Here is a 121,896-nt window from a genome sequence, read left to right on the forward strand (position 1 = left end):
TTGAAGACAGTAAAACTAGGGTTTTGCACTATTTTGTGACTCAACAAATGTATATTACCAATTGAGCTTACATTTTTGAGGTTTGTTTTTTCTAGTTTGGTCAGAGTATGGATACTGGTCTATGAATACAAAATACCTTCGAAGCAGCAAATAATAACAATAAAATTGTGACACATTCTAAATAACTTATCGACTCAGGGAAGGATTTTGTCCAGCGAAATCCTTTGCATAGCAAAACATTTTGCAGGAATTTATTTTGTGCACACTGAATGACATGCCTGAGTAGCAAAAGGTGATTTTTGAGTAGTAACTGATACACTTTGTGTAGCATTTTGCTCTGCTGTACAAGGGAAAACATAAGCTGCTTCTATGCCACCGTGCGTGTGGGTAATTCATAAAGAAATATACAACATCTATGAGCATATTTGTAGGTATGCACATGTCAGTAGGTTTATTTGTACATCTTGTAAAAACTAAATCTTGTTGCTCTACCTGTCCTCTTGGAAATTAATCTCTCAAATATAGAGGACCCATCATCGAGTCTGTCAAATTCTTCCAAGTGAACATTTTCATTTTTCAAAGTATACTTGTCCAATGAAGGATGCAGGGCATCAAAACAAACTAGACTCAGAAAAAACAAAAAAAAAGAACTTCCATCAAAGCTTCACCCCGACTTCTGAGGCGAAAAATGTTTTCATCCGTCAAAACTAATTTCCGGAAACTCTGAACAAAACGGGTAGAGGCCGTGATGTTTATGACGCTATTACATGCACTTGACAGGTTCCCTTTACCTCTCTGGCAGAGAACTGCTTCAGGGACTGCAGTCCGCTGAACCGTGTGATACAGTTGAATGGCAACGGTCAGCACAATACGGTCACTGGTCAATTATTAATAACAAGCATTCATATCATACTGTTTCGTACAGATATGTTTCAAATTCTTAATTGGAATTTCGCTGGAAGTACAAAATACCATGTAAAAGCATATTGAATTGCGGTTTTGAATTTCCTTGTGTTGGAGTTTAACCACTTGAAAGTGTTGCATCTGAAGTGTTGATGTAGTGTGTGGGATACAATGTATGTATGTACCTTATAAAGGAATTAAAACATTTCGTAGCAAATTTATTCTTTATCTGACAATGCAAATCTACATGTACATGTATGCATGGTTAGTGTACAAATGTCAGGCATATTATTTGGTCCTTGGGAAAAGTAGGACAATTTTATTTATTACAAGGGCCGTCCTACATGTACACATGGTGTAGGCTTTAAAAGACTTTTCAGGCTAAACAATGTAGGGACTTGAAACACTTTGTGGACCTGCATATGTCCACACAGTTTTATTTACAGTGCGTGGTTGTATTGTATGTGTGTGTTATTTAGTTAGTCTTTGAGAAAAGACTGTGCTAGGGTCGAAATGTCTGGTCATCAGCATTTTGTTCCTTTTATACCACAGGTTGGTAAGCAGTTTGCTACGTTAGCTCATTATCTTTTTTTCCAGCATGTGATTATATTCTGGGTCGAAACGTCAGGCTACCAGTAATATTTACATTTATATCATTGGCTTGCTATGTCAGCTAATTCTATTTTGTCAAGACTAATACTCCTTTACAAAGTTGACTTTTCACTATGTCTAGAATACAGAAGTCTGTAAGATGGAAATTTCCACAATTTTATGAGGAACTACAATTTTTCAAATGCATTAAATCACACAAAGGAAGCTCCCATCAACAAATAGCATGATCATCAAAATTACAACGAGACGCGATTGAAATCAAACTGAATAGGTCCATTACTAGCATGTCGAGAGTGGAGATGTTTCCTGAACTGAGTGAATCACACAACGACAGTGGCTATAAGTACCCCATCACTGGGCCAACTCAATTTGTGCTGTTGTATTTGTGACGCAATTACAAGGTTTCTGTAATTAAGGAATTCATTTAAGCCTCGCTACTGCTGCTAAAAGTCTATTCCACTCTGGGGCATTGAGAGAATTGAATCTTTGATGTGATTCATTCGGGAAGTTTCCTGAAATGTACACCCCCCCCCCTCCAACCAGGGTGATAAAATAAAGAGTGATTGATCTAAAATGTATATCACTAATGAACAATAAACCAATCCCATTGAGGCAACAAAAAGTGAGGACGCCATACGATATCACTCGACAAATGAAACTTCTATATATTTTTGATTGTCAATACAGCCACTACATTTTTCGAACCCACACCCTTCTAATTTAACCACTCAAACTTAACTTGAGGTGCCTGCACTTAACAGTTCGTCCACAATACGCCAGAGCATGTGCTTTAATTTTCTCCCAAGAAAAACACTGTTTTAATAATAAACAGTATGCAGTGCTTTACCCACGCTGTTTAGGGGTAAAATTAAATTGTTTCATTAGGAAACAGTATTAAAGGCAAAATATACTTTTGTTTTTGTTAACCATTTGATTTGTTTAATCAGATGTAGATGTGCACAATCAAACAACCATCTAAACATTGTATTTTATAAGGGATTGCCGATTGCGTTTTTGAGATTGCCGAAAAAAACCGCAGCAGTTTTGTCCACCCAGGAAGAATAATCCATAATTGGAATACACCATCGAAGTTACATCTTTCTCTAACCTTCGAGAAAGACTCTACTTGGGTCAAAACATCAGGTCATTAACTATTTTGTGCACTTTTCTAAAAAGAGTTAGGCCTACTACCTCTTAGAGAAGCAGAATTCATGTCAAGAGCACCTAGACACTTCAAGACAAGCAGCACTGTAAGTAATTAACTTCAGTTTGTCTCAAGTAATTTCCTCTCCCAGCACGGCGGCAAAGTCCCCCTCCTGATGGTGCCCTAAATATCGCAGCTTGGGTTGCACGCTTCACACCAGCTAATTATCTCAATACTTCAACTCTCATAGCTATCTGTCACTGTTAAAATTATCACAGAACAACGCGGCCGTTGGTTGTAGCGGTGGAGCGTGCTGTCTGAGCAGTTAAAAGACGATTCGAAGAAACCGTATCAGACTTCTTTTCTATCAGACATCTTTTCTATCATCCAATTTTGAGGATGTCCTCGGGCAAGAAGATAATTGGCTCTCTGAGGACCCAGTTTGATGAGATCAGAACTTTACAAAAATCTGATCAGTGAAATTATTTTTTATTCCGCAAAGAGCTTCTCATGAAAACCAAACCAAACCGCTGGGAGAAGAGACACACTTTAAGAGTATGAATATTCTGCTTTCAGATGATTGTTTTTCTATCACAATTTGATGTTTGGGTAAAAGGCCAAACATCGAAGAAGAGGTCAGATCTTGTTTGTAAATTTTACTCAATATATTTTCCAAGAACTAAATATAATTCCTGTTTACCAATATTTCATGGAATGCTATTTTTAAATGATATAACCTAAAGAGACAATGTCTTCACATCATTGTGCATGAAACCATGCACTCCTCTACGTGACAATTCCACTGATAAAGGGGATTTGCTGGAAGCCAGTAAGAACAGAGACTAAAATGGTCAAGATGTTGTTGTACGTGTAGGGTTTTTGTAACAGTACCGGCTGTCTTTCAATGGTTCATGCACGTGTGGGTATATGAAGAGTCGATAGTCAAGCAGTAAAAAGCAACATTGTCTCTCACTATTTGTCTCTTTTTTGGTCTCATGAAAGAAGTCAATGTTTCACCATTAAAGGCACTGGACATTATTGGTAATTTACCCTCAAATGATAGTTAGCATAAAAAACTTACTTGGTCACAGCAATGGAGAGCTGTTGAAAGTATAAAACATTGTTAGAAACAGCTCCCTCTGAAGTAACGTAATTTTTGAGAAAGAAGTAGTTTCTCAGTACAATATTTGAATTGAATTCAAGACCTCAGCTGAGGTCATGAAGTCAAGCATCTGAAAGCACACAACTTGTGCGACAAGGGTGTTTTTTCTTCCATAATATTCTCTCAACGACCAATTGAGTTCAAATTTTCACAGGTTTGTTATTTTATGCATATGTTGAGATTGACGAAGTGAGAAGACCGGTCTTTGACAATTACCAAAGTTGTCCAGTGCCTTTAAAATTGCTATGTCAGATTTTTTGGCCCCAACATTTAAGAATAGATTTATTTGAGTGAATGGTATTTCAAAGAGTATCACCCCCTCTAACGAAAAAAAGTTTAAGTTTTACTTTTAATGGTCAGGAACCATGACAAAAATTTAAAACGTTTTTTATAAAACACATAAGAATTGGTCACGTGATATATTGTCGGGATCCTGACAAAAACTAATTTTAAGCACTTTATTTCACTGCTACTAATAATTGGCGGACTTTTTCGAGCAATGGCTCAAATGAAAGCTTGTAACTTTCTCGACCCCCATCAAAATACATATTGAATTTTAAATCAAAATTTTTGGGTCAAATCGGCCAAAAATCTGACATAGCATCTTTAAATAGAAGCGAGAAAGTTGTTTGTGTTTACAAAATTGCATTATTTTTGTTAATACCCAACATATTGCACCGGGCTTTTTAGAGCTGTAATGAAACCCCAGATTCATACTTTAGATGGGATTCAAACCCATGAACCCTGCCATTTTAGAGCAGATGTCTTACCACTAGACCACCAAGCATGCCTGGTGCCAAGAGGCCAATAATGTCAACGAGTACAGTGGATCTTAGACCAAGAGATGTTATTCTAATAAAAGTTTGGACATCTACAATTCTCTTGATTCGTTTAACTCATTACAGACATTTATGAAAATGAATCATGTCAACGGGCACAGTGCATCTTAGACCAAGAGACCTTACCCTAATAAAACTTTGGATTTCTACAAATCTCTTGATTCTTTAAACTCATTGACAGACATTTATGAAAATTAATACCATAAACTTAATAACCAATCAGCTTTAAACATGGTTGGTCTGGTATTAGTCTTACAAAAACCAAGGGCTACAAAGGCGACAGGATTTGTTTTTATCTCTAAAACTTCCTTCTAAATGAGATAAATTAATTTATATTTTGAGCTTCTTATTTCAACATGGGACAGGCAGACGCTCTGGTATTTTGATTGCAAAGCTGCCCACTCAAGCGGAACGGGACATCAAGGCAATGTGTACTGATCCGAATTGTCAGATAACATTTTGCTAAGGTAGAACAAAAGCACCCTGGGGTGTTCTGATACATGGAGTGGGTTCTAAAAACAAAAAACATGTCAACATATTTACTAGAAACTGTTTTTATTGCTCCTGGTGATGTTTCTATCTTGAGATGTGGATAGGATGCGGAGTAAACGATGCCAGGGGCTAAATGTATTCGCTTGGGTGACTCCACATCATTAGAGTTTGCTACCAGTATACCATGGCATAGAGCAAGGAACCATAGAGAGATCGTTTCTCAACGAGTACACCATGTACATCTACGCAGTCCATGGTCCTAGCTCGGATAGAAAAAACGTGTTCTGACCGATTGCTTAAAATCATCCCCTGTTACTTCTACATCCATGGTTTTAACATGCACAATGAAGGAACAACACATTATTAAAATCTTAATTCAATTGGTGCTAAGAATGTGAATCTATGTTGTCTTTTGTCTATCAAATCAGAGTTTCAAAGGAAACCATTTACTGCAGAAGCTCATAAAAAATAACACTTACACAATAGTTATTTACATTATTTAATAGCATTTAAAAAATGCACCAATTTCAAAATCAAAGCGTTAATCATTGAATGCTACAAACCATGCACCAATCTTTAACCTTTCTGACTGCAAGCCTCTGTCCACAGCTCAACAACTCAAGCGGCAAAAACAAATCCGAAAATGAGCTTAATACAGCGTCAGTCGCGGCTTAGTATTATCTGTTGAAATTGCAAAATCAGACCGCGCTCGGCCGAGCTTATTTCAGAAATCGGATTCCATCACACCGGGTACTTATATCCCCGGCCAATCGGAGAAACAGTCGCGGACAGATCGGTTTACACGCAGAGGGAAAATATTGCCACCAAAGGCAAACCCCCCCGCCCCCCCCCCCCAACTCCTCACGGACAGGAAATCAGGTAGGCTTTAAAATCAATTGGTTGTTGTTGATTGGTCGGACATTTCAGAGAAGAGAGCTCTGTATGTTTGGGCATGACAGAGGGCAAGGAAAACAATTTATGTGTGGATAGTCAAGCAGTAGTCAAAGCAAATGAGGTCACGGTAATGTGAATTTGTATTGGAACCTTGCGAAGGGCACCACAGCAAAAGTACAGGGCACCGCAGCAATTGCTGCGGGTGCCATGGGTTATTTCGAGACCTGTTAATGTTATGTTTAACCTTCGTTACCTCTAATTGTTTTCTTGTGTTATTTTTACGGAGAGCCCAAATGATTATGGATGATTGCAAAATTAAAAACAGGCAGTAACTTGAGGCTAATCTGAAGATTCTAAGAGGTTTTCCAGATTTATCCAAGGTTTAACATCTTGTAACCTCTAGTTACCTCCAGTTAAACAGGCAGGAAGGTTTCTTGAGGTTTTGTCAGGGTAATCCATGGTTTATCATCTTCTTACCTCTAGTTACCTCAAGTAAACTCGAGTTGAACAGGCAGTAACTTAAGGTTAGCCTCAATGTCTCTCAAGGATTTCTAAGGTTATCAAGAGTTTAACCTCTAGTTCCCTCTAAAAGACAACTTCAGTTACCTCTTAGTTACAGTTAACTTGAGGTACCTCTTGTTTAATTCTTGTTCGATTCTACAACTCTCCCTATCTTGCTGCAGGTTCTTGAGGGTAAGAAATAAACAGTAAACATCTATTTAAGAGAAACACCGTTCCTATAATGAGTACTTACAGAGTCGACGTGAATGTAGAAGTAGTGGTCTGTGTGGAACAGCAGCCTTATGAGCCTCTTCACCTGTCGTAAGGCTCGTCCATGAATCACTAACATGTAGACGATACGCACCGGCTTCCCATCAACGATCTTATACCGTGGGTTATCCTCAATCTCATTATCGGCCTTTCCTAAAAATTCAAGATAATTTAAATCGGTCATCAATTTATAATGAGACCATTGGAAAATCTGTACCACTAAAAATCCACTAACAGTATTTTTCAGAGGCATTTTTAATGGTAAACAAGGTGATCTGTATTAAGCCTCATGTAGCTCTAGTTCATAAGCATTTTGTAACCTAAAGGTAGCCATTTTGTAACTTACAGTGAGGTAGCCATTCTGAAGCCCTTTCAGCCATTCTGTAACCCACAATTAGCCATTCTGTAACCCAGTTAGCCATTCTGTAACCCACAATTAGCCATTCGGTAATCCAGTTAGCCATTTTGTAACCCAAAGTACATGCATTCTGAAACCTACAAGTACAATTCTCAATTCTATCACCCAGTCAACCATTTTGTAACCTCGTCACACTAACATTCTGCAGCCTACAGTTACCATACTATAACGAATTTGGCCACTTTATAACTCATTCAGCCTTTCTGTGGTTAATTAACTGTGCCCTACACTTAGCCATTCTGTAACAGTTAGCCATTATATAAGTCATTCAGCCTATCTTAACCCAGCCCTTCTGTAACCTACTCGTAGACATTCTCTAAACTATTTTGCTTCTAAGATGTACCTTCTAATGAGCAGTATCGAGGCAGCCTGGTGGGATACAGAGATCCTTTGGGCATATCACAGACAGTATCAGCAATTTGTTGTTTGCACTGCGGTGTCGTCGCCCTACTCAGCGCTGAGATGGCATCGCGCCCTTCCACTGCACACTTAGCAAAATACTCCAATTGGACGGTGATGTTCCCAGTTGGGGTAACTCGTACCATGGTGCTGCGGTAGTGCTGCTTCTCAACATCGAGGGCCAACTCCTTACTCTTGGCATCAATGCTATCATCCTTCTTGAAGTTCTCTGCACCAGCCTGCTCCAAATCTGTCCGGGACTTCAATTTTGAAAGTTTGGACTGTTGGAACTTTCTCCTTCTGTCCAGTGGTAATGAGTCATCCTTTAATGTTTTCTTGACTTGGTTGGAAGAGTTCTTGAACTGCTGCATAACATCTTTAAAGATTCCTAAAGTCGGGGTCTTCCGAAAGGACTTCAGTGTGCCTGGTGGGTTGGTGATTTTTTGAATGTGGGATTCATTTTCCTGAAATGAGAAAAAAAATTCATTTAAAAACATATTTATGAGTTAACCTTGTTTTTTATTAAAATGTCAAATCTGTATGAAGCCCCCTTTCACACGACAGCAATTTAACAGGGATCCCTTGCTTTATTTGAGCATGCTTTGTAATATTACAATTTGCACTACGTGTGAAAGGGCACCAATATTCAAAAATCTGAAATCTTTGTACATGTAGTGTAAAAGAAAATAACTACATTCACCATTCAAATGGAATCACACTTGAATGGGAAGGATAATTTCAACTACAATATTCTCAAATTTCAAATCTGTATCTTTGTACAAGTAGTGTTAAAAAAATACCAGCATTCAACATTGAAATCTCTTATCTGTACAAAAGTCTTTGTAGTGCAGCTGCTAAGGTAACAATTGTGCACTTTTTGGCAAAAGCATGAAATTTGCTATGATAGTTGGTATTGGGCAAATTATCAATTTTAGACTTGGACCCAGCTTGGGACCGAGCTTCATTTGCATAAAAAAGGGGGGTCTTGGATATAAATATTGGGCAAATTACACTTAGAAGAAATAAATTGTACTTTGACCAGCAATATAAACTTGAAAATCATCATTATTAATTAGAACATAAATTAGTGTAAAAAAATACCAGCATTCAACATTGAAATCTCTAATCTGTAAGTCTTTGTATGTAGTGTAAAAAATACCAATATTAAACATTCAAATGCCTACACACACTTGACTGGAGAGATAATTTCAACTACAATATTTGCGTTGGTCAATCAAGCGGTACAAATGGACCTCAGCTTAGACTTCAAATGACCTCTAATACCACCACACTACGTTCAAATTCATTTCAGGTTTTTTTTAATAGCTAATAAACCTTGAGTCCAGTTTTCTAATGGTGGAACACAAATCCCGGAAACGAAAAGCAGGGAATGGTATCGCGGACAAAAAAGTAATCTTGCGATGGAGACAAAATCAATGAGGTGTAATCTCTTTCAGTCTCCAATTCTAGCGTACTAATTCTATGAATAAGTCTCCCAGTATTACAAAAAGAACCTAATTGTTGTTTGTACGACAGTGCTGGACTGGACTGAATTAATGGTTGGTCATTAATCACATAAAGTGCATTGCGTATGAGACAACCAGTCACCATGGTGAAATGCATAGCAAAGCAACAAATTATGCAATGCGTACGGTATCGAGTATGGTTTCCATTGACGACAAAAAAAGGAGATAAAACCCACCATTGACACGGTTGTAATGGTCCTTCTTAATGAGGCTAACCATCTTTTTGACTGTCTAGTGCAACATGTCAGAAGCTATCAATTTAATTACCAACGCTGTACACTATGCAAGAACTAATGGTTTATTGTTGACAAGTTGGATTACCTTTGGTCATTCAATACTTTTTATGCAAAATTGACTGGTAAGTAATGGGTGCCCTCCAGAATAATCTTCAAAATTTATAAATTTAGGAAGCTAAAGACTCAGGTTCCTTAACAACTGGTCCCTTTTATACTAGAAGAACTGTTTACCTCTATATGTACAACCAACTAGAACAAACACACTTTATAGATGACAGATGATGCTCAATAAAACAATTAACTTAACAAACTATCTTCTTACTTTAACACTAATCTGATCCAATTCAAGCATATTGTGAATGGGTTTTGATAACCCAACGCATACTTTTGGCTACGTAGGTTTTTTTTCTAGCCCTTAGTGTACCCCGCATCTCCAGAGACTTTTCAGCCTTTTCCCTTAACAGTGGACTATTGGCCAAATGCTAGTTAAAATACCCGTCGACCAGTAAAAATTCTCTCCAATTGGTCTGGCTGACTCTGTCGATGTTGGAAAACGTCCCTATTACATTTGATTTATAAACAGAATATCTTTTAACATCAGGAAAGCCAAATTTCTTAAGTCACAGGCACTTTTCGCCCAATGCCTAAACTTAGCTGACAAAAACTGCATTAATACCAAATACCTACATTATTAAATCATCTATGTATAATAAGTCAAGCCCACCGGTGTACCTATAAAACCATCCCAGAATAGCACATTCATTATCCCATGAAAATGATATAGGGTCGTTATAGTCTGCTACCTAAAGATATAGAATTCCTAATGAATCGTCACACTATAAATATGACCTCAACAACCAGCAGGCACCAGACCGACAATTTCAACTAAATACCACAGAGATATAATTCCACTGCGTAGTAAACCCCACGCTATGTATTCCCACCAATCGTTGCTAAATTAAGTTGCTACCCACAGCTCTCTCTTCAGAAGAAAAATATTTCACACTGTTTGTGTTATCCAATCTCATTGTGATAGCTCTATTTTCATTACTCTTTAATCAAGACAATCCGTCAGGGGCCGACCTCCGCCCTACCAGGCATACACCTGGTGGCTACTGATCAACTTTTTTTGTTTAACTGGAAACGATTTCTGAGTTGCTGCAAATTGATCCATCTCCCCTGTTGATCCAGACACAAACAAGTTTGCTGCATGGAAAACCACAATGTTATCATTGACTTTTCTTTTAAAGGCACTGGACACCTTTGGTTTACCACACCTTGGTATATCTCAACATATGACAAATAACAAACCTGTACAAATTTAACTAAACTGGTCACTGAATTTGGAAACAAATACGAAAAGAAAAAACACCCTTGCTTTTATCTTGGTCTGCCCCTGCAAATTGGCATAACTTGTGAATAAACCATTATCCCCTGGGATAAAAAAAAATTAAACAATATATATAAAAAAAATAACTTGTGACATAGCCACCCCTGCTCAAGAGTAGGGGTAAGCGGTAAAACCTTGGGGTATTCTTGAAACAAGTAGCTTGAACCCAAAGGAATACAGACCTACATGAAGGCAGCAAGACAGTGTGAATGTGTGCCTGGCCTCCTCAGGTTGTATTCCATGAGTGTAAGAGATACAGTGTGAGAAGGGCTCTAGTAAGTTACAATTATATGTAACACATCCCTCTATTCTACCTGGAGGGTATGAACTATTCTTGTACCAATCCATTCTTCTTTCCCCTCCCAGTTCAAAAGACACAATTCCGCTTCATTTCTTAAGTCCACATCTTACCACCTGTCATGTTTCCCTCCCACACAGTAAACTCAATCCCAGTAAACTGACTTCCCCCCCAAGTACAGATGTTTCATTCCGCACCAGACTTCATCAAATGTGAACCTTGAATCGCAAACAGAGATTCCCACCGAAGCGAAGTCGATCGCTAACACCGACTTTACCAAGCATTGCCTGTTCAGCTGCCAAGGGGAGGCCCAATCGGCAAATACAATCAGTGGGGGTTAGGGCACTTGGGTCCTGTGTCATCACAGTCCAGTGGATATTGTTGACGACTCCTCCTAGTTCTTATCTTACACAGGTCCATAGTGGCATAAATGTCTACGTTGACAACTGCGACTGTACTTTATTTACATGGACCGTCTAACATTCTAATTAGACTCTACTAATACACTTCATTCAATACTTCTGGTTGTGAAGCCAAAGAGCTCTTTGAAAATGAACCTAATTACATGTACTGTACTACCCAAGAACCCAATGGTGAGAAGATAGGTAAGGAACTTGTTTCAGTTTTCGGAGCAGGTGGAAAACCCAGAGAATTAGTCCAGGGAAACACACAAAATCAGGTAGGGACTGAAAACCCAATCCACATAGTGCCCAAAATGGGATTCGTAACAGGGTCCCAGAGGTAGACCTCGCAACCTTCCATCACCATTTCCAAGCAATGCCAACATATTGCAAAATGTGGAAAGGGCTATCATGTGCTCTTCCATTGGAACATCTTAATATCCGTGTGAAAGTTTTGAAGGGGCACCAAGGCTGAAACGAGGGGCAACAGAGGCCCCTCTGTAATTTCAGGCGCAACATCACAGAGGCTTTCACTATCAGATAATAGAGGACTGTGTCTGAATGGTGAAACACACTCGATTCAGCTGGACAGAGCATGTTTAACATGTGGTTTATATCACCCCTGTACAAATGCTGTAATGAAATATTTATTGAGCATTCCTGCACAAAGAGCTATCAGTTGAAGCACTAACACACTACTTGACCAAGCATGATCAGAACCAACCGTTTATGGACCACTGCCTTCAAATTATCCTAACCACATGTTACCTTGACTGACCAAGCAATAAAAGATATTAATCTAATTAATTTATTAAATTCATAAAGCATATTAAACAATGATATTTCAGGTCAATTCAATTCTTCATAACTGAAACTTTTTAAAGCAACAGTCACTAAAAACATCTACACTTGGCTGTAAACAAAATACTTGATAATAAAGCAAGGCTCCTATACCATTTGGTATAGGAGACACAGTCTGTGTAGCTCAATGATTTAATCAATACATGCCTGCCTTCTTTCCTTTTTTCTAAAGTACATGTAGGTTGCTCTGTGAATGAAATCATCCACTTGGATGTACAGTCTGAAGACACCTAAGGTATTCTCGCAGCTAGAATTGGGTTAATAGAACAGCTTACAATGGACCTCACCAAAGGCACGACACTTCCTGGAGGCAATTCCATGCCCTGGTCATTACCGCGGTGCCCTTTGAAATGTTCCAGTTTCAGGCCCGATGCTTCACCGAGGCAATAGGGGCAAATGCCTCCATGCTTCTGGTTGTTGCCTTAGTGCCTCTTGAAATGTTCCAGTTTCAGGTTCAACACTTCACAGAGGCAATTGCCCTGGACGTTGCCGCGGTGCCCTTTGAAATGTGCCAGCACAAGTTAACATTGCCATGCCCTTTCAAAACGAGATTGTTCATTGGCCGATCATTTTCGCCATGGGTACAAATCTGTTTGTTCCCATTTCTTATGCCGTTTCTAAATTTTGAGGCTATTTGCCTCTCTTAATATTTATGCATGATGTCATAATTCTTACCCTAAATGAGGCTATGGGCGCAAGTCCCTCATCACTTGCAGTGGCTGCGCCCATTGCCTCGTTTTGGGTTTAGCATTGTGACGTACCTCATGCATAAATATTTAGAGAGGCGTATAGCTTCAGCTACGACTGTTACTTTGGCCGCTGCTGAGGACGTTCTGTACTTCACTGCACAATGACATAGCAAACCAAGCATAGCCGCCAATTTGGACAGGGCCTAAATCACAGTTATACCGCTAAGATGGCCGCCTAATGATGTCTATGCATAGGGTCTATCTAGACTGACAGGTTATTATATGTCTGACCTATTTACTGGATTATTCATAATGGATGAATGGATCTATGCAATGAAATGAATGATGCAGAACACTTTTTGAACTGTCATCGTTTGTCTACCGACTATTGAACACGGGTGTATAGACCTTTCTTATGCTGCCTCCATCTTGCTCATGTACCTCATATCACATAACAATAATGAATGCTAATATTCATTTTGCAAATAGGAACCAGACTATTTTGTTCTTTCAGCCTCGGTTTGGTAACATTGATATCAATGGGAGAAATTCAAGACGGCTGCACCATGATAAAGGTCTACTTGTATGTGGCACTAAAACAAACCGAACAAGGGCTAACATTCAGTCATTTTGCTGACTTATATCAATTTCATCTCTGATAGGGCAAAGCCACTTTTATTTTGCGAAGGGCACTTCCGCTGGAAAATCAAAAGGTCTATTGGAAACATTTGACGGGGCACCAAGGCCAAGACCAGGGCAACAGAGGCCATGGGCGTTTGTGGCTTCCGTGTAACTCAAGGTCTGTAAATTCGTTTGTCCAATTTTCAAAACAAACCAAATATTTGGCTAATTTTGCTGACTAAAATTCAACGTTTTTCCTTTCACCTATCACTGGCGGTGTTTCCAATTTTCGCGTGCTCACCCACAGATTAATTTCGAAAAAATACGTTGAATATGAAGGGGTTGGGGCAACATAGGTATTATTACAACATTTCTTTAGGTAAACTATTCGCCCGATCCATTGCAAACTGGATTCTAAATAATTTATTCAACACATCAGTTGGATATGACTTATTTGCGTTTTTTTATGGGGTTATGACTTATTGTGCAATTAGGAAGTGTCTAGGTAATTAGGAGATAATGAATGATTGAGATGATTGCTAATTAACATTTAAATTGCAGTTTAATCTCAGGGATTAACGAAAAAAGAATTTGATAATAGATGTGCAAGTTTAGTCAAGCCAATAGTGTGTACAATAAAGACAAGCTCATTACATTTACAGTGTATTTATAAACCAAATATCACTGGTTATTTGTGATGTAAACACATTATTAAGTGGTCTTTGTGTAGTTGTTTGTTTAGATGATCTTCCTATCAAGGGAACTCAGCAAAAACCACAAGGGGATATAAACACAAAGCTGGCAGAAGCCAATCGCTCTCATACAAACACTGGTTTAATGTCTAGATACACTGTAAGCAAAGAATGGTGGTCGCGAGTGCAGGATTCCGGGGTAAGCAAGCAATCAAATTGGGCCTTGCACTGCTGTATTGTTGATTAATAAAAAACTTTTGACATTTAGTTTCCATGGTGTATTGACCATAATTGAAGCCATAAACATGTACACTGGAATAATTGGATTCTCCATAAAGCATGGTTCAATTCATACAGTAAGGTCCTTTCTCTATGGCTCAACTAACACTTGGACCATTTGGTTTGCTTTAATTACTTCTTCAATATAATGTACTTCAATGGGAGACTTTCTGGGACGATAGAGGGCAGCAGACTTACCGGGTAAATCCATTGTTCTCAGAATTATGCGCATGTTCAGAACTACGTAAACAATGGAAATTTACCCGGTATGTCTGCTGCCGCCTAGCGTTGGAAAGTCTCCTATTATGGAGTGTCATGGCCGAGCGGTTTTAACCAAGAGCACCGGATTCAAGCTCTGGTGTTTGATCAGGACACTTGTGTCCTTTAAGGAACGTAACAGAATTGGTATGAAACAAAAATCACAGATTTACATAAAACTTACATGGTCTGATGATGATAATAGAAAACATCCCTTGAAATATTTCTGTCTGAAATGTCATATATGATGAGAAATAAATAATCTAACTTCGCGTTTTGAGTTTATCGCTCAGTGAGCGTTTTATTCATTTTTATTTTGGCATTGATGCATTGACCCAGATGGCCGATCGATTTCAAACTTCTACAGGTTTGTCAGTTTATGTATATGGTGGATTACATAAAGTGCTTACACTGCCAGTTGTTGTTTTTCCATTTTAATCAGTGATGGTGAGATTTTTACAACATTTCTCTCTGTTTAAAATTTGAACTAGCCTATTTATTGCTTATACTAAATTGTTGTAATTAATTCTGTGTTTTTAAAATTTAATGTTTATTTTATTTTATATAGGCCCAAGTATCAAATTTGAATGCACACAGGGAAAACAATTTTCACTTTTTACTTGTAATCTGTGTTGAAATAAATAATGTGAATTGAATCGAATCGAATTGAATTGAATTGAGAAACTGTTTTGTAAAAAAAAAAAATTATAGCCAACACCTCTCAGGCCTCGTGCGTCTGGCAACTTACATACAAAAATTTAAAAAAGCACATACCTCAAACAGGGCTTTAAATACCCACAAAAAAAAATGACTGCAGTTCTTTAACCACCCTGTGGATCAGGTTGGGTTAGTGGTAACATGCTATGCTATTCACCTCAATGAACACTGGTTTGAATCCCACCTCAGACCAAGCCTAGCATGTGGATTTGGTTGGTCTAAGAAAGATTTTAAATAACCAAACAAGTAAGGCTTGTTCCTTCTTTGTCAAAGGGCTGACGATCCATCACCAGTAAATATTCACCGTCTCTAAAAACGCTCACAGCATCTCGGTCCCTAGACTTTACCCCAAGTCCCTAACCACCCCCCCCCCCCACACCAGCTCGTATCCTCTCCCCTCATTCAAACAAAACCCCAATGCCTAAAAATAGCATAAAGATGCAACACAAAATTGGTTTTTGCATCAGATATTTCCGCAAGACATCGATAATAATTGGTGAGATTGAAGTTCCAATCCATTCCCACTGGAGGCAAAGCACACAGCCACCTGTCCCTAGCCACACTGAGAGGACAGAAAAAGGAAACAGCTTGCCGATAGCCACCCAGCACAATTTTGTTTTTGTGGAATACTAATATGGTTAAGTGTGACCAGGGACCAATTTCATAGAGCTGCTCAAGCAGTAAATATTGCTTTCACCAATATAGTCTGTTAAGCAGAAATGAGCAGGATACCAGTCACAAATTTTACATTTGACATGGTACATGTAGTTTAGCTCGTAACCTTAGTCTGGTAAGCATAATTGTTTTATGCTTAGCTACTATTGTACTGAAGCAGCTCTATGAGACAATGGAATGTGGGAGAAGCGTGCCTCTAGCCACCCGCACTATTTTGTTTTGGTGAAAGATAAATATGGTTAAGTGTGGCCAGGTAAACCTCTTGATTTTATTGACCAACAAACTTGAAGACACACTTCACAAGTTTCCAAGGGGTCTCAACCGCATTTCCTTACCTTTAGATGGCTTCGACAAACAGTACTGCTTAAAATTCAAGGTGGACTCTAAAACATTTTTTTCATAGCGGATAATGCAACTTTCAATAACGGTATTTTGCTTGCTTTGATCATTAAAATAAAAACAGTGATCTATACACATCCATATCCTGCAGTTCAGTAATAGATAGATCCAAATAGACGCCATCTTTATTAGCAACTAGGTTATGGACTTCGAGCAGCGTCAAGCATTTGAACTTTTCTGTTCAGCCAAGTAAAGTGGTTCACGAAGCTGGAAGCTTTTGAGAAAAACTTTAGGTGCTTATCAGTCGGCAGGCGTATGACGCGTGGCAGTGACCAAGTAGGCTTAAGCTACATTGTAAGTAAGGTTTGTGGTGACACCATGTAAAATTCTCTGTAGTGGGTAGTGGTGGTTCTGCAAAGAGCCAGTGTGCTCTGAATGTCTTCTTGAGAAGATTGGCTTCCTTAACTCCTCAGAAAGAAAGTTGAATTGGCATACAGTATTCCTTTAACAACCCCTCCCCCTTCCCACTCAAAGAAAACACATTTGCTACGCCCCTGTGCACACTGTCAACACATTACAGTTTGTGAAATAATGGCCAAAATGGAGAAGTTGCACACAGAGCATCGATTGTAGGCCTACTAAAAAGGTTTTTCATCCAAGCATACAGAAAGTCCCATCAGCAAAAATTGCCACATCAAATGCGTTGCAATGATGTGTGACAAAGTTAACATAACGACGAGACAGTGTTCAATGTTTAAAGACATTGGACACTATTGGTAATTGTCAAAGACCAGTGATCTCACTTGCTGTATCTCAACATATGCATGAAATAACAAACCTGTGAAAATTTCAGCTCAATTGGTCGTCAAAGTTGCGAGATATATATGAAAGAAAAAAACACCCTTCTCACACAAAGTTGTGTGATTTCATAATGCTTGATTTCGAGACCTCAAGTTCTAAACTTGAGGTCTCGAAATCAAATTCGCGGAAAACTACTTCTTTCTCAAAAACTACGTCACTTCAGAGGGAGCCGTTTCTCACAACATTTTATACTATCATCCTCTCCCCAATACTCGTAATCAAAAAAGGTTTTGTGATAAAAATTATTTTGAGTAATTACCAATAGTGTCCACTGCCTTTAATATAAAAAGTCATTAAAATTTATAGCATTTTTACATGACAAATGATAATGTTCCAAAATTACAACAAAATGTATGTTTAGCCTACTTGTAAAAATAGTGTTGTCTACAACTTAAAATAATAATAAACTAATAACTTTTTTATAATGGGAAATTCAATTTTTATACTTGTAGTGTGGGTTTGAATGAATCCTGGTCACAACACTGGAGTCCTTGAGTAAGACACTTACATGTAAAACCACAAATTGCTTCTCTTAACCCAGGTGTACAAAAAGGAAGCTGTGAGGGCTGAGACCTCATCCCATTGGATTTATCCCAACACGCTAATGAAAGTAGCTTGGGGGTGTATACTCCCTGGGGAGCTGAGAAAGTTTAAGGATATGGTTGAAGTATGCCGGATGAAAAGGGATAATGTTCTAACTACTAGAATGTTCTGCGCTAAGAACCTAGTATTTGTTATTTCAGATGGATAAATTTCTCTGCAGGCTTGTCACTGTTTTTTATTTTATAATCAGTTGGGTTCCCAGTTGAATTAAATCATTTTTGTTCAGTAACTATATGTACCGATATATTTCCATCTTTTTATGTATTGAAGGAATTGCTTTTAAAGGCAGTGGACACTATTGGTAATTACTCAAAATAATTATTGGCATAAAACCTTAGTTGGTGAAAAGTAATGGGGAGAGGTTGATGGTATAAAACATTGTGAGAAACGGCTCCCTCTGAAGTACCACAGTTTTCGGGAAAGAAGTAATTTTCCACGAATTTGATTTCGAGACCTCATATTTAGAACTTGAGGTCTCGAAATCAACCACATTAACGCACACAACTTCGTGAAACAAGGGTGTTTTTTTCTTTCATTATTATCTCGCAAGTTTGATGACCAATTGAGCTCAAATTTTCACAGGGATGTTATTAACTGTGAAAGCTAGTCTTTGACATTTACCAATAGTGTCCACTGCCTTTAAAACATAGGATTAGAACTGCCTCTAGCTACCGGGCAATCCACATTATAGGTGGTCTAGGTGTTAAGACACTGCTCTAGAATTGCAAAGGTCGTGGGTTGGAATCCCAACTGAGTAATATGCCTGTGATTTTTTTTCACAGAAATTGGGAAAGTACTGAGTAGACAGTGCTGACATACATTGGTGTAAAGCTAAACCAAAAATTAATTTTCTATGAAAAATAATTTTCTTATCGAGCTTACAAATAAAAAAACATATAGTGATAGGATCAATCTACCACGACCATAACGCCTTTTCTTTTATGAGGAAAAAAAACCCACCAAGCATATTACCTCAGGCCATCCACAGAGAAATCGTTTTCTTAACGGGAAAGCCTTCCTATACATCTACATGCTACGTACGAGTGTCCTCTATCAGTGTGAATCTGGGTTGGCTAGTGCAGCCAGCCTTCCCCTCAATAGGATTTCTAATCACAGACTAAATCGTAGTTTACACACTCGGCAAATGATTAAAACAGCCCGGGGCAAAACAATGCAAATTGTGATGTCAAACACAAGTTCTAAATTATTCGCTTGGCACTCGCGTTTTTTCCATTCACACATAAATAGAACATGAATACGCAAATTAAACGATGATTTATCCCCTGCGTCATTTCCATTTATCAAATGTCGTTTAGATGTTAAACAATATTAGTTTTGATTTACTCTTACCCTTTTACCCTCACATATTGGTGTAAGGGTAAAAACTAAAATTAATATCAAATACATGTTTCGGCTAAGCTAGACCGATTGATACCAAAATTAAATCTTATCTTTATCAAATGAATCAATCAATTTAAAACAAATCACTTTGTACTTTTTTGGATTTGTCAAACAGGATTACTTCTCCTGGGGTTAGGAATAATGAGCAGATTGAAACCTCGGCTGCATTTCAGAGAACCCCTCAAGGGAAGGTTACACCTTTGGTAATTACTTTGGTAATGAACGGCCATAAAAACTTACTCTGTAACAAGTACTCGAGAGCTGTTGATATGACAAAACATTGTGGAATGACACCGTGGTTTTAGAGAAAGGGGTAATTTTTCACTCCCGAAAGGTGACTCTGATAAAGGCTTCAGACATCAAGCATGAAGCCTTTCTCAGGCATCTGAAAGCACACAAATCTATGCAGATTTGTTATTTGATGCTTATTTTGGGATACACCAAGCGCGCGATGATTATGTTCTTTGACAATTACAAAGTGTGTCCAGTGCCTTTAAGTGTGCGCATTATTGGTAGATCAAAAATATTTGTGTTCACAGATTTGCACTTAATTTTAAAGATGGTCATCAGTGAATGACTACTACATGACTACTGCAGTCACCCGCTGTGGGGAACAGTTCCCCAATACTCCCCAAACAAATTGAAAACACATCTAGATTTAGTGAGCCATCCATGCCAGTCTAAAATGTGGAAGTAGTCAAAATAAATGTGTGAACGATTGTGGATCTAACCTTGAAGTACGGGAAACCACAAGTTCAAAGTGAGAAATTTAAATAAACATGGAACCACTTACGAAGTTTAAAAAAACATAGATTTTCCGGCAACATGGGTTCATTGCATTGATTTTTGAATCTGTTGTCCCTGATGCTGTTTGACTACAACAATTTTCCAGTCAACTGCAACAGCTTCATCATGTATAGTGATATTAGTAACTCCGGTATTTGTTGTAAGAGGAAAATACATGGATGAATAAAGTTAGTTAATATTTGGTTAACAAATTCTTGCAGATAAATTCAGACTAGTGAAAAAACTTGCGGACTACTGTTTGTAATTGAATGTTCATACAAATGCTTACACTGATATACTGCTCAAAAAATGTTAAGAACAATGTTGTGCACTGAATGATGTACAGGAAGGTGGCTGACCAAATCAAGTCTATGTGGGCCTAGGGAACACATACAGGGCCCATCTTCAGGCACTGCTTACTGTGAGCAAAGAATCAGCGCTTGCGGAAGCAAGGAATTCCACACTTACGTCAAGTGAACTCACAGGTTAGAGGGGAATGTTGGCTTGTGCGTATGCGTAGTCCACGTTACTAGGCATTATTTGCTCACACAGCTAACACAGAAATTCAGTGCTTGCCCTGCAAGCGGAGAATGGTGATCATAAGCGCAGATCTACCCCTATGAGAAATGCTTTGCCCTTCAGTATCGAAGAAGGCATGCACTGAGTGATAGTAACAACTGAGAGATGATCAGAGATGAACAGAGAAATGTATGCATCATTGCCATGCGCACAGGTTCTTCGTCTCTTTATTCTAATTGCTGTTGATGATAAAATCAAACTTATTTCCACATATCAGCAGACATTCCATTCCTTCCACGAATGACGACCAAATTCCACGTCACTGTCTATGGTAACCATAGGCACAAATTCATCTTCATTACCAGCGTATGTTTGCTTCCGAAATTACACTAGCCTCTATTACCAGTGTCTGTTCGCTTCTACCAATACCAGAGCTCATCCATACACGTCTTATATTACACTAATCAAATCATCAGAAGTGAAATCACATTATAGCGGCTTGACACACAGACTACAGATGACTGGCTCAGCTAATAAGGCCAGCTCAATCGAATTAAAAGAGCTATTAACGTGCAATTTATATCCCCTCGATGAACAATCAATGTTTTTAATTTGGTTATTAGAGTAATGGTATGGCACATTTGCATAGCTGCGACCACAGGACAGTACAGCAAAGGTGGTTCACCTACTGGTACAATACTGATATTGAGAATGCTTTAAAGGTAGTGGACACTATTGGTAATTGTCAAAGCCCAGTCTTCCCACTTGGTGTATCTCAACATATGCATAAAATAACAAACCTGTGAAAATTTGAGCTCAATTGGTCGTCGAAATTGCGAGATAATAATGAAAGAAAAAACACCCTTGTCAGACGAAGATGCGTGCTGTTATATGGTTGATTTCGAGACCTCAAATTCTAAATCTGAGGTCTCGAAATTAAATTCATGGAAAATTACTTCTTTCTTGAAAATGTCACTTCAGAGGGAGCCTTTTCTCACATATTGTTTACTATCAACCTCTTCCCATTACCGTTACCAAGTAAGGTTTTATGCTAATAATTATTTTGAGTTATTACCAATAGTGTCCACTGCCTTTAAGACTTAGGTAACCAGTTGTGTAACTAGACAATTTGGGGTGGGGGGTAAGTGAGCAAGAAACACATTAGTGTGGGTTCTGCTTTACTAATAGAAACAGGTTGCAAGAAGTATGCAAGTCTGTCATGCTTTGTTTCGGAAAGGGCAAGGGCAATGAGGCATTTCTTCATGGTAAAGGGCACCCTATGAGGAAATTTTCCATTTCAAGGGCACCAGGGCAATGGCCAGGAGGCATGGAGACAATCGCCGTGAAGTATCAGGCCTGAGTATGGATAATCAGGTTGGTGTTTATATCCCGTTAACTTGGCATTAAACAACTAAGAATATTTCCATTACCTCTGGACAGAATGCCAGTCCATCCCAGGTTACTCCCTAGCTGTAGCCGGTACCCATTTGTACTCCTGGCTGGATAGAAGCAGTTATGATAAAGTGCCTTGCTCAAGGACCCAGGTGTCGCAACTGATCAGGCCAGTATTCAACCTAGAACTTAAGTCCACCGCCCTATAGGGCTCTACCACTACACCCCATTTGCAATTCATAAATCATATTATTTCATCCTTGAGAGGGCAAGGCCATTTTAAAAACGAAGGGCACTTCCTTTGGAAAATCTTTAAGTCTATGGGAAACAATTGAAGGGCACCATGTCAAAGGTCAGCGGCAACTGAGGTAGTGCAAGGCTTAATTCCTGTTATGTCATCCTTGAGAGGGCAAAGCAATTTTCATTTTGCAGAAGGGCACATCCTGAAACAATTGAAGGGGCACCAATGCAAAGACCGGGGGCAACAGAGGTCATGGCATCCATGGCCTGTGTGTTATTTCAGCCGTACTTTATCCTCACCAAGAGAAACCATTTGCCAGAAGTGTTAATTACATTAGCTGATGCACTGACCCATCCACACACACATTTTCCAAACAGTCTTAATTAGTTTACAGGTGAACCACAGAAGGTAATTTATAATTGCTCCAACCAAACAGAGTGTATAAAACCACACCATTAAATTTTAGAAGATTTTCCGACTAGGTATGATGACATAAAGATTTTTATTTGATCTTATTTGGGGGAAAGAGAGTTTTGGTTAAGGCCAAGTCACACTGCAGTGATACTGAAAACGATAACGATAACGACGCAAAGAGAACGCATTCTATTGGTTGAACAGCTCCATGCAGAATACCCCCATGCCATTCAACCAATCGAGAGCATGCATTTTTATCATTCTCGTTTTCGTTCTCGTTATCAGGGCCTGTGTGACCGGGCCTTTAGAGGAGGGAGGAATGGTTCTAAGGGGGGAGGGAGCAAGTGTTTTTAAATATTTTAGATATAAACCTTTTGTTTCTGAGTTCTTTTCTTTATTCTACCAACCAACTGTCACTGTTCCATTCTCTCCAAGTGACTGGCTTGTTCAGTGTTGCCAAACATCCATGTTAATACATTTGCAGAGTCAGATACCCAAACCTGCCGCAAACAAAACCACTTTTCTGAAGTTCAGAACAAACACAACTATGGACCCAAAACTTGACTTTTAAAAAGCAGATGGCAATTTTTGTTTCAAGCACCCGTACTCTCAATCTCCAAGAGTAATAATCTAATTAAGGTTTCGATTGAGACAAATCGTGAAAGAAATAAAAGTTCTCAATGGTTAATATGAAACCCCGTAGGAAATCTGGAGTGTTATTCCTGATATTGAAATAGTGCCTTGGCGTACGCTGAGTGGTTTAGAAACAATTAAGCGTAAGGGAATTTATTCTTGGCGGCGGTCAGATTTTGGCTGGATCTAATTAATAGGTTTCAAAAAAAGGCTAGGAATCCAGGCCAGAAAATCCAGGGCTCATGGGATGTTTCAAATGCTCCTTGACTAGGAAAGCAACCTACAATGTATAGGTTCTCAATTCAAGCTGTCGGCAACATTTCTTTATTTGTTTAATTGTTTTATTATGGTCCGTTTGCATTGTCATCATTTAAACAGTTTTGTGATGGGCAAATAATTCTTTCAAAAATCCAAAGGTCAAGAAGGTATAAATATATTTGACGATCATTCGCAGTTCCTTGCTTTGTCAAGTAAAGTTACAAATGTAGAGGCCAAAGTGGCTGCATTTGGCCTAAACCAAAAACCGCCACAAGATTTGACCAACTTCCACTCAGCCAAAAGGGTCAAGGTAAAGGTCATGATCTGATCTGACATCCTACAGTGTACATTTCAAAACAAAACCACATAAATATTATCAGTTTGATTAAAACACTTTTCTAAGTGAAAAATTCCAACAAATATTTCTGGCAGTGAAACAAAGGAACACGGCAAATTGATAATCAGAGGAAGATGCATCTAAACTTGACATTGTCGTCCCCGACAGACGTCTGCCAACTACTACTGCACAAAGGTCACACACAGCTACTGGTGACCTTGTTTGTTTTTCTGTCTGTCTGTCTGTCTGTCTATCTGGAAATTTGTCTGGATTTTCAAGTCAAATGATTACAAGGACCACTAAATCTTTATGAGCATAGACATATTTATGAGATTTTGAATATTTATGGGATTTGTAATATCCATACCATTCCCCTTCATGTGACCTCAATCCTAGTCTCAACATATTACGTGTGAGCTTGATTGATTTAAGATTGGATTCGGAATGCCTGACCCAGTGCTTTAAGCAATTGTTATTGGGACGAACAACCCCTCTCCTTCTAAATCCTTCATGTTAGCAAAGAGGATAATATAAGGATAATGGGATAAAGTACAACTTAGCCTGAACATCTAACATCACACTTCAAGGCTTGTGAATTATGCCAGAGATCTGCTGTTGAGCCCATGTCCATAATCAACTTTGACCTCGCATCATTTTACATGGCCCTCATGGTTCTGATGATTCGCAGTTAAATCTTATGTGTGTATATAAAGCCAATACCTGTAATTATCCTTGGTGATAAGAACATGGTACCAGTCTAGGTACAACTATGAAAGGGGAAGAACTTTTCTTCACCAAAAGTGAAAGCAAGTAAAAAGGACTCAACGTTCCCAAAATGACTGTTGCATCTTCCCTTTAAGGACAACACGCTGGTTCAACTATTTTCAAATCAACTATCACAGAGGAGTCCCTAAGTGCACATTCCTAGAAAACAGCATCCTGAGAATAGACCTTTTCGCAAATACCGGGGCGCGCACGTAAAGCTTGGAACTAAGTGCATTGTGGTCTTGCTGGTATCCAAATTTGATCCATATATATCCCACAATGCACCTCATTCAACAGTCTGCGCTTGTGCATTGGTATTTGCGATAAGGTCTCTGCAAATCATATTTTCATACCAGGTGTTTGTTCAAGTTAGCTACATGTGCCTGAATTTCCCATCCTCATGCTGGTTCTAACTCAGCAGGCTTTGAAGATAGGGGCATAGATTTATTTATTTATTTATTTCCATCAAATAATGATAATTTATAGGCAAAATGATCAAGAAACTATAATTAAAAAAAACGTCACATGTGAAAGTTTTAGCTGAATACAGCTAGCGAAAAAAACTGTAATGGTGATCATCAAGAATGTTGAATCCATCCACATTAGGCAAAATTTTAATTTACAAAACTTCCCTTGAGATGAGTTTTAGAGATGGACATTTTGTTTATATACTTTCATTCTAAATATATAAAATAAAAAATAAAACATTTACCACATTTATAATAAGAAGGCTTTTCAATAGAAATAGTTTTTAAAATAGGGTCATCACTCATAACAAAAGAATGACCCAATTTTTTAGCTCACATTATTCCAAAAACAGATATACCCTTAGATTCCATATTTTTACTTCGATGACTCGAACTCACCTCTCTGTTACTAATGTTGTTGTTTTTGATGGAGGCAAACTGCAGCTTGTCCATTGGTTGCTTCTGCAAAATGAAAAAGGATAGAAAGATAGAAAAGGTAAATGAACGAGAGATGGAAGTGGAGAAATGACCAAAAATAAACAAATTGGTGGATGTGCAATCTACTACAATGACTATAAGTCCATTTTATATGGTTGCAATTGACAAACCTACATGTACTGTGAATTATTGTAAAACAAATGATTATTATTAATGCATTTCAGTGATTTGTTTATGTCAAAACAATTGGTGGGCAAAGGGTTTTATAACAGTAAGGATTTAAATTGTCCACTCCTGACGCCCAAAATCCAGGGCCCTATAAACTGCTATTAAAATGCAAAAAATTAAGCCAAGAACAAAAAAAGTTGCCAAATTACTAACAATACATATACATGTGCCAGTAAATTTCCTATAAATGTTTGCATAGCAGCAAATGCAGCATTTTCTGCTTAAGCAGCCGACAACTGAGCCTTTGGTGGTATTTCATAAGAAAGTGGAAATCCTTCAGGACTAGTCAAGTTTACACTGCAGGTTACTCTAAGTACCTGCTTCCCGTTATTGCAAAGTATACCTTTGGTTTTTGAACTGTTTGATTGTTTTGACTACTGCACACATTTCATTTAAAAAAGTATCCAGGAATAATATTTATGTCCCTGTAGGAAGAGAATAATATCCATAATAATTTATTAATACACAATCTGAGAAGCGTTACAATAGTACACTTCTCAGATTCAAATTTGGGGGTTTGAAAACTGATCTTTTAACATTATCTTCCAGTACGCACTAATCCAACAATCAGATGCTCGAACTACTAGGGGGATAAAAACATATATGCTACAACCTCTGTTTTATATCCTACTTCCTCTGTTTTTATTACACAGTGCGTATTGTGAAATATCATTTTGTCACGCTCCGTATACGGACAGTGCAAACATTACATTCTTTTTTTTATTTTAATTTTATTTTAAAAGCGCCCTCTAGTGGCGAAAAAAACTATTCGAATATCCGGTAATTTCGGATAGTTGGCCAGCTGTATCCGAATACCAAAATTTCACTATTCGCCCAGCACTAGTGATAATTTATAATAACATTACTTCTGAGTGAAATATTTCTCAAAATGAGTCTATCCAAAGCGGCTATATGAGGCTTCTAACCAACCGTTTTTATTGCTATTAATTTTAGGAGTGATTACCAAGCATACACTTTCCCTTTAAAGGGAAGGTACACGTTTGGTAAAGACCAGTGTCCTTACTTGGTGTATCCCATCATAAGCATAAAATAACGAGCCAGTGAAATTTTGAGCTCAATTGGTCATCGGAGTTGCGAGAAAATGATGAAAGAGAAAACACCCTTGTTGGACAAATTTGTGTGCTTTCAGATAGGAATAAAAGACTTCTAGCTAGAAGTCTTTTATTATTTTACTGAGAAATTACCTCTTTCTCAAAAATTACGTTACTTCAGAGGGAGTCGTTTCCCACAATGTTTTATACTACCAACAGCTCCCCAATGCTCGTTACCAAGACAGTTTTTTAAGTTTATATTTGTTTTGAGTATTACCAAACGTGTACCTTCCCTTTAAAGTACCAATATGGCTAACTCATGAAGCCGAATTCAAAATCTTATACTATTTCTGCAAGTGATGAGTGAGACCAAAATCTCTGTACAGAAACACAGGAATTGACAGCAAAGCAATGTACATGTAATGGTAGAAGACTAAGCAACATTTTGCTGACATCTTCATTTTTCTACACCAGTAGAAGAAGGTTGTAGTGCAGGCTCCTGTACAAGCACCAAGGACAAATGTCTAGTCACCCAAGCAAGGTCAATAAATAATGCCCAGGTACCTACATCAATGAAATACAGAAATCTTATATTATGCAACCATGATGGCTTATTTATCAGTTTTCCATCTTGAGTCCCAAATCTCTGTACAGAAACACATGAATGGACAGCAAAGCAAACTAATGCACCATTTTGCTGACATCTTCATTTTTCTACACCAGTAGAAGAAGGTTGTAGTGCAGGCTCCTGTACAAGCACCAAGGACAAACTTCTAGTCACCCAAGCAATGTTACTGATTTATAATGCCCAGGTACATCAATGAAATACAGAAATCTTTTAGTATGCAACCATGGGCCTCATTTATGAGTTTTCCATCTTGAGTCATGGGCATGGTTTAGCCTCAACTTTTTAGTGACTGGCCAGGGATAGAGCTTATTACCTTACATCAGTGAACGATAACCCTTGTATAGCAGAGCAAAATGCTACTCAACATGTTTCAGTTGCTGCTCAAAAATCACCATTTGCTATTCAATATTAGAATTCAGTGTGCACAAAATAAATTCAGTCAACATATTTTGCTGTGAAAAATTTATGGATGAAATCGCTCCCTGTACATGATGTACTTTTTATGAAATTGTGCCAAGGGAGGGTAATAAAATCTCTCATCCCTCCAGACAAAACAGTTTCAATGTAGACGGGTAATAACTTTGAATTTTTGTGAGCAGATGTCTGAAATCCAACACTAGCCTCTTGTGGGTAAAGTGAAGTTATGTCCTGAACTCATGTCAACACATTCATGGTCCCTGAAGAACTGTTACAAGACACTGCAGTTCAAAAATCGAACCTTATGCATCGCATGATTCTAGTAAACGTGGAAAAATTTTCATCAAAGGAATAGGTGCACTGAAATTAAAGGCACTGGACAACATTGGTAATTACATGTACTCAAAATAATTTTTAGCATAAAAACTTACTTGGTAACGAGCAATGGAGAGCTATTGTGAGAAAAAACATTGTGAGAAACAGCTCCCTCTGAAGTAACGTAGTTTTTAGAAAGAAGTAATTTTCCACAAATTTGATTTTGAGACCTCAGAATTAGATTTTGAGGTCCCGTAATCAAGCATCTGAAAGCACACAACTTCGTGTGGCAAGGGTGTTTTTTTTCTATTGATGTCTCGCAACTTCGATGACCAAGTGAGTTCAAATTTACACAGGTTTGTTATTTTGTGCATACGTTGAGATACACCAAGTGAGAAGACTAGTCTTAGACAATTACCAACAATGTCCAGTGCCTTTAATGCACCAATTGTCTTGATATTTGGGAGGCCCCCAAAAAAAGTGAAAAGAAATGAGGCTCAGGTTTCTATTATGATTTTTATCAAAACTGTTGGGCATTCAGGATCCAAAAGTTTACAGTTTGACCAAAGCACTCTGAAATGCCTAATGTATGTCTGGGAATGAGAAACTTTGAAACTTACAGCTTGTAAGAAAAGTTTGGAAAAAGTTAGGCGAGCAGTCAGTATGTACTACATACACACAACTATCAAACTTCCTTACTCCCTTGTGTGTTAAAATTGATTACTACACTGGTAGGAGGTATTTCCAGTAGGTAGGTAAAGTTAACCACAGAATGGCAGTGCAGTCACATGCTGTTACAATCACATATCTGGGTACAATGTGTACAGCCTGCAGACACAACCAGCCACCCTGGCTGTACACAACAAAAGTACACCAGTTCCAGGGCCAAGGTCACAGGCTCACAATTAAACTGGTTTTCATAATAGACAGAGATGATAATCAATGCTGACAAAAAAAGTCTGCAACTTGGACCGCGTTCCCACTGGATCCACAATTGCGAGATGGGGATCCCGCAACAAGATTAGTTGCAGGCGTGAAATCGCGGTCGCGTTCCCACTTGAATATGATCGCGCATTGATCCCCCTTTTTGAGAAAGGAAGTTTGTTCAAAAGCTAACAAATTGCGGGTCTGATCGCCCTTTGCGTTCCCAATAAACTTTTGATTGCCCATTAATCCACAAGGGTGATCAGATCCAGCTTTAATCCTACTCCCGAGGAGGATCAAAATTGTACGGTCAGATCCTGATTGCCCTCGCGTTCCCACTGGAGCTTATTTCTCTTTGATCGCCCTTTGATCGCCCTTTCGGGGTCTTGATCACCCTATTCTCGAATTGGGAGATCAATGCAGGGTCCAGTGGGAACGGGTCTCGGATCCAGATCTTAGAAATTTCCTTTTTTTTTAACCTATAGAGTTTACAGGTGCGAATGAGTTTTTGGGAACAGTATCCACAGTGCTAGAGAAGTAGTTATCAAAGAGTACGACTTGTTTTAATTTTGAGGTACTGCCTCTTATTACCACTACCCATGCTCATTGTGCCTTCAACAGTCTTAAAACTTTCTCAACTCCTTTGGAACATGCAGCAACGGCAGGCAGCCCAATGGGAGCACATGTTGCTAATCATTCACATCAGGGAGTAATACACTCCTGTGTGATGAGAAGCTTTTAAAGTTAGATAAAAAGCTATTTTCAGCTAGTTGAGGAATATTACCTTGCATTTCATTTGAGACCCAATTATTAAGCGGGAAAAACATCAGCGATTGATTTTTTCTACCTCCATGCTTTAAGAAATAAGATCTGTAAAAGTTCAGTGTGAGAAAAATTAAAACCTTTTGGGGATTTTCAGGAGAAAATCAAGAGTATGCCACTTTAAATCAAGTGCAGTGTACAAAAATGTGTGTGTGTACAGGGTGTGTGTATGTACATTTGGTGCATCTTAGACATGTACAATGCAGGTCTAAGGCAGAAAGGAAATAAGGCAATGTTGATCTACAAACAAAAACAAGAGGAAAATTGCATCATGTCCAAATTCCACAACTGTGAATAAAAATTCAGGTAAAATCACAGAGAAAAACCATAAACCCAGTGCAACAAGAAGTAATGGTCTCCATTGCATCCTTTCCTTTTAATTCCAATCTGGAAACTGACATCATTAGCTTTGCAATATGAACTGACAAACTGATTGGACATTATTGACTGCACACAATGTACCATTTACAACAAATCGTCATTACTGGAAATTTGAGATGTGAAATATCACCATTTCCCCAGCAATCATTTCCTTTCTGGATAAAACGGCCATCATTTAAAGGAACATCGCAGTTATTGAAAAATAAGAAAAAAATTGTCTAAGATCACAGATATACATTTAACTACGGTCTAATGATGATGATAGTAGAAACGTCCCTTAAAATATTTCTGAAATGTCATATTTGGTGAAAAATAAATAAAACTAATTTCTCACTTGGAGCTTATCGCTCAGTGAGTGTTTTATTCTTTTTTTTCAAATCGATGTCATGCAAAATGTGTACCCGGTTTTTCACTATTTTCTCGTGACCCAGATAGCCGATCGATCTCAAACTTCTACAGGTTTGTGAGTTAATATGTATGGTGGATTACAAAGTGCTTACACTACCAGCAACAAATTTGTTAAATTTGCGGATAAAGAACATTCATGTTGGTTTTATGGACACACTAATGTGTGAGCCCTGTATACTCAGTACTTTTCCGAACTCTGCACACACAAAAATCACAGGCATATAACTCAAGTGGGATTGTAGCCAACTATACTGTTTCATTTGCAAGAACCAATTCTGTAATGTTCCTTTAACAACTAAACAAGATTCACAGCCAAATTACCTCATTCACCATATCAATGATCATGTCTTCAATTTGGAGAAAGTACAGGTCGGACCATGGTCGGACCCAATCAGTGTGAGTGAATAGAGTGAGTGCTTGATGACTGAGACACCTAATACGTCTAATTTAAACTCAAATTACTTTCCTTGTATGGGGGCCAACTCTGTCCTCACCCGTTACCCACACACACAGCCACATACTGCGAGTCATTTACTAATGTTTACCAGCTTGGTGAGGAAATGACGCTAGACTTGGAAAGTTGATCTTGTACATGAATGTTGGTTCTTACATGACTGTTTGGTGCTCAATGTGTCTTTTTTCTACATAACAGCCCATAAGAGCAACATAACACTAACTGTATAGGCCTTTTCGCACTCCAAAAATCTGTGTTGGACACGAATGTGATTTGTGTAAAATGGACTGTATCACATTATGCATGGTGTCGAACCGGATAGAGCACTTTATCCAAGGGGAAGTTTAGTTAAGAATTCATGAAAATGCCAACGCGGAACAAAAGCCCTAGTGTGACTAGAGTTAAGACTAGAGTTAATTTTTTTGATCTGTTTTGTGTTTGTGTGGCAAAGCATTTTTAGGCTTTTTTTAAGTTTCAATTTAACCACTATTTCAATTGGCAGTTTTTCATTCAACACAAAAAAATTGGCCCAAATCAGCCATAAAATTTGACCTACCTGCTGCAAGTGTACTTTCACTACCAGATTTTAAGTGTACATGTAGTTTCTTGCCAGAAAGGAGAATAATTCAGACGACTAATCTTCAGATCTAGGCCAGGATCCAATGACAATATGATGACCCAAGCACAGACAACAGGCTCGTTAAAATGACATCTAGCCCTTCATTTTAAGAAATACGAGTAGGGGTAGTACCTGTACAAATTTCCCTCCCTTATTTATTGAGAAGAGCTGCAGGCACTCTTCAGAACTTTACATTTCAGTGTAAAAAGTGAAATTAAAAAAAAAAATGGTTCATTAAATCTGACAAGCTTTTAATAAAAAATCTAGAGCAGGGAAATATTGAACCTTGTTTATGTTTGTATCACAAGATAAGACACTGAGTGTGTTTAATAATGCTAAATGTGTTGAGTAAAATGTGTTGCCATCTTTTCTACTGTCTGTACTTTCTTCAGTACACAAAACAAGATCACATTGGGACATACCTTACTTGACTAGCTACATGTATGTATACAGGGCCCAAATTCATAGAGCTGCTAAGCACCAAAATGTGCTTAGCATGAAATTTCTTCCTTCATAAAAACAGGATTATTGAACAAATTTCCATTTGTTGCATATTGCTTGTAACTGGTATTCAGCTATTGTTTGCTTATCCTGAAAATCACGTGGAAATCTGGCTGGTTATCCTGTTTTTATCAAGGAAGAAATTTCATGCTTAGCAAATTTTTGCGCTTAGCAGCTCTATGAAATTGGGCCCAGGTCTCAAAATAATAGCCCATGGCACTTGCAGTGGTGCCCTGTGCCTTTGCTGTGGTGCACCCTGCAAGGTTCCAACAAACTTACATTTTCCCTCATAGAGTGCTCCTTACCGGAGGCAAATTGCTGTGCCCCAATCAACAGGGAAGTTCAAGGCCAACGAATGCACCCCAAAGATTGAATGGGGAAAAAGGGGGGAGGAAAACCAGTAGGTCCAACTTGCTATGGCTAGAGTCTAGCAATGCAAAGGTCAAGGGTTTGAATCCTAGTGATTTGCCTTTGGATTTTTTCTCACAGAACTCAAGAAAGTACACCATGCTTTTTAAGCACATTTGTTTTATAAGGGTAACAAACATTAACAATGAAATTATCATATTATGATGTCCTAATTATTAACTGGAAAAAAAGTTTCAGCTACAGAACCAGACGTCTCATCTGACGCTCCCATTTTGACGCTCCCATATTATGACGTCCTAATTATTAACTGGAAAAAAGTTTCAGCTACAGAACCAGACGTCTCATCTGACGCTCCCATTTTGACGCTCCCATATTATGACGTCCTAATTATTAACTGGAAAAAAGTTTCAGCTACAGAACCAGACGTCTCATCTGACGCTCCCATTTTGTAATGATTATTGAACCAAAACGATGTAAACGTGAGTACAAATGTGGAACCATCACAGTCTTAGTTGGTAAAACAAAGGCCTAAAAAAAAATACTTGCAACCCAAAGCAATTGCTCTGGTGCCCTATCTTTTTGCTGTTGTGCCCTTTGAAAAATTCCATGATATACATTTCAATGGTCCTCTGACATAGAAATGTTATGCCCTTTACCCACTACGGGAGAAAAATTGCTGTGCCCTTTCAAGACATACTTCAGGGCATGAAACTATATTATTAAAGCAATACTTTGCACAAGACAGAAACATGTGTATTTCAGATGACATTTGGGAGGGGCTAGAGCAGGAGGGCAACTCCTGTCATTACGTTGGCATACCATGCGTGAGAATGATACAACCTGCGTTAAGTAATTTGTCTCTGCATATCTGAAAGTCTGCTGAGCATTCTTTTGCTGCAGGGTTTAAATGTTGTGATCCATGACGTAGACAACTTGCATCTGAAAGTGTTAAGTCGGTCCACATGGCCCCAGGACACTTATTATATTATTAGGTCACAGTAAGTGCAAAGTAACTGCAAAATGTCAATAATTTGTTATAAATTTGACACCCCAACAAATAAGCACACACACATCTACACTAAAAGCTCATTGCTCGAGTTCAGGCTTTGTTATATTTCATTTAAAGGAAATCTAAGAACACACTTTAGTTAAGGGAAGCACATACATGTACATGTATTGGTTTGTTGCAGATTTGTCATTCCAACAACCAACAACCAACAGTAAAGTTCTTGTGGATTCAGTATGACCTTTGCATTGGGCTTTTGGCAACAAAAATGTTACCCTAGAGGTAACCCTTTCTCTAGAACAGCTTTGCTTACAGTTTTGGTTCATTATCATACACACAATGCTCTCTTTCCAACTTGCCTCGTTGAATAAAACAGAGTGGTACTAGCCTAGACGCTACCCATACAACAGTTAAAAAAACTCCATTTGTGAGAGAAAACTACACAAAACAGATTTCAAAATCCATTGCTGAGTGCGTACAATGGAACAGGTGGGCTACTTTATATTATAGCTGTAGGCCTACTGCTTCAGTAATATTTTTGTGTGGTGACTTTTTAATGAGCTTTTCATGGTAGTGATTTAGCGGGATCTGGACCTGGATAGTTACTACATAAAACTCCTGGTGGAGTCAAGCACGTAAGGAAGTGTTTGTCCCAACCCAAACTGGCGGACCACTATGTTTTTAATGTAGTTTTACTGGGCTTTTTAGTTGTCATTTTCTAAACATCATAGTCTGGTTGAAATAATCATGGTAAACCCATGGTAAACCCAATCATCATACAGTAATTTTAAAATGTAGGGATTAGGATGATGTGTTTTAGTTGTGATAACGTAACCCTCCTCCCGATGGCAGGAGGAGGGTTACGCTTAATCGCAACTAGATGTGTTTAAGCATGGAGGAAAAATTGTTTTTAAAAAGCATACTCCTAGAATGTTACAGAGGTTTGTTCCGCTATCAAAAGCTGAAACACCCTCATAGCTTTAGGAGTAGGGAAGTGATCTTATAAGACTTATAGAACCATTTTTCAAAGCCAAGTGGTACGACTTCCTTGTACTTTGTAAATTTAGCATTTTGGGCATTGGTGGGGGGGGGGGGGGGGGGTCAGCTATGGCGACTAAAATAAGACTGATGTCAACAAAACATTCCAGTAAAATAGCCCCAAAATATTGGCTTTATATTATAATTTAAGCCATTTCCTAAAAAAATAAGTTAACAAAAGATGTATCTTATTTTATAATGTATGACTTTACTGGTATTGTTACGTTTACATTTCTGTTTACAACTCGGCAGGATCCTTACTCTGGACACTATTGGTAATTGTCAAAGACCAGTCTTCTCACTTCATGTATCCAAACATGCACAAAATTACAAAATGTGAAAACTTCAGCTCAATCGGTCATCGAAATTGAGAGATAATAATAAAGGAAAAAGAAGAAAAAACTTTGTCACACGAAGTTGTGCGCTTTCAGATGCTTGATTTCGAGACCTCAAATTCTAATTGTGCAGTCTCGAAGTCAAATTCTAATTGTGCAGTCTCGAAGTCAAATTCGTGGAAAATTACTTCTTTCTCGAAAACTACGCTACTTCAGAGGGAGCCGTTTCTTACAATGTTTTATACTATCAACAGTTCCCCATTGCTCATTACCAGATAAGGTTATATGCTTATAATTATTTTGAGTAATTACCAATAGTGTCCACTGCCTTAAAAGTGAGAACGTTATTAAGCTACAGGGGTCACACTAAATACCGACAACTCACGACCCCTCACGACAACTCACGACACAGTTTTTAAATGCACTTTAACAGAACATTTGAACATAAGTCAACTGTAAAATGTATGCACAAGAGTCATAGGCCTATGCACCCAAATCATTTTCAAACTGTTGAAAAAATTGTATTTTTAATTGTAAAAAAGGTGTTTTTTCCCCGAATTTAGTAACGAACGGTAATATACGCCATGTTTCCCTCCAAATTGAAGGAAAGCCAGATAATTTGACAAAATTAATTATTACTTTTATTATGTAAATGGATGTAGGAATGCAGGAATTATTTATGCAGTACTCAGCAGCCCTGATAGGCCTATTTCCTAGATGCAACTGCCTCTTCGCTTGCCCATCCTACTCCTCCTTGGTTGGTGCCTCTTGAAATGTTCCAAATAACAATGACCAAGTGCCTCCATGCCATGGACTAAGTAAGAATACAATATATTAAGCCCTTATTTAACCAAGGAGAAAGTGACTTGATGCCCCTTGCCCTTTCAAAACTTCAAACTTGATGTAGGCAAGTTCTAACCCCTAAACAAAACCTACCTGCCGAGTATCTTTCAGCAGAGCGCCACTCAACTTGCCTCCAGGTCGTCCTCCAAGTTCCCGGTCAGCCGACCACACCATCTCGTCCCGTCTACCTCTTTCCTCGGCATTCTCCAAAGCGAAGAAGATTGTCCAAGCAGCAACGAGCTGGACGGTAATAATGAAAGTAGCCACGTAGACTGCCCTGCGGTACCGATAACAGAGACGAGAGGACCGGTGGATATGTACGCTGTTCACCGCCATGTTGCTCCGTCGGTGTTTTTTTCACGTGTGTGGGTCTGCAGTTAGCGTTCAAATCAGCAAAGTTGCAGCCAACATGACGTGCACACCGAACGGCGGTGTTGGTCGGCAAAGTGCAAACTCAACACATTATTGTGCGGGTAATAATGAATAAACTACCTCCAAGCACTCATGACAATAGCTTTCCATACATTGCGGCACGTACACACAAGCGGGCAGTGTTTATTGCTACATTATTAACCCACAAGCTTGTATTTGTAAAAAAAGTTCCAAGGCATAAAGTGCGCACACAGGTCGGTTGTCTGCTCGCTTGTGAAAAACACAATAGCGACGTGGCTTTTCACTTCCGGGTTATGTCGACTTGCTCAACTTCCAAAATTGAGGGCGCTGTGTTATTTTAGAGGTCTGGAATTACCCTTTTCGAAACTACAACTTTGCCTTCCTCGAACTTGGTGGTGTATGGTGTGTGATGGGAGTTCTTTTTATCAATCGGCCCCTACCAGCATCATGCAAACCAGCCACCAAAAAGGAAAAAGGGAATTACTGACAATTCCGATCGTTCACAGCTCATTTGAAACAAAGTAAACATTTGTTTATTGTAGTATTCTATGCTTTTGATCATATCAGGGGAAGGGGACAGCATCAGACCGGAGTACAGAACTCAAAAAATCAATGTCCATATTGTGGCCTTTCATTTTTTCCAGATTCTTTAAGTTTCATAGCAAGTGAACAAGCAGGTTAATAACTTGCTGTGGTAAACTCATGGTCATCTGTACATTGTGCTCAGAGTTATCACTCTTGGATATTTGCTTCCATCTCCGTCACAGAAAGTCTCATGACGTCACTAGATCTCAAGTTTTGTTTTGCGGTTCTGTAGTCATTAGCATCGCAAGACGTAGACCGAATCGGAATTAACTCAAAATTAGAAGACATTTTGCAAGTTTACTTTGTTTAGTTTGCTACATTGTGAGGCATTCACTGCACACAAAATGCAATAATTTATTCTCAGTAAATGCTAACTTCAATGAACCAAGTCACAAACACTTTCTAAGCAAAAACACTTGCTAAGCACAGAATAATATTGCTTAGCAGAAACAGGTTATCAGCCCGAATTACATTCAATTTGCATTGTTATGGCCGCTGGTGCCCGACTCATTTTTTGCTTAGCATAGAAATTTGTTACGCAGTATTTTCTGTTTAAAGAAGCTAAATGAAATTGGACCCAGGCCAAAGTATGACTTTTTAAAAACTTCTACTATCGTATTTTCCACCTTTAAGAATCATGAAGATCGCTTTAAACTTCGACCCCGTTTTTAAATCATTCGTCATAAAATTAATGTATCATGATTATTTTAGTCATGTTTGTTCTAATGAATATTCAGAGGTAACATTAGCATAACGCGCGCTGATAAACTGAATGTTTTCCATTATTTGGTGCTTTTAGATTACTTTTTTTTAATAACTTTTTTTACTAAAAGCAATGAAAACATTCACGAAACTCAACAAATCGCGTTAAAAGAGTTGGGACTCCATCTTTTCCGCACAGATCCATTTACGCCAGAGCTGGAGGGAATACATGAAAGTTACAAAGTGCGTTTTTATTTTTTCAAAACAAAGCGTCAACTCATATTTACACAAAGGTATATCAAAAATAGTTAGATAGCTGTATAATAAAACTTACATTTTTTATTTACAATCCTTGCGTGGTCTATCGTTGAATGCGGACATTTCACTCTTTGATTCAGTTTGCCACAAACGGTTTGGTTTGCGACCCCTAGTGAGTCTGGGTCATCAGTTGTTCGTCACTTCGGTTACATGTTGTGCTGCAGAGTAACGATGTAGTTGCGATAACGTAACCCTCCTGCCGACGGCACCCACGTCTACGCCGTCGGCAGGAGCTCGGGTGCCTCCGGGTACGCCGTCGGCAGGAGGGTTACGTTATCGCAAAATATATGTTACGTGCTGTTCTGACCGAAACGTAACCAAGGCTCGCTTAAAGGCTTGTTTTCAAGATGGACGATTTTACACCCTATAAAGGACGTCACGAACTTGTGAAAGTAAATCAAATGTTCTTACAGAAATCCCACTCGCCATACCCTGTCGCCCACGTAGATATGCCGATGTGTAATTGAGTTGGTACGCGACCGTGATGATCACCAGCGTCCCATTCCACGAGACTCTGCTGTTCATCTCCCTTGCCGGCAGTGACGACGCCCTCAGCGTAGTGAATCCAGAATGGGCGGTATTCACCTTCGATAATTACCGGTGATTTATCTTCGTATATACCAAACTCCTTGCCGCTACCCCCGCAGTGTTGCGGCATACAGGCTCTGACAGCTATCTTCTCGCGTTCCGATTGATAGCCAAAAACTTAACAAAGAAATAAAATAATAGTATTAATAATAAACACCCCACTCTTACTAGTCAATTCTTTGTTCAACCCTAAAACTCATTTCAAAATTTACCCAGTCAGTTTCCCTTGTGGTTTATATTGATAATAATAAATACTGGTAAAACAAATGTTTAGAATTGAGAACTATAAACTACTGGTCCCCAAACAAGAAAACTCTTAGTTCCGGACTTACGTATCTCAATAATGACTGACTGATCCGTCCCATCCTCCGACAGTCCTACCATGGCGCTGGAACCGTAAGCTTCAACGCTGAAGCTCAACGTAAAAGGCGATATCTTGGGCTCCAGAATAAACGTGTAGCTGTATGGGTTGCCAGGCACAGTAGAGAAATGACAAGCTGGAAGAAAAGAAACACCCTACTACAATAATTCACAAACGAACAAGCACACATCCTGTTCGGGGTCTTGCGATTATGTTCTATATTATTCCCCTTTCTAAAGAAATCTCTTGTGGGTTCCAAGTTGAATAAGGAATTCCCTTGTGTGGTTCAAGTTCAACAAATAATTCCCTTGTGGGGTCTAAGTTGAACAAAGTATTCCGTTGTGGGGTCCAAGTTGAAAAGAAATTCTCAAGGGCACTGCCGTAAGTATGTGTAACCCGAACACCCCATTGGTTCCCGTTTTCGGCTGTTTGGTTTTGTTCATGAAATGAGTATTCCAAAGTGTATTTTGCATAAGAAAATAGAGAGCCGTTTTTGCAAATAGTTAACCTTACCTTCACAATACTGGCCAGCACGTTGATATCCCTCCATACAGACACAGGCAAAGCTACCTGGAGTATCGACGCATGTCTCGTGTCTCATGACGTCACAAGTATGAGCACCCGTCACACACTCATCAATAGCTGAAACAAAACCACCAATTAAAACTAATCTTTTTGATGTACGGTTTGCAGTAACACAATGTGTTTAGTTTTCTGCATTAGACTTCGCAAAAACTTTGGATACTTTCTAACTACAACCCTTTGTTTTGTTCCTAAAGAACTTGTCCTGAAGCCTATACCCACTGTAAAGCGGATAAGTAGTTTTGTGGAAGATCATGTGCTTTCTTCTATATGTTTGTGCTTTTGATCATGTAAGCCAAACGTTGTGGAAGTTTTGACGAAAAACGCTTCACAAAAACTCACCCTGCTTATGGACATGCCTACCCTTTCGGCAAGTTGATCTGAAATTGGCGATTGTTTTCTTTAGGAGTGACGAGTAGTCATTACCAGCCTTGGCTAGAGTGATTGTTCCACACGTGTCTCCTTTGACAGAGAGAAACAGTTGCAAGATTCCCGCCAAAACCAGTGGCAATATCGGGTTGTCAACGAAGTAGGACATCGTTGCAAATAATTGTAACCAAATCAAATAAATTATACGCACCAAAAAATGCTTTTATAATGCAGCATGCACCGAAAGCTGCGTTACGGGTTAGCTACCGCTTTGCTTGTTTCTATGGTAACTAAAACGGAAATGTAAAACCATAAAAACCTTTTCCCTCTGGTTAGGATTAAAGACCACTTTCTTTATAAAATTGTGTTTGTGTTAATATGAGGTAACATTTTTAGTTAGAGTTAGGATTGCCTATAAACGACAATCTTGATTTTGTTGCATTCAACAATGAACGCTTACGTTCCTTGCAAAGGCACAATAAGGTCTCATACGGAAAATAAATACAAATATGATATTTTCTTTATATCAATATCAACATTTTTACAACAAATTTAAAAAGTAGTTTCAGAGTTTGAATTTTTACAAAAAGTAAGATATTTATTTTATTCCGATGCCGAGGAGAAACTGGGTATAATTTTTCATTGGCCTAACCTATTTATATCGTAAAAGAAGAAAATCCCATTAACTGAAATCTTCTTATAAATGATTGTGTTCCTTCATCCATTTTGAAGATCAATTAAGCACCAGTAGTAATCGTGCCCTTGCTTGATCCTTAATGACCAGCGAGTTTATCATGACAAAGGAATTTCACTATCAGCGTCTGTCACGTGACTTCCTGGATCAAATTAGTTAAGAAATGACCATAAAGGAAATTTTAATCCGAAAGGCTGAATTTCTTTTGTGAAAAGGCCTCCGAGTCGTTTTCGATATCTCGCGCATTGTCCATTGATTTTGCATTAAACAAAAACTACTTTCACGTATAACCATTTTTTCAAAATCTTCGTTTTCTGCTAGCAGAAATTTTGAATTACTTTTTGCCAGTAACTGGCGGTCGAAAAAAGTAGACAACCCAAATTTCCCAATGTGTACTAGCAGAAATTTGGGCCGAAAAAAATTCAATAAACGTTTTGGAATAAACCAATTTCCATGTAGAACATCGACTCTGCTCTGGATTTTAGAAGAGTAAATTTTGCAAGAATGTCATCATGAAGTACAATTGCATGGAGTGCGTACACTTGGTAAATGCCAGGTATCTGAGCATTGTTTGCATTAGGTGCTTGGCTATAATTCCCGGGCCACCGCTTCGATAACGATTACGATATACATGTATAATCTTTTCCATTTGTTAAATTTAGACTCTTCGCACTTCAACCGATTCCGTAGTGTAGTGGTTATCACGTCTGCCTAACACGCAGAAGGTCCCCGGTTCGAGCCCGGGCGGAATCAACTGTGGTATTTTTAGCAAAACCACGTTGGTCGTTTAAAGTTCATTTAATGCAGTTTAGGGGCGATGTTTGTTTCTTCTTGTGGATTTGTGGGTGGGTATGTCGAGCCCAGGCGGAATCAATTAATTTTTAAAATAAATTTATTAATAATATGTAGTTTAAAGGCAATGTATTGGTTGGTGGAATCGTTCTATTGTTTTAATCTTATATCAAATAATTTAGTCGTGTACAATAAAATAATCTTTCATATGTGAAGTTTAAAGGCAATGGATAACTTGTCTCTTTGGAACCGCTCGATTGTTTAATCCTATGCAGAATAATGCAGTTGAATATAATAAAATAAACCTGTAAAAATGTCGTCACGTTTTTGAATATCGCCGAAACTTCAGAGCGAATATGTCCACGCAGGAAGAATAAAACCCTATATAGGAACACACACTCTGAGAAGCGTTACCACGGTAGTACGTTTCTCGTATTCATTTTTTTTTGGGGAAAAGGGATATCTCGTAGGATTTTGAAGTGAAATGTTTCTCAAAATGCGATATACTATGCACAGCTGCTCTACTGCTTCTTATCACGTAAGTTATTGCCATTAACTTTCAGAGTCATTATCAAACGTATACAAAACTGGTTTTTGTTATGTGTATCTGTCCCCAGGCAATTCAACACAAGCCTCGGCTTCCAGTATGATGCATCCATATCTTATTTTTTCTCTGTCTTGTAAAATAGCATTGTTTATTGGTTACTCCCCTCAAGAAAGTTGGTTTGTCTGTTTTAATGAAGTAAGGAAATAAATGTAAGTTTGAATTGAATTGAATTGATTCAGAATTGAAAAGGCAAGAATTTCAAAAATACGAAATGTTTGCTTCACAAGGGATCCAAAAAGCTGTAGAAATACCAAGGACCGCATAAGGCCTATTGTGCCACATTTTCATTTGATGGACCTGATCACTACTCAAACAAATTGTTAACATACAAACTTACTTGGCAATGAGCAATTTTTGAGAAAGAGGTAATTTCTCACTCAAATATTACAGGATTTTGTGCATTACGTGTATTTTTCTTGCATTATTCTCTTACAACTCCGATGACCAATTATGTCCAAATGTTCACAGGTTTGTATTTTACGCATAGTTCGGATACATCAAGTGAGCATACAGGTCATTGAAGATTACAAAACGTGTCCGGTGCCCTCAAGTTTCAAAGCACCAACATGTAGATAAAACAAATTATTCATGGCTGTGTTTATACCATGGCAACTATATAAAAACAAAATTGTTTCCACAGTAATAAATCTGTTACAGGGAGTAATTCACGTTACAAATAAAACAGTACGGTACTGTTCAGCCAGGTAAGGGATACTGCATGAGAGCTCACTGAGAAGCAAAGCTTAAAAGCGTGATCCCAAACAGTTTAAAATAACTGCATGCATGCTCATACAAAAAATATGATTTACTTTGCGAAATAAATGAGTAGAAGTTATTCATCTTGTTTGTTTTGTATTGTGGGTTCGAGCCCCGGTCGTGACACTTGTGTCCTTGAGTATTGCTTCTCTCCACCCAGGGGTAAAACGGGTACCTGTGAGGGCGTAGATGGTTTATGTGAATGATAAGATTGGAGCGCAGCAGCACCGGTGTCAGATGCAAATGTGTCCGCCATGCAATACTGTCCGCTCCGTACACTTTTGCATAAATATGCGATCGTGTCCGGGGCTATGCAAAAACCGTCCGGTGGACATGTACATGACTGTACATGTATGTGCGCGCGGTAAGTGGGCGTGCATGCACTAAACCTACGTAATGAATGCAGCATGAATATTCACGTATTTTATGATTGCAGCGAATATCCAACGGCCGAATATTGCCCATTACATGTCATTCATGATTATGCACTTAGCTTTCAAAGAAAATGACGAACGTGTGCCGTCGACCAAGGTCGTTTAATTTACTGCAAGGCCGGTTTTGCAAGGGGGCGGACACAACTGCATATGCAAATGTGTCGGGGCGGACACAATTGCATTATTCAGCAGCGTCCGGGTGGACACGATTGCATATGCAGCACCGTCCGCGGAAATATTTGCATATGCAATAATGTCCTCCGGATAGTATTGCATAGAGGACATAATTGCATGAGACACCGGCTGCATACTCCCCAGGGAGCTGAGAAAGCACAGTAACCATGGCCATGGTCGGGTGCTATTGTTGGAAGCGCTTTGAGGCGCCCTTCATGTTGCGATAAAGCTGTATATTATTCAATGTAAACACGCCAATTTAAGTCTTTTAAACTTCTGTCGTGTATTTTGTGATATTTTTAAATGAATTGAATGAATAAATAATAAACCAGAGAAGTGCACCATTTGCTACTGCAAGCAAAGTTAAAGGCACCGGATACGTTTGGTAACTGCAAACTCAAAGACGTGCAGTATTCTAACTTGGTGTATCCCAACATTTTACTATAAATAAAAAAACCTGTGGGAATTTAACTTAATTTGGTCATCGAAGGTGCATGATACTAATGGAAGAAAAAAATACCCTGGTTGAACAAAATGGGTGTGTCTTGCTTTAAAATGCATAAAAAAAAGTTTCGGCTGAAGTCTTTTATTATAACTGAAGTGAGAAATTACCTCTTTCTCAAATAAACATATTATGAGGGAGCCGTTTCGCACAATGTTTATACAATCAACATCTGTCCATTGCTCTTTGCCAAGTACGTTTTTATGCTGATAGTTATTTTGAGTAATTACCAATAGTGTCCAGTGCCTTTAAATGATCCATTAATCAACAATTAATGAGTTTTATCCTTCGCTATAATGGCAAGCAATAAGTGCCACATTAGGGAAAGTGTTACATGAATAATTTAATACTCTGATCACATATATATATATAACTTTGTTTCCATGCCTTTTGGCATAATACTTGGTAAAACTGAGATCATGTATACTTGGCAGGGACTCGTTTTAGCGCTTGTTGCACCTGTTAGTTTAGTAAGGGGGTTGTTGTGTGTGCCAGTTGATGGGAACATGTGTAGTGCATTCACTGCAAGTGATAGACATGGTCAACCAACTGTGCTTAGAGACAAACTCATCACAGCCTTCAAAACAAATTGCAGACCAACAAAACAAAGTAAGTTTGTTTCAAATTCTACATTTTGTTAAACCAAAGTATATAAACAGGAATCATGACCCTAGTTATGCTCAAAATGACGCTCGCCACCAGTTTTGGTTTGAATCCCTGCCATTACTTGTGCCCTAAACATCACACTAAACCATAAATTGCTTCTCTTTACCCAGGTGTATAAACAGGAAAGGTAACCTCGCTAAGTTCAAATGCACAACAAACGTCATTATCGATTAGATTGAATCCCTGTCATGGCTTGTGTGCCCTAATATCACCCTTAACCATAAATTGCTTCTCTTCACCAAGGTGTATAAATGGGAACCTAATAGGGCCGAGACTGTATCATGTTCGTCACCCATTTAGCACTAAAGACCTGATTGACTTTGTGATGCTTTTTGAGAAAGTTTGCCGAGTGCAAATTGTTGAGAAGCACCTTGATCTGGCCAGGAACAATGCCCAATTTCATAGACCTGTTTATTTAAAGGACAAAATATCGCTTAGTAATTTGCTCAGCAAAAAATGAGCCGGATACCATTCACATATTTTATTGTGGTATGGTAGTTTGGCTGTGACCATATTCTGGTAATCATATTGATTATGCTTAAGCAGATCTATATGAAATTGGGCCCTGACCACTATAAAGACCCCATTACTTTTATTATTTAAACTTGCAAATCATTAATTTTAGTGCAATTAGTTCGTTTGTTTATTGTGACCCCACATTTCACCTCAAAGGACCCCAGTTTGCACCCTCCTCATGCCTGGGTCTAATTTCAAAGAGCTGTTTAAGCACAACAAAGTAGCTAAGCGGACAAATTATGCTCACCAGAATAAATCTACCAGCCATACTACATTGTCACATGTACAATTTGTGACGGGTATCCTGCTCATTTCTGCTTTGCAGACGATTGTATAAGCAATACTTTATGTTTATAACCAGCTCTATGAAATCTGGTGGTGTGTAGATTGAGCTTTCAGACCACTGATGCGTTTTATTTTCCCCAAGCTTTTTCGTTTTAAGCTTGTTTTTTGGCAGGCGTTCGGGAAATATGCAGATCGATTGTATCTGTTATCAGATAGGCTTTTATATATGCTTCGTAAAATAGACCGATCGTCATTGCTGACAGTAAACCATTTATTCGAAGTTTGTAGCCTTTCGAGAGACCAAATTAAATTTAAAGGCAGTGGACACTATTGGTAATTACTCAACCTAATTATTAGCATAAAACCTCACTTGGTAACGAGTATGGGGAGAGGTTGATAGTATAAAACACTGTGAGAAACGGCTCCCTCTGAAGTAACGTAGTTTTCGAGAAAGAATAATTTTTCCACGAATTCGATTTTGAGACCTCAAGTTTAGAATTTGAGGTCTCGAAATCAAGCATCTAAAAGCACACAACTTCGTGTGACAATTGTGTTTTGTCTTTCATAGTTATCTCGCAACTCCGACGACCAATCGAGCTCAAATTTTCACAGGATTGTTATTTTATGCATATTGTGAGATACAGCAAGTGAGAAGACTGGTCTTTGACAATTACCAATAATGTCCACTGGCTTTAAATAATGTATAACCCCGTATTTAAAGTAAGTGGTTTCCAGAAAAGTCTGACACTTGTCTTTCTTTTTTTCGGCAGTCTGCAGTTTTAACACAGAGGGATATTTGGGACCAATCAGATACACAGTCCTTAAAGATGCCTTCAACATGCCATTCAGTGTGAACTTCAGTGTAAAGGCTGGAGATGGGGCTAAAATTGCCCTCTCAGAAAACGGGACTGATGACTCAATCTTCACAGAGATTTTTAAGTGTCATAAAGGAACATTACATAATTGATTTTGGTACAAAATAGTTGCTATAGCAGTGTAATCACTTTCTGAATCCACTATATACATAAACTGACAAACCTGTAAAGTAGAAAAATAAATCAGTGTGAACTTTAGTAATATATTTGGACTTTGGTTGGAGTAGAACCTATACATGAACCACGGCTTGGTTCAACAAAGCACTAAGATTCATCTTACGATGAGCTGTCAGTATTACGTGACATCATTGTTTCAACAATTTGGGGTAGTTCAACCAATTTTAATGTTCCTAAATTTAAAGGGGACAGAGTGCACGATTTTTTTTATAGACTGTACTTCATCAGTGGCCCATACTTCCTAAGCAAGTGTTCTAATAATATTCATACCAATTCAAAAGAGCAATACAACAACATCTCTCAACTCAATCTAATTTGTAACAGTCTCAATCTAATTGGTACATTTTTGACTGCCATTGTTCACTATTTCACTATGTTTAGTGTTGTATTTAAAGGGTGGCTGCAGTGTTTTTTAAAATAATTTAAACGATTAAACATGACTTTTTAAACCTGAAATTCTTTTTTAATATTTTTTATTAATAATACGCAATAATTAAAAAAAAATTGTTTTCTAGAGATTAGGGGAACCCACCCGCCCCTAAAAGGGAGCATAAACGTGACGTCATGTCGGGAACCTGAGCCGTCGGGCACCCTGGCTGTGTATATAGAGACGTGTGCACTGTGTGGCCTGGTACCTAGGCGCGTGTAGTTAGGGACCAGACTCTTTTTGCCGACGATAATATGTTTGAATTCTCGACGTGACGTCGTTGGTTGGGGGCGGTAACAATCCACAAAGGGGGGGGGGGTATGACTTATTCGCTAACTACGCAAGTGAGATATGTCGGGGAACACCAAAACACATTTTATTGATGTTCACTACATATATCAGAAATAAATGACAGCAAAATTAACTGTTTTTTTTATTTTAATTCACTGCAGCATCCCTTTAATTGTTTGTCCAATGGAAATAAGCCGCTTTTAATCAGTTTTTTGTGGCATCCTTTGCTTTTATTTAGTCTAAATTGTATGTACTTCCTCTACGCTTGATTGTATTGCCGAATAAAGTAATAATACTTTGCTTGTTAGCAATAAAGATTGATTCCCGTATAAATCAATCTTAGCTCCTTCTGAAGTCAATCTAAACCAATTTAATAAAACAGGTAATCACAAAAACCTGGTTAGCACAGAAAAGTGTTGCATACCGGAAACAGGCTACAAGCCAAAATTACATTTTTCACCAAAGTGATTTTAATCAAACAGATAGCTGGATCTAAAATTATATATTTTATCTAGATTGTATGGCCCGATTTCAGAAAACCTGTAAGGCCTATAAAAGCACAAAAACCTGCTAAGCACAGACTGAAAAGTGTTGCGTAACAGAAACAGGATACCAGCCAAATTGCATTTTTCACTTCAGTTATTTAATTAAACCAAGAGCTGAATCTAAATCTGTATACCATTTACCAAACTGTACTTTAATCTTCCACCTTCATCCTAGGTATTGGTTGTGGTTGGGATGTAGAAACATTCGTTACAGCCTGTCATCCTTATACCTGCTCCGAACGTTTAGAAACCTATGATGATCAGTTCATCATCGATCCCTACGAATATCGTTCCTTCTGGATCGAGTATGAGATGGGTATCGTGAGGGTCGGCAAAGGCAGAGTTACCAACGCCATCTTGGAATGGAACGCTGGAGCCTACCATGGTAGGGTACCCACTCAAGCCTATGTATCTACTGGGAGCTATGACGGGGAGTGGACATTCTGTTGAAGTGCGATTGTATAACAGTTTGACCGCGAAATCGCATGATTAACTACGGAAGTGATGAATAAAAAACGATGAATAAAAACCTTAATTATTAAAGTGAAAACTTATCCTGTACGAACACATTATAAGTCCATAACTTATCGTGTACGTGTACGTACATAATGAATACTAACTTTGTGTGCGTACATAATATATATCAAGAACGTACATGATCAGGACACAGTTTTCATGTACGTACACAATAAATCAAAAAAAATTTGTGTACGTAAATAATAAATTATCATGTACAAACACAATAAAGCCAAACTTATTGTGTACGTACATAATAAGCCATCCATACATACACAATAAATTTGGATTTATCGTACGTACACAAATAAGTTTGAGTGTACTTGTATGTACAGATAAGGTAGAGGATTTTAATACTCTTGAACAGTACAACTGCATTATTTATAAAGGTTATGGAACTTTGGAAGCAAGTTACATGTAGTTGCATTTAATTGCTTGTACATAATTCAGCATCTTATATTACTGATATCTCTTTAAACTACTCTCTTTGAAATATTGGGTTCAGAATGTGGTATGGACATCACGTAGTACTTGTTTTTACTCTAATTATTCATTTACTTGTTAAATGTGTAATATTTTTTGAGACTGTAGGTTACAAATAAAACGAACATTCATTACTCATCGGTTTATATTTAACAATTCTTACTAAGGTGGATATAATTTATTTCAAAAATACAATGCCTTTTTGTAACAAAGAACAAAATATTATGAATATTATCGTTATATTGATGACCAAAACGCAAAAAAAAAAATTGACAAAAGGGTTTCGTAATTTATTTACACTACCATTAGGGGTCACCAAGTGCAATTTGTGAGTAAGATTTGAATAATGTATGGTACATTTGCTCAGTCATTAAAGACAAACTGTTCCTTTGGTTTTTGGAACTGCTTATAATCATTTTAATCATGTATAAATACAGATGTAAACAATACAACTAACATGTGAAAACTTAATTTCAAAAAAGATATCTCACAAAATGCGGAGCGATGTCCTTGCAGAAATAATAATCCCTATGAATACACAATCTAAGAAACATTATTGACAGTTACTCTTCTCAGATTCAAATTTTGAGGCACACAAACTAACATTTCTTTTTTTACATAACCACATTACCATGAAATGTTTCCCAAAATACTTCATACTGTCGTCTAGTGCTGTAGTTTTTATTGCCATTAATTTTAAGAGTGATTACCAAATGTATAAATTCCCATTAATGACCGTTAAAAAAATGTATTCCTCAGACTAGCTCCAAACAGCTGCAGGGACCAATTGTATTAGGTCTGTAAGCATAAAAAAAAACCTGGTGAAAGACAGTGGACACTTTTGTTAATAACTCAAAATAATTATTACCATAAAACCTTTCTTGATAACCAGTAATGGGGAGAGGTTGATAATATAAAACATTGTGAGAAACAGCTCCCTCTGAAGTGACGTAGTTTTCGAGAAAGAGGTAATTTGATTTCGAGGAATTTGATTTCGAGACCTCCGATTTACAATTTGAGGTCTCGAAATTAAGCATATGAAAGCACACAACTTCGTGTGACCATGGTGTGACCGAGGTGTGACACGGCTGACCGATTGAGCTCAAATGTTCACATGTTTGCTATTTTATGCATATGTTGATATGTGAAGACTAGTCTTTAACAATTACCAATAGAGTCCAGTGTCTTTAAGCACAAACTAATCTTTCTTAACAGAAACTGTTTCCAGCAAAAAATCCATAGAGTTAACATTGTTGCAACTGGTGCCCAACTCGTTCTTGCTTAGCAAATGAATTTGCTTTAAGCAGTATTTTCTTCTTAACAGTTTTATGAAATCGGACTGTTTACTTGGATTGTTACTTTAGTGCACAGTGTGCAAGGTTAATAGGACTCTTTAGTAATAGAGAGGTTTCGCAGAGTCACCGATACTCTTACGTGAACGGATACGTCGTAATACGTCATCACTTTTTGAGGTCCATGTGACATATAACCGTTGTACACAAGTTAGAATAGTCGCTCAAAACGGGAATCTGTCGCCATACACGTAAGTAAACAACGAGTATATTTTGTTCATGTTTTTGTAGCCGGTTGTTATTTTTTAATGCACCAGGTTTTCACCATGTCTACTAGAGGTATCATACATGGATGAAGTTGGACGTTTGTTAACCACCATGCTTCAGAAAAAGAGAAATGGACTAAAAAGTCCATGGGTGCAGCCATTTGGTTAAAAGCGCCCTCTTGAACCTCTTAGTTAATTATATTACATAGATATAAATATGTGTCAATCTTAAAGCAATGTTGGACATACTTAAGAATATCTTTTACCATGCCACAATACCATGCCATTTGTAATCTGTGGCTAGTCTCATGCCAAGTTTTAGCTTAGACAATGTGCTGTATGTTCTGCTTTATATGACATTGGAACACAGTTAAAATAAAGAAAACAATGTATTTCTTTGTTTTAATTTAGTTCAACAATCAAATGAACAAATAAATTTATGAATCAAAAATTATGTTTAAGCTGTTGTATGAAGTAATACTTTTCACACGAATGAAGGAGAAAAAAAGCTTGCATGCTTACACAGAATAAAAAATACACTTTATATATCCACATTCTTTTTAACACTCTAAAAACATAACTCTAGGTTGGAATTGAGAAAGAGTCCAGTTTTCAAAGGGACGGACTAACTTTTGGGTCAGGCTGAATTTAGCTCTGATTTTGCATCAGGTTTACCCATTTCGGGGCCACTTATTTATTCATTTATTTTAAATTTTCAGAAATGTGTCACATAAACACATTAAAATTTGTCCAGGTCAAGTTTTAAAAAATTTTCCAAGTGCTGATATGGGCCTCATACAATTGTTCACAGAAGTCCTGATTCAAGATGGCTCGACACAATTTCCGAGAATACTGACCCAAACTGGGTCTGGGGTCAATTTCACAAAGAGTTAGAACTAGTCCTATCTTAGGACTAGTCATATATTGAGATTTTAAAAACGTATGGCTAGTCCTAAGTTAAGACGAGTAACTCCTCCTAACTCAAGAGAGGACTAGTCTTAACTCTTTGTGAAATCCACCACAGGCCTCCAAGGAGCCTCACCCGTGTTTTAACCCGGTTGAAATTCTTACCCAGGAGTTTTTAGAGTTTATTGTTCCGTTAAAAACAGCATCAAAGAAAATTTGTCTTACAGTGGGCCATTACCAAGATGTCTTCAGCTGGAGTTGAGTCGCACAGCTGATGTAACCTGGGCCCAATTTCATTGCTCTGCTTGGAAGCAGGGAATTATAAGATAGTCAAGCGCTTTCAACGAGTTAGTAGGGAATTTTGGCTTGTGCGCATGCGTACTCCATATTACCACATGTAGGCATTCTACTGTTACACAACTAGTGCAGAAATTCGGTGCTTGCTTGTTAACAGAGAATGGTGATTGTAAGCGCAGAATTTGGCAGTAAGCAGAGCAATGAAATTGGGCCAAGTAGGAGTGGCACACACTCAAACAGCACTATGAAAAGGAAATCAGACAGAAAGTACAACATCGGACCCCCGATTGTTTTCAGGAAAATGACATAACACAAGATCGCACCTCCCCATTTCCATGCAAGACAAGTTTATCCTGGTATACCTCAACCGTCCCAAACCCATTACTTCCTGGCGCTATTTCTATAATACCTGGCATAGTCACAACATGAATACCTTTCTCATCTACGATATGAGAGAAGAAATGAACGTGGCCGCTGAAGACCGCCACTACACAGCTGAAAGAATGCAGGAGTTGAAGGACGTCCTTGTAGTTCCAGAGACAACAATCAACTTCAATAGTTGGATGGAATGGGGCATGACCTGTAACCAAAACAATCAAATTGAAACATTTCATTTATTGATTCTGGTTGAGAACCCAAGGACTCTCAGAAAATCAAATTAAACCACTGTATTAGCCAAGAACCCAATACACATATCCATTAGGCTCCGCCCACGGCGCACAGATTAACAAGAACATGTGAGCACCAAGTATACGCGCACGCATGTCAGACTTTTGGTTGTGCAATAGGTTGACCCGTTGTGATTGGTCAATATGCAATGGGGCGGTGCTCAATGGATCGATCTATTGATAAACGACAATGAAAAAGTGTTAGTGTTTGATGATGTGGGAGGAAAAAACCCAGAGAAAGATTCCAGAGAAGAATCCATGCAGAGGTGGAAGGCAGAGCAAGACACCCCTACCCTAAACTGACCCCCCCCCCAATTAAAATCGCTGTAAAGTTCCATACAACAGGTGGCATTTGCTAAATGCAATTGTTTTGTTGCTAGAGAGTGTAAAGTTCTAGACAAGAGGTGGCATTTGCTAAATGTTTTGGTTTACGTGCGAAATGAGATGAAGAGTTCCAAAATCTCCCATTTGTAATTTCAGGGAAGCTCAACTTAAACTTGTAGTCTAGGCGATGGGTGCAAAATACTGTAACAATTGCTCAGAAAGTGATAAAAGCATGAAACTTGGCACAAGTATTCTTCAACCCATACTGATTATTTTTAGGGGTGGAGCTATAGAAAAATGCATTTTCCTTAGCAACGGTTGCTAGGTAACTCATTTACCCAAGCAACGGCGCTTTTAGGCCTCCCTAGTGCACCCGGATAGCCTTGTCCCATGTTCGAGAACATCAGAACTATCAGTGGACATGTTTCAAAGACAGTCAGTGTCACCAGAAGACAAAACAATACTGTAAGTGTCACCAGAAAACAAAAGAAACAACTGTTTTGTTGCTAGGGAATGGATAAACAGAACAAATAGTCTATCCACTGTTTGTTAGAATGTTGCTTCTATTTCACATTGCCTCTTGGTCTAGAGAAGAGAATAATTAATGGGTAAAATAATTTTCAAGGTTGTCATGATTGTTATACAAAACAAAAATTTTAATATTTAGTTGCTTAGTAACATATTTACCATAGCAACCATCCGAGTACACATAGAAGACAGGTTTCACTTTCAGTATTGTAATACTGAAAAGAAGTGTTTACCTTATACCAGGAGAGCAATGTTTTGTTTACACCTTAAGCCTACATGGAATCCAAACATTGTTGCTACGTACTAAATCAAAGGTATCAAAAAGAAACTAGCAACTGACAATGTTGTCACCTTTAGGCCTTCGCTTAAAGCATCATCACAATCTCTCCTGCTTGTGTATTAAACGATGCATTGATAATAAATAATACTAAACAGTGAAATTGAGGGTATACCAGTGTGTATAGCCCTTTGGCCCTTTCACACTGTATATCTTATCCCTGTGTGAAACAGCCCCAGGATGCCCCGGGACTTGTTTTACCCTGCAATGACCCCATCTCGCTTTCACACTGTGTATTCCATGTGGTTCCGGTTGCATGTTTAAAGAATACCCAGGATTTTATTGCTTATCCCTGCTCCAGAGCAGTTGGAGCAGGGGTGGCTTTTCACCAAGGTTTGCCCATTTGCAGCGGTAGACAGACTAGGGCAGACTGAGGAAAAGGCAACCATAGTGAAAAGGCTGGCCGTTAATCCTTGGGGGCAAACCCCGGTGAATAGAGTAGTGCGAAAAGGGCTTGGCTCCGAAACGAGTCGGTGTGGTCTCGACCAGCAGAGTAAAGCACAATTGGGCAGAAAGTATCCAATTATCCAATATGTTGATTGTTGATCGTTGATGCTTTGGAGTTGTCATACTGTTTATTTTACAGGGTGGGGTTTGTGTTGAGTAAATACAGGTATTTTGCTTGCTGTCCAGAAAAAAAAGTTTGCAATACAATTTCCTCGTTAGCACTTAACTTCATCTTACCAAATATGATAACCTTTTCCTGGTCATTGCTTGCTTTTTGAAGTACCCCTTCCAACCACCTCAGCTGGCTCTCTCCCATTCCTCCGTTGTACTCCACGAATCTTCTGTCTATACCCTGGAGCCCATCGGGCGAGTTCAGGCATTCGTTCTTGTTGACCGAGCGTAAAAGATTCATCGAGTCCTGGTGAATGGAACAAGACTTGTCATGTCCTAAGGTACTCACGTCATACGTGTCAAGGACAACACAACGAAACCCTGGACACGGACTGAAGTGGTAATATGCTGCAGGGGGGACTTCTGCTGTTGCGGGAATCAACTCTGAGATACAACTACAAGTGGTGTCAACTTCGGTTGTCTCAAAATTGATCCCCGACAGAAGTCGACTACTTGCAATCTCAGCTCTTGTGAAGTTATAAAACTCATGGTTGCCAAGAATGTGATGTGTATCACAACCAGCCTTGTCAAACTCATTTATAACAACATTCAGAGCTTGAAATGATTGTTTCTTGCCGCCTCTTTTGTTAATACCATCAATGATGTCCCCAAGTTGCATCACAAAACTTGGTTTACTAGCACAACTATCTCCGCTCCAATGTCGAACTGCTTCTTTTAGGAGCTCTAAGGAATTACGGTAATATCTAACACAATTCTGCCTGAAATTCGGACGGTTGTCTACGTCTGCATATTGGATGTCTGCGATCAGTCCGAATGAGAACAAGCAGGTTTGCTCCTTGGCTTCCATTCTGGATACCTGCATAGCACAAACAAAAGTGGGTACATGTAACAATAAAATAATACAGAACAGAAAAGGGCCAAAATGTATAAAGCAGTAAAATACTGCTTGACAGTTTGGGGCACCAGTCACAACAATGTAAATTTAATGTGATTAAATACCATTCTGTGCATTAGCAAATTTGTATGCTCATCATGACACAAGCTTTAAAAACAGTGCTTTCACCGAGATCAAAGAAAGACTCCCATTGCCTGAAAGTTTGCCCCATGGCTTCCGTGCACCAGGACAAAATGTTCAAATCCTGTTTGAGTTGAGATAGCTTTGCACTTGAGGTCAAAATGCAAAATGTCATACGTGAACAACCAGAAGAAATCGTTTCTTTGTTGTTGATGGAAGAATGGAATTTGGAAGCAGATAAGCCATTTTAACATTGACCTTATTTCAACTTTGGATGGATTAATGATGGTTCTTTAAATACATTTTTTCTATGCTTGTATTGTTTGTATACTGCTAGCGTGCTGACAAAACATACAAATGACCCCATTCACTGAAGTCATACCAGAAACCAATGTTGATACATTATAAGTACTTTCAGTCGAGAATCAAGTACTGCAGCAGTGTAGTTGGATGGCTAAGTAGTTCTCAAGTACTGTATGACTAGGAGTACTTGGGCTAACAAGTGTGAGAGTCTTAGGTATTCTGATTCTGAAGACCGAGTCCAACAGCCGAAGACCAAATACTTGGATCTCTGAAAATTGGTACTTTATTTAAAAAAAATACACAACTGAAAACTGAAGGATTTAGGTCCTAATTTCTTAGACTTCAATAATGACAATTTTCAAAAAAAGTACAGCTACCCAGTTTCTGGGTCTAAATGATAAGTAGCATGAAAACCCGAATTAATAAATAAAACATTGAGTGATTTATCACTTTTCATTTGAATGATGCAATAAATACTATAGTTGCGATAAGACCCAGTAACTGGAGCGCTGTATTCCTTTAAAACAATTTTTTTACATTATCGGTCATGCTTCTAGCTACATCCATGTATACAAACCGATGGAATGAAAAATTTTTGAAAAAAAGAGTAGGCCTACAGCGTGACCCATAATGACAAAATTCCAAAAAAGGAGTACTGAGAGCATGGAGGAATAAATTATTCCTCCATGCTGAGAGCGACCGAAAATGACAAAATTTTGAAAAAAGGAGTACAGCGCCCCAGTTTATTTTATTTTATTTTAATTCTTCGGGCAGAAAAAAAAGCAAAACAATAAAACAAGCACAGGCCGTCCAGGTAAGGGCAAAAGTCCAAAAACTGTCATCAAAAAAGATGTGCTCTCCCAGACCTAGCTCATAAAAAATACACATTATATACTATACATTAAACATTCTAAAATTGCAGTAAAAGTTTAAACAAAAGATGGCAAGTAAAAAGCAATAACACAAACGATAAACACAAGGTACTTTTTCAAAATGTCCACAGATTCACAACAAACCTACAGGGCCTGAAGACAATGACAGTAGAAAGCCTCCCCCGAAATACCATACACCGAGGAACTGCAGCCCCTGAGAAATGAGCAAAACAAGCCACAAAACATATTTCGTCTCAGTGAGATGAACATTATTTTAGCATGCAAAAACCCATCAACCAGCCATGATATTATACTAAAAATCCCATAACTGGCCAATACGACCCTACACGCCAAAACTGAGACGAAAATTAACTCTGCGACATTGCCCCACTCATCCCCCAAAAACCACAGCACACCAGCAAGCAACATTCCAAGGGAAGCCCTCCACCATCACCATCCCCACACCTAGCAAGCTCAATGTAAATCCATGAACACCATAATTTCTGTTAGAAAAAAAGTCATTAGCCAACTAAAAAGTACGTAGACCCTTCAATATTGTCAAAAAAATAAGCAGAAACACCAATACGAGTTAAAATGGGGGGGGGGGGGTAATAAAATAATAACAAAGAAAATAAAAAGATGAAATAAAAATGTGCACATGTAAAAATTATTAACTTAAGGAAAGATCAAGGCCAGTTGAACCAATGTATTAAAAACGTTAAAAACCTACCGGGCCGAACCAAAATGAACTTAGTTGGCTAAATTATCTCGCAAGATCAAGAAGATGGAACAAAACGTCTGAAAGGAATGAAGAATTAAAGAGTTTCGGGTTTGTGGTTTGAGTTCAGAAAACGCTTTAGGAAAACGAATCACTGCAGAATATTTATAAAAATCTGTTCTAGGTTTACCGTGATGGAAAGTAAGAATGTCGGAGTGCCTACTGTTGATCTTAAAATTGCTAAGAAAATTACAACCAGAATAAGATGTGTTAAAAACCAACTGCTTGGCAATAAAAGATAAGTTTAAAAAATCTCTACGTTTAGATAAAACCATCAATCCCAATGCATTTACTCTGTCCAGGTAGGACTGCTCCACAAAATCATCCTGCTAGCCCTACGTTGAATTCCTTCGAGTATGTCAATATGTTCAAGTTACTGAATACTGGGTCTAAAGTTGCGATAATGTGGCGATTTAATTTGAATACCCTCCCTCCATCGACTGTGCGGAGAATGTAGGGTTACCATTTATCACAATAATTAATGTTATTGAATGATAGATGGAATTTACACGTATTCTAGTAGTTGCGATAACGTAACCCTCCTCCCGTCGGGAGAAGGGTTGCAACTAAAGAGTAGTACCACCCAAGGAACAGAAGAAAAAAGTAATGGAAAGCAAATACAATCCATGTCGTTTAATGACTAGCCACTAAATTCTATCACAAAATCACTGTACTGTAGACCTCCCTACACTACACTACAACAAAAAGGAAAAATAAGTCATGATCCGTCATTCAAAACCTACCAAACGTCGTGAGGGGTCGTGAGTTGTCGGTATTTAGTGCGACCGCGGTACATACATGTACATGACCAAAATTCAAATGGAGCATAACAAATTCTTACCCGACACTGACAGTGATTGTCACCATTAATGTGCAATTACTCCAAGACGATTCGAAGCAGTGGTTGTAACTTGTATTTACTAATATATTACTGTATACTACGCAGAAACACGTTATATTATAGCAAAGTTGCAGAGTAATTACACAATAACAAGCAACTTTGCTCTGCTCTGCTGACCGGCCGGAAGTTCGCTGTACCTTTTAGGCAACAGATCGGAGAACACATCCGCTAAGAGGAGGTGATGATTCATGGATGGGGGGACTCCCTTAACCCCCCCCCCCCCACAAAAAAAAGTTGAGCAATTAGGCACAGAAAACCCTTGATTGTATTGGGAAAAATAAGTTACCAACCGAATCACCATACAGTTACCATTGCTGTGACTACTCTACTATAATCTTGTAGCAAGAAAAATTGGTGAGCAAAAGTTCCTGCCAAAAACAGCTTTGAAGACTCGTGCAAGTTCTTTTTGGATCAATTCATTCATATCAGAGGGTGTGTCATGAAATCATACACGAAACTATCAACATTTTGCTTGTTTATTTAAAAACTATAAATTGAGCTTAATAAACTAAATTATGAAATAGAAAAATGTATTAATTATGTCCGTAAAACGTATTGAAGAAATTGATTTTCAAGTATATAACGTATGAAGGAAGGCCCCCCCCCCCCACCCCCTCCCCCTCCTGCTTTATCCTAGGTTCCCAGTATCCTATCGCTGATTGGTTGTTGACCCTTATCTAACTTTTACTGCATGGGGTCTAGGGTAGTGCTGCCTTATCCAAAGTGCTAATTTAGTTCGCACATGTCATAATATTTACAAAAATCGTGCCGTGCTTGTCAAATAAAACGTACCTCTCTACTTCTAACGCAAGAAATATGACGTCCAATGTCGGGGTGCAACAGCAGAAAGTTGACGTGGTAAGTAATTTACATTTATGTGGAGTAACTACAGATTTATTAATAATTATGAACATTTTATTTTTTTTGAATAATTTTGTTTTTAAAAGAAAGCAGGAAATGATGTTGTCTGTTTCGTCTTCTGGATCTGGATCAATACTGCAATCAATCTCCCAATAGGTTGCAGGTGTGTGTAGCTCACCTTGTTGAGCTGTTAATGGCTCCGCTTTTAACATCGGTCTCATCACGGTCGCCATTAGTGATAAGACCGATGTTAAAAGCGGAGCCATATTAACAGCTCAACAAGGTGGGCTAAGGTGTGTGGTGCTGGGGACTCTAATTATAATGCGCTCTACTTTTGATATTTAACAGGTTAGGCTTTTTTTGAATGTATCAGGTGAGGGAGCTCCTCTCACAGCAGCTGGGAGGAGGTTCCATTCTGCTGTAGTTTTCTGTAGGAACGAGTGTTTGTAGCAATCCTTGTTTGCGGGTACTCTGATGAAGGATATTGACTGCATGTGTACCTTCCTGTGCGGACATTTATTCATGCCGCAGTGTAGAGTAATAATTACAGCAGCTTTGGATAGTAAATCCATTTTGAGATACATTTCACCTCAAAAGTACTGCAGAACGTTATGGAAAAAAATATCACGAGGATTTAAAATCAGTACAGAGAGCTCCCCATCCCCTGCTTGCTTTGGTTCCTGTACAATTACCACTGTCACAACTATAGTTGTCCAGTGTCTTTAAACACTGGTGGCTGACACAAAAAACAAACTGCATTGAAACACAATGACTATAGTTGGGACGCCCAAGCTGAGACCAGTCCCAACTGTAGTTGGTGCTAAATTGTCAAATTAGGGCCGAACACATACTACAAACACAGAATCACCCTTGCATACTTTGTTTGCATAGGGTCATAGGTTAGTAAATTAGCATACCATGCAAATGTAATTTGCATACTTTAAGATCCTTCTCTTTGGGTCAAGGAACTTTAGTAATATATTTGGCGCCCTCTTGGGACACTCTTAGTCTGCCACTTAACTTCTAGCAAACTTAAAGGAGCTAAATTAAAGAGGCAAACTTGGACATGTAAAATAAAATAAAGCAAAAAACGTTGTTGATACTTTGAAATAATTAACAAGGGTTTATTTAAATAGTCAAGTGCATACAGTTAGACATATTACAAAATCAAGAATATGGGATATTACCATACTTGAATGAAAAATGGCATGGCAAGAACGCGAACACCCCTGGAAACGAGGTTGCCTAATAAGCTACTCAGACTCTCTTTGAATCTAAATAATTTTTTTAAAGATTGAAATGTGACGACAAACGGGTCAAAGTAATGTGAGGCCATTAACAAGTCCGTTTATACTGCAAACTTTTAAAATTAAGTTGTTTTTGAATTCTTATTTCTTGCGACAGTCAATCATCCTTCCTGTATACAATGCTGAGCCCTGGTTAACTGAATGTCTACAATCCGTGTTAGATCAAGATACAGCAGCTAGTTTGGAACTTTCAGTCTTCATGGACGCTTGCACAGTAAGTCTCCCTCCCCAAAAGTGTTTAGCTGCAATATAATCATGGCTCTGAATCATGTCCGTCAATAGTCCTAATTCTTGTGATCTTTGTAAAAATCTTTGTCTGATATCTTGATAAACTCTTTACAGGATAATTCTTGTGAGATTCTGAGAAGCTGGCAACCAAGGTTAGAAGCTGCTGGTATCCAAGTTGTTATTAATGGACACTCCAATGAGAATCCTAAGGGAGGTTGGTATTCACATTGTATCTTTTTAGTCATTTTCTTATCCTGTATACCAGTCTCTAATTGCTATACATTTTGTTTATAGCACTTTGTTCAGGTGTTTCAAAGACCTCGCAGTTGTAGAATGTTGTACAATGAGGTCTCCCAGGGGTCAACAAACCCACACATATTACGATGGGAAACACTTTTCTGTATTTGATTGATGATATACAATAATGCTGATTTTTTTTCCCATGCTAACAAACCCTGGATGTAATACATGCAACACTAGATGTCTAAAAACAACAACATACATGTATCACATTTATCAATCATGAACTAAACTGAAAAAGACAGTTTATATTGATTAAGCAAACATATAATAACACTAGTAGAGGTCGAGTACATACAGCGGGGTAACAATGGGGTCGTGGCGGGGGCTGGGGGGGTGGTCGGGGGGCAAGTACAGAGGCCTGTAACCTCCCTTCAAACACTTAACTTAAGTGTATCATAAGTTATTTCATAAATATGCTAACTTACAGAAACAATGACATGCATAGCACAGAGGGCTTGCCTGGTCTCCCAACAACAGCATTTTACACCGTTCAAAACGTGACTAGAGATTTTCATAAGGATTCAATCTATTGGAAAATTAGTGCATCACAGACCTTGGCCATGGAGCCCCTCTGATAAACAGTCTTAGAAAGATCAGGGCCCAATTTCATTGCTCTGCTTACTAGGTATAAGCAAAGAGTCTGCACTTATGGAGGCAGGGAATTACATACTGCGCTTACATCAATTGTATTTCATGGGTTAGCATGGAATTCAGGCTTGTGCGCAGGCGAACTCCAAGTTACTAGGCATTCTGCGCTTACACAGCTAGCGCAGATTTTTGCCGCTTGCACGTGGTGGAGAATGGTGATTGTAAGCGCAAATCTCGGCAGGAAGCAGAGCCATGAAAATGGGCCCTTTTTGAATAAAGTTAAACTTTAAACATGACTTTCTCAAAACATAGAACTGTGGCTGTAGGGAGACTTTAGCACTTCACAGAAACTGTGGTGAATTTAAAGCTATCGATGTAAACCATTGAAGGAATTCAAATTTTGTTCATTTTTGTTTAACTGCAGTTGGATATGCCAAGAACCAAGCCATCTCACAAAGCCATGGACAATATCTCTGCTTTCTTGATGCAGTAAGTTTTAATTCACAGATTTTAATTTAAATACCCACTGGTCTCATTCAGCTAGGATTTGAATTATCGAATCCATGAACTTTGTCATGTTTGTGGTTTTAGAGTAGTTTATTTGGTTTACAGATTACAATGTATTAATTTTATTATTATATATTTTTGTTACTAATACTAAGCATACCTCACAAGATTTTGATTACTGTAGCTTGCTAGTCTGAGAAAACATGTAAACAGGGGTGTTTGCTATGTGAACCAGCAGAAAACTTAATTAACCCCTACTCTTCCACAATAAGTGTTCTGAATTCTTTTATGAGCACTACCAATCCTAAAACAGGGAACGTTTGCTTAATGTCCTATCCGGAAGGAAAAAGCTTCTTCTACTAACTGGGACCTTCAAAAAAAGACATTGACAAAATGCAAAGACGGTCAACAATATAAATAATATTAAAAATGAAGACTTGAAATGCAAACATATCCACATGGTTAAGGCACCAGGGCTTAGATAGCTCAGTTAGTGGAGCGCAAGCACGATGAACCGGAGATTATTGGTTTAAATCTCGTTTTACAAATTCGTCTTTGTTCAACCCTGAATTAAGCCATTATGTTGATTTTATACTATTGTTTATATTTATTGTAGGATGATGTTATGAGTAAACAACGTATTGAGATGCAGTTAGCTGCTACAGTTAATCGCTCATTCACAGTAAGTACTGCATTCTGGATGTAGTTATTTCTAATAAAGTTAAGATTGCAACACATCACTTTGTATGTAAACACTTACATGTTTGTACAGTGCTATTACATGGGTCTCATAATTCAAACATAAAAAATAATAAGCACGTTGAGATGTCCATAGGGTGCAATAAAGCGCTGTAAAAGAACCGTGTATCACAAAGTTTACTGGGACATTCATTCATTCAGTCGATGCGGAGCATCGGATGATGGCCCTCTAAACACGTTGGTCCTCCATAGCTGTATGCAGCTCTTGTCGATGCAGTCCAGAGTCTTGGCACAAGGTGAACACATAGGTGGTTTGTGGTCTACCCCGAGAACAGTGACCTTGAGTAGGGGCCCAAAGCACAAGCTTGCTCACTGCCAGCTCAGCATGTCTGAGACAGTGACCTGCTAGTCTCAGCCTTCTTGCCCTAATCTTGGTGCTAACTCTCGGTTGCCCACCGTAGAGCTCCAGGTTTGTGACATGCCTCTCCCAATGAATCTGTTTAACACAGCGAAGCATACTCGTATAGCAGCCATCCAGTCTCTTCTCTAGACGACTGGCTAGTGTCCAGGACTTACATCCATAAAGCAGTACTGATTCCACAGTGGCAGTAAAGAACTTACTGGGACACATTTTGTCAACTCTTACTAGGATAGGAAGATACTTGAGCTTCAGTCATTAGTTGGAGTTTTTAGGAGAAAGGTGGTGCTGTTATGATGGAGTTTTTCTGAACAAAAGTTTATTTCACACTCCACGTAGCCATATCCCGCCTCGCTAGCTATGGAGACAGAGCATTCTCCAGCATTGCACCTCGTCTTTGGAACTCACTGCCGCTTGACCTCAGAACACAAAATAATCCGTCAATCTTCAAACGGCAGCTCAAAACACACCTCTTCAAACAAATATCTTAAATCCTGGACTCTTGACTTTGGGGACCAGCGCCCTTGAATGGCATTTTTCTTTGTCAGATACTGGGCGCTCTATAAGTGCTGTATATTGTTATTATTATTATCATTATTATTATTATTATTATTATTAATATTATTTCAATGCTGCCATAAATCAAAATAATTCAAAATTAAAAGAGACCACTTTGGCTGAAAACATTTTCAAGAGATGTACTTACTTGTGTATGTGTTTCTGGTTTCTAAGCTGTCGCAAATTGTTTCATTCGCTGAATTTTCTCGCCAAAGTCTCTTGTCATGCTCACCGAAGCTCACCATAGAATTGTTTACCTTAAATATGGGAAAATATATGAAGGTGAAATAAGGGTATGACGGGTGATTGTCATCTTGATTACTTTTATTTGAATGAACTTAAGGCAAATGATCTCTGTGACCTCTGGAGTATAGAGGCTTGCAATTGTTGTGTAAAGTTTGAAAGTTCAGATGTGACTATAAGTGCAGATGGTGATTACTTAATTGTGTTTATATTTTGAGGGCATTGTACAATTTTATTGTTGGAATCTGAGTAAATAAACATTCAGTTTAATCATTTCTGACTATTAACAAAACAAACCATCAACATGACAATTAGTATGATACGGTGATTGCAAATAACATGAAAGCTACGTGCTGAGCATTGTTGATTACATTGTTACCAGGGCCACATTTCATATAAAGTAATTGTAAGTACAAAAAATTGCTCATCGAAAATAGGTTACCAAACAGAATCCTATACAGTTACAATTGCTGTGACTAGAACACCAGTTATTTCTAGCTTAGCCAAGAAATCTGCTAAGCAAAATCTTCTGTTTAACAGCTTTATGAAATTAAGCCCAGGGTGTTACTGTTTTACTGGAAGTTGCTGTATCCAATTTTAATGCTCACCTGTGAATATATATATAATAAGTCATTTTGCGAGATATAATTCAAAATCTATATCTTACTGCATTCTCATGAAGACAATCAGAGCATACTGATTGAACTGTTGAGTTGTCAACCACTTTAAGAACCAACACTACTCCAGGCCTTGAATGTTGCTCTTGAAGTGGCACTTCAATTTTCCTCTGGAAAGGGACACTTCTATGTAAGGAAAGTTAAAATTTGTATTGGAATTTTGCAAAGGGCACCATAGCAAAATCACAGGGCACCAGAGCAATTGCTGTTGGTGCTGTGTGTTAACTCGAGGCTTGCTACTCAAAAGAGATTTTACATGGTGCTACAGCAGACAATACTCCCACCATGTAAAGTTAAAATCCTACTTAAAATCTAACTCTCAAATGGCTTTATTTGTTTAAATATTTGCATACTTCACAGATAACTGGTTGCCAGTTTAACAGACTACCAGCAGGTTCTACTGAGAGATACACTCGATGGGCAAATACCATCCAATCGAATCAACTAACAACACAGGTAATCAACACAATTTAAACCAGTTCTTCCTTAAAAAAAAACTCTTTAAATTAATTACTCAAAATATGGTACTTAACATAAAAACTAATTGGGTAAGGAGCCTTGGAGCACTTTTCTTAGTTTAAAACATTGTCAGTAACGACTCCCTCTGAAGTACTATAGTTTTTGAGAAAGAGGTAATTTATCGCTAACAAATTTAATCTGAGAAATTTATTTTTAAGCACGAGAGCCAAGGCAATTTCTATTGTATACGGGTATTTAAATAGCAATAAACCAAATCTAATCTAATCTAATGAAAGATGACTGTATGATATTTTACATATATTTCAATTCCTGTCAGATCTACACAGCTCATGGTCCTACCATCATTATGCCAACATGGTTCTGCTCTCGTGAAACCTTTGATAGGGTTGGTTCGTTTGATGAAAGTGGGAAGGTAATTGTTTTCTTGAATAAATTGCTCATATGACAATTGACTCAATTTAAATGTAATATAATATTTACAATCCCTATGTTAACCACCTCATCTTCACAGCCTATTAGTGACCACAAATATGTGGCATTTTGCAGTTTTTTTTATTTATTTTAAAACATAAATAAATGCCATGAAAAATCTGATTGGTTCATAGGTGACAGGCCTTGCTCTTAAGTGTTTGTGAAGTAACCCAGTGGGCTAGAAAACTTTGGATTGGTTTTAGTCGTAGTAGCCCATATTCTAAACATATACTGTCATAATTATATCTTACAGGGACCATCTTTATAGAGTGGCTTAAGCACAAAAGTAGCTTAGAACAGCAAAAGACTGCTTACCAGAATAAGTTTACCAGTCAAACTTCATGACAATTGTTTGACTGGTAACTTGCTCATTTCGTCTGCTTTTTTTTTCATACATACATACATACAACTAAATATTTGTTAAGCGCCTTTACATCAACATCAAAGCGCTGAAAAGAGCAAAACCAATGGAACAATTATAACTACAAATAAATTACATCTGATACAAGTGAGTTTGAGAGATTTTTTGAACAATGTCAAAGAAGCACAAAATTGTATGCTTACCGGGATGTTCCATATTCGCGATGCAAGAAAGGAGAAAGTCTGGTTGTGAGCAGATGAGAGTGTTCTGATGGTTGAGTGTTCGGTTTAGGCGTGTGGTGTGAAGCTTATCGCAAGCTTGAGCGTGGCGGTTGGTAGAGAGCAAGGCAAGATGAAATTAGGTCTGGTTGCATTAATGGCAGTAGTCACAACCAGTTTTATTAGACAAGTTATTAGTTTTTACTAGACAATATACGCTGGGTTGGTGTTAAGGGTGAGCTCTCGGTGATCATTAGGTTAAGATTTCATATTTCATAAGTGTTTATCATGTTTTTTTTTTTTTAGCAAAGTATTTGGGAAATCCCGGAATTGAACTTTCTTACATAATTTGATTTTCACTTCTCAGGGGACCCCAGAAGACTTGTTGTTTTTCTTGGAGCATCTGAGACTCGGTGGTAGTGTGTACAGAGTCGACCAGTGTCTTCTAATGTACAGATACCATCCCGCTGCTGCCACTAACTCTGTGTCTAAGTAAGTCTGTAATTTCCCGGGAGCTTTGTCCCAAAATTATTTTCCATAGACACTGTGCATTGGCATTCCAAGATAGATAATACATGTTGGCTTTACATGTACATGGAGTGGGTTTGTTTGCTTGTCAAGGGTGGGTTAGGGGTCATGTTTTGAACCAATGGTATAAATGCAAAAAATAGTTAATTGCCTGACAATTCGACCCTAGCAGAGTCTTTCTCGAAGGCTATATGACAACACAATAAACATGAAGAGGAAACTAAGTGAAACACAAGCTGTGCAGTGGAAATACATAATTAGAATTAGTTTTAATCTGTGTAGCTGTTACTTTGCATCAAGGACAAAGAATATTTGTGGTTTTACCCATAAACACCGATGTGTGTTAGCACTGTATATTCAGTACTTTCCAGAGTTCTGTGGAAAAAATCATAGGCATATTACTTAGGTGGGATTCGAACCCACTACCTTTGCAATTCTAGAGCAGCATCTTACAAACTATAGACCACCGAGATTGCCCAGTAACTCGAGGCGTTTGAATCCTATCATTCTGCTAGTTACATTTTTCATTAAAAATAGTTATTAGTGGAAACTGATGACACTATAAGATAGCAGTTTTAATGAATCCACCTTCAGAGCTTCCTTTGAACTGATATAGCTCTGTTGTTTTATCTCCAAACAGAGAGTCTATATGGGATATCAGAATGAAGGCTGTGGAGGAGCGAGTATTGTGTCATTGGGAATCGTTCACGATATGGAACGCTGGCAAACAAGGACGACGATTTTATAGATCACTCAGTCACTCCAGTCAGAAAAAGGTATAAATTGGCGGGGACAAAAACAAGATGAGAGTGCATTAAGACAAGAAACTTTGTTACTCTCCAAAAAGAAGAAATCACACTGCTCGCAGAGGGTTTTAAAGCACTACAAGTATCAAAAAGCATTTCGAAATAAAGCATCTGAAAGCACACAACTTCGTGTGACAAGGGTGTTTTTTCTTCTTTTTTCTTCATTATTATCTCGCAACTTCAACAACCAATTGAGCTCAAATTTTCACAGGTTTATTATTTTATGCATGTTGAGATACACCAGGTGAGAAGACTGGTCTTTGACAATTATTAATAGTGTCCAGTGTCTTTAGAAGCCACGGCTTTGGCGTAGCTCTGACTTATGGTCTTTCAGTAATTTTTCAGTAATTGTAAGTTTGGTAAGAAATTTTACACCGAGACAGCTCCTAAGATGGAAAAAAAAACAAAGCCTTTAAAAACAATTTACATTGACAAATACTTGTACATAACCAGAAAAATACAATGCAATAAAATACCAAAAAGAGATTTTTAAAAATTGACAATGGAAATTTAGCATATATTCTATAATGACTCTTGTTTCATATTGAAGGTTGTTCAATTTTGTGACGTTGACCCCGTAAAGATTGAGAAAGGAGTGTATGTCTATGAGGATTGCAAGGTAAGTCAATGGATGATGAGTTACAAAAAGTGAGTTTATTCAGACATAGAGCAGCTGATTAAATATATCTATGTTTAATTAATTTGTTTATTTTATTATATTTATTTTATTACACATCAAACAGCACAACAACAGGAAGAGTAGGAAACAAGAAGAAATGTTCAATTTTAGATGTGGGAGGAAAACCCCAATGGGGGGAAACCCACACAACCAGGTAGGGACTAGAAAACCCAATTCACATTCAAGCCTCTGCTTTGTGGTGGGACGCGAACCAGGGTCCACAGAAGTGAAAGGCTAGGCAAGAAACCACTGAGCCATCCCCCGGTCCAAAAAGTGGGGAGTGTTTACCCTCACCCTCGTGAGATTTCCATCTGTGGACAAAGTTCAGGATTGGTAATCAACAATTAAACAGATAATTTTCAATCTGATAGTTTCAATGATTAGAAAGTACATTACCAATGCTCCAGAGATATTTCTATATACTGCCATTGAAGCTAGTTTAGACATTAGCAATGCCGTGGTCGTGGGTTCAAATTCCACCCAAGTGATTTGCCTGCTGATTTTTTTCACAGAACTTTTGAAAGTACTGAATATACAGTGCTTAATAAACATTAGTGTATTGGTGAATACAAATTATATACCATAACTTTGTATCCATTGCTGCTATTGAAATAATATTAATAACCATGCAAACTTCTTACAAAGCAAACCTTTTTGTCTGATTAATTTAACTCAAGTTATTTTGATGGTTTGTGTCTTGGCAACTAGATGATAGAAATTAATTTAATTTACAAACATTGACATCTGTTTTTTTTTTCGTTTTTGTTTTTTTTCTAGGAAGTTCCCAAGCCTAGAGTTCCAATCATTCATTTCAGTCAAGCCAAGCCTCCTTTCATCATCTGTGTCAAAATGGTAAGTTCCAATTTAAATAATTTTAGTTTGGGTTTGAACAAAGACAAATTTACTAGAGCCTTGAACCAGCCCTCTACCAAGTGAGCTATCTAGCCCTATGTTATAAGTCTCCCTAATGGTCAACATCGTTGTTCGGGGTGCCAGTCGGAAGCCAGTCACTGTTACAATCTTATCAAGAATCTTGAATTGTTACCATAGAACATAGAATGGACCCTTCCCATGAAATATGCTAATTACATTTACGCAGACCCTGTTGGTTGGCAAGCGCCATAGAGTTGTGCACTAAGCAGACGCGCAATCGCGTCTGCGTCACGCACCCATTAGCTGTGTACAAAACAGCGCGATGTTCCCTCATTTTGCCAACCAAAACGTTAGTGCGTACGCGCTATGTGCAATTCACATATTTCATGGGAAGGGTCTATTAGCTGTTGCCAATTGCTTATCTTCCAAAAGTAGTGAAATACCATTGCTCTCGTTGTTTCTTTACTTATTTGGTGACGCGGGAAGTTGGCCTATCAACAGCCCAGTCTTCTCGCGCTAAGACTAGGTCGAAAATAGAACTAGCTGTTGCCAATTTTTTGCTTACCAGTCAAAAGACAAAAATAATGCATCATGAGCTCCATTCTGTGATACCAGCCCTTTACAGATCATCATGGTTTTAAGTGTCTTGCTTAGGGACACAGGTGTCATGCCTGGGACCCTAACCCATACTCTACTGATCAGGAACAACAGAGTTTGAATCCAGTGCTCTTAACCTCTAGGCCATGTCATGGCTAATTTGAAACAAAATTATATAGTTTGGCCGTTTTTGAATTGGCGGTTGTGCCTACATGTACGGCTGGATGGTTGCATCATATAAAGTTGGAGTATTGACCCCCTTGCACGTGCATCACACGTGGCGACTGATGCCACGTTTACCATGTTGGTGGTCAATAGGCTTACGTGTAAACGGCGCGTCACCTAAAAATGCGCACTTCACTGAGTAACACACATTGACATTGACCACCAGAATGGCGCATCCAAGATTATTCTGATGATGACGTCAGGTGAAATGGGTCAATAGGACTTCCTTTGCTACACCCTTAGCAACAGCCATAGCCTTTTTAGATGCCAATTTGGATGCGGCATTTTAAAGGGTACCACCATTCAGGTGTGCACTAGACTTGCACAATTTATACTGACTGAAGTCTTTGTCTCAACCCAATTCAGGACCTTACCAACGGCAACTTTGAAAGTAATCTTGAGTCTCTTAACCTGAAAGAAGGAGAAGATTACACCTTATTCAGCTGATAGTCAGAAGGACTAACTCAAGTCTACTCTAGGAAATGGTAAGTGTGACTTTTACTTATAGGTAGAGGCAGAAAAAGATGCCACTTTTCTGGGATGGATTTCACAAAGAGTTAAGACTAGTCTTTTTTCAACCGTCCTAACTTAAGACAAATCTTAAGTTTTTAACAACTCCTAGGGACTTGTTCTACGTATGGCCCATCGACTAAGGATTACACAAATCCATTATAATTTTTTCGGCTGTCCTTCAACTAATGGAATGATTCTTACCTCACATCACAGTGGGAGTATAATCAGTAGGGTTGACTTGATGTAGCTGATAGCTTTAGACATTTCTTAGTACAAATCGCCTGTGCATGCCACTGTCGTCATGAACCCGATCGACCGACGAAATGATCTAAGGCTTATTCGTCCTCTGCCTGTACCTGTATTCTACTGTATTGACGAACCTGATTATCCGATGTGAAGATCCGTGGCTCATTCGTGAGTCGAAGCTACGTACTTGGTGGTGCGCAAAACTGCCTAATCACAAGGTTTTCCACAAATCCATTATTTTATTTTGGTCGTCCATTCAACAAGTGTGATGATTTTGGTCTACAGCATCTTTATCTTCACAAGGGTAGGGCCTTGATTTCGCTGATAGCTTTAAACGTTTATCACATGTAGCACACAAATCGCCTCTGAAAAACCTGCATGCCACTGTCTTCATGAACCTGAGTAACTGACGTAATAATTCAAGGCTTATTTGTCCTCTGCCTACCTGCATTCTACTGCCGTGACGGACTTGATTATCTGATGTGACGATCCGTGGCTCATTCGTGAGTCAAAGCCACCACGTGGTCTTGCTCAAAACTGCCTCATCTCAAGGTTTTCTACTTGGTCGTCCATTCAAGAAGTGTAACGATTTTGGTCTAGCATCTCTATCATCACAAGAGTAGGGCCTTGATTTCGCTGATAGCTTTCGATGCTTCTTTTAGGTTTGGGTAATTTTGTCTGTGTACCCAAACCAAACAGTGCCCTCCTACAGTGTCCACCATGTTCACAAAATTTCAATTCAGTTTGTTGGTCCTACCATGGCGGAAAACTGTTTGCACACATGCAATACACAAAATAAAGGAAACAGCCTAGTCCATTACTCTGGGGGGAAAAAATTACTCTGAATGTTTTATTCTCTTGAAACTATAGTATGGTAGTTATTGTAAGAGTAAAACGAAAATTATGCAATATATAAAAAAGTTCTTCATCCAAGATATTTTTGTTTACATGCAAATAATTAGTAATGTCCATTGCTAGGGGAATATCAATTTATCAATACAATTTTAATGCAGCGTGCTGAATTTTACATCAAGCTGTCAGGAAAAATACGTATCTAGCTAAATCACTTATTCATAATTTTGTTTGTAAACTCTCTTCTAAATATCGGTTAATAATAAAACCAATATTTATTGTGCGGGTTAAAAATTTTACATGCCACAAAATTTAAAGCCATAATTGTTTATATAACTACTAATAAACTTAATATCTATAATTGAGGATTGGAAGTCCCTTCACCTGTACACACACACATATGAACAACTTTTAAAAAAAATTTAAAAGCCCAAATCTCCCTCATGATCTGTGAAGATACTACGCTAAATCAACTCTGCGACAGTAGAATAAAAATAAGAAGACAAAGTTCTCAAAAGAACATAATCTACACAGAAAGTAGCCACACACATGGTGTTACTGCAGACCAAATAATATACACATGCAATGCCTCAAACTCGATATAAGATTGACTAAGTTCCCTAATTTCTGCGTTTGTAGAAAAACAGCAGGACAAGTTCTGATTTGAACAAGGCAATCTCTTGACTAATTCCCAGTCCTTTCTAAATTAATTTTGATTTTTTTTTTGTATGCAAGTCGCCAGACACACAAGACCTGAAGGCCACTTCAAGGTGTGGGCTACAATATTTTTTTCAGAGGCCGTTGCCACCTAGGCCTACTCTAGGGCTGAAACAGGGTTACCCCTTTTACAGTCCATACAGATGTAGGCTTGGATATCATCAGTCCGAAGCCTGGCCTGTAGAGCGGAAAGCACTACCTCCCCAATTTTACAGAGCAAGTGTCACGACCAAGATTCAAACCCACACTCTGCTGATCAAACACCAGAGCTTGAATCCGGTGCTCTTAACCGCTCAGCCATGACACGCCAAAAATGTTGTTAATAAACTGCAAGAAAACTTATCTGAACTGGAGTAGAGGAGTTTTTTTTCCAAAGCAGCAGCAGATGAAATAGCAGGACAAGCTCTTTATAACAACAATTCTACAGCAAAGTAAATAATCATTTGAAGTTACAACCAAATACAACAAACATAGTTCTCAAAAACAAAAGTAGCTGTGTGTTGCTCAGTTTAGTGAGTAAAAGATGCTTTCTGTCATTAACAGCCGATTTTTGAAATGACTTTATCATAATAAATTTTACACAGAATAAAAAATATTTTACATTCACAAAATAGAAGCCAGCAACAGTGTTGAAATTTCTTTTAATTGCTATGGCAACGAGTAAACATACTCGGTCTACATTCTGAGATTACCTACATAAAAGAAATCTTTAAGTTTACTGCTTAGTCTGATTTTGCTCAGAAAAAGTAAGAACAGGAGGTCTGACACTTTGTTCTGGTAAGGGCAGGCAGAATTTTTCGCAGTGAAGGGCACCTCTATGAGGGAATGTTCCAAAAGACACCAAGGCAATGACCAGGGGCATGGAGGCAATTTGAGGTATGGCGGACATGATGGGAGTGTACCGTTTGGTTTTGGTTTATACACACAAACTTACCCAAACCTTATAGTGTCGTAGCATTGTGTCCGCCATATCTCAAAAAGGCTCATGGCCTCCGTTGTTTCCGTGAAATATCACTACCAGGCCATACTAAACGTTTGTTGATCTACCGATGGAACTTTGACAATGTTTGGGGCAGTTGGCTCTGTTGCCCTGGTCTTGGCCTTCGTCCTGTTCAGAAATTTCCTAGACACTAAAAGGCTTCTTCATAAAATAAATGGCCACACCCTCCTAAAGAAGAAATTCTATGCCTACTGTAATCCCACAACGAAATGTGAAGTCATGCAGTCTATCATAAAGACATACTTTTTATGTTCACTACTTCATAATTGTAAAGCTTTTTAGTTTGAAACCTCCACCTAAAAGTTCAGCACCGATGGCTTTAATACCAGAAAGACTCTGGGTCTAACCATTAGGCCATTTTAGGCCATTTACTATTTGTTTGCATTTATACCATAGGTTCTTTTGGTTGGTCTGGTAAGCAGTTTGCAATCAGCTACATTTTCAAATTTTAAAAAAGGTGAAAGGTTCTTTTGTCTTGTAACTGTAAAGACCTGTTGTAGAGATGATTTCATTGAAATTGATGTTCTGTCCTGATGGAAACGCTTATTCGTTGTCCCACCAACTGATGGTTGTATTCCATTGAACATAACATGGCTTGATGTATTCTGTCTGGTGGTTTGATAGAGCCAATGTGGTGGATATGAGGACATAAACGATGATAACAGGTGTAGCTACGATGAGGGTTACTGAGACAATACTTTCAAAGAGGTGCACCTTCCTGCAAAGACAAATATCAAATGGTTAATAGTGGCTTCTTATAATAAGCGCTCATATCTGTCACTCAGTGGTGCTAAAGGTTATTCAGCGGTCAGTATATGCCTGTAAGGTAATGTGTAGCCACGTTTTTGAAGTATGAGACCTACTCCTTTTACATAGTGCACTGGGTTCTGTTTTGGCGTTACACATCACACAGAACCAAAAGCTTTACGACCCATCCGAAGGATGCAGCAATCATGGTTAATTAAAGCGCCTGTCTTCTTGTCCCAGCAGTTTCTTAACCAGTCATTTCTCAGTGACTCCGCTTTACTTTTAGAGCCACAATGCAATACTCAACTCAAGTCAACAATATCATGGTCATGGACTGCAATTAAAGTAAGGTCAAGAAAAACAGTTTTCTGGTTTACTTACGGTCTTTCTGAGAAGCTGTCTACCATGTAGAGTGATCGGAGGCGGAGATAAGAGATGGCTGGAGCCATGAATGTCAAGACAGGGAAGAGTACACCTCCAACTAGGGTCATTAGAACAGTGAAGTCTGGTACCGTCTCAGCAATGAAGATCAGAAAGAGGATGACACATGTACGGGAGAGGATACGCTTCCAATTGAAATCTGGAACAAAGGAGAACAACACAAACTCTTGATTGTCATACAATACTTTCCATCGTCTTTCAATGTTAGCCTCTAAGTTAACTGTAGCCAAGTTAACTGTAGCCAAGTTAACTCGTAACCAAGTCAACGCAAAATATTGTACCCAAGTAAACTCGTATCCGGGTGAACTCTTACTCCAGTGAACAGAAACCATACCAAAGTCAACTTGACTCAAGTCAGCTCAAAACCAAGTCAACTCGTACTCAAAATATTGTACTCAAGGCTACTCCTACAGTCAACTCGTACCCAAGTCAACTTGTACACAAGTGAACGCGTACCCAGGCTAATTCGTACCCAAGTTAAATCGGAACAACGATAACTTGACGTACCCAAGTCAACTCGTACCCAAGCCAGCTCGTACCCGAATGAACTCATACCCAGGTTAACTTAAACCCAAGTCAACTTTTAACAATAGACTTGGTCACAAGCTGACTTGGGTACGAGTTCACCAGGGTACGAGTTCATTTGGGGTCTAAGTTCACTCAGTTACAAAATTACCCAAATTCGTCTCTAATTGGTAATTGGGAGCCATGGCCTTGCTTGACCTCATCAATATTGGTCTCTAAGATTGACCTTTCTTTGAGGTCACAACTATTCGTTTCCATTTTAAGAGTTTAGGTCATCTGGTCTTTTTTTGTGGAGATTTTGTGTCATTTGGCAGTATTGGGAGAAGGTTCATCAATTTAAATATAAAACAAGACTTGTGAGCATTCTGTCAGCCTTTGTTGACTCATTGCAAAATCAGAGGTTTGTTCTGTTGAAATGTTCAAAGAGTACCAAAGTGACGTCACATGTTTTCTTTGACAAATTTCGGTGGCCCTTTTCAAAATAATTGCAAAAAGACGTTGATGTCTGATAATGTTAGAGACAATTCCTCCTTGGCAAACTGATTTGGATCACTCTATATTTACCTGCTTGGACATCAAGCAGCTCATCAAGATGTTGGAATAGTGGATTGATGACAATGAGTAAGACTGGTCCACTGCCAATCAAGAGAAGGAGGCCTGGAATGACCACCATACCATCCCTTGGGAGGATGACCAGCAGGCTGGATGTAACATCAAAAGGAAGCATGATATCACCATAGGCCATGTAGGTGATCAGAAGGGTAGGGAACAGGAAGAGAACAATCACTGTGGAGAAAGAATGCAAGGAAAACTATTAATTGCTTCTCTGCATATTAGAGTGCTACAGTCACTGTGGGGAAGATGGGTATGAACTATGAATGCAAGGTATCCATTAATTGCTTCTCTGCATATGGGAACGCTACAGTCACTGTGGAGAAGATGGGTATGAACTATGAATGCAGGGGAAACCATTTATTGCTTCTCTGTATATAGGGATGCTACAATCACTGTGGAGAAGATGGGTGTGAATGCAAGGGAAACCACGAATTGCTTCTCTGCATATACATGTAGGAATGCTACAATAACTGTGAAAGAGATGGGTATGGATGCAAGGAAACCGTTAATTGCCTCTCTGCAAATAGGAATGGTATAATCATTGTGAAAAAGACGGATGGCTATGAATGCAAGGAAACCACCATTAATTGCTTCTCTGCATATGGGAATGTCTGATGTGTCTGTTGGGCTTTGTAACTGCCATCGGAATATGTATTAGAGGCCTCAAAATAATCCATGCATCCACAGCAATTGCTGTGGTGCCCTGTGCTTTTGCTGTCGTGCTCTCATTCTCAGAGGAAAACTGCTGCACCCCACAAAGAAATAAATTCAAGGCTTGTATAGAAATTATTGGAAAACAAATGTTTTGTTGGGTGAGGTAGGACTGATTTTTAATTTTATCTTTTTACTCACAGAGGAAATATCCGAGGGCACTTCTGTCAAAGTCTCCCGGCTCTTTCATAGCTCGCTGGACCTCTGGGTAGACAAAGTGACCACCCATCAGAAAGATGGTTCCTCCTATCAGCTTGCCAAACGCCCAAGACTCCATGGACGGCTGGAGACGGTGTAAGGCTTCTCCGTTACCATGGAGGTAGAGAGATGCGTCGATGAACATGATGAGGATGGCGAGGATGGTAGTGATGATACTCAATGCTCCAAGTTGCCTTTGAATTCAAGGACAAAAATTGAGAAGAAATGGCTTACTTCGCAACAGTCAATTAATTAACAATTCAATAATAATAATAATCGGTTTTTGTATCACGCTTTACACACACTCTGGAAAATGCAGACTGCAGTCTGCTTCTAATGTATGTAACCCATCAAATCGAATCATCACATTAACAAAAACTTTCTCTCACATGTACCCATTTACTCCTAGGGTGAAGAAAAGTATTTAAAGTTAAGTGTCTTGCTCAAGAACATAGATATGAGAAATCTAATCTCAAACCCGCACCCAGATTTTATGGCGATGTGTCTTTACTACTCAGAAAAAAATTCTGTGAGCATTTCTTGTAAGGACTAGCATGGAAAATGTTTGGTTAGTTTTGAACAGTTTTTAGAAGGTTTAGGGTGTAAATTATTGAGTTTGAATATGAACAAAATGAAATGAAAATCGAGTTATATTTTGGAACCAAAAGATATGAGTCAGAAAGACAGTAAATGAATGGAAGATAACATGAAGGTTAAAACCTTTTCACTTACCAGAAGTGCTTTGGCATTCCCACTAGAATAGCCGGGCTCATGATCACACCGATGATAATTGGCCAATAGCAGTACGTGCCAACGAGACTGTGACCAATCACAATGAGTACAAGCTGTGACGTAGCTAGAAGCATTACTGTACTGGCGCCAAAACTAACGAGATCCACCAGCACATTCACCATGTGTCTAAACATAAGATCAGAGTGTTAACCTTTAGAATGGATGTTTTCAAACTAAGATATAAAAAAACTTTTCTAGCTACCCGGCAATCTCGATGGTCTAGTTGGTAAGACACTGCCCTAGAAATGCAAAGCTTGTGGGTTCGAATCCCACCTGAGTAGTATGCATGTGGTTTACTGTAGAGTCCTGCCATCGATTTCACAAAGAGTAAGGACTCGTCTTATCTCGAGTTAGGACGAGTAATATGTTAGGATTAATCTTAAGGTCTGCATGCTACAGTGCAGGGTTGGGACTCGTCCTAAGTCCTAAGATTAATCTCAAGTTAGGAAGAGCTTTGTGAAATCGACGGCTGAGTCTATAGTGCTTATACACACATTGGTGTATGGGTAAAACAAAATTAATACTCTTAGTTTATGCACTGTAATTAAACTGCAATTTTAAAAAACCTGCCTTGGAAAGCATGTTTTGCTTTTTATCTATAAAATTAAAGTTTTATTTTACAGTAAATGTTGGGACTGAGAATGTGTGTTCCTTTGTGATTTATGTACGGTGGTCAAACAAATCATTCAATAAAACATGTCAATTGTGTTCTCCCAAACTGAGCAGCTTGAGAAACCTATTACAATAATTGCAGAGCTCTGGGTCCAATGTCAAAGACACAATTATGCTTACCAGAACAAGCTTACCAGCTAAAATGCCATTTCATATGTAGAATCTATGACTGGTATCCTGCTTATTTTTGCTTAAGCAGCTCTTTGAAATTTGGCCCAGATGAGTCGTCAGTTATCAAACTTTGGATGTGGGAAAGAAACCTGACTCCAATTGGACTAGTTATGGTACAATATAAACAAGTAGACTTAACTGTCCTGTTTTGAATTTCAGCTGCTTTTGTTTTGGGGGTATTTGTAAGAGCTGCGTACAGTTGCGTACAGCTGCGTAAAAGAGCTGCGTGAGAGCTGCGTACAGCAATGGAAGACCAACGTATTTGGAGGGCCATCGTTTGATGCTCCGCATCGACTGAATGAATGAATGCATTCGTAAGGACACCGAACGTTTAAATCTGTTTAAATCGCAGCCCCGCCCCCTTTGCCAATGATGCCACAGTTTCGTAACTGTACCTACCGCGCCCAGTTTCCAAATGCCTCATATGCTATGGCGCCATATGGATTGGAATCTTCAAAATGTGTGGCTCTGACCAAATTCCAGCAGTTTCTCAGCAGTATGGCGGCGTAAGCCAACATAAAAGTGAGAACTGCAAAGAGTAGGAAACCAACCCATCCTAACAGATAAAAGATAATTGATATTTCTGTTATACAAAAATAGGTTAACACAGATGGGTCGAAACATATTGCAGCTAATAATACAATAATATTTTATTACTGGGGGAAGGTTGCGTAAACATACATGTCTAACTAACAACTGTTGTTTGTTGTGCTGATTGACATACGAATTTGACTTTTCAACTGGAACTTTATTGCCTCAAAAACATTCTTAAAACAATATACAAACTAAATGAGCTGTTCCGTTGAATTTACAACAAACACATCTAAGACAAACAAATTAAACAAGAAACCAACCAAAGTTGGTTCAGTGCAGAATTAAACTTTAAGATCGAAGATGAGAAAATATAGGATTTAAAATGCCTCTAGCTACCAGGCAGTCTTGGTGGCCAAGTAGGTCAGACTCCTGAATTGCAAAGGTTGTGGGTTCAAATCCCACCCGAACAGTATGCCTGTGTTTTTTGTTTTGTTCACAGAACTTGGGAAAGTACTGAGTATACAGTGCTAACACACATCGGTGTATGTCGGTAAAGCCAAAATTAATATTCTTTATCCTCAATGCAAATTTTACATTAAAAAAGCAGATGATTTTGATGAGTTACCTGTGTGTATAATAGCTACCATCATAATAGTAGCAGCAAAACCTGGACAGTATCCTGCGATCAGCAACATTGTCTGGACGGAGTTTAGACCATCCCTCTGTCAACAAATAAAAATTAAATTTTGAAAAGTTATTAAAAAGATTATGGCACTGACCGTATGTATATGTTCAAATGAGCATTCTGTATTTAATCAGCACTTCCGAGGGAATGGAAAAACTGGGTCAAATGCTGACAACCCTCAATGCCCCAGTAAACATCCTCATCAATTGAACTATCTGTTTAGCAGAGAATACTGCTCAACAAAATTTATTTGCTTAGCCAAAAATGAGTGTTGGCTGTTTATCTGTTTTTGCTATGCAATGTTTTTATGTACTTAGCCAATTTTGTTGCGACAGGCTTGATGAAAATGGGACCTAAAAGTTGCCATAGGCTTGATTATCAGTATCACAATTCACATTATGAACCTACTTTTAAGATTTAGTCATTTAAGGGTAATTCTTGTAATAATTTACAAGTCTACACTGTGTTGACTTTTAGTGAGCTGGATTTATCTGGGCCCAATTTTATAGAGCTGCTAAGCACAAACATTTGCTTAGCATGAAACGTCTTCCTTGATAAAACCAGGATTACCAACCAAATTTTCATTTGTTGCATATTGCTTGTTACTGGTATTCAGCTATTGTTTGCTTATCCTGAAAATCAAGCGGAAATTTGGTTGGTAATCCTGTTTTTATCAAGGCAAAAATTTCATGCTCAGCAGTTTTGTTGTGCTTAGCAACTCTATGAAATTGGGCCCTGTACTTAAAACGTTTGTGCTTTGTACATGCCATCAAATTGAAAAGGAGAATTTATATTTGTCAGTAAAATATATTTTTCACATTAGACTTTCTTCTCTTGTAAATATTCTTGTGCATGATTTGTATTCAATAAAAACCCAGAGTACTTTCCCTGCAGGGTCTTTTACAAGTGGGTGTAGATATTGAATCAATACTGAATGGCTTGTTTGCATTGTGAAATAACCTTATAGGGAGCTCCCAACTGGCTTTGTGTCATGTTTTGTGAAACTTCCATTTTTCTCAATGTAGGTAGGTGTGCCATATGCCATTGTTGGTTGTATTTCATAACAGATTATGGGATTCAAAGCATAACTGAAACACATTTTAAGGTTGACCTGGAGTAGTTTGTTATTTTCTTTTCAATAAGCTGTCAAGGAAAGGGTAAAAATGGTTATAAAAAGACACTGGAAACCTTTGGTGATTGTCAAAGACCAGTATTCTCCCAACATGCATAAAATAACAAACCTGTGGAAATTTTGACTCAATTGGTCATTGAAGTTGCAAGAGAATAATTAGAGAAAAAAACACCCTTATTGCACAAATTTGTGTGCTTTTAGGTGCCTGATAAAGTGCTTCAGGTCTGAAGTCTTTTAATATTTAAGAAATTATCTTTATTCTCAAAAACTGTGTTACTTCAGGGGAGCCATTTCTCACAATGTGTTATACTATCAAGTGATTTCCATTACTCATAACCAAGTCAGTTTTTATGCTAACAGTTATTTTGAGTCAACTTTTTTTTCAAGAGCTTATATTATGTTTTTCATGTATTTTACAACTTGAAATGAATGAAAAACACTTGACTGAGTTGGGTGTCTGCTTTATTGTGTGGTTTTCAGTTGGTAGAGTAATTTTGCACCAAAACTATTTCAGGGAGATAAGAATTGTCATCAACTTGTTACATGTATGGTAAATGACCCCAAATGGAAATAAGTCTCAAGCTATTGACTTCTTGGGGACTATCCTTGGATAATCTTGTGAAGTATTTCTATGATGTGTTCTATGTTGGTTTATCTTTTATTTCATTGTCTTTTCTCCTGTTGTTGTGTATGTATTTTGGGCATGTTCTTGCTGTACTGTTATCTGTATAAATTCAATCAATCAATTAATCAAACGACAAGGAATTTCAGAGACCACATTGGAGACTTATCATTGCAATCACTGATAGGGCTGTAGTAAGCAATCGTGTGATAGTCAACATCATGCCTGCAGTATGTTGTCTTCAGTTGGACTATTTTATGGAAAACATGTTTATGATTGTTATGTTGTTTTTCCGTTGTTGTTGATTAGAGACCTATTATTATGGTGCAATCACTGATACGGCTATTAAGAAATTGTGATATTTAACATCATGCCCGGAGTATTTTTTTTCTTCAGTTGGACTATTTATGGAAAACATGTTTATGGTGACTGAGACGTAAATGTTGTTGTTATTCGTTGTTGTTGTTTATGCTGTTTTCTTTTTGAAGTCTGTAGCTACTACGTGTTTTAAAGGCACTGGACACGTTTGGTAATTGTCAAAGACCAGTGTTCCATCCCACCATAAGCATAAAATAACAAACCTGTGAAAATTGGGGCTCAATTGGTTGTCGAAGTTGCGAGATAATAATGCAAGAAAAAAACACCCCTGTCACACGAAGTTGTGTGCTTTGAGATGCTTGATTTCGAGACCTCAAATTCTTAATCTGAGGTCTCGAAATCAAATTCTTGGAAAATTACTTCTTTCTCAAAAACTATAATGTCACTTCAGAGGGAGCCGTTTTTCACAATGTTTTATACCATCAACCTCTCCCCATGTACTCGTCACCAAGTAAGGTTTTAGGCTAATAGTTATTTTGAGTAATTACCAATAGTGTCCACTGCCTTTAAAGGAGCGCATTCGGAAGGTCCAATAACACGTTGATGGCAGCGTTGATGAATGGCACACAATGGTGTGTATATAGAAGTTGGCTCATTTATCAGTTTCAAGGATATTAATTTGAATATTGTATTTTGTTTGTGTGGTGGTGGTGTGGTGGTGGTGGTTTTTAAAGAGGGGCCATAATTGGTCCAGTGTAAAGTCGAGCCCTGGTCCCCCTAGGCCCTCTCCTTACTTCGAAGTATATGAGTGTATGGTTGTTTACTTTTTTGTGAAGGGTGTTTGAGCGTAGCCCTGCCTGGTAAAAAACATTATTTTCTGTATGCGTTGCTCGGTTTCCTACCTAATTTGAATCTAGGACAGGCCTGTATGCTTCGTTTTTGAAGGGGCAATGGCACCAAGGCATTTTCTCCTAATTGTAAATTTCTACCAAAAGTATTTCAAAGGGCACCAAGGCAATGACCATGGAGCATGGAGGTAATACTGTTGCCTCCGTGAAGTATCATGCCTCCTAGGAGGTATGAATAAGAAAGGACCAGCGAAGCCAAGGTGCATACCTGTCTCGCAGCCTGCCCAGGTCTATCTTCTGTAAGTTCCACTAAGTCACCATTATCAGTGTTGGTATATAAAGCTGTCTTGTAGTTCTGAAACAGAAATGGTAACTGGCCTTTTCGGTGTGACGTTTGAGATGTCTTTGATGGGTTTTGTTAGCTAGCTTGCAAACAGGCGAGTGTTAGTTAGGTGGATGTATGACCATGCCTAAAATTTGTCTGTTACACGCTGTTAGAGAACTCACATTTTCATGATTTGTAAGGTTACAATGTATTATGTTGCTTCCCTTTGTTGTCTCTCACGGTTCACTATTGCTATTTACTTAACATGTTTATGAATGGTTTAAATCATGCACGGTGTACCCCTGTGTAGATAGACCGTACGGTCAACAAAACAATGATGTGTTCAAATCAACAAAATGCACTATAAGAACAAAGATGCTGTAACGGAGATGGGGAAAATGTGCATTCCATGATCCATACCCTTCATGGGGTTTTTAAAATCCTGTTTCAAACATTTGTAAGATTCCATCTCTCTATGTACAATCTCAAACAGCGTAAAAAACCCAATGTTAACCTAACGCAAAAATATGATGACAGTGTCTTTTTATACACCTGGATGAAGCGAAGCATTTATGGTAGCCTGGCTCATTCATTTAATGTCAGTACCACAACCACAATATATGAAATACTGAATACCAATAATGGTGATAGCAGTATTATAGGCATAATGAATCCATTGTTAATACACACACCAATGCTTATGTTTAAAAATACAGCTGCACAACCTGTTATATCACTTTTATCAGGGGTTGATTTATAAGTTTTATAAATTTGTAGTATTTCCATCTATTGTCCCGAACATTATTATCCAATCCCTGACAGCTAAACCCCGATATATTTTTTTACATCTGTAAACTATGGGCTCCTGTTTAGGCTTCATAGAATATAAAAAAACAAAAAACAATTGGCTTCCTGTTTAAATGTGGCTTTATACAGAGAGCCGGAGCTCAAAGCCATGGTTTTGAGAAGGGGCAAATCAAGGGATTTGAGAATTAGAAGGGGCAGTAGAATATCCCTTATAATATAACTTGTGAGCAGTTCCTCTGCCACCAGACCATGAGACTTTTAGCACTCAAATCATGTGCAACCAACCATTTGCAGTATTTAGTATTATGTGATAAAGCTTTTATACACTTTCGGTACAGAAAAAAATTAAAAGTTCACAGATTTACAAATAATTTACAGGGTGTACAGAAGGTAATGGTGAAAGACTTGAAATCTTGAAATATTATTCCATGAAATGCTTTACTTTTTGAGAAAACATTAAAACAATATCAATTCTCGATAGCGAGAGTTCATTTTAAACACATGTCATGACACGGCGAATTGTGGGGAAACAAAGGGTGGGTTTTCCCGTTATTTTCTCCCGACTCCGATGACTGATTGAGCCTAATTTTTCACAGGTTTGTTATTTTATAAACACGAAGTGTGGGCTTTGGACAACACTGTGCACCGAAAGTGTCCAATGGCTTTGACACAAGTCTCCCATTTTGAGATAATTATGAATGTATAATCCAAGATGTTTGACCGTTTGTGATTGGTGGAGAGGTTGGTCGATTACCAATCTCTACACCAATCCGGTGGCGGCATGCACAATAAACATGACCTAATGGTGGGAAGCATGATGGATGATGGTTTGTGTTAGTCGATATTAAACAAACCAATATTATTTAAAGGCAGTGGACACTATTGGTAATTGTCAAAGACTAGTCTTTACAGTTGGTGTATCTCAACATATGCATAAAATAACTAGCCTGTGAAAATTTGAGCTCAATCGGTCATCAAAGTTGCGAGATAATAAGGAAAGAAAAAATCACACTTGTCACACGAAGTTGTGTGCGTTTAGATGGTTGATTTCGAGACCTCAAGTTCTAAACTTGAGGTCTCGAAATCAAATTCGTGGAAAATTGCTTCTTTCTCGAAAACTATGGCACTTCAGAGGAAGTCGTTTCTCACATTGTTTTATACCATCAACGTCTCCCCATTACTCGTCACCAAGATAGGTTTTATGCTAATAATTATTTTGAGTAATTACCAATAGTGTCCACTGCCTTTAAGTTACCACCATATTATTACAAAGCTTGCCAAGGACCAGTATCAGTTTCTATTATACCATGGCATTATAGGTTATGCAAGTGCTCCTTATTTTGTATAAAAGCATTGCTTAATGAAACGTTTTGCAAAATAGGCAACATTTTAATGGTAATGCTGATTTATTGAAGTCTTGTCATAATTAAAGCCAACATTTTGAAGATCTGCAGGACCCAATTTCATAAAGCTGTTAAGCAGAAATTACTGCTTATCGAAGCAAGAAATGACCAAGGTACCAGTAACAGCAATGGTAACTGTATAGCATCCTGCCTGTCAACTTGTTTTGCTAAGCAAGTGGTATAGTAAGTTTTTGTGCTAACAGGCTTTATGAAATTTGGCCCTGAAACATGCACCGTGGCCAATCAGGGCTTAAACTGTTAAGCAGAAAATACTGCATAGTAAATTTCTTTGCTAAGAAAACAATGATTAGGGCACCAGTTGCAACAATGTAAACTTTATGGAATTTAGTCTGGTAACCAGTTTCTGTTAAGCATGATTTTTCTATGCTGAGCGAATGTTATGCTTATCATTTTTGTTATTATTAATTCAGCCATGTCTCAAAAACAAAAACACCTCAGTATACAAATAATCTGTTTGAAGAAATTAAATAAATAAATAAATAAAAAAACAAATAAGTAAACAACAAACATTAATGTACATATCCAGTTGGCCAGGATTACCCAAAGTGTATACTCAAATACAGTAACTCAAAAGTCTGCTAATCCAAACTTGAAAATTCGAACATCAGTAAAATACATACATTTATAAATTAAGAAGAAACAAGCTTACAGGCTTTATGAAATTAAATAAACAGTGCAAGTCTCGTGCGCATTCAAACATTGGGACCGTTAAAGTGCGCGGGTTTGTTTCATTCACGGGTGTGGGGAACTTTCAATACACAACTCTCCTCTTTCATTTATACACTGATTGCATAGCCCTACATAGGACTCTTCCTCTGTGCTGTCACTGTAGTAAAGACGAAAGTGTAAGGCCGCCAGGGCTAACTGATTGCACTAATTTCTGAGGTTCGTTATTAGCCCAAGAACTAACCTGATCCGTTGGTTGCAGTTTCTCCGGTACCTCATCACTATGCGTGTACAATGTAGTCTTATATTTCTGTAGTGGAATAAGGAGTTCTTCGCGTTTAGCGGAAGGCCCACCGTTCGTTTCCATCTTGCTTTACACACAGACTGAATCTTCACCCTTGCAGTCCTAGAGAACCAACACCAGGGTTCTCACCTGATGAACCATACGGCAGCATTGTGTTGGTCACGGTGCCTGCATACCTCGTTCATCATAACTCTGACTTGACTTACCTATGATATGCTTTTTGCTCTATGCTTTTTGTTAGTTTCAGGGGTCTAATGTGAAAACTTTCAGGCTTTATGATGGCAAAGCATTATGTATTAGACCTTGCTGTACCGTGATGTGTCCTTGCTCTATGGTGTTACCTGGATCGCTTTTGTGCTAACACATCGAACCAAAACACTATTTCTATGTTGGGCGATTTTTTGCTCACTGTTGGTATTCGGTAAATGCTATTCAGTTTCTGGTGATTGATTTAATCCTTAAATCTACCATGATGAGATTTGATTGTACTGTCAGAACTGCATTACTTCGTGACAATAACCAACGGAATGCGGTATATGTTTTATTTAATGTCTAGCGCACTATCTTGCAGTCTAATTCCTTATCTTTAAAAGTACAAAATATTGAATGTTTCCTTACAAACAGAAGAAGTATCAGTAGAAGTTAAGTATATCTGAATCAACTTGTAAAACAGTAGAAGTATCGAACTTGAATTTAAATGTTATCGACAAAATATAGTACACCGCAGAGTAAACCCTATAGGGTTAGTCTTACCGCAAACCCAATATTGCACGAAGTCACATATTGGTTTCTAACTGACTGTGTGCTCTTTGTGGTCGTGGAACTGTTTTGGAAAAGTTCACCTATGCCCCAAGGCGCTGTGGCACAAACACATTGCAGCCAAATGGAACACCATGTGTAAGCAAACCCCTTCTCTTTATAACGAAGGCATAGGTGTACTTGGTTCTTTACGTGCAATAATTAAGAGCCAATGCCGGGATTCGATCCTAGACTTTAGTGACCAGAAACACCAGATCTTGAGCGCGTTTGCGCAGGTTGTAGTAATCGAAAATTAAGCATCTATTAGTCATGGGGTCTTGAAATGCCATTTCTCAACTTTAAAAATAGTGGAGACGAAAATATTTATATCGAGGATTAGCTTTCAGCTTAACAGCTTAAGACCTTTGCATTTCCTTTCCTGTTAAAAAAAAAATCTTTACTTTGCATCATGAAACCTCCACCAGGCATAAAATTTAATATAATTTTTCTATAAAAAAAAGGGTTTGAAATTTGAAACCATCATAACTATATTCCCATTCTTTACACAATTTAAAAATTAAAAATTGCCTACCTTACATTACGTTAATTTAAGTTTAGTCCCATTTGAGTTTGAATAAACAATATTTCCTTTCTCGTGTATGAATAACATAATTTTTACTCTGCGTTACTTTGTATTGCAACTTTGCCAGGATAACTTTCCGTATGGCGCCACCTCTTTTTCACTCATTTTTACAAAAAGGGATATATTAATCAGGTAAATTAGATACTATATTATTTTATTTCGAATGAAAAAGTGGTGGCGCCATACGGAAACTTTTCCCTTTGCCAAATGACATTAATGCTATTATTAAAACATATAGTTTTTGTTACTAAATAAATTGTTATGACACGTCTGTCTCTAAGCGAGTCAATTCTCATTTTGAAATCCATTTGAATTAATGCAAAAAAATATTAGTTAAATACGAAATTAAATTTAGGCCTATACTTCTTGCTGTCCTGCTTAAGGATTTTATGGCTACATAAGTACAGTCCTAAATGTGTCTTCCTTTTCAAGTGCATTATTAGTTATTTCAATTGATTATTACGAGCCCCATGAGGGGTTATTTTGGAGTTGTATACAACGTGGTCAGCTCAATACGGTGTGGCAAGTTTGATAAACTTTGGACCACCATCAAAGTTGGTTTACAAAGAGCCATTCCAACAGCTCTATCCATGTATACATCTCTTTGGTACTCCTTTCCTGGTGCATGTTTCCCTCCATCCTACAATCTGGACTGTTTTAAGAGGAATATCAATTCTTACATTCAGCTCCCATGAGTTATTTTTTGTATTTATTGAGTTTTCTTCCTGTGAACCCGATACCAAGAGTGGCTTTTTTAAGCCTTGTTTTGGCGTCATTGCAAACAAAGAAATACAAAATACAAAATAAAATTGCATGGTATATCAAATGTGAGCGGCTGTTGCGTTGATATAACACGGTGAATTGAAGAGGGTATCTCCTTTAGCTATGGACATAATAGCAATATAGCCAGTGATACCCATTACGACTGGACACAAGGCTATGATGAGTATACATGCTACTGTATCAAACCTGTGCCAAAACCTGAGATAAAGAGACAACAAGATATGTAAAAGTTATTAAACAATATTAGTAATGTATTGAATTGAATTGAATTGCGCATCTCCATGACCAGCCTGCATGCTCGAGGGCGCATTACCAAAAGAAAATACACACAAAGAAAAGTTTTAGAAAAAGTAAAAATTAGCAAAATAGAAACAAAGCCTTTATTGACCGCTCCGGACACTTTTGCATATGCAATCGTGCCCGGGGCTATGCAAAAACCGTGGACATTATACATGACTGTGCATGTATGTGCGCGCGTATTAAGCGAGCGTGCATGTTATGCAGCATGAATATTCACGTATTTTATGATTGCAGTGAATACCTAACGGCCGAACATTTCCCATGTCATTCATGACATGCACTTAGTTAGTATGTAAAAAAAATGGCAAACGTGTTCCGTCGACCAAGGGCGTTTAATTTACTGCAAGGACGGTTTTGCACGGGGGCGGACACAACTGCATATGCAAATGTGTCCGGGCGGACACAATTGCATTATGCAGCAGCGTCCGGGCGGACACGATTGTAAATGCAAAACCGTCCAGCGGACATTATTGCATATTATTGTATATGCCCTCCGGATAGTATTGCATAGAGGACACAATTGCATGCGACACCGGTTCCGCATACTCCTAAAGAGTTAAAATGGTTATTAGGAATGTTTAGGGCCGGTGAACATGGATAACAATGTCAGGCACTTTTATGGGTCTAAAGTAAAAGTTGGCTTGGAGGCCTAACACGTTGTTAGATTTTGCCAGCAGAACTTGCACTATACCACTCGGCCATGACACGCCAGTGGACTAAAAAGTATTTGTCACTAAGTTTTCTCAACTTGGTTTTACTCACGGATTTTCTGAAGAACTTTCCGGCATGTACATGTTTCTCAGTTTTAAATAGCTGAGTGGTGGTGCAATGAATATCAAGAAAGGTGCTGCAAAAGCCGACAGTAATGTGACTAGGACGGAAAACTGTGGTACAGTTTCTGCACAAAGTACCTGTAATGAAACAAGCACTGTGCGAACTGCGATTCGTTTGCATCCAAACTCTGCAGAAAGAGAAGAATAAGAGAATCAGATTTGAGATTTGTCGGTTTATGGAGTTACAGCTCGGTTCATACTTCCTGCGAATGCGATACGAATGCTGACGTCACAAATTCGCAACGAAAAAATCGCAGCAGTTCAACTATGCTCAACTCACTTGCGAATATCGCTGCGAAAGGAGGGTTGTGACGTCAAATTCACGTCAAATTCGCTTCGCATTCGCATTCGCATTCGCATGAAGTATGAACCGGGCTTAATAGGCAAGAAGAAACCATAAATAAATGGTAAGCATGCAGGTAGAAAACCGTGTGTAAATATCTTTTGATGGGAGTGTTGACTCTGAAAAGAGCCGGTGTGGTCTCGACGTTTCGAACAGTGTCTTCTGCTCGTGTTCAGGAGAAATAGGCCATTGACGGCACACTTTCTTCAAAGGGTTTTGATACCTTTGTAGATTAAGTTTTCGGTCATGACATAAGTTCTTACACACTGTAAATGAAGATGTTTAATTGACCTGTAGAAGAGACAGCCTCATTGTTAGTCGTCAAATTTTCGAGGGAAAAAAAAGGTGACAATCACAGAGCAATGTTTTGAGGAGAATCGCGTAAATCCGTTGTACTTTCTGAAATAATTTCCTTGAAATTGTTTTACTCATTTCCCAAAATCCATACATTCAGCAAGTAATATTGTAAGGAAAGCTTTCTACCACCATTATTATTCAAACTGTGTAAGTTCAATGTAAATATGTGGACGTTTGTCTTTTGTGTCATACAAAAACAAACCAAACCCCCTAATCATGACACACCAACTTCCAAACAAGTTTTTGGTGGCGTTTGGTTAATTTTATCTGAATTTTGATTCAATTAAAGCGGTTTTGGTTAGTTGTGAAGATTTGAGTAAAACGAAAGGGTCATTGATGACATGTACTATAGAATTAAGATGTTGTTACCTTCTGGTATATTAAGAACTTCTTCAGTGTGTTGAAACATCGGACTGTTCTGTGGAACAATAACCAGCGCGCTATGAATGACCAATACCACGGCAGAAGAAATCACTGCAACTCGATCGGGCAGAAGGTACAAAATGCTCACTCCAGTCTTATTTGAACTGCTTATTACAAGACTAGCAAACGAGAAGTAGCCGGTAATAACTGCACATGCTATTATACCACCAGTGACTGCAAGAAAACATAAAACATCTATATTAACGTCATGTATTGATAAAAAAAAAAGGTCTAGAGATTTTTCTAGAGATCATTAAGTCATTTTGTTCTGATCGTCAGAACTTCACCATGATGTTGTGCAATAAAAGTGGTCTTTAATTCTTAACAAAATACTAGAGCACAATTACATTAGCTTGAAGGATTTGGGTACTTTTTGTTACACAAAACTAACACAATGTCCAGAGATTTACATTAAAGGGAAGGTACACTATTGGTAATTGTCAAAGACCAGTCTTCTCACATGGGTATCTCAACATAATATGCATAAAATAACAAACCTGTAAAATTTGAGCTCAATTGGTCATCGGAGTCGGGAGAAAATGATGAAAGAAAAAACACCCTTGTTGGACGAATTTGTATGCTTTCAGATAGGAATAACAGACTTTTAGCCAGAGAAATATTTCTAAGGATGCGCACACATTTTTGAGCAAATGGATTTTGTTGGTTAGTCTGCTGCCACCAAAGGTCACAAGAAATGACATTGAAATGCTCAGTATGTGGGATTACATTAGCCTGAACTGCTGACGTCATACTTCGAGGCTCGTGAATTACGCCAGAGTTCTGCTGTTGAGCCCACTTACATAATCACCTTTGACCACACATCATTTCACATGGCCTTCATGGGATTTGTAGTTAAATCATACGTACATGCGTATACATCAACTAATACCTGTCATGTGACCAGTATAGTAAAGGTTCGTTATGTCTGTGGTGCGCACTGTGTCCAGTATGGACTATGCACTTGCATGTAATGTCGTTTCTGAGGATTTTACTGCATAACAATTATCTCAATGTGAAATGAATGTAGGTAAAAGGGGATTATGGACGGTGATTGATCTAGGCTACAGAGGCCACTCTCTGGGTAAGTCACGAGCCTCAAAGTGTGACGTCAGCTGTTCAGGCTAATCCATCTTAATTTATTATGACGTTTAACGTACTTGTAAAGGTTGTGACGACACACGTGTTGAAATCCTTGGGCTTGCGCATATCACGTTGAATGACTGGTACAGTGAAGTGCACGAAAGGTATATAAATAGCGATACCACATAGTGATGATAGGGACCATGCATCAAAGGAAGGAGGAGGGGGATGCACAGATGCATCGTAGCTAATTACAGCAGACACTATGAGGATGATGAAACAAAGTACGGATGTGGTGTAACTCACTGCACTGACTGGCCTGCAAACAAAATAAAAAAATTGTATCAAGTGGAGCTCCATGTTTAAATGTAGCACTATAGATATAGACCTGTTCTCGTGTTATGTACGAGAAGTGCCCTCAATCCACTAAGGCTAAATTAGTAGTTTTGGCCGATTTTCTACCTTCTTGGTAAGCAGGTCAGGTTTTTTTTTTTTTTTTTGGGGGGGGGGGGGAACTGCGATTTCTCCCGAATTCTGATAATCTACTATGCGGTATAGTATAAGTAGAACATAAAGAATGACAAGTTTTCAGAAGAACATATAAATCGCCCAGCAGGTAGATACACACATTGTGTTAGCACAAACCAAGTTTAATAATTGATACCTCACAATGCAATGCCTCAAATCCCATATAGACGTGTTTACCAAATTTCTTTGTTATATGAGTAGGTCGTTCGTCACCTCATGGCTTATTTTGAAATGCATAGGACTACAATTAAAACAATGCCTCAAGATCAAGAGAAGGTTTGTAACCATGCTCGTTATCCCACTTGTTTCTGAGTTGGCTGCCGGTATGGCAGGAGATCCTGTCCCCATATGGCTAACTGTGTGTACAAACTTTTTCTGATAGCGCCCTCTTTTCAATCAACATCCTCCATGTGCATTTGGGGGACAGCATTTTCGGCGACAGATTTCCCTACGACACCGGCGTTTATAGAAACAAAGCTAGAAAGCAAATTTCACCTGTAGACGAGCAGAGTATAAATGTTCGAAACGTCGAGACTTACTCGGCGTCTCAGGGAATTCTGTCCGCCGGAGATTCGGGAAGTTAACATGGGTTGGAGAAGGATGATTCAAAAGAGGGCGCTATCAAAGTAAGTATTATAGAGTGCGTTCGTTTAGCTTCCCTGGGTCGACCCCGCTACGTTCGAATAGCTTTGATGTCATTCCAGGGGACTCACCTGGGTCAGCCCCCAGTGCCCTAAGTGGGTCACTTAGGGGTGACCCGAGGTGCATGGCGTCACCACGAGAGGGCGAGTGTGATCGTTCGATTAGCTCTTGCTAGGGGCTCGACCGGTTGAGCACTACAGGGTCGACCCAGGGAAGCTTATCGAACGCATCCCTAATGGGGGGGGGGGGGGGGAGGGTGACCGAATCTCCGGGGAACAGATACTCCTCCACACCGGCTCTTTTCAGAGCCGAAAACTCTCTCAAAATAGATACACTACATGTTTGTACTTGCGGGTCCGCAAGTTTACTATATTATTCTAAATGCAATCAGATTCCGATTTTTATGAATACCTGTGACATCACATACCATGAGTCTTTGGGTGTACCGAGCCACATAATTGGACAAATAATCAGGCCAAAAACCGGCGGCCAGTAGCAGTATGTCCCATGGGCTGATTGACCAACTAAGATGTACAGTAAATCACCAATCACTAGCAGCATCAAAGGGCCTCCTGTGAAGCTACAAATACCCACCAGACTACTGATTGCCGATCTGGGGGAAAAATATAATAAAATACCGTGAATTCTCTCAGAAATTTCATTCACGGGTGACGGGAGTAATTTATTACCGATTTTAATCGAGTATTGGTTTTTGTGTACGACACATGGTGGCGCTATTGTAAAGCTGCGGCCAGATACACAGCTCTGGCAGCGGCCGTGCCAGAGCTCTGGCAGCGGCATCAGCGGTAGACGGGTCCCCTTTCATTTAAGGATAAGGACCATGCATGCATCATAGAGCAAGGGCCAAATGCTCTATGCTAGCATGCACAAATTGAGAAAATGACGAAAAAAGACCGGATTCTGTGATAAAAATAATTTTACCCAATCAATATTCTGCCCCAGTTAAGAATCCAGTACGCAGGATCTGTGCATACTAATTTAAAGTTGGGCTTAATTCTTAGTTGGGCCACATAACCCATACAATTAATGTGTATTTTTTCACACTTGGGGTTAAGCTGTTTTTGGATTAAAATACACATTCACAACCTATTCAAAGTAGTTCTAGATCACAAGCCGTGGAAAACGTTAATTAAAAAATAGAGATATTTTGCCTCATAGTATTGCCTTTTTTCGTCAGGTAAAAGCCCTGCTTGTGAGAAACGGCTCTCTCTGAATTAACGTAGTTTTTGAGAAGAAAGTAATTTCACACTAAAATATTTGGATTGAGTTCGTGAACTCAGCTGTGGTTTTGAATTCAAGGCATCTGAAAGCACACAACTTAATCAAATGTTCACAGGTTTGTTATTGTATGCGTATGATGTTGGAATACACCAAGTGAGAAGACTGGTATCCAGTGCATGCTTTTAAGCAATACACAGCAAATTAACAAAGAATTCAACTTCAGACTAGAAAAACACAAACGAGGAGAGAGCAAAGTGGTTATTGTTTTAAACCACAACCAGGCCCGTCTTTCGCATTCATGAGTTTCCATAGATCTGTATTGCAATAGGGAACGATTTAAAAACAAACAAAAAAACGCGACCAAAAAGTTCCAAAAACCAAACCTTAGAACATGGTCTAACAAAAAGTTGTCGTGAAACATGGTTGTCATATCACACTATACACCAGCCCCATGCTATTCGAGGGACAAACAGTGAATATTGTATGAGCTAAAATAAGCACCACGAAACGTTTACAAAAGAATCAGTCAACTAACAAAATAAGTGCAGGTTCACAAGCTTAATAGTGCAGACGGTCATGGTCATGTGTGAGAGTTCAACTCCATGCATGACATTTGCTTTTGTCGCTTTATGTATGCGAGTTTTTGGTATGTTGAATGCAAAATGCTTTTGAGGCATCGCATGGTGAGGCACCGGTAACGAAATGGTTTAACAAGAATCAGTCAACTGACAAAACAATAATGCCTGTCATGAGCTATAATAAGTAATGCTGTGCTTGCAGACTATCATGGTAATGTGCACATATGAATCTGTTAATGCTTTTTAACAATAATGGGGTGGTTCAGTGCATGATTAAAACCAACGCCAAATCGGGTCTTACTTGTTTTTGTTCCGTGTGCTTTGTTGGTCAATGTCATGGGGGGAAGAAATAAGATGTGAGTTTTTGTATGTTAGGCCTTGCATGGTGAGGTACACCTATGTAGTTATTCAGTTTTCGGTAACGAAATGGTCTACCAATAAGCAGTCAACTAAAAACAATAAAATGTCTGTTCATAAATAGCTAAAATGAGTGTAAGGCTTGCGGACTTCCATGGTAATAATATGCACATAATAAGAATGTGTTTACTGTTTTCATAATCATGGAATTGTTCATTGCATACAAATTTGGATTGCACATAACGCCATATCGGGTCTTATTTTTTGTCCTGTGTGCCTTTTGTTGGTAACGTGAGTTTTGGTATGTCGGTCGTTTTTTAAGGCATTGCATGGCGATGTACCAATTAGTATATAAAGTTTACGGGAACGAAATGGTTTACGAGAATCAGTCAACTAAAATTAATAAAAGTGTCCGTTGTCTGTTTACGATCTAAAATTAATATTAGGCTTGCGGACTTTTATGGGATGTGCACATAAAATGAATATGTTTTCGTAAAAAATGGGTGGTTCATCAGTGCATAGGGTTAGACTGAAAGCCATACGCCTCTCTTAATGCATGACGTCATAATTGTTACCCAAAATGAGGCTATGGGCGCACGTTCCCCATCGCCTCTACCCATCGCGGTCTTACTTGTTTTTGTCCCTAATTGTGCTACTTGTTGGTATGTGAGTTTTTGGTATTTTTGAGGCACTGCATGGCGAGGTAGCAATGTATACTCAGTTTTCAGTAACACGATGTGTATGTTTTATACTTTGCTTTCTTTAGAGATTGTCTTCAAGTTCTCAGGAAATAAATCTACACAGCAATGTAGATACACATTCACTCTCTTAACCGAGTGGTATAAGTTTTGCTCTTGTGAGAGTGAAAGTCAATCCGTGTCACTCTTTTTGAGTAAAATTTGAACGAACTTCACTCTCAATCGAGTTGAAAGTATCCGTCTTTCACTTTGTTTTCCATATGGCTCTTTGCAAGGGTGAGATGGCGGACAAAATGAGTAACTTTTCATCTAGGAAATAAAACCTTGGCCCAGCCTTCAAATATAGTTGGTGTTTATGGTTGTTGTTCAATTTTGCTGGATGTCCTGCCTCGGTCATGCACGACAACAATTTTTAATCATTGTCCATTGACACTTCATATGAATTGTGAATGCAATTTTCCTTTCTAGTAGAGTATGAAAGGTGTCTGTAAACAGTTCTATTAATATTGTCATTGCCTGCTATGGTTGGCTGGTGGCGATATATAATACCACCCCTCCGCATCCAAGTTGAAGCGTCTTGAACCAGAACAATTTATACCCAGTGTCTACATTATTTCGATTTTGTTTTTGCAATTTAAAGGTCAACCACAAACATCAAGCTTGGTGACTGGACGGGAGCAATTGCTTAACAAGGTCTCGTAAAAATGATCTCGTGCAAAAATTATGTTGTAAACCTTCGGTTCCAAAGTATTGCTTTAACGTGAGTGAAGGAAACAAAATCGCCAGCGTTTTCTTTAGATATTCTTGCGATGTCCATCTTGCGATGTCCCTATGTACAAAGTACGAATTAAGTAAATCGGATTCCCATTGTACAAAAGGGGATCAGACTACTCTCCCTCAGACTACTCTCGATGTGGAATGGGATAGATGAAGACCCTCATAAGTTAATATTGACAATTAACAAGTAAATGACCTCTACCTTGCACAAGGCCCGCCGGCTTCAAACGCGATTGCCCCGTACGGATGTCTGTCTAAACACCACCTCTTCTCGATCATATTCCAGCAACTTCCAAGAAGTGTAGCAGTGTACATCATGCTTATCAACAAAGCACTTAGAATTAAGATACCAACCCAACCTGCCATGTCAAGAAAAATAAGAACAAAATTGTAATGTTGTAATACCCTTCTTGAGTAATATTGTTTGATGTTATAAGACTTTGGCCCTGTTCAAGTCATGGCTTCGGCTCCGGCTCTATAAAAGCCGAAGTCCTTGTTTCTAAACGGACTTGATCATAAGCTGCACTCATAAAACCTGTAAGCATGTAAACTTGCTTAGCACATCAAAATCTTGCTCAACAGAACTTTGGTTACCAGCCCAAACTCCGTAAAGTTGCAACTGGTGCCCATCACTATTTCTTTTTTTGCTAAGCAGTATTTTCTGTGTCTCAAAGTGACATAACAAGAACTATTTTGAATTGTATATAACTAGGGCGGTCAGGTTGGCTCAGTGGTTTCTGTCCATGTATTTTACATATATGTACCCAAGTTCGAATCCCACACCGAAGCCTTGCATGTGGATTAGGGTTTTCAGTTCCTACCTGACTTTGTGGGTTTTCCCTGTATGGGTTTTCCTCCCACGTCTAAAACTGAAATTTATTCTTCTGTACAAAAACAAGTTGGTGTGATGTTTCCATTGGGATGCTTTGCCGAGTACAATTCAGATTCAGATTCAGGATACAGGGTTGTGATGTCAGTCGAATCAATTCAAGTGTATTAAACTGAGGTGGGAACATTGATCTCTAGTATATTGAGATATACTAGAGATCAATGGGTTGTACTGACTATGCGTAATTTACCACCATTTTTGATGTAAAACAATGGACAAATGCACGCGTGTACGCACTGCGCACGACTCTCAACCAACGGCAGCCTTTCACGGCTGCACGTTTCATCATAGATGGCGGCCAATGCGAGGGGTCTATTGGGGCCATAGTATAGAGTTATATAAAAGTTCTGAAATAAAACTCTGTGACTGGGGCCAGATTCTGTGTTGATTGTCGACTTATTTTGGTATACCCGTATATGCAACAACTTGTATCACAGCAGTTGTTCCAAAACCCGAAAATATGGCAGCGAGAGCGATACACGTCTGCCAAAAGTTCAGTCCATCTTCTTCAATCTGTGAAAGACGAAAACAAGTCTAGTACATCATCACACAATAAATATATAAAAGCAAACCAATCACCCTCTAGCATGGTGAAAGCATACATATAAGAGTGGGCTGACATCGTGTACAATTTGGTCTCGTTCAAAATTGGGCCTCTCCCTAAATTAATTTTGGCGGGATTTGCATGGACAGTTGGGTCTTATCCAAAATTGGGCACCTCTCAACTAAAGTTGACTTGAGATATGACTTGCATGACCCACAGTTGGGTCTTATTCAAAATTGGGCCTCTGTCAAATGTACTTGAAACGCGACTTTAAATATGGTCATTCTATGGGCTAGCCTATGCAGTTTGAGTTTATTCGAAATTGGGTATCTCGAAAATATTATTAATACGGGGCCTTCATGGTTGACGCTATTGTGGCTTTTTCAAACTTTGGCCTTGGACAAGAGTTCAGAGGGATTATGTTCTACAATTGGGCCTATTCAGAAAGTTAGTCACTCCCAAGTAGAGTTCTAGTACAGTCGGTGTAAAAATTGTTTATGTGAAAGCAAATGACCCCAAATTGTCGAAGCATTCCACATTGGTTAGACTTGGCAAGTCAACCATGCATCACAACAAGATCAGCCATCTATGAAAAGTCATTTCTAATTTTTTTTATGAAAGTATTTAAAAAAAACACAAACACTTTAGACTGTAAAAGGTAGCACATACATGCAGTTCGTGTAGTAAACAAACGAATTGTGTGTGGGTCGGGGTCGGGGTGAATGGGGGGGGGGGGGGGGGTTGAGGAACTGACTCAAAAAATTGCTGGGCCAAAATGTCATTCGGGGGCTGACGAGAAAGTTTCAAAGGCTTTTACACAAATTGAAAGTAGTTCGAGAAAAAAAGGAAAAATACATTTGTTAAAATGGCCATTCAGTATTTAAAACTTACAACACAAACATCGAATACTTTTTATAACGTTCCATAGTCAAGCTAATAATGCAGTGTTTCATTTGAGAAGAAAACTTATATGAACAATATTATGACTAATTAGTTACGAGAGTGTCTCACTAGCTTGTAGCTGAGCTGGTTTCAAAATATAACGAATACTGACTGACGTCACTCAACATTTGTAGGCATATTAAACGTTACATATTATTCCCACCGAGACACCAAATCTAAATAATTGTGAATAGAAAACAAAAACGTTTGTAACATCGTAGTTAAAACGGAATTAAAACGTTTGTAACATCGTAGTTAAAAACTGAATTATGGGCCTATAAGTCTAACGGCTTATATAAGTAGCATTAAAGGCAGTGGACACTATTGGTAGTTGCTCAAAACAATTATTAGCCTTAAACCTAAATCATTATAAGCATAAAACCTTGATTGGTGACGAGTAATGGGGAGAGGTTGATGGTATAAAACATTGTGAGAAACGGCTCCCTCTGAAGTGCCATAGTTTTCGAGAACGAAGTAATTTTCCACGAATTTGATTTCGAGACCTCACATTTAAAACTTGAGGTCTCGAAATCAACCATCTACAATATAAACGCACACAACTTCGTGTGACAAGGGTGTTTTCCTTTCATTATTTTCACGCAAGTTCGATGACCGTGTGAGGTTTGTCATTTTATGCATACGTTGAGACACACCAACTGTGAAGGGTATAGTCTTTGACAATTACCAATAGTGTCCACTGCCTTTAAAGTTGTTTGGCATACCCTAACATTGTACATTATGTGGAACTCTCTACCCCAGATAAAAACACAACCGAAGCACCTTTCGCAATGAAACAATTTGTGAATCATTAAAGGCGCTGGACACCATTGGTAATTACTCAAAACTATTATTAGCCTAAAACCTTATTTGGTAACGAGTAATGGGGAGCTGTTGATAGTATAAACCATTGTGAGAAACGTAGTTTTCGAGAAAGAAGTAATTTTACACGAATTTGATTTCGAGACCTCAGAATGAGATTTTGAGGTCTTGAAATCAAGCACCTGAGAGCACACAACTTCGTGTGACAAGGGTGTTTTTCTTTCATTATTATCTCGCAACTTCGACGACCAATTGAGCTAAAATTTTCAAAGTTTTTTTTTTATTGTATGCATATACACCAAGTGAGAAGACTGGTCTGTGACAATTACTAATAGTGTCCAGTGTCTTTAACATTGTTCTGAAGGGTATGTACACGTTTGGTACACGCTTCTCATATGCCCATTCCTAGTGGTCATACCCCGTGCAAACTTTTGCTCCGGAGTCTCAGCGCTATCTCAGAAACATAATATACCACCTTTTGAGTTAAAGTTTATCACGGTAATAGGCCTACAACTATATTTATTATATAAAAATAAACAAATCGAAAGGTTTCAAAAACCAGACACTAATGGTGATTACTCAAAATAATTTAAGCGTAATAATTTACTTGGTTACGAGCTATATTATGTAAAGCTGTTGATAGTATAACACACTGTGAGAAACGGCTCCCTCCGAAGTACAGAGTTTTTGCGAAGAAGGCTATGTCTCATTCAAATTTGATGTAAAGGATTCGGGTACTTTTTCAAAATGTCCACAGATTTACATTAAATACTTAAACCATGGAGGAATAAACTAAAGCCTTTTTTAGGCAGCAGATAAAAGCACACAAATTTGTGGAAAACGGATGAGCTTGATCTTTCTTACACTAATCTCTTGCAACTTAAAGAACAAATTTGCACATGCTTGTTATTTTATGCATGATGGATACACAATGTGAGAATACTGGTCTATGACAATCACCAAACGTGTCCAGTGCCTTTAAGTTGACACACAAACACCCATACACTCACATTTCGGATAGAACCTTCATCGTCACTATTTTCTTCATAGATGGTCCTCTCTTGAATCAACAGCTCCCCCGCTGCGAGACCCCCCTTCCGTGAAACCATCTTTAGAAGCCCCTATGCCATGAAGTATTTCTGTCTATACTGACGATGACTAGAGCAAGCTAGTCCAAACGCTGTGACTTCACGCTGTGGGAATTCACTCCGCAGCAGTGAAGTTTATGACGAAGTCTCCTCGATCCACTAAAGCTAGTACCGGCCGATTTGTCTAGTAAACTATGGAACGCCAAAGAGGCATTTAATAATCGGTGATGGTCTTTTGCAACCGGTGATCAAATTTGTCATCGGTGGTGGTCCTATGCGATCGGTGATCAACTTTAGCAATCGGTGATAAAACACGATCGGTGGTCCATTTTAGCGATCGGTCATGCATATTCATGATCGGTGATGGTATATAGCGATCGGTCACGCATATTCACGACCGGTGATGGCTTTTTGCAATCGGTGGTCAACTTTAGTGATCGGTGATGGCTTTTTGCAATCGGTAAACTTTAGGGATCGGTGATGGCTTTTTGCAATCGGTCAACTTTAAGGATTGGTGCTGGCTTTTTGCAATCGGTCAACTAAAGGGATCGGTGCTGGCTTTTTGCAATCGGTCAACTAAAGGGATCGGTGCTGGCTTTTTGCAATCGGTCAACTTTAGGGATCGGTGCTGGCTTTCTGCAATCGGTCAACTTTAGGGATCGGTAGTGGCTTTTTGCAATCGGTAAACTTTTGCAACCGGTGATGGAATTTTGGGATATCCGAATTTTGCGTCCGGTCGGTGCAGGCCTACTTCAAAATCTATGATTGTGTAGATTGTTGTTATTTTCTAGTTCACACCACCATGGAGGAATAAATTACACTCACCAGCGGGTTGACTGACTTGCCAAACATTTTTAGAAGAGTACCATTTTATAACTATAAGGGGGAACGCAACAAACATCAAATTAATTAGCTATTTCTAAAAAATAATAATAATAATAACAAAGGGGTAGAAGAGGGTGTGCAAGCGGATCTATGTCCCACAATTGGTTATCGTCTTCCGGAAATGGTGTGTGCCGGGGAAATACAAATAGTTATATTCAGTGAAGGGAAATGTTTTTGAACAAGAGTCTTTTAACCGATAGTTTTGTGTGTTAGGGGAAATCTGAAATCATACAAGTAGCCCCGTGTAAACAGACCCGGAGGTGAGAACATTATGACCACTCAAAAACCGTTTTTGATCGTGTTTTTTTAGGACAAGCACAGATATAGTAAAACCTGGACGCACTCAACACGTTTTATAAAAGGCTAGGTAAAGTATTATACAAATATTTCCTTTTAAACGGAGAGGCATGTATTAATTGAATCCAAGCTCTGACGTGGTATGACACTCTCATGGGGGACTGTACTTCACTGAATAATCATTCACTTGACCAGTTTATATAGGAGCAAACCCATATATATAGGAGCAAACCCACATATATAAGAGCAAACCCTTATATATAAGAGCAAACCCATATATATAAGAGCAAACCCATATATATAAGAGCAAACCCATATATATAGGAGAAAAACCATATATATAGGAGCAAAACCATATTATGTAATCTTTGCTTTGAACTAATTGTACAGATATTTCAGCGCCTGCACAGTAAGCGGAGAATGGTGGTTGTATAATAAATGGGCAGAATTTGGTTGAAACAGACAGAGCCATAAAACTGGGCCGTGTTCTATAGGGGAAATTATAGCTTGACATTTTGTGACAGTTTTGGTCTCTGCGACGTACACATACAAATACAGAGTCAGATACAGACATTACGGTGCAGAAATCGTGCAATTGAAATGTCTCATAAGAGCGCCCCCTATCGGCAGGAGTAGGAAAATAAAGGAGTATCCTACAAACTAATTATGTGTTTTTAAACACGTAAAATAATATCAAATGGAAGCTTTAGGATGTTTAGCTTAATTCCTATCATAAAACATATTAAAATTATTTATTAATTAACCACCAGTGACCCTCATATGCATATTAATTAGGAAATCTTTGCAGCATCATATCTCAAGAACTTCACGGCCGACTTTTCAACTGTTTGTTTTTAAAGACTCCTTGGGGGTTGGAGATTAATTTGAAAAAACTGTGACCTCAAGTTGACCTCTACTTCCGCGTCAACCGGAAGTGTCACCATATCTCAAGAACTATACAGCAGATTTTCAAAATATTTTCAGTTATAAACTCCTTAGGCATAAAATATTAACTTTAAAAAACCGTGACCTCAAGTTGACCCCTACTTCCTGGTCAACCGGAAGTGGGACCATATCTCAAGAACTATACAACAGATTATCAATTTTGGTTCAGTTATAGACTCCTTGGGCATTCAAGATTAGTTTGAAACAACTTTGACCCCATGTTGACCTTTACTTCCGGGTCAACCGGAAGTGAGCCCATATCTAAAAAAGTACAAAGCTAATGTTCAAACTTCAGTTATAGACTCTAAGGCAATAAATATTAGCTTTGGAAAACTGTGACCCCAAGTTGACCTCTACTGCTGGGTCAACCGGAAGTGGGACTATATAACAAGGGTGGGACTACACAACCGATTTCATAGACTCCTTGGCATTGCAGATTAATCTTTGGTAGCTGTGGGCCCATGTTGACCTTTACTTACGGGTCAACCGGGAAGTAAGACCTTATAACAAGAGCTACACAACTTTTTTGAAACCTTTTTTCAGTTATATATTCCTTGGGCAACGAAGCACATAATCCAAGCAAAACAACACGGAACAGCTTCGTGTTTGTTCACAAACACTTAATGTCTAGTTTAAAGTTGTTACCCCCACTTTCTTAAAATGTAGCCTCGCCCTGAAAATGGGAAAGATCCGGGATGGGTCCACATCTAAAAATGTTCTTCAGGGTAATTATAGCAGCTGTATGAAGTTTCGTGCTTTTACCACAAGTTGCATATTTTTCCACATGGGCCTTAGCAGCTGGACTAAAAATTATGTTATAAATCAATTCTATTGTAGTGGATGAAATAGGTTATTTGTTGTTTTCTCATCAAGTGCTAGCTTTGCAGTTTATTGTCACCATACAACTATCTTGGGAGACCCTGTGTTTATTTTTTTTACTCTGTTGAGGGGGTGGGGGGGGGGGGTCCATAATGAAGAGTGTGGCAGCACTACTTTAAAATATGCACAAATAATATAAGTAAGTAAATGGAAATGTTCAAATATTTGTTGTGATAAATTTATAAAAATATAAAAGCAGTTATTCATAAATAATTTCAAATTAATTGTAAGTCATGTCAAACATTACTCTTATTTCTAATATTTTTTTTTGACACAACTCGCCCCATTAAAATAACATTGCTCATACCGTGTGCATGGCTGCAGTGCCCGTAACCAGTGCTTTTTTACAATTTTTTGGACTTACATCCACTACCCATTTGCTTCAGCCGAAAACCTGACACTTGACCTCATGACCGATAAGCGGGGGGGGGGGGGGGGGGCACATGTCTTAATAAGAGTCAACAGACTTCGCTCCCAATTGATGTTTCTCCACTTATGGACTTAAACATCATAAATTTTAAGCACAGCTTTTCCTGAGTAGGCCAACACTAATTGCCTGATGTTGCATCCTAAACATAATATCAAGACGCCAGACGGCGAACTCAAATTGTTTGTGTTTGGTCTTTTTAAAATGTATTTGGGGGATGTTTGTGGCTTGGTATTGTGAAAATCATCACCTTATTTTAAATGTAACTCACTAGTACTACAACAATCCACAGGGTTTCCCCCAAAAAAACATAAAAATAACTTACAATTTTCTGAGCTCAGCCATCTTCTTCATGCTTCACCAAATTCAATACAGTTTTGACTCAGTCTGCAAGGGAGAGCTCTGGCTTACTACATCTTACTTCAAACACCTCACCCCACTGACTTCAAAACTGGTACTCTGAACATACTGTTACTTTCTCCACGTCATATCCAACCCTACCACTCTGTTCATTCATGTGCACCAGTGACATTCCCAAGAGATTCCTGAGGGACTACGCCCACTGAACAAAAGAGACCAACCCTAGCCTTTGTATAATGCCTTTATAATGCCTTTGTACTTATATTACAAGTATCACTTGCTCACCATGCCAAAACTACGATAAAGCAGCGGCTGCACAGTAGGCATCTAGTGCTTGCAGTTAGCAAATCATGGCCCTTCAGTTTAGGGAACAAAGATAATAGGCCTACATTAGTAAAACATTCCAAGCAACTTCAATGGGTCTACATGTGACACACTGCATGGGTCCAGAAAATCTAACCCCCCCCCCAAAAAAAAAAAAAAAAATGCAAAAATGGATAAACCATCACAATTGTTCAGACTCCTTGTTCAGTAACGAATATGCCTGCTTCGGTTGGTAATAAATGGTGTTCTGCATGCATCGTTGGTCCACGACATTCAACTGTTCATGTATACAAAAATTACCACTGGTTATCACAGTAAAAATATACGTTTCTAAATTTTGGGTGCTCCATTTAACAACAAATGGAATTTTTGAGGACTATACTTTTTCAACTTTTGGGGCCTACTTTTTCCAAATTTGGGTGCTACTTTTTCACCTATTGACTTTTACAATGGACAAAACTAATGTTTATGCTTTTTTGTAAGATTTTGATTACAGTGAAAGTCAGCACGTTCTGGGATCTCATTTTAAGCCAACAAGCTCTGCGATTAGCTTGTAATTGGAGGTGGGGTTGTTTTAACGGACCCCCCCCCCCCTGATCAAGTGTCCATGTTGATGTTTTTACTTGAAAGTACAAATTGTTTTTCTGCTACAATAACTTACTATTTTGTTGTGTTTACTTCTACAGGCATGTAGTCTCAAAGGAAATCTACTCATCAGCATGTCCTGTTATGAAACTCCAAAATCATCATACTGTCTGGGGTAAAACCTGACTTCGCTTCAAGCAGGTAATGGTATAAACTATTATTTGGTATACCCTTGGGTCAAGATATAAAAAGAAATCCGTGCAATAATGTTTGGTTAGAAGATTCTGGAGTTTCCCGCATGCTCTTCTGTTTTTTCGTCTTTCTGTGAAATGGGAATAAATGTATAAATGAATGAAGCACAGATTAAAAAAAAACTTTCAAGATAAGTCAAAGCTATTTAAAGCCATTATACACTTTCGGTACAGAAAAAAAAAGTTCACAGATTTACAAATAATTTACATGGTTTACAGAAGGTAATGGTGAAAGACTTCTCTTGAAATATTAGTCCATGAAATGCTTTACTTTTTGAGAAAACAGTAAAACAATATCAATTCTCGATAGCTGTCATGACACGGCGAAACGTGCGGAAACAAGAGTGGGTTTTCCCCGTTATTTTATCCCGACACCGATGACCGATTGAGCCTAAATTTTCACAGGTTTGTTATTTTATGTATAAGTTGTGATACACGAAGTGTGGGACTTGGACAACACTGTTTACCGAAAGTGTATAATGGCTTTAAAGGAGGCAGTCAATTATCAAAACATTGTAGTTTCCAAGGAATCCAAGGTTCGGGTTTTATACAGCATCCATTTCAATGGATATCATTTACTTTCATTTTCATGAAGAAAGCTTGAAAGGTGACCTGGAACTCCCAACTTAAATGGACAGGTGTGAATGATGCTTGCTACCTACCAACTTGCATTAATATGAACAATTTGCCTTGTAGCAGTAGTTTGTGCATATCAAACTTGTTTTGGGTAATTTTTGTGTATAATATTTACTTTCCTCTGCAAACAGAAATGCATGCCAATGATGTCTTCCCATCAACAAGTAGACATCTGAGATCTCCAAGAACCTTCCATCAGCCAAGTGTCTTCTCGTAACACTGGGATGTTCAAAGCGGATATTCAAGTATGTAGGCCTAAATCTTAGATTTGATTTTTAGACAAATTTCTGATCCCACGAATTTTTTGTAGTTCAAGATATTCTATTTTTAAAAACACTTCCAACAGATTTCGTATCATAACAAATGTTTTCAAGGCTTTTCATTGCCTAGCTTAAAATGACCATTCCAAGGCAACATGCCCCTTTAATGAATGATTATTAGTGTTAAAACCTTCTCACAAAAGTAAGACTTTACGTTTTTATGCATTGCGGGCACTGAGCTGTGATTTACTTACTTAACTTAATGCAAATCGTCTTTTTGGCCTGCGTGCAAAATGCACACATCATTTTGTGAAATGGGAATTGACTGTTTCCCTGTTGTTGTTTTTTCGGTTGCACAAACTGACGCACCTTTCACAGTTTGGTTATTAATTACTATTTTTCAGAACTTGTTGAAACTTCTTGAAAATATCATTGTCACAATTAAACCCTTACTTGACAGAGAAAGAGAAAACGAAGGTTCTCATACTTAGCTCCATATAAGAATAAAATATTCTGTTTCACGAGATAATAAATGATGTTAACAAGTCTTCAAGTTCAGAAATAATTTTTACCCTGCTTCAATTTTTCTTAAAACATCTTAAATTTCAAATGCCAAATAATAATTATTCAAATTTTGTTTTCTTCTTTTTATTTCTGTCCCTTTTAGAAAGGCTTGCTATTCTCCAATGAGATCTACTCATCCAAATAAAAATGTAGATGTTCAAGGCTGGGGCAAAATTTATTAGTTCTTTGGGACAGTCCTTTCATGCACGACCACGACCCTGCTGGTTTTAAATGGCCGTTTACGAACTCGTATAGGATTTGTTAGGGAACTTTTTCAAAATTTCCTCAGATTTACATTAAACTTACAGGGTTTGAAGATAATGATAGCAGAAAGCTTCCCTTCAAACATTCCTTACTGAGGTGCGGTAGTTTTTTAGATAATGAGTAAGACAAGTCACAAAATAATGTTTGCCTCAAAGAGACGAAAATTATTTTAGCATGTAAAATCCCTTTAACCAGTTATGATAGTTATCATAAGCATGTATAACTGGTTTTACATGCTAAAATTAAGACGAAATTTGTTTGCTATTGTACTCATTTCCCTAAAAAACTACAGCACCTTGCAGTAGGTACAATTTCAAGGGAAGCTTTCTACTATCATAATATTCAAACTGTGTAAGTTTGATGTAAATCTATGGGCATAGTGTTTTGTGTTAGGAAAAAGTACATAAAAAATATTGTGTAAATTTAATTTACTTTAAGGTCATCAGAAATTGAAATTTAAGCAGAATAAAACAAACTGATACTCATAAAACTTGTTTTCAATCAAGATTGTTTATGTAAATTAATACACTAACAATATGTTTCTGGTGACTACTAAAGAAAATTCTTCTGTAAAAAAAGACGTGTTATATTATAGAGATATAGAGATATATCCTCAATTTAAAGACATCCTTAAAGGCGGTGGACAATATTGGTAAATACTCAAAACAATTATGAGCATAAAACCTTACATGGTAACGAGTAATGGGAAGCTGTTGATAGTATAAAACATTGTGAGAAACGGCTCCCACTGATGTAACGTAGTTTTCGAGAAAGAAGTAATTTTCCACAAATTTGATTTCGAGATCTCAAGTGAGGTCTCGTAATCAAGCATCTGAAAGCACACAACTTCGGGTGTATTTTCTTTCATTATCTCACAATTTCGTCTGATAACCAATTGAGATCAAATTTCACAGGTTTGTTATTTTATGCTTATGTTGGGGAAGACTGGTCTTTGACAATTACCAATAGTGTTCAGTGCCTTTAACCAATTTTCTAATTTTCGGTTTCACATCCAGATTGAAAATTTAAAAACACAGTGTATAGTCTTGCTGTATTGCACTTTACTCTTTTACTTAAATAAACAGAGCTGTTTAGCTCTAGCTTTTGCATGCCTGATAATTAAACTATGTATTTTGTGTTTGCAAGATTATGCTTATACTCATTCAGGAAAGGGACGTGGCTGCAGGGACAATTCTCTATGGTGGTTGTAATTGTTTCCTGAAAAAGCGGACAACTATTGAAAAAATACAGTTCTATCGCAAGTCAAATGTTAACCCTTTTAGCTTAAAAATAAAAATGGATTTGAGAGAATTCACATGTTAAATGAGCTTGACAAACACAGTCAATTTATGGTTATACTTTTTAAGCGATGATGCCTTTGGGTAGTCTGCTATGGTTCATGAATCAGAATTAGCATGGTTACTCTTCCTGTAAACAATTACTCAATAAATTTATATGTGTCTGCGTTTAATTGATTGTCTTGAAGACACAATCTCATGACTAGGTCATATATTAGTGTATAATTGTATAAATTTCATAAAATTGCATTTATTGACCTCCTGGTAAATGTCGTTTAATATTACAAAAGAGTTTTGCTCAAAACACTTCAAATTTGAGAACAAACCGACACCTCTTTATGAAAAATGTAACTAGATGTCATATTAAAATATTACTTTCTTCTCCAGAATGAACTCTCGTTTTATTTCCAGAATGTTCCACTATTTGTGTTGCCTTGTTTTTCTGTTTGTACTTGTGGTAATGCTGAGGGAAAGTTTGTCTACATTATTAAAGGCACGGGACATGTTTGGTAAAATGTTAAGGACCACTCACTTGGTGTATCGCAAAGTCACTTTTGCATAAAAATAACAAATCTGTGAAATTTGGGCTAAATTGGTAAAGTTGCAGGAAACTATTGAAAGAAAAAAACAACCTTGTAGCATAGTATGCTTTCAGATGCCTTATTGATCAAGGTTTCAGGCCTGAAGTCGTTCTCAGATTCAAGAATTGTAGTGAGAAATTAACTGTTTCTCAAAAACCATGTTACTTTAGAGGGAGCCATTCTCACAATGTTTTATACAACGGCTCTCCATTGCTCAGTCCCAAGTAAGTGTTCATGCTTTATTTGAGTAATTACCTAAATTTGTTTGGTACTGAACCCGCAACAATAGTTAGGAAATTTTGAAAGTCAGATACATGTGACTGTTGGGGTGTTGCATTATGTGTTGTCTACTTCAAAGCATAATGAAGTGGCAATCGAGCCTGATGAAGTATGCGTGTGCATAAACAACAATTCATAAATACCCCAGACAGTTTTGCTACTCCTATTGGTGGAGAGCGAGTCACTTGGGGGTGTTTAAACGATTGATAATGACCAGCTGGAGCTGTTTACAACCAGCTGGCTTCCGCGTGTTGCGCACGTGCATGCCAATATTATCACGCGGAACATGCCATTCATAGCTATTAGTAACAGCGCGTAGTGTATTTCTAAGCATGCGCGTGTAATCTATTTCCAAGCACGCGCCAGTAATATATTTCTAAGTGTGCGCGCATACACACAACCCACGCACATCAAGCAGATTCCTCACAAAGTTTTTGAAAAAATTACTTCAAACCTCAAGTTTTCAATTGTCAGCGTTTATAATTGTATTTTTTAAAATGTTTTTTAACAAAAGGGCATTTATGAATGGGAATAAAAGAGTAATGACTTGGTTTTAAACGTCCGTGTAAAACCTTGCAGGATCGTTGCCGTGCGATAAAGGCCCGAGCCTTCGGCTCGCGCCTATATCACACGGCAATGACCCTGCCGGTGTTTAACGGCCGTTAAAGCCATTGGACCCTTTCGGTAAACAGTATTGTCCAAGGCCCACACTTCGTGTATCACAACTTCTATATCAAATAACAAACCTGTGAAAATTTAGGCTCAATCGGTCATCGGAGTCGAGAGAAAATAACGAGAAAACCCACCCTTGTATCCGTGCGTTTCGCCGTGTCATGACATGTATGTAAAATAAATCAGTAATTCTCGCTATCGAGAATTGATATTGTTTACTGTTTTCTCAAAAAGTAAAGCATTTCATGGAATAATATTTCAAGAGAAGTCTTTCACCACTACCTTCTGTAAACCCTGTAAGTTATTTGTAAATCTGTGAACTTTTTTTTCTTCTTTTCTGTACCGAAAGGGTCCAATGGCTTTAAAGAACTTGTCGCTACCCTTTTATTCCCTTATTCTTTGCTAGCCTGTGAAACACGGCACATTTCTCTGCTGCTATAACTACAATGTTTTGCTAATGCTAAGCAGTGCCATGAAATTGGCAGTGCTAGAGGACCTACTCAGACAAAAGGGGGCTTAGATTTGATGGAGAGGAACCAGACTTGGAATAGGATTTGAAGAACAGTATGACCCTTTATGTGGCTTTGCCAATCGTGGGGCATAAATTCAGGTTCTTTCTCAAAATGACATCCTAATGTCTCCAACTACACATACCTCTGCATGGAGGATCTTCAGCCCGCATTCTTTCTTCTCTTAGAATCAAGTCTCAAATAATTGTTGGGTTGTTTTCCTGAGAAGTTAACAATAAAAAATGTATTATATCAAAATATTTGAAAGGAGCCTCATATTTCAGTCACGTGAAAGGAAATGTCGTTAGATATTGCAGAAGGCCACTTAGTGATAAGCAATTTTGATTTTTTTGAATATAACTCGTTTCCTCCCCATTTTTTGTCCTGTGTTTTTAAAACATCCAAAACGATGTAATGCAGTGCTGCTGCAACGTAGCGACAGATGTTGCTGTATCAACCCCCCCCCAACAAACAAATAAATAAATGAATAAATAAATAAATAATTAAAGAAATAAAATATCAGTAGCGTTGAAAATCAAAATCAGCCAAACATTTTGTCAACAAAAGAAAATACCAGCAAACCTTATTTAGAAAAACAGATCTTATAAATTGAACATAAGTCACCTTAACACGAAACCTAAATAAATAATTACTGAAATAACTTGCCAGTAGCTTCAAGGTGTGGATATCAAAAACAGCCAAACATTTTGTCAACAAAACTGCCAAATGTTAATACCAATAGAAAATACAAGTAAATCTTATTTAGAAAGAACACAAAATAAATTGAACATAAGTCACCTTAACACAAAAGTCTTCAGTGTCATACACCAGTTTGTTTTCTTTTCATCACGATGCCAATTTGTAACTCACAAATCCTGAACTAAGCACCAGTGGAATCAAACCACTCACATCTGCTCTCATGGTAAAAGTTCAAGATATTGCTGCTACACCAAGAGAACTGTGTGTCAATCTGAAGTGCTTTGTTTAGTAACAAAATAGTGAGTAACAACAGACAAATTTGAAACATGTTTACGAACATGCGATTATGTTTTGTTTAAAGACCAGTATTCTTACGAATATGCATAAAATAACAAATCTGTGAAAACTTGGGCTCAATTGGTCATTTAATTGTCAATAGAATAATGAAAAAACACATTTGTATGGTTTCAAGATGCCTAATAAAAAGCTTCACCAGACCTAGCCCTATATAGGACTCTTCCTCTGTACACAGATACAGAGTCCTAACTATTAAGGCCTGTTTCTGGGGCGGAAAATTTTCAAAGCTTCACAACTCAAATCTTACCTGCATTAAGCCACTTATTTCAACAGATTCACATTCCATGGCGGCATACATTTTTCTGCGGTGGGTTTTGGTCCTCATATATTCCTCACAAATCCGTCGTTTTCGTGAAAATAATGCAGCTCCCAACGTTAACAAAATTCCCATTTTGATCGTTTTCGCAGTGTTTTCTGTTGCCGTGCGTACGCGTACGTGCGCCGTGCGTTTTGTCTTGTGTAAACACGGCAGACTGTGAGAATACAAACAAAAATTTGAATTTATTAATGTTGGGAGCTGCATTATTTCATGAAAATGACGGATTGTGAAGAATATATGACGACCAAAACCCACCGCAGAAAAATATATGCTGCCATGGAATGTGAATCTGTTGAAATTAGTGGCTTGTTGCAGGTAAGATTTGAGTTGTGAAGCTTTGAAATGATCCACACAAACATGCCTCCAAATTGCATGGTCGGCGAACACGGTCTGCCATTTATGGGAGTCAAATTGTTGACTCCCAGGCAACGTGTCCTGTCTTAGTTCTCAAAGTAAAATGAAAACCAAGCAATTTCGAGGCAAATTTGTGTGGATCATTGTACTCTACTTTTAAAACATCTTTCCAACCATATGCATTTTACAACAAACGGTTATAAACGCTTTTTAACGACCAACTCGTCCGATCCAAGGCAACGTGTTCCTTTAATATCACATTCTTGTTGCTACCAATTGACCATCAGAATAAAGTGTTTAAATTTTACTTTAAAGGGACACGTTGCCTGCGATCCGACAAGTTGGTGTATTTAGCTTTAATGTTATTTTATAAGGACCCCAATGGAAATAAGTCTAAGTTATTGGCTTTTTTGGGCTATCCTTGGATAATTTTCTGCAGTATTTCTATCTTGTTTTTTTGTCTTTTCTCCTGTTGTTAAGTACATGTTTGTATTTTGAGTATGTTCTTGCTGTATTTTTATCCGAATAAATTCAATCAATCAATCAATCATAAAATGCATATGATTAGAAAGATGTTCGTAGAATATAATGAGCCACACAAGTATACCTCCAAATTGCGTGGTTCCTGTTACCTTCGCGAACTAACAAGATCAACCATTTTGTGGAGTATAAAATTTGATTCTACAAGCTGACGTGTTGTCTAGGTTGCAGACATAAGAAAAACTATGCAAACGCAGGGCATATAAGTGCGCATCATTATATTATACTTTCAAACATCTTTTTGTGTTAATATTGTTTATTTGACCAATACAAACAAACCAAAGTTACAGTAGCACAAGAAAGAACATTAACAGAAACATTTTATAAAGGATTACAAGCGCTTTTCATAAGATCGGTAATATTTTAAAGTTATATGAGAATGTTGTCTTACCTCTATGAGCACATGAACAGCAGGAAGATAAAAACAAAAGAATCCTTTTCCCGTTGTCTTCTTCCTTCCTAGTAACTGGATGATGATGAACCTTGACATGTGACCTGAAAGTAACAAAGAAACAATACTACTCATTATGAACCCTCTCGTTAGTGACAAACTCTGCTCATATGGTAAATGTTTGTTTTTTGGGCAAGTACCGTCATTTGCTCAACTTCAAACATGCAACATTTATCGCTCATGCCACAAAATGACGTATTATCCACCACAGCCAAAGCTCTGTGTTTTCTGAAAATTGTGTGTGAGGTTGAACTTTCATATTGCTGCTTTGGAGCATGCCTTTACATTAAACATTTTTGGGTCATCCAACTTGAAAACAATGAAAGAAAAAATACTTGTTGCATAGAATTGTGTGCTTTCAGATGACTGAAAAGGGCGTCATGCCTCTGAAGCCCTTGTACTTAGTACAAATTGAACTTTTGACATGGTACTTAGGCTGGTAACCCTGGTAGCATTTTGTTGTGTTTATAGCCATGCGTTTGTACTTAAGCAGCTCTATGAAACTTGGCCCAGCACAGTGCATACTATGACTGAGAATAGAGGACACATTTATGGTTGGCCTTACAGGCGAGGACATGGGCCCAATTTCATTATGCTGTTAAGCAGAAAATACTGCTTGACAAACTTGTTAGTGAACAAAATAATTGTGGGGCACCAGTGACAGTAGTGTAAATTTAAGGTACCGGTAATTAAGGCTGGTAACCTGTTTCTGTTAAGTAATACTTTCCTGTGCTTTGCCTTCCATGGCTTACGAGCCCCATGATCCTGCCCGGGTTTCAAAAAAGAGTTCCTTCTACTAGGTGGGCTGCCTCACATAACTGATGAGCCCCACCTGCCCATAGAGCAATCTGGTTTTAAAGGCGCCAGAGTTCCGCCTACACACCTCTGCCCACTGTTCTTAACAGGGATCGGCACGGGAAGCCGGGCAGTAGGAGTTTGACTAGGAGAGGCTATTTGAGACGCAGGCCGTATAGAATGTTTGATGGGATGGGACACATTCCTGGCCATTCCTAGCCCTTTGACCCCCAAAAAGTAAACGTGTTTTGCATCATTCACGGAATTTTGAAGTGGTATCAAAAGTATCACTAAACATGCCATTGTAAGGAAAATGTTTAGTTTTTGGTATCGACTGTTTGACTCGCCGCCTCAAGGTTCTCTAATGGATCGAGTGGACTTCTCGCTTCTTATTTCACTGCCTCCGAGTGAGTTCTCGTTCCTTTATTATATTCCCGTATTCTCAAGCCCTTGCTATTATAGGGTTTTGTTAGGTAGAGTGCCAGTCTACCTACTACCGCAGAGTAGGTTCTCTTAGTGGATCGCGGGGACTTCTTGCTATAAACTTCACTGCCTCGGAGTGAGTTTTTATTCCTTTATTATATTCCCGTATTCTCAAGCCCTTGCTATTATAGGGTTTTGTTTGGTAGAGTGCCAGTCTACCTACTACCGCAGAGTAGGTTCTCTTAGTGGATCGAGTGGACTTCTCGCTATAAACTTCACTGCCTCGGAGTGAGTTTTTATTCCTTTGCTATCACACGGTTTTGTTAGGTAGAGTGCCTACTACCGCAGAGTAGGTTCTCTTAGTGGATCGAGTGGACTTCTCGCTTCTTATTTCACTGCCTCGGAGTGAGTTCTCGTTCCTTTATTATATTCCCGTATTCTCAAGCCCTTGCTATTAAAGGGTTTTGTTTGGTAGAGTGCCAGTCTACCTACTACCGCAGAGTAGGTTCTCTAATGGATCGAGGGGACTTCTCGCTACAAATTTCGCGGCCTCGGAGTAAGTTTTAGTTCCTTTATTATATTCCCATTTTCTCAAGCCCTTGCTATCAAAGGGATTTGTTAGGTAGGGTGCCTACTACCGCAGAGTAGGTTCTCTTCGTGGATCGAGTGGACTTCTCAAAGAAATCGGTTAGTAACAAGGGAAGACAAGGGAGTTTTGGATCAGAGCAACTTGTTTAGGAATAAAGTTTTTAACTCACTGCCTCAGAGTTAGCTTTTATTCCATTGCTATCATAGGGATTTGTTAGGTAGGGTGCCTACTACCGCAGAGTAGGTTCTCTCAGTGGATCGAGTGGACTACTCAGAGAAATTGGTTAGTAACAAGGGAAGACAAGGGAACTTTGGATCATAGCAACCCGTTTAGGGAATAAAGTTACACTGCCTCAGAGTAAGCTTTTATTCCATGCTATTAGAGGGATTTGTTATGTAGGGTCCCTACTACCGCAGAATAGGTTCTCTTAGTGGATCGAGTGGACTTCTCAAAAAAAATTGTTAGTAACCAGGGAAGACAAGGGAATGTTGGATCATAGCAACCTGTTAAGGAAATAAAGTTATTAATTCACTGCCTCAGAGTTAGCTTTTATTCCATTGCTATCATAGGGATTTGTTAGGTAGGGTGCCAGTCTACCTACTACCACAGAGTAGGTTCTCTTAGTGGATCGAGTGGACTTCTCGCTATAAACTTCACTGCCACGGAGTGAGTTTTTATTCCTTTGCCATCACAGGGTTTTGTTAGGTAGAGTGCCTACTACCGCAGAGTAGGTTCTCTTAGTGGATCGAGTGGACTTCTCGCTTCTAATTTCACTGCCTCGGAGTGAGTTCTCGTTCCTTTATTATATTCCCGTATTCTCAAGCCCTTGCTATTATAGGGTTTTGTTTGGTAGAGTGCCAGTCTACCTACTACCGCAGAGTAGGTTCTCTTAGTGGAACGAGTGAACTTCTCCCAATAAACTTCATTGCCTCGTAGTGAGTTTTTATTCCTTTGCCATCACAGGGTTTTGTTAGGTAGAGTGCCTACTACCGCAGAGTAGGTTCTCTTAGTGGATCGAGTGGACTTCTCGCTACTAATATCACTGCCTCGGAGTGAGTTTTAGTTCCTTTATTATATTCCCGTATTCTCAAGCCCTTGCTATTATAGGGTTTTGTTAGGTAGAGTGCCAGTCTACCTACTACCGCAGAGTAGGTTCTCTTAGTGGATCGAGTGGATTTCTCGCTACTAATTTCACTACTAGTTTTAGTTCCTTTATTATATTCCCGTATTCTCAAGCCCTTGCTATTTTAGGGTTTTGTTTGGTAGAGTGCCAGTCTACCTACTACCGCAGAGTAGGTTCTCTTAGTGGATCGAGTGGACTTCTCGCCTGTAATTTCACTGCCTCGGAATGAGTTCTCATTCCTTTATTATACATGTATTCCCGTATTCTCAAGCCCTTGCTATTATAGGGTTTTGTTTGGTAGAGTGCCAGTCTACCTACTATCGCAGAGTAGGTTCTCTTAGTGGATCGAGTGGACTTCTCGCCTGTAATTTCACTGCCTCGGAGTGAGTTCTAATTCCTTTATTATATTCCCGTATTCTCAAGCCCTTGCTATTATAGGGTTTTGTTTGGTAGAGTGCCAGTCTACCTACTACCGCAGAGTAGGTTCTCTTAGTGGATCGAGTGGATTTCTCGCTACTAATTTCACTACTAGTTTTAGTTCCTTTATTATATTCCCGTATTCTCAAGCCCTTGCTATTTTAGGGTTTTGTTTGGTAGAGTGCCAGTCTACCTACTACCGCAGAGTAGGTTCTCTTAGTGGATCGAGTGGACTTCTCGCCTGTTATTTCACTGCCTCGGAGTGAGTTCTCATTCCTTTATTATACATGTATTCCCGTATTCTCAAGCCCTTGCTATTATAGGGTTTTGTTTGGTAGAGTGCCAGTCTACCTACTATCGCAGAGTAGGTTCTCTTAGTGGATCGACTGGACTTCTCGCCTGTAATTTCACTGCCTCGGAGTGAGTTCTCATTCCTTTATTATATTCCCGTATTCTCAAGCCCTTGCTATTATAGGGTTTTGTTTGGTAGAGTGCCAGTCTACCTACTACCGCAGAGTAGGTTCTCTTAGTGGATCGAGTGGACTTCTCGCCTGTAATTTCACTGCCTCGGAGTGAGTTCTCATTCCTTTATTATACATGTATTCTTATTTCACTGCCTCGGAGTGAGTTCTCGTTCCTTTATTATATTCCCGTATTCTCAAGCCCTTGCTATTATAGGGTTTTGTTTGGTAGAGTGCCAGTCTACCTACTACTGCAGAGTAGGTTCTGTTAGTGGATCGTGTGGACTTCTCGCTATAAACTTCACTGCCTCGTAGTGAGTTTTTATTCCTTTGCCATCACAGGGTTTTGTTAGGTAGAGTGCCTACTACCGCAGAGTAGGTTCTCTTAGTGGATTGCGGGGACTTCTCCCAATAAACTTCACTGCCTCGTAGTGAGTTTTTATTCCTTTGCCGGCACAGGTTTTTTTTAGGTAGAGTGCCTACTACCGCAGAGTAGGTTCTCTTAGTGGATCGAGTGGACTTCTCGCTTCTTATTTCACTGCCTCGGAGTGAGTTCTCGTTCCTAGTATATTCCCGTATTCTCAAGCCCTTGCTATTATAGGGTTTTGTTTGGTAGAGTGCCAGTCTACCTACTACCGCAGAGTAGGTTCTCTTAGTGGATCGAGTGGACTTCTCGCTATAAACTTCACTGCCTCGGAGTGACTTTTTATTCCTTTGCTATCACACGGTTTTGTTAGGTAGAGTGCCTACTACCGCAGAGTAGGTTCTCTTAGTGGATCGAGTGGACTTCTCGCTTCTTATTTCACTGCCTCGGAGTGAGTTCTCGTTCCTTTATTATATTCCCGTATTCTCAAGCCCTTGCTATTATAGGGTTTTGTTTGGTAGAGTGCCAGTCTACCTACTACCGCAGAGTAGGTTCTCTTAGTGGATCGAGTGGACTTCTCGCTATAAACTTCACTGCCTCGGAGTGAGTTTTTATTCCTTTGCCATCACAGGGTTTTGTTAGGTAGAGTGCCTACTACCGCAGAGTAGGTTCTCTTAGTGGATCGAGTGGACTTCTCGCTTCTAATTTCACTGCCTCGGAGTGAGTTTTAATTCCTTTATTATATTCCCGTATTCTCAAGCCCTTGCTATTATAGGGTTTTGTTTGGTAGAGTGCCAGTCTACCTACTACCGCAGAGTAGGTTCTCTTAGTGGATCGAGTGGACTTCTCGCTATAAACTTCACTGCCTCGGAGTGAGTTTTTATTCCTTTGCTATTACACGGTTTTGTTAGGTAGAGTGCCTACTACCACAGAGTAGGTTCTCTTAGTGGATCGAGTGGACTTCTCGCTTCTAATTTCACTGCCTCGAATGAGTTCTCGTTCCTTTATTATATTCCCGTATTCTCAAGCCCTTGCTATTATAAGGTTTTGTTTGGTAGAGTGCCAGTCTACCTACTACCGCAGAGTAGGTTCTCTTAGTGGAACGAGTGAACTTCTCGCTATAAACTTCACTGCCTCGGAGTGAGTTTTTATTCCTTTGCCATCACAGGGTTTTGTTAGGTAGAGTGCCTACTACCGCAGAGTAGGTTCTCTTAGTGGATCGAGTGGACTTCTCGCTTCTAATTTCACTGCCTCGGAGTGAGTTCTCGTTCCTTTATTATATTCCCGTATTCTCAAGCCCTTGCTATTATAGGGTTTTGTTTGGTAGAGTGCCAGTCTACCTACTACCGCAGAGTAGGTTCTCTTAGTGGATCGAGTGGACTTCTCGCTATAAACTTCACTGCCTCGGAGTGAGTTTTTATTCCTTTGCCATCACAGGGTTTTGTTAGGTAGAGTGCCTACTACCGCAGAGTAGGTTCTCTTAGTGGATCGAGTGGACTTCTCGCTTCTAATTTCACTGCCTCGGAGTGAGTTCTCGTTCCTTTATTATATTCCCGTATTCTCAAGCCCTTGCTATTACAGGGTTTTGTTTGGTAGAGTGCCAGTCTACCTACTACCGCAGAGTAGGTTCTCTTAGTGGATCGAGTGGACTTCTCGCTATAAACTTCACTGCCTCGGAGTGAGTTTTTATTCCTTTGCTATCACACGGTTTTGTTAGGTAGAGTGCCTACTACCGCAGAGTAGGTTCTCTTAGTGGATCGAGTGGACTTCTCGCTTCTTATTTCACTGCCTCGGAGTGAGTTCTCGTTCCTTTATTATATTCCCGTATTCTCAAGCCCTTGCTATTATAGGGTTTTGTTTGGTAGAGTGCCAGTCTACCTACTACCGCAGAGTAGGTTCTCTTAGTGGATCGAGTGAACTTCTCGCTATAAACTTCACTGCCTCGGAGTGAGTTTTTATTCCTTTGCCATCACAGGGTTTTGTTAGGTAGAGTGCCTACTACCGCAGAGTAGGTTCTCTTAGTGGATCGAGTGGACTTCTCGCTTCTAATTTCACTGCCTCGGAGTGAGTTTTAATTCCTTTATTATATTCCCGTATTCTCAAGCCCTTGCTATTATAGGGTTTTGTTTGGTAGAGTGCCAGTCTACCTACTACCGCAGAGTAGGTTCTCTTAGTGGATGGAGTGGACTTCTCGCTACAAACTTCACTGCCTCGGAGTGAGTTTTTATTCCTTTGCTATCACACGGTTTTGTTAGGTAGAGTGCCTACTACCGCAGAGTAGGTTCTCTTAGTGGATCGAGTGGACTTCTCGCTTCTTATTTCACTGCCTCGGAGTGAGTTCTCGTTCCTTTATTATATTCCCGTATTCTCAAGCCCTTGCTATTATAGGGTTTTGTTTGGTAGAGTGCCAGTCTACCTACTACCGCAGAGTAGGTTCTCTTAGTGGATCGAGTGGACTTCTCGCTATAAACTTCACTGCCTCGGTGTGAGTTTTTATTCCTTTGCTATCACACGGTTTTGTTAGGTAGAGTGCCTACTACCGCAGAGTAGGTTCTCTTAGTGGATCGAGTGGACTTCTCGCTTCTTATTTCACTGCCTCGGAGTGAGTTCTCGTTCCTTTATTATATTCCTGTATTCTCAAGCCCTTGCTATTATAGGGTTTTGTTTGGTAGAGTGCCAGTCTACCTACTACCGCAGAGTAGGTTCTCTTAGTGGATGGAGAGGACTTCTCGCTATAAACTTCACTGCCTCGGAGTGAGTTTTTATTCCTTTGCCATCACAGGGTTTTGTTAGGTAGAGTGCCTACTACCGCAGAGTAGGTTCTCTTAGTGGATCGAGTGGACTTCTCGCTTCTAATTTCACTGCCTCGGAGTGAGTTCTCGTTCCTTTATTATATTCCCGTATTCTCAAGCCCTTGCTATTACAGGGTTTTGTTTGGTAGAGTGCCAGTCTACCTACTACCGCAGAGTAGGTTCTCTTAGTGGATGGAGTGGACTTCTCGCTATAAACATCACTGCCTCGGAGTAAGTTTTTATTCCTTTGCTATCACACGGTTTTGTTAGGTAGAGTGCCTTCTACGCAGAGTAGGTTCTCTTAGTGGATCGAGTGGACTTCTCGCTTCTTATTTCACTGCCTCGGAGTGAGTTCTCGTTCCTTTATTATATTCCCGTATTCTCAAGCCGTTGCTATTATAGGGTTTTGTTTGGTAGAGTGCCAGTCTACCTACTACCGCAGAGTAGGTTCTCTTAGTGGATCGAGTGGACTTCTCGCTATAAACTTCACTGCCTCGGAGTGAGTTTTTATTCCTTTGCTATCACACGGTTTTGTTAGGTAGAGTGCCTACTACCGCAGAGTAGGTTCTCTTAGTGGATCGAGTGGACTTCTCGCTTCTTATTTCACTGCCTCGGAGTGAGTTCTCATTCCTTTATTATGTTCCCGTATTCTCAAGCCCTTGCTATTATAGGGTTTTGTTTGGTAGAGTGCCAGTCTACCTACTACCGCAGAGTAGGTTCTCTTAGTGGATCGAGTGGACTTCTCGCTATAAACTTCACTGCCTCGGAGTGAGTTTTTATTCCTTTGCCATCACAGGGTTTTGTTAGGTAGAGTGCCTACTACCGCAGAGTAGGTTCTCTTAGTGGATCGAGTGGACTTCTCGCTTCTAATTTCACTGCCTCGGAGTGAGTTCTCGTTCCTTTATTATATTCCCGTATTCTCAAGCCCTTGCTATTACAGGGTTTTGTTTGGTAGAGTGCCAGTCTACCTACTACCGCAGAGTAGGTTCTCTTAGTGGATCGAGTGGACTTCTCGCTATAAACTTCACTGCCTCGGAGTGAGTTTTTATTCCTTTGCTATCACACGGTTTTGTTAGGTAGAGTGCCTACTACCGCAGAGTAGGTTCTCTTAGTGGATCGAGTGGACTTCTCGCTTCTTATTTCACTGCCTCGGAGTGAGTTCTCGTTCCTTTATTATATTCCCGTATTCTCAAGCCCTTGCTATTATAGGGTTTTGTTTGGTAGAGTGCCAGTCTACCTACTACCGCAGAGTAGGTTCTCTTAGTGGATCGAGTGGACTTCTCGCTATAAACTTCACTGCCTCGGAGTGAGTTTTTATTCCTTTGCCATCACAGGGCTTTGTTAGGTAGAGTGCCTACTACCGCAGAGTAGGTTCTCTTAGTGGATCGAGTGGACTTCTCGCTTCTAATTTCACTGCCTCGGAGTGAGTTCTCGTTCCTTTATTATATTCCCGTATTCTCAAGCCCTTGCTATTACAGGGTTTTGTTTGGTAGAGTGCCAGTCTACCTACTACCGCAGAGTAGGTTCTCTTAGTGGATCGAGTGGACTTCTCGCTATAAACTTCACTTCCTCGGAGTGAGTTTTTATTCCTTTGCTATCACACGGTTTTGTTAGGTAGAGTGCCTACTACCGCAGAGTAGGTTCTCTTAGTGGATCGAGTGGACTGCTCGCTTCTTATTTCACTGCCTCGGAGTGAGTTCTCGTTCCTTTATTATATTCCCGTATTCTCAAGCCCTTGCTATTATAGGGTTTTGTTTGGTAGAGTGCCAGTCTACCTACTACCGCAGAGTAGGTTCTCTTAGTGGATCGAGTGGACTTCTCGCTATAAACTTCACTGCCTCGGAGTGAGTTTTTATTCCTTTGCTATCACACGGTTTTGTTAGGTAGAGTGCCTACTACCGCAGAGTAGGTTCTCTTAGTGGATCGAGTGGACTTCTCGCTTCTTATTTCACTGCCTCGGAGTGAGTTCTCGTTCCTTTATTATATTCCTGTATTCTCAAGCCCTTGCTATTATAGGGTTTTGTTTGGTAGAGTGCCAGTCTACCTACTACCGCAGAGTAGGTTCTCTTAGTGGATCGAGTGGACTTCTCGCTATAAACTTCACTGCCTCGGAGTGAGTTTTTATTCCTTTGCCATCACAGGGTTTTGTTAGGTAGAGTGCCTACTACCGCAGAGTAGGTTCTCTTAGTGGATCGAGTGGACTTCTCGCTTCTAATTTCACTGCCTCGGAGTGAGTTCTCGTTCCTTTATTATATTCCCGTATTCTCAAGCCCTTGCTATTACAGGGTTTTGTTTGGTAGAGTGCCAGTCTACCTACTACCGCAG

The 121,896-nt window shown here is 38.7% G+C and overlaps 5 protein-coding genes, 1 long non-coding RNA gene and 1 other non-coding gene across 19 annotated transcripts in view; 3 read left to right on the forward strand and 4 right to left on the reverse strand.

Annotated features, from left to right (window-relative positions):
* LOC117292283 (xylosyltransferase 1-like) overlaps window positions 1–36,669 on the reverse strand; it is a 75,264-nt gene extending 38,595 nt beyond the window's left edge. For all 3 annotated transcript variants that reach the window (XM_033774284.1, XM_033774283.1, XM_033774282.1), the window contains exons 1-4: window positions 36,165–36,669; window positions 25,693–25,755; window positions 7,579–8,098; window positions 6,801–6,970 (exon numbers count right to left, since the gene is read on the reverse strand). In XM_033774284.1, coding sequence (XP_033630175.1) covers window positions 6,801–6,970; window positions 7,579–8,098; window positions 25,693–25,755; window positions 36,165–36,407 — 996 coding nt within the window. In that variant the 5' untranslated portion in view covers window positions 36,408–36,669. The remainder of the gene's footprint in view (window positions 1–6,800; window positions 6,971–7,578; window positions 8,099–25,692; window positions 25,756–36,164) is intronic.
* A 4,674-nt stretch (window positions 36,670–41,343) lies between these two features.
* Trnav-aac lies at window positions 41,344–41,416 on the forward strand. The gene has a single exon. It is a non-coding gene; the product is annotated as a tRNA-Val (tRNA).
* A 9,802-nt stretch (window positions 41,417–51,218) lies between these two features.
* LOC117292815 (manganese-dependent ADP-ribose/CDP-alcohol diphosphatase-like) lies at window positions 51,219–57,892 on the reverse strand. 4 transcript variants are annotated; one of them, XM_033774979.1, is made up of 5 exons: window positions 57,716–57,892; window positions 56,827–56,894; window positions 56,245–56,310; window positions 54,012–54,762; window positions 51,219–52,050 (listed from the first exon to the last, which is right to left on the reverse strand). In XM_033774979.1, the coding sequence occupies exons 4-5, from the start codon at window positions 54,751–54,753 to the stop codon at window positions 51,764–51,766; spliced, it is 1,029 nt and encodes a 342-aa protein (XP_033630870.1). In that variant the 5' UTR covers window positions 54,754–54,762; window positions 56,245–56,310; window positions 56,827–56,894; window positions 57,716–57,892; the 3' UTR covers window positions 51,219–51,763. The 4 variants fall into 4 exon arrangements, with proteins under 4 accessions (XP_033630870.1, XP_033630868.1, XP_033630869.1 ...); XM_033774977.1 differs by lacking the exon at window positions 56,245–56,310; XM_033774978.1 differs by lacking the exons at window positions 56,245–56,310; window positions 56,827–56,894.
* A 591-nt stretch (window positions 57,893–58,483) lies between these two features.
* On the forward strand, window positions 58,484–75,997 carry LOC117292977 (UDP-GlcNAc:betaGal beta-1,3-N-acetylglucosaminyltransferase-like protein 1). Its single transcript, XM_033775165.1, has 13 exons — window positions 58,484–58,633; window positions 60,041–60,157; window positions 60,286–60,385; window positions 61,487–61,551; window positions 62,186–62,251; window positions 64,525–64,620; window positions 64,961–65,056; window positions 66,062–66,186; window positions 66,863–66,998; window positions 67,579–67,647; window positions 68,485–68,559; window positions 69,769–69,887; window positions 75,913–75,997. Exons 1-12 carry the CDS (start codon window positions 58,592–58,594, stop codon window positions 69,847–69,849), a joined length of 1,068 nt encoding a protein of 355 aa, XP_033631056.1. The 5' UTR covers window positions 58,484–58,591; the 3' UTR covers window positions 69,850–69,887; window positions 75,913–75,997.
* Window positions 72,640–86,788, reverse strand: LOC117292975 (amino acid transporter AVT1E-like). 2 transcript variants are annotated; one of them, XM_033775157.1, is made up of 9 exons: window positions 85,208–86,788; window positions 82,010–82,096; window positions 78,762–78,858; window positions 78,002–78,158; window positions 76,700–76,885; window positions 75,911–76,161; window positions 75,008–75,229; window positions 73,859–74,057; window positions 72,640–73,448 (listed from the first exon to the last, which is right to left on the reverse strand). In XM_033775157.1, the coding sequence occupies exons 1-9, from the start codon at window positions 85,328–85,330 to the stop codon at window positions 73,274–73,276; spliced, it is 1,497 nt and encodes a 498-aa protein (XP_033631048.1). In that variant the 5' UTR covers window positions 85,331–86,788; the 3' UTR covers window positions 72,640–73,273. The 2 variants fall into 2 exon arrangements, with proteins under 2 accessions (XP_033631048.1, XP_033631049.1); XM_033775158.1 differs by lacking the exon at window positions 82,010–82,096.
* Window positions 86,789–86,846: 58 nt separating this feature from the next.
* On the reverse strand, window positions 86,847–103,760 carry LOC117292976. Of its 5 annotated transcripts, none has more exons than XM_033775162.1 (8): window positions 103,630–103,760; window positions 96,889–96,991; window positions 95,792–95,948; window positions 92,365–92,550; window positions 90,845–91,086; window positions 89,634–89,861; window positions 88,494–88,692; window positions 86,847–87,629 (listed from the first exon to the last, which is right to left on the reverse strand). In XM_033775162.1, exons 3-8 carry the CDS (start codon window positions 95,905–95,907, stop codon window positions 87,470–87,472), a joined length of 1,131 nt encoding a protein of 376 aa, XP_033631053.1. In that variant the 5' UTR covers window positions 95,908–95,948; window positions 96,889–96,991; window positions 103,630–103,760; the 3' UTR covers window positions 86,847–87,469. The 5 variants fall into 5 exon arrangements, with proteins under 5 accessions (XP_033631053.1, XP_033631051.1, XP_033631054.1 ...); XM_033775160.1 differs by lacking the exon at window positions 103,630–103,760 and adding an exon at window positions 99,794–100,070; XM_033775163.1 differs by lacking the exon at window positions 96,889–96,991.
* On the forward strand, window positions 93,821–106,898 carry LOC117292978. 3 transcript variants are annotated; one of them, XR_004519345.1, is made up of 4 exons: window positions 93,821–93,968; window positions 104,675–104,774; window positions 105,592–105,705; window positions 106,388–106,898. It is a non-coding gene; the product is annotated as an uncharacterized LOC117292978 (long non-coding RNA). The 3 variants fall into 3 exon arrangements; XR_004519343.1 differs by lacking the exon at window positions 106,388–106,898 and having other exon boundaries at window positions 105,592–106,052; XR_004519344.1 differs by lacking the exons at window positions 93,821–93,968; window positions 106,388–106,898 and adding an exon at window positions 101,067–101,123 and having other exon boundaries at window positions 105,592–106,052.
* Window positions 106,899–121,896: the final 14,998 nt, after the last annotated feature.

Source organism: Asterias rubens, chromosome 7, assembly GCF_902459465.1.
Source record: "Asterias rubens chromosome 7, eAstRub1.3, whole genome shotgun sequence".
NCBI lineage: Eukaryota > Metazoa > Echinodermata > Asteroidea > Forcipulatida > Asteriidae > Asterias > Asterias rubens.

Excerpts from the sequence above, each read along its gene's own strand:
- LOC117292815 (XM_033774976.1), bottom strand. The coding sequence starts at position 54,768 with ATGCAGGTATCCAGAATGGAAGCCAAGGAGCAAACCTGCTTGTTCTCA. Across the intron at positions 52,051-54,011 it reads GGAAAAGGTTATCATATTTG|GTCATGCCCCATTCCATCCA; the intron begins GTAAGATGAAGT and ends TTTTGGTTACAG.
- LOC117292977 (XM_033775165.1), top strand. The coding sequence starts at position 58,592 with ATGACGTCCAATGTCGGGGTGCAACAGCAGAAAGTTGACGTG. Across the intron at positions 64,621-64,960 it reads CGAATCAACTAACAACACAG|ATCTACACAGCTCATGGTCC; the intron begins GTAATCAACACA and ends AATTCCTGTCAG. Across the intron at positions 65,057-66,061 it reads CGTTTGATGAAAGTGGGAAG|GGGACCCCAGAAGACTTGTT; the intron begins GTAATTGTTTTC and ends TTCACTTCTCAG.
- LOC117292975 (XM_033775157.1), bottom strand. The coding sequence starts at position 85,330 with ATGGAAACGAACGGTGGGCCTTCCGCTAAACGCGAAGAACTCCTTATT. Across the intron at positions 78,159-78,761 it reads GGTAGCTATTATACACACAG|GATGGGTTGGTTTCCTACTC; the intron begins GTAACTCATCAA and ends TTTATCTGTTAG. Across the intron at positions 75,230-75,910 it reads TGCCCTCGGATATTTCCTCT|TGATTGTTCTCTTCCTGTTC; the intron begins GTGAGTAAAAAG and ends CTTTCTCCACAG.
- LOC117292976 (XM_033775160.1), bottom strand. The coding sequence starts at position 99,892 with ATGGTTTCACGGAAGGGGGGTCTCGCAGCGGGGGAGCTGTTGATTCAA. Across the intron at positions 92,551-95,791 it reads GCCGGCGGGCCTTGTGCAAG|ATCGGCAATCAGTAGTCTGG; the intron begins GTAGAGGTCATT and ends TTTTTCCCCCAG. Across the intron at positions 88,693-89,633 it reads AGTTCTTAATATACCAGAAG|AGTTTGGATGCAAACGAATC; the intron begins GTAACAACATCT and ends CTCTTTCTGCAG.